Genomic DNA, 144,179 nt, shown 5'->3' with positions numbered 1-144,179 from the left:
AAGCAAGCTTAAAGAATTCACTTACCATTAGAGAAGTCATCAGGTTCAATAGCCTTTATGTCTGAGAAATCTAATACATTTTGAATTTATATATCATGACACCTTTGAAAGTTTTAAAATTGACCTCCACATGCCTATTCTGTGCTATTCATATTAAAAGAAGAGGGGAGGGAGAAGGAATACATAAATGAAGACAGTATAAAAAGTAAAGCTATTTATAAAAGTCTTTAAAAGTGGGTCAAAAGAGTCGGGTAAGGCTAATGATATCGTGCTTACATAACTCTTGATTCAGACGCCTGGATGGTTGAAAACTAATAAACGGAAATGCTGGTGTCTAGAGATAGATCCTCAGATGCTACTCTTGCACTGGTTTAAAAAAAAAAGTTCAGTTCAGGGAAAGAAGCTGTCATAGAATGTTGAACCCCATGAGAAATTCATGAGAAATACGGCTCTATACTATTGGCCTCTGAGAAGTGGATTAAAACTCTTTGAAATACTGAACCTGCTATATCATGGGGTAGTTAGTGGGTTCCCTGACCTCTAGGAGCTAACAATCTGTTTTAGGACAGAAGAGCTATACATGTGGAGGAGTCTGTTAGTTTAGTATATACAAATTTAACCTCCTTTATTTTGGTCTCTTAACTATGTCAGATTGCTGATCTAAAATTGTTACTGGATAGTTCTGACATATTTCTGGTCATTTAGCTGAATGTTCATTAGCAAAATAACCAATAGTAGTAATATTGATTACAACATGGTTAAATTTCTAAATTAAAATAAAATTAGAAAATGGAGAATGTAAAACCTGGCAACACAGATGTCTGTCTGCTCTGCTAATAATATTTAGTATTTTCCTTTTGCTTTCTATAGGACCCACAATTATTATATAAATATATTTTTACAGAAGAATTTCTAACACAGAGAACTAATAAAATATAACTAATAAACAGAACATGGAGCTATATAATTAGGGAATTTGCAATGTGGTGCAGGTCATATGTAAACAACATCCCCTAGTAAAGTGTGATATTGCAATCAACCTCTTCAAGTCATTTTATTATAAATTACCGGATTAAAAGAAAAGGAAAGCTAAATTCTATAAATGTTGGAGTACAATATAGAGTCAAGGGATCCCTGAACACAAAATACATTTCTTTGGCCTAAGTTAGTGTAGGAATAGTAAAGAGAGAGAAAATAACTTTGAAATAACATGGTCAGTATTCACTGTGTAGGGGCATAAAGCTTGACTATTTTCTTAACCTTTTATTTTCTTAACCTTTCCCTTGCAGAAAATTTTTGGTTCTGTCAATTTTCCAGTTCTGTCAGTTTTCATTTCAGTTCCTTCCCCCCACCTTTCCTACTCCCTGTGGTTAACAGATTCCATAACAAGGTGGAGTTTTATGTCAAGGAGCATCTTGGGACCATTGAAGGTGCAGCACAATTTCCTGAATGTAATCCAATCCACTTTTTCCTCCTCAAAGGTGGACTTGGGTCTTCATCTATCTGCAGTGGTTGAAGGACAGAATCTTGATAAGGTCATAGAGCTAGAGCTAAAAGGGACCATCTAGCACAATTCTCTCATTTTACAGAGAAGTAAAGTGACCTATTCATGGCCACAGAAGTTGTAAGTAACAGTCAAGATTAGAACTCGTGTTCTTTCCTAATACATGTTCTTTCCTCTACACCATATGAGATATAAAATTGTTAAATTTTAGTGACTGGGGGTAAGGGGGGAAAGGGCGAGAAGTGCAGCAATTCCTAAGTAATGGAGAGCATTCCCTGGGAGATGTTGTTTGTTCTTGTTGCTGTGCATCCTTCATTCTTGAAGAGGACCAAGGATGTCTTGACTTGCTCGTGAATTGGATTTAAGTGAGGCAGAACTTTGCAATGTCATGAGCCTCACTCTCTCCTCCAGAGTCACAGCAAGACAAAAGTCAAGATGACTGGCCTCCTTCTGAAAAGAGGATGGATTGGGGCTTCCCCCAGGAGATGTAGGCAAATGAGGATATCAGACTACAAAAGTCAGGCAGGCCTAGGACAATAATTGGAAATCAATGTGAGAAAAAGAAAAGAGTTAGGCACTTCAAGCCATTCAGATTTCTGAGTCATGTCTAATTTCCAGCAACTTCCTTTCATGTGTTTCAGGAAAGGGCAGGCATATTGCAAAAACAACTTTAGCATCAGTCACCTCTATGTTCTAGTTTCCTAATTTCCTCCATGAAAATAAAGTCTCTATTGTCCTCACAGCCATATACTATTGGAATAAGGCAAGTAAATAGTCTAGCAATTTGGTGTCATATAGTTAAAAGAAATCTTGATGCATGCTTTTTATTCATTTTTTCAACTGATTGTTTTGACACAACAGACATTCTAAAGGCTGAATGACTTGTGTTAGCTAATGTTTTATTAACTTTAGAAAAAAACAAATCAGTATTTCAATTGGCTTAGACACAGGTTTTCAAAACTGGTATGTAATAATCTGATGCTAATCTCTCCACTGCATTTACATTTGGATTTAGCAATGAACAATGAATAAATCAACTTTTCTACTACCGTTCTCTTGCCCCCCCCCCCAACTACCACTATCTCTTATTCCTGGACTATGTGTGTTTTTTATAATACTGTTAAAAGTGGAAGTGTATCCCTAACATGGTATATATCTTTTTTTCTGAATACTTCCCCAAGTCATCTTCCAGGAAATTATGCTTGAAGGCAGATAAGGCTTTACAGAAAGCAGTCAAGGATGACAGATTGAATTAGTTAAGCAGCAGAAAGTAAAGACTTTTTTTTATAAAAGCAATTCATGGTTTATTAGACCTTTTAGTAAACAAGTCTTATGAGGTCATGATGTAGGAACAGAAAAAAAATTAATGACAATATGGAGGTAAGAAGTTAATATGGATGAAAGAGTCCTATGATTTCATTAGTATATGGAACTCCCAGAGGGGGAAAAAACTACCCATGCAGGTCAGTACCTTATCTACAATCTACAGTTTTATACAGTTTCCCAGGATACTGAGAAGTCAAATGACTTGCCCAGGGTTAGGTAGGCAGAATGTATCAAAGACAGGATTTGAACTCAGATCATCCTGGTTTTGAGGGTGATACTCTATTCATTATGCTACAGTGCTTCAAACCCTAACCTTCTACTTAAATAGCTTTCTCAAAGGTTGATATAATTGCTTTTAAAAAGTATTAATTTCCTTTTATATCACCTTCATTTCTGAATACTTTAGTCCTCTTTTAACTCAGTAAGCCACTCTTTATAATAAAAGGGGGGAAATAATTTATCCGTTCCCCAATCAATGAGTGTCTACTTTGTTTCCAGTTTCCAGTGTTTTGCTGTCATAAGAGGTGCTGCTATAAATATTTTGGAGTATTTAAGATGCTTCTTTCTTTCTTTTACCTTCTTGGGATATATTCCTAGAAGTGGATCTCTAGGTTAGAGTGTATGGGCATTTTTCTCACTTTTTAAGAACAGTATTCCTTATTTCTTTCCAGAATAATTGGACCAATTCCCAATTTCATCCAGCGTGCATTAATAGCTTTTTAATTGCAACTCCAATAGCCTTTCTTTCTATCCTCATTCTCCCTGACTTGCAGCATTTGACACCATGAATCATCCTGCTTCCACTATGTACCCCTCCCTTAGCTTTGTACTCTTATTGTTCTCTCACCTTTCTGATTATTCCTTCTCTTTCATTTGTTGTTAGCCATCTGTCTCCCACTTCTTAAATGTTAGTGGATCCCAAGTTTTGTCCTTGGCCCATTTCTCTCATTACACTCTCTTTTTATCTCATCCACCCCAGCTCTATAGAAATAAATATTTCACCCCTAGTTTTTTGTTATTATTGTTCAGTTATATTCAACTCTTAAAGTTTCTTGGCAAAGATGTTGGAGTAGTTTGCCATTTCCTTCTCTAGTTCATTTTACAGGTGAGGAAACTGAGGCAAACAAGGTTAAGTGACTTGCCCAGGGTCACACAGCTAGTAAATGTCTGAGACTAGATTTGAACTCATGAAGATAAGTCTTGCTGACTCCAGGTCCAGCACTCTATCCAACTGCATCATGTAGCTGCCCATTTTCACTCCTAACCTCTTCCCCAAAGCTCCTATCTCAACTGCCTTGTGAAAATATGTATATTAATGTTCTCAAACTCAACATGCCTGAAACTCGGCTTCTCTTTTCTCTGAAAATTTTCCCTCTCCCTAAATTCTTTGTGCTTATTGATAGCACCCTAATCCCAAATCACAAAGTTACCAATCTTCAAATCATGAGTCATTCTTGACTCTTCTCTCTCCCTCATTCTACACCTCTGATCAGTTGCTCAGTTCTGTAGATTCTAGCTCTGCAACAGCTAATGTTTGTCCCTCCCTTCTACTCTGACCACCTTAGCTCAGGCCCCCCTCTAGCTTAGACTATTGAAATAGCCTCCTAAGAGACAGCCCTCCTTCCAATTTAACTCTTTTCCAAATCATCCTACACATTGGAAACTGAGTAATCATCCTAATATACCGCTATGATCACATCTTAAGTCGCTCAGTAAATAAAGACTATGTCTCCCACCTAAGTCTGTGAGCTCCTTGAAAGCAAGGACTGGCTTTTGTCTTTCTTTGAGGCAGCTATGTGACTCAGGATAGAGTGCTAGGCCTGGAGCTGGAAGACCTGAGTTCATCCAGTCTCAGATACTTCCTAGCTGTCTGACTCTGAGCAAGTCATTTAACCTCTGTTCGTCTCAGTTTCCTCACCTGTAAAATGGGGATAATAATGATACTTACCTCCCAGGGCAAGGATCAAATGAGACAATCATTGTAAAGTGCTTAGCACAGTGCCTGGTCCATAGTAGGTGCTGAATAAATATTTGTTACCTTCCTTCTTTCACTTCTTTTCTTTTTCTTTATTTCTTTTCTTCCTTCTTTTCCTTCCTTCTTTCACTTGTATCCCCAATGCCTAGTACACACCTGTGCCTAGCAAGATGCTTATTAACTGACTAACTTCAATATTCTGGAGAACAATGCCCCCTTAGCCTTCATTCCAGATCCTACATCATCTGAACATTAACATGTTCAGAATCTTAACATGTTCGCTCTCATTACAATTTCATTCCTTCCCCAGGTTTGGAGTTTGTTTTCTCTCTTCCCTGCCTCACCCCCAGCCATCCTCTTTTTCCTACATGGAATCTAAAAGGGGCTCAGAAATATTCTGTTCATATATAAAGATATTTACTAGACTCCTTCATCAGTGCTCCCACCATAAACTGGTGTCACTGCCTGGAAGGGCACTAGAACTCAGAAGCCTGAGTGTAATCTCTCAGGTTGTCCCAGCCTCTGCTTTCTCCCTAACATCTCCTTTCTCCATCCTCTATCAAATCAAAACTTTCTCTTGGACACTGGCTTTGATGACAAGTCTAAGGAACTATGAGACTGAGAAACAAAAGAAAGAGCTAAGAAAAGCTTTGCCAGTTCTAAAAGAAAGATATAAGTAAGTTCTTGAATGGATGAAGCAGTCAGTGGTAGGAGAGCTGTCCGAAGCTGCCCCTTCTTTAGGATATAAAAAATGATTAAGAAATACAAATTCAAATGATCAATTGTGACTTTGTCAGAGTGTTTGGCAAGCAATACATTGAGCTCTACTCTCTCTCAAGCTGGTCAGTATACACACACCTTTAGGTTTGGATTATTAGCTAAGTCTTTCAGCAACTGTGCTTGTGGGAGCTTTGGGTCAATCATTTTCCTCTATGGACCTTGGTTTCTGTGAAATCTTCCTATGCTACATAGCTAAAGTGGTATGAACACTAACAGAGGCTTGTAGAGCTTTCAGTTCTCTCACAGAAAGCACAATCTAGAGAAGCATTTTGAATCATGCTAGCCAAACGGAGTGAAAGTGTAAATGAGATGTGCTAAACACCACAAATAACTGAGTCCATATTAAACAGGTCCCAGAGATAACTGTCAAACAATTCCTATTATTAATTTTTTTTCTGAGTTGGAGTAAAAATAAATTTATTTATAAACTTTTTCCCGGTACTAGTATCTATAACAACTAAACCTTACTACTTCTTCTACTACCACTATTAGACATCACGGCAACATTTTACAATTAATTCTGTTGCTTTTTCAGTATTAGGACTTAAAATCAATTTCTTCTTTACATATTATTTAAGCTATCCTTATTGGCTTTAATTGTATTTAAAATTTGTAAATCCAAAATAAACAATTTGATGTATCCAAGAGCTACAACTCTTCCTTCCTTCCTACCTTCCTTCCTTCCTTCCTTCCTTCCTTTCTTTCCTCCTCTCTGAGTTTAGAGGGAAACTAATATGGTCTTTCCTGAGATATGGGACATGCTGGGAACAGAGTCAAGGGTGGGATCCCAGCCAAGAGAAACTAGAGCTCAGCGTTTCTGTCCCTGCCCCTCTTTGAGGATGCTTTTCCCTAGGCCACAGAGCGGGGAGGAGAACATTTTTTCTCCCTTTAAAATGAGCCCCCCAGCACAGCAGGTGGAGGGTTGTATTGTTTGTGCTTTTTAGGATATAGTTTTGAGTAGAAGTTGGGAAAAGGGGGCAGCTAGGTGGTGCAGTGAGTAGAGCACTGGCCTTGGAGTCAGGAGGACCTAAGTTCAAATCCAGCCTCAGGCACTTACACGCTTACTAGCTGTGTGACCTTGGGCAAGTCACTTAACCCCAATTGTCCTGCCTTCTCCCCTCCAAACAAACAAAAAAAAAGTTGGGAAAAGACCATAAATAAAACTCTTAAAATGTTTTAAAAGTTTTATCGACATACATAATACCTCCTTTTCCTGGGGGCAAGGGCAGAGAACCCTCATGCCTAAAGGCAGAGCCAAGAGCTGGGCCCTCCAAGGGTCATCCAGGTGCCCTGCCCTCAAAACACCAAATCATCCATGGTCAGCATCATGGGAGGGCTTCAAAAACAAACGGATCTATAGGACAGAGAAATAAATTCAAAGACTGTACTCAGGAAGCATGAAAAAAGACTAGCCTCCTTTTCTTTGAGACTTATTTCCATATTAGCCATGTTGCAAAAAACAAAGCAAAACAAAAACAAAAAAATAAAAATAACATAGGAAAAAATCTTCCAGGATACATTCAGAGTTCATGAATTCTCTCTCTGGAGTTGAATAGCATTTTTTATCATGAGTCCTTCAGAATTGTTGTGGATCATTATATTGATCAGAGTAGCGTCTTTCATGGCTGATTATCCTTACAACATAGCTGTTACTGTATACAATGTTCTCACAGTTCTGCTCACTTCACTTTGCATCAGTTCATAAAAGCCATTTTTCCCATCATTCTTGGGGAAAATTAGAGAGAATCTCAGATACAAAAAGACCAATGGCAATAAAGTGAGGCCTAAAGTCATGAGTAGGACAGAAGGCACCCAAGTCCCAGCTCCTGGCCAAAACCCCAGCTGAAATCTAAGGAAAGAGGAGCCCCTGGTCCAGAATCTGGAGAGCCTTAAAATATTTCCTTTGCTGGAGGTGGGAGAGAAAGAGAGAGAGAGAGAGAGAGAGAGAGAGAGAGAGAGAGAGAGAGAGAGAGAGATGAATCTATCTAGTTATCTATCTATCATCTATCACCTATCTACCCACATAGCATATATACTCACAAGTACATACATTTTAAAAATAAGTATATGTGTATATATACATAGATATATGTGTGTATATACACATACATATGGACGAATAAAGCACAGACCAACCTTCTAGTTTCTTCTCTGCCACTAGTTAACAGTGAGACTTTACCTTGTAAATAGGCCTCAATTTCCTGTTTTGTAAGATGAAAGGGGCTGGACTTAATAATTATAATGACAATGAGAAGAAGGAAGAAGAAGATACTAATGATAATAATAGCTCACATTTATATAAATCTTTAAGATTCACAAAGCACTATAGAATTATCAATCCATTTATTTGATCCTAAAAACAATGCTATATAATATGACAATTATTATCTATATTTTATAGGTCAGGAAACTGAGGACCAGAGAGATTAAGTGATTTGCACAGGTTTGCCTAACCAGAAGGTCTGAGGCAATAATGATTACAGCTCATACTTATATAGCACTTTAACATTTATGAAATGCCTTGCATAAAGTATCACATGAAGGGTCAACCCTTACCCCAGGCCTATAAAGTAGATGCCAGAAGCATTTTAGTGCCTATTTTGGCTTTAACATTGTATCCTCTAGTCCCAAAGAGATCAAAGAAAAGGAAAAGAAGCCATATGTAGAAAAATATGTATAGCAGCCCTTTTGTGGTGGCAAAGAATTGGAGGTTGAGAGGATGCTGTAGCACCAATGGGATACCCACAGCAGCTGCAGCTGCTATGAATATGCTGGCGGAGTTCTGAATCACAAAATGTAACAAACTCTCTTCACTGAAGACAGAACTAACACATTTATTCCAAAACCAGAAAGCCAAATCCATCATAGCAACAAAGAAATCTATACACATTATCAATGCAGAGAGCACCAATGCCCCCAAGCCTTCCTTCTGTTGGGGCCTTCCCACAAACGAACTCCCTCAAGCAAAATCACTCTCTCTTTCATTCACATTACTTCCTCTGCCTGCTCTCTCCTTCCCAGCTCTGACTGCTTTGTCTCACTTCCTGCTTCACCCCTTCCTGCTTCACCTGTTCAGCAGGCTTCTCCCACCACAGGCTCACGTGACTCAGACTTCCATGTAACTCAGACTCATGTGACTCAGGCAGGTCACATGGGCCTATTAATGGATGGGAAAGATCTTCCCCTTGCATTAATAATACATTAACAATAAAGATGCCCATTAATTGAGGAATGCATGATAATATGGATAATAATGATGGAATGCTATTGTACTACAAGAAATGAAGAAGTGGATGATTTCAGAAAAACCTGGGACCACTTACATGAACTGATGTAAAGTAAAGTGAGCAGAACCAGGAGAACATTGTATATAGCAACAGCTATGTTGTAACAATAATTAACCATGAAAGACAGTTGCTCTCATCAAGACAATGATTCACAACAGTTCCAAAGGACTTATGATGAAAAATGCTATCCAACTCCAGAGAGAGAATTCATGAACTCTGAGTTCAGCTTGAAGGATTTTTCCACTTTATTTTTGGGTTTTGTTTTGCAATATGGCTAATACGGAAATATGCTTTGCATGACTTCACATGTATAATGTGTTTCCTATTGCTTGCCTTCTTATTGGGTGAGGGAAGTGTAAGAGGGAGGGAATTTGGAACTGAAAATAAAAATATTTTTAAAAGATTAAAATATTCTATGACCTTCCAAAGGATTGTAATCTTTCCTCTACTCTGGAAGTTGTATAAGGTTCTATATGCCCTCCTTAGAAAAGAGAAGTTCAGTATCTTATGTCACTCTGGGAAGACTGCTTTAATTTTGGAGATGAGAGGAGCTGTCACTATTGTGTAGCTCACAAAACACACAGAGTACCTAGAACCATTGGTGGTGCCAATGGTTCTGTTGGGGAGCCAAAGGCAGGAGGTTAGAGGGGGGTATAAGAAAGGAGGTAGGAAAGGAAAACAGTGATTGCTCCTTTCTTCTATGCTCACTTATCTTAAAGTAAAGTTGATATTCAAGGAATCACACTAAATGGGCCAAGGCTGTGTCTTGTTTATGGTATTCAAATATGTTTGAGGTAGATGAGACTTAGACAGTTGCTATCTCATAGGTACAGCCTGAGCTATCTCTAAAATGGTCTTATCATCATAAACTCACTTCTCCTAGAAGGCTGAAGTCAGTGGAGTGTTTGGCTACAGTACATTGGACTCTTGAAGGGAAGTGAGATATAGACACTACTACACATGGCTTTCTTGGCCACCTTCCCAAGGATCAGCCTACAGATAGAGAAATACAAAGAAATGTGAACATCAAGGAAGATTCCCATGGATCCCAAAAAATGCAGCCAACTTTTTTGAACTGGCGGGAAAAGCAGCCAGATTGGGCCAGAGGTATACAAAGGACATCTGTGCCAGAAGTGATACAATTGTGAGGGTATTGGGGGATTAATTCCTGGAATATATAAATAAAAGGAAGATACCAAAGCTGGAGGTAGGGGGGAATTTCAGATTTTGTAAATATTGAAAATGTAAATAAGTGAATATCTGTAACTACCAACATCTGTGCTCATTTTCCCATTTATAGAAATATTTTATGAGACTCCCTTACACATGCAGAGGGCATCCTCCATAAAGGTGTTAGTAGAGAACAAGCAGCTTTTACAAGTGATATTGTACAACAGATTCCATCTTTGACATTTTGCAATTGACTAAAATATGTAGAGATACAAAAAACCACTGCACTCATTGTTTCTTGATTATTAAAAAGCACTTGATGATACAATACAGCAAAATATTGACTTAAAGGCTCTTATCTATATATCTCCCTCCTAGATCACTGCCTTGTTGTGGCAAAGGGGCTTGTGTAGCTCAATGGAACTATGAGCTATGCCATGCATGACAGAAAGGTCACAGTGGACAATTCTGACAAAAGGAGACCCACTGGAAAAGGAAATGGCAAGCCATTCTATTATGTTTGTCAAGAAAACCCCATGGATAGGATCAAAATGACGCTACTACCAAGGAGCAGAGGACAACTACAAGTAGCTCCAGAAAAAAAGAATGGCTGGGCCAAAGCTGAAAAGAAATTCAGCTGTGGATGTGTCTGATGCTGTAAAGATCCATATTGCATAGGTAACAGGAATGTAAGATCTATGAACCAAAATAAGCTGAGTGTGGTGAAATAGGAGATGAAAAGAATAACATCAACATCTTGGGTGTCAGTGAACTCAAATGGAAAAGAATGAGTGGATTTAGTTCAGATGATCATTACATATACTATTGTGAGCAAGAAAGGATGAAAAAGTATAGTCTCAAAAATGACATAATAGTAACTATTCAAATCCAAAGCGAGCCATTCAACATCATAGTAATAGAAATCTATGCTCCAACCACTAATGCTGAAGACACCAAAGTTGAGCAGGTCTATGAAGACCTACAACACCTTCTAGAAATAACACCAAAAATGGCACACTCACCGTAGGGGATTAGAATGCTAAAGTAGGAAATCAAAAGATAATCGAAATAACCAGTAAGTTTAGCCTTATAGTAGAAAATGAGGCAGGGCAGAGAGACTATATAGAGTTCTGCCAGGATAACTCACTAGTCACAGCAAACATTCTTTTACAATGACCCCAAAAGACAACTCTACAGATGGACATCATCAGATGGTCAATATCAAAATCAGATTGATTATATGCTTTGCAGCCAAAGGTGGAGAACTTTTCTTAAAACAGAACCTGGAACTGACTGTGGCTCAGATCACAAGCTTCTTACTACAAAATTCAGACTTCAATTGAAGAAAGTAGGGCACATAACACCCTTTGTGAATGTGAAGAAGTGATAAACAGATTTAAAAGATTAGATCTGATAGATAGAATGCCTGAAGAACTATGGACAAAGGTTCACAATATTGTGCATGAGGCAGTAACAAAAAACATTCCGAAGAAAAAGAACAAGAATGCAAAATGGCTATCAGATGAGTCTTTTCAAATAGCTCAGGAAAGAAGGAAAGCAAGAGGGAAAGGAGAAAGGTAAAGATACACCCAACTGAATGCATAATTTCATAGAACAGCAAGGAGAGATAAAAAGATTTTCTTAAATGAGCAATGCAAAGAAATAAAACAATAGAATAGGAAAGAAGAGATTTTTTCAAGAAAATAAGAGAAATCAAAGGAATGTTTCATTGAAAAATGATAAAAGGGGGCGGAGCCAAGATGGCTGGAAAGCAGGGACTAGTGTGAGCTCCCCACCGAGTCCCTCCAAAAACCTATAAAAAATGACTCTGAACCAATTCTAGAACTGCAGAACCCACAAAACTGCAGAGGGAAGCAGGGCTCCAGCCCAGGACAGCCTGGATGGTCTCTGGGTGAGGTCTACCCTGCATGGAGCTGGGAGCAGAGCGGAGCGGAGCAGAGCCAAGCGCAGCGTGAGTGACGCAGACCAACCAAACCAGGGGCCAGGGCGGAGTGTGCCCTGGCACCCTGAATCAGTGAGCTGCAGCAGTTACCAGACTTCTAAACCCAAAAACACCAAAGAAAACAGAGAAGGTTAGTGGGAAAAGCTGAGGGAGTGGAAGGAGTTCACTGTTGGGCTAACGCCCTGGGGGCAGTGGAGGTGGGGCAGCTACAGAAGTACAGCTGCAGTTGCTTCCGGCCCCAGGCTCACCTGGTGGGAGGAATTAAGTGGCAGATCAGAGTAGGAGTGCACAGCCTGCTGAATATCTAAGCCCAGTCTGGGTTGGGGGTTCTTGGGGAAGGAGGAGTGCTGGTGTGACAGAGCTGGCACATCCCCCCAAGCATGGAACAGAGTTCTCTTAACTCCACAAGCAGTCATACCCCACTGAAAAACTCAAGGGTCAAGTTAGTTGGCTGGGAATATGGCCAGGCAGTGAAAACGCACCCAGATTCAGTCTCAGACTTTGGATTCTTTCTTTGGAGACAAAGAAGACCAAAATATACAGACAGAAGAAGTCAACGAAGTCAAAGAGCCTACAACAAAAGCCTCCAAGAAAAAACATGAACTAGTCTCAGGCCACGGAAGAGCTCAAAAAGGATTTGGAAAAGCAAGTTAGAGAAGTAGAGGAAAAATTGGGAAGAGAAATGAGAAGGATGCGAGAAAACGATGAAAAACAAGTCAATGACTTGCTAAAGGAGACCCAAAAAAATACTAAAAAACATACTGAAGAAAATAACACCTTAAAAAATAGACTAACTCAAATGGTAAAAGAGTTCCAAAAGCCAATGAGGAGAAGTATGCCTTGAAAGCCAGAATTAGCCAAATGGAAAAGGAGGTCCAAAAGACCACTGAAGAAAATACTACCTTAAAAATTAGATTGGAGCAAGTGGAAGCTAGTGACTTTATGAGAAATCAAGATATTATAAAACAGAACCAAAGGAATGAAAAAATGGAAGACAATGTGAAATATCTCATTGGAAAAACCACTAACCTAGAAAATAGATCCAGGAGAGATAATTTAAAAATTATTGGACTACCTGAAAGCCATGATCAAAAAAAGAGCCTAGATATCATTTTTCAAGAAATTCTCAAGGAGAACTGCCCTGATATTCTAGAGCCACAGGGCAAAATAGAAATTGAAAGAATCCATCGATCACCTCCTCAAATAGATCCCAAAAGGAAATCTCCTAGGAATATTGTCACCAAATTCCAGAGCTCCCAGATCAAGGAGAAAATACTGCAAGCAGTCAGAAAGAAACAATTTGAGTATTGTGGAAACCCAATCAGAATAATACAAGATCTGGCAGCTTCTACATTAAGAGATCAAAGGGCTTGGAATATGATATTCCGGAGGTCAATGGAGCTAGGATTAAAACCTAGAATCACCTACTCAGCAAAACTGAGTATCATTCTCCAAGGCAAAATATGGATTTTCAATAAAATAGAGGACTTTCAAGCTTTCTCAGTGAAAAGACCAGAGCTGAATAGAAAATTTGACTTTGAAACACAAGAATCAAGAGAAGCATGAAAAGGTAATCAAGAAAAAGAACAAGAAAAAGAAATTGCAAGGGACTTACTAAAGTTGAACTGTTTTGGTTACATTCCTACATGGAAAAATGATGTGTATGATTCATGACACCTCAGTATTAGGGTAGCTGAAGGGAATATGCATATATATATATATATATATATATATATATATATATATATATGTTTATGTATATATAAATAAGTGAATGTGTATGTATGTATGTATGTATGCATATATATATGGAGAGAGAGAGCGAGCGCGAGCGACAGAGCCAGAGAGAGAGAGCCCGCAGACACAGGGTGAGTTGAAGATGAAGGGAAGATATCTAAAAGAAATAAAATCAAATTAAGGGATGAGAGAGGAATATATTGAGAGAGGGAGATAGGGAGATATAGAGTGGGGTGGATTATCTCGCATAAAGGTGGCAAGAGGAAACAGTTCTGCGGGAGGAGGGGAGAGGGCAGGTGAGGGGGGAATGAGTAAATCTTGCTCTCATCAGATTTGGCCTGAGGAAGGAATAGCATACATACTCAATTGGGTATCTTACCCCACAGGAAAGAAGAGGGAAGAAGATAAAAAGGGGGGGATGATGGAGGGGAGGACAGATGGGGGTGGAGGTGATCAAAAACAAACATTTTTAAAAGGGGACAGGCTCAAGGGAGAAAATTCAATAAAGGGGGATGGGTTGGGAAGGAGCAAAATATAGTTAGTCTTTCATAACATGAGTATTGTGGAAGGGTTATACATAATGATACACATGTGGCCTATGTTGAATTGCTTGACTTCTTAGGGAGGGTGGGTGGGAAGGGAAGAGGGGAGAGAATTTGGAACTCAAAGTTTTAAAAACAGATGTTCAAAAACAAACAAAAAAATTTGCATGCAACTAGAAAATATGATACACAGGCAATGGGGCATAGAAATTTATCTTGCCCTACAAGAAAGGAAGGGAAAAGGGGATGGGAGGGGAGTGGGGTGACAGAAGGGAGGGTTGACTGGAGAACAGGGCAACCAGAATATACGGCATCTTGGAGTGGGGAGGAGGGTAGAAATGGGGAGAAAATTTGTAATTCAAACTCTTGTGAAAATCAATGCTGAAAACTAAATATATTAAATAAATTAATTAATTAAAAAAAGAAAAATGATAAAAGACAAAAATGGTAGGGACTTAAAAGAAGTAGAAGAGATTATAAAAGATGGCAAGAATATGCAGAAGTACTATACAAGGAAATGTTCAGATTACTGGACAATTGCACTAATTTCATATGCCAGCAAGGTTATGCTTAAGGTTCTGCAAGCCAGTTGTGGAGCAAAAATAGCTCATCTAGGAGAACATTAGACTGAAGATTCTACAAGCAAAGCTTCAGTAATACATGAACCAAGAATTACCAGAATAGCAGACTGGTTGTCGAAGAGGAATTTGAACTAGGGACCAAATTGCCAACATTTCCTGGATCATGGAGAAAATAAGCAAGTTACAGAAAAAAGATCTACTTCTGCTTCATTGACTACACTAAAGCCTTTGACTGTGTGCGTCACAACATAATGTGGCAAATCCTCAAAGAGATGGGAGTACCAGATCATTGTGTCTCCTGAGGAAACTGTATGTGAGCCAAGAAGTAACAGTTAGAGACAAACATCAAGAAGTTGATTAGTTTAAGATTGGGGGAAAAGTACAAGCTTGTCACCTTATTTATTTAATTTATATATAGAATACATCATGCAAAATGCCAGGCTGGACAAATCAAAAGTGGGAATTAAGTTGCCAGAAAAATATTAATAATTTCAGATATGCAAATGATATTGCTCTGATAGCAGAAAGTGAAGAATTAAGAAGTCTTTTGAAGACGGTGAAAGAGGAGGATGTAAAAGCTTGCTTGAAGCCTTACATCAAAAAAAACTAAGATCTTGACAACTTATCCCATCACTTCCTGGTAAATAGAGGCAGAAGAAGTAGAAGCAGAGTCAGATTTTATATTCTTGGGCTCAAAGATCATTGCAGATAGTAACTGCAGCCATGAAGTTAAAAGACACCTAATCTTTGGAAGGAAAGCTATGGGAAATTAGGACGGCATAGTAAAAAGCAGAGACATAACCTTGCTGACAAAGGTCCATGTAGTTAAAGCTATGATTTTGTTCTATAGCAATGTATGGCTGTGAGAGTTGGATTATAAGGAAAGCTGGGTGCCACAGAATCAACATTTTCAAATTGTGGTGCTGGAGAAGACATTTTTTTTTCTATTTTAAATAGTATTTTATTTTCTCCAATTACAAACAAAGACAATTTTTCAGATTCATTTTTATATAAAATTTTGAGTTCCAAATTTTCTCCTTCCCTTCCTTCCTCCTTTCCTAAGATGGCAAGCAAATTGATATAGGCTATATTTGTGCTATCATATAAAACATATATCTGTATTAGTCATGTTGTGAAAGAAGAAATGAACAAAAGGAAAAAAAGACATGAAACAAAATGAAGTAAAAATAGTATGCTGTGATCTGTATTTAGACTCCATCAGTTCCTTTTCTAGATGTGGATAGCATTTTCCATGATGAATCTTTTGGACTTGTCTAATATCATTATATTGCTGAAAAGAGTTAAGTCGATCATAGATAATAATCATACAATGTTGCTGATACTGTGAACAATGTTCTTCTGGTTCTGCCTACTTTACTTTGTATCAGTGCGTGTAAGTCTTTCCAGGTTTTTCTGAAATCTGCCTGCTCATGATTTCTTATAGCACAATAGTATTCCGTTACATTCATATACCGTGACTTGTTTAGCCACTCCCCAATTGATAGGCATCCCCTCAATTCCAGTTCTTTGTCACCACAAAAAGTGCTGTTATAAACATTTTTGTACATGTGGGTGTTTTTCCCTTTTTCCTGATCTCTTTGGGATATAGACCTAGTAGTGGTAGAGCTGGATCAAAGGGTATTAACAGTTTGATTACCCTTTGGGCATAGTTCAAATTACTCACTGGAGAAGACTTTTGCCAGTCCTTTGGATGGCAAGGAGATCAAATCAATCAACTCTTAAAGAAATTGACTCAGACTATTCACTAGAAGGTCAAATACTGAAGTTGAAACTTAACTACTTTAGCCACATAATGAGAAGACAGGACTCATTGGGGACAACCTTGATATTGGGAAAGATTGAAGGCCAAAGGAGAAGGCAGAGGATGAGATGGATAGATAGTATCATGGAAGCAACAGACAAGAGCTTGGACAGACTTCAAAAGATAGTGGAGGATAGAAGGGCCTGGCATGCCATGGTCCATGGGGTCACAAAGAGTAAGACACATGTGAACAACTCAACAACAACAAGAAAATCTATACATCAGAATAATTAAAAATTTCTTGAAAGATATAAATCAGAGGTAGCGTTGTTCATGATGCTTTGATTATAATCATGAAGTAAGGAATAAAACAGGGAGACATAGGCTCAACAAAGGTCTTAGCCACTGTGAGGGAAGGAATCCAGGGCAGAATACAAGTTGCCCAGAAATTTACTATGGATGACAAGTTCCTCTAGATGTTCTTATTTACAAAGGACATTAGGATCTTTGCGTCAAGCCTGGAACATGGAAGATCTTCTTAGAAAAGATCCACTTGCAAAAACTTTGGCATGACCATCAACACAGTAAAGACCAAGTGGATAAAGAATGGCTGTTGCTCAAATGGTTGTGTGGTTGTGGTTTGTCCTTCATTCTCAAAGAGGACCATGACATCATGAAAATGATGCCATGACTTGCTAGTGAATTGGATTTAAGTGAGGGAGGGCTGTGCAAAGTTTCTAGCCTTACTTTCTCCTCTTGAGCCATCTGGGTCCAGTGGCCAAATATAGATCAGGACAACTGGAGATGGCCCAGGATGCAATGGGAGACATTGGCCTTTTTAAGCTAAGGTCTTTCCAAATTCCCACTCTGACTGAGGCAACACCCAGTTGATAGCCCAGATAGTGATATGCAACCAAACAGACAATCTATAGAATGGGGATGGGCAAACAATGGGCCACAGACTGCAAGCTAAAAATGTCTTTTTACATTTTTAACTGCAATAAAATATTTTTAAAATGTAAAGCCATCATTACCTTTTGGGGTGTATAAAAACAGGTGCATGCCAGATTTGGCCTGAGGGCTATAGTGTGCTCACCCCTGCTATAGGGTTTGCCCATCAATATGTATGTTTAGAACAACCTATCAATGGAAAAAGAGCTAAGAGGGGGAGAACTACTTCAGTGACCTTCAAATTCCCCTAGAGAAAGGGTTTATCTTCCTAAGCCTTCCTACTCCCCCAGTCCCCTTTAAGATTGTCTAAGTTTCAAGTCTTCTTCAAGTGCTCCTGGTTTCCAGCTTTGAGAGAAAAAGGAAAGAGGCCAACCAAGGAAAAGGCTCTGGGAAAACATGAGCGGAGTTGGCAATCTTCATGTCTCTACCCCCAGATTGCTACACTAAAGATTTCGGGGAGTTTCCTCTTGCCTGAGATCTAGGATATTCTCTTGGTAGAGCTGAGTTATCTCTTTCCCAAAGGAAGAACTCCTTTACTCTGCATTGTCTTATATATAGTCTCCATGTATGCCTTCTCTGATTTCTGTTTTGCTATGATTTAGATAAAAGGTTTCTTTGCTATTTTGCTATATGTGTTCATTGTGGAACTGGCATCAGGTGGCAAAAGATTCAAGTCTGGGATATAGAGCTGGGGGACCCCTTTGCCTCCCAAAATGATAAGGTGATCAGAAGTTATATGGGACCCAATCATATCCACTAACTTAAAAATATAAAGGAAAGCAGATAGAAATAGTTGTAGCTTGGTATCCCCTCTCTCTGAGGAAAGCAGAGTGGCCTTGGCCCCAACTTTCTACTCCTCCTCATGTCAGTAATGAAGGTCACCCTTTAAGAAAGATGGGGGTGGAGAAGAAGCTAGAGATATTTATTCTGCCTCCCTTCAAGTCATAGAACAATAAGCCCTAGCCACATGTAGAGGCTCACTATAAATGTGGGACCCACTTATTGCTATATATCAATAATGTCATATGACTATGAAAACCTGACAGTCTCTTTTAAGTCTCAACTAAAATCCTACCTTCTACAGCAGCTTTCCCTACTTATCCTGTATAGATCTTGCTTTGTATGTATTTGTTCACATGCTGTCTCCCCCATTAGTAAGCTCTTTGAAGGCAAGGACTGTTTTGCCCCTTTTTCTATCCAGTGCCTGGCACGTAGTAGGTGGTTAATAAATGTTTATTGATTGATGTGAAACTAAATATCACAGAGAGCAACAAAAAAGAGTAGAGTGAGTGTGATCAGGCTGCAACATATTACAAGGGAGGTGCCTATAAGAAGAATAGGACTAAAAGATGTTATCAGGGAGAGTATGACAGAAAAGAAAGTAAACTGGTCACATGGAAAGGGCAAGAGATTATAGGCTGCAGCCCGAGTGCTCCATTAAATACTCATGACATCGGATGAAAACAAACAAGGTACCAAGGTGGCCTCTTTGCCACAGACATAAGGGAAGATATGGACAAGAGTGACACAGGATAGGGAGAAACATAAGGGTTTCAACCAGTATTGTTGAAGGCATCATACAAATAAGTGAGAATACTATTGCTAAATCACTAAAGCAAATGAATGGGCTTACAAATAATGATAACCTACCCTGCAAAACTAACTCTAATCCTATAGAAAAAGCAAGATTTTTAATGGAATAGAGAACTCTGGAGCATTTCTGAAGAAAAAAAACTACATTTCAGTAGGAATGTTAAAACTGAAACAGTGAATCCAAAGGAACCTAGGAAGATAAATGTGTTTGAGCTTTTAGGAGTCAGATGATCATATAGAGTTAACATTCTATAGAGGAGAAGAAACAAGAATCCTTTAAGAAACTCAAAGGTTATTTGAGAGAGTTTAATAAGAAACAAAAGAAGCCCTTGGGATATAAAGTTCTGTTCTGAGGGTTTGAAAATGGGAAACAGAAGGGAGGGTTAAAGAAATACACTGGTACAGAAAGAAAGAAGGAAATAGAACTTGCTGTTTTTCATGATTAGGACATGAGAAAAGTGTCAAAATGGAAGAAGACATGGGGGAATCTGAATCAGATGAAGCTCACTTGTGTCTGAAATGGACAAAGCGCAGTTGAAAACACACACACACACTCACAAATACATAAACTTTTGGATAGAAACACATCACACTAAATAAGAAAAAAAGCAGAAATATAGGAAAGGGCAGGTAAGAGGATAATGCCAGAAAAGAACAGTCACAAGTAAAACATATTTGCTAATGTTGCAAGGAGAAACAAAGAGAGGGGAGAGTTGAAGGGGGAAAAAACTAGAGTATAATATGCCTTGTATTGCATTTTTTGACAATTTGGGAATATTTGCACAATTTGTGGTATATTCTTGACCGTAAGGAATTACCAAAGAGATCGTTTCAGAAAATCCTGGATAGAAAAACCCAGAATGAAGTGAGCAGAATCAAGATATCACTTAATACAAGAACAACAGCATAAAGAAAAACTTTAAAAAATTTAGAACTCTGATCAATGCAATAACCAACCATGCCCCTATGATGAAGTATGTTACCCAATTCCTGAGATGATGGACGCAGGTGCAGAAAAATAGCCCTATTTTTTTTCCACCTGGCCAGTGTGTAATTCATTTTGCTTAACTATGTGTATTCGTTGCAAGAGGTTTTCTCATTTTTATTTTTTACCATGCTTTCTTTCTTTTTTTAATATGGAGTGGAGTGAGGGTTTGAACAGTACTGGTGCCAAATATAGCAGAGTGATAGAAATATTTTTTAATGCATAGAAGAGAAGAAAACAAAATGAGGATAATTTTTAAAATTTATTTAACATATTTAGTTTTTAGCATTTATTTTCACAAGATTTTGGATTACAAATTTTCTCCCCATTTCTACCCTCCCCCCCCACTCCAAGATGGCATATATTCTGGTTGCCCTGTTCCCCAGTCAGCGCTCCCCTCTGTCACCCCACTCCCCTCCCATCCCCTTTTCCCTTCCTTTCTTGTAGGGCAAGATAAATTTCTATGCCCCATTGCCTGTGTATCTTATTTTCTTGTTGCATGCAAAAACATTTTTGTTTGTTTTTGAACAACTGTTTTCAAAACTTTGAGTTCCAAATTCTCTCCCCTCTTCCCTTCCCACCCACCCTCCCTAAGAAGTCAAGCAATTCAACATAGGCCACATGTGTATCATTATGTATAACCCTTCCACAATACTCATGTTGTGAAAAACTAACTATATTTTGCTCCTTCCCAACCCATCCCCCTTTATTGAATGTTCTCCCTTGACCCTGTCCCCTTTTGAAAGTGTTTGTTTTTGACTACCTCCACCCCCATCTGCCCTCCCCTCCATCATCCCCCCCAATTTTTTTTTTCTTCTTCCATCTTCTTTCCTGTGGGGTAAGATTCCCAATTGGGTATGTATGGTATTCCCTCCTTAGGCCAAATCTGATGAGAGCAATGTTCACTCGTTCCCCCCTCATCCGCCCTCTCCCCTCCTCCCACAGAACTGCTTCCTCTTGCCACCTTTATGGGAGATAATCCATCCCATTCTATCTCTCCTTATCTCCCTCTCTCAGTATGTTCCTCTCTCATCCCTTAATTTGATTTTATTTCTTTTAGATATCTTCCCTTCATCTTCAACTCACCCTGTGTCTGCTCTCTCCCTCCCTCCCTCTCTCTCTCTCTCTCTCTCTCTCTCTCTCCTCTCTCTCTCTCTCCCTATATATATATATATATACACATACACACATAGATATATGCATACATACACATTCACCCATATATATACATAAACATATATGTATGCATATTCCCTTCAGCTACCCTAATACTGAGGTCTCATGAATCATACACATCATCTTTCCATGTAGGAATGTCAACAAAACAGTTCAACTTTAGTAAGTCCCTTGCAATTTCTTTTTCTTGTTCTTTTTCTTGATTACCTTTTCATGCTTCTCTTGATTCTTGTGTTTGAAAGTCAAATTTTCTATTCAGTTCTGGTCTTTTCACTGAGAAAGCTTGAAAGTCCTCTGTTTTATTGAAAATCCATATTTTGCCTTGGAGCATGATACTCAGTTTTGCTGGGTAGGTGATTCTAGGTTTTAATCCTAGCTCCATGACCTCCGGAATATCATATTCCAAGCCCTTCGATCTCTTAATGTAGAGGCTGCCAGATCTTGGGTTATTCTGATTGGGTTTCCACAATACTCAAATTGTTTCTTTCTGGCTGCTTGCAGTATTTTCTCCTTGATCTGGGAGCTCTGGAATTTGGCGACAATATTCCTGGGAGATTTCTTTTTGAGATATATTTAAGGAGGCGATCAATGAGGATAATTTTAAAAGTAATTTTATTCTTCCTTTAAATAAAAAAGAAGCAACAAGAAATGAATATCCATAATTTCATAGAGCCCTTTTTGTCTGTAAGAAGTTGTGTGTGTAAATACTCTTTTTTTGTTAAGCTAAAAATTTTTAAATTAAATTGAAAAAATTAAAATATTAGGTTTTTTTTTCAATTATCAAGCATTTTCCCTCCACTTACATCCCCCCAATGAAAAAAAGAGAAAAACAAAACCTTTGTAACAAAGTCAAGACAAACAAATTTCCATTTGAGCCATATCAAAAAATTTGTCCCATTTTCTGCATATTTATTCCATTATCTCTCTGTCAGGAGGTGAGTAGATTTATTCATCACCAGTCTTCTGGAATTATTGTTGATTATTGTGTTGAAGAAAGTTCTTAAGACTTCCACAATTGTTCAATTTTTACAATGTCATTAGAGTGTAAAATGTTATGCTGGTTCTTCCTATCTTACTCTCTATTAGTTCATACAAGTCTCAGGTTTCTCTGAAACCATTTCTTTAATCATTTCTTTTTTTTTGTTTGGTTTTTGGCTTGTTTGGGAGGGACAATCCAGGTTAAGTTACTTGCCCAGGGTCACACAGCTAGTAAGTGTCTGAGGCCACATTTGAACTCAGGTCCTCCTGACCCCAGGACCAGTGCTCTATCCACTATGCCACCTAGCTGCTCCTCTTTAATAATTTCTTGCAGCAAATAGTAATCATATATCATAATTTTTTCAGCTGTCCCACCTTAAGATAACCCTTTAATTTCCAGTCCTTTGCCACCACTAAAAGCAGTGTTATAAATATTTTTGTACACTTACAACTTTTTCTTCTTTATTTGATCTCTTTGCCCTAATAGTGGTAGTGTTGGATCAAAGGGTATACAAAGTTTGGTAAGTTTTAAGGCGTAGTTCCAAATTGCTTTCCAGAATGAACAGATCAATTCACAGCCCCACTAACAGTGTACTAATTTCCCCTAGTCCCTCCAGCATTTGTCTTTTTTCTTCTTTGTCAACTTTGTTAATCTGATTGGTGTGAGATGCAACCAGAGTGTTGCATTACTTTTCATGTCTCTAGTGATTAGTGATTTTTCACATGATTATAACTTGGATTTCTTCCCTTAATAACTGACCATTCATGTCCTTTGACCATTTATTAATTTGGGACTGGACCTTTTTTTAAAATTTGAATCAGTTCCAAGTTGAATAACTTAGAAATGAGAATTTTATCAATAAACTTGTTGCAAAGATTTTTTTCCCCAGTATGTCTTTCTTTTTTAGTCAACTACATTGGATTTGTCCTTATGTAACTTTTTTAATTTTATGCAATCAAAATTGTTCATTTTATCTTATGAGATCTCTTTTCTGTTTGGTAATTAACTCTTTCCATATCCATAGATCTGAAAGGTAATCTCTTCTTTGTTCCACTAATTTGTATATGATGTGGCCTTTTATAGATAAGTCATGTATCAATTTGGAGTTTATCTTGGTATGTGGCATGAGATGCTGGTCTATAATTAATATCTTTTAGACTGCTGTCTACTTTCCCACCAATTTTTGTCATATCTCTTACTTCAGGAGCTGAAGTCTTTAAACTTATCAAACTTAAGCTAGGAAGTTTATTTATTTCTTTGGATTCCATCTCTCTGGAGAGAGATCATTTTGATTATGTCTACTTCTAAGTATTATTAAGATCTGGTATGCCAGGGGCCTTTTCTTCCCACTTTTCTTTTTCATTCTTTCCCTTGAGATATTTGACATTTTACTCCTCCAGCTGAATTTCATTATAATTATTTCTAGTTCTATAAAGTGGTCCTTTGGTAGTTTGTTTGGTATAGCACTTAAAAAGTAAATAAATTTGGATACCACTGTCATTTTATTACAATGGTTTAGCCTACCCATAAGTAATTAAAATTTCTCTAATTATTTAGGCCTGTATTTCCCTCAAAGTGCATTACAGTTAACAAAACACTCCCAACCCAACCATAAGCTTGGTAGTGGATGTTTTTTATTTACATTTTATAGATGAAGAAATAGATAATGAGGAGGTGATGTGACCTGCCTTCTTGCCTACGGACACAAAACTAATAAGTGTGATTGATGGACAAAACTCAAACTCAAGTTTTCCAATTCTAAGTCAGGGCTCTTAGATACAATGCCAATACAGGTACAATCCAAACATATTAAATTGCAATTCTTGAAATTGTGTCTTCCATCAAGAAAACTCGCCTATGAATGAGATCTTAATGGTAAGCACATTAAAACATACTACATGAAAGTGTCTTTTACATTTTGATAGTCACCCAAAACTAATTAAATGTGTGTGTTGAGTGGGGGAGGTCAAGGTAATCTTCAACATAAAAGAGTTCTCCTCATGCCCTCCTCTTTGCTATTACTCAAAAGCAGATCATTTTGTCTGTGTTTAGTACACAAGACTGGGAATAATCGATATGGATGAGGTACTTAGTGACAATTGGGTAATGATGTCTGTGCTTTTGATTTGTTTTCTGACTTGCAAGGATGGTTTCCTTGGCACTGCTAAGAAAATCAAGGGTGTTATATCACTACACTTCAATGGCACAATTTACGATGATAGTTTTATTATTTCGTGACTATAGAAAAGCTGGCAGAATTACAAAGGATGAGAATACAGCTTTGTATTTATAGGTGATAGCTCTTGTTTATTGTATTTAGTGAAAGATGTGGGAGAAAAATCCTGTCCTATGTATTTATGTTGTCTGACCTCTAGTGGCAATAAAAATGAATTTATCTTTTAAGCCAGGGTATTATTTATCTTGGAAATTATTTCTGTTTTTGAGATAAAAGCATGTTAAGAAGAGAGTATTATGTCAGTAAGAGTCAATGTTTTGAAACATATCCCACCCCCACGTGCGTGCATGCACACACACACACACACACACACACACACACACACACGCATATGGGTTTTGAAGAAATATCAAGTCCCCTTAACACGGATTTGAATTCCAGACTGGCCTGTAATTCCTACTTTATGAACAAGTTCATAGGTAGACAGGTAGAACTAGGAGGAACTTCAGAAATTATTAAACTCAATTTCCTTGTTTTACAGCTAAGGCACTGCTTATTGTTGGCACTCAAATCCAAATATCCTGACTCTTGATCCATTTTTCTGTGGCACAACATTTCCTTTCTGGTTTTATATAGAACAGTGTCCCTCCCTTTGCCTTTGGCCCCCCAGAAATTATTCATTGTACTAGAAGTATTGTTGGGATGCTGTTCAGTCTTCTGTTAGCTCTGAATATACAGTCATAGAAATATATCTATATACCATATGATCAAAAGAAACTCCAAAGTAAGTCAGCCAATGAACCTAGTGAAATGGAACATCAGTCAATCAATCTACTAACTAGTATTTATTAAGCACTTTCTATGTGCCAGGTGCTGTTCCACGCTCTAGAAATACAAAGACAAAAATGAAACAGCAACTTCTTGCTTTCTGGTTTGGATTTCCAAAGGTATGTGTGCTTTGGTTTAAAAATACAAAGAGGAAAATAAAACAGCAACCTCTTATTTTTTGGTTTGGATTTCCATAGGTATGTGTGCTTTGGTGGAAAAAGCTTACTATAGGTACTTCAGGAAAATATTTGTGCCTGTGTGGACATAACATGAGCAAGCACTATAAAATAAAGTTTACTTAGATTGTAAAGATACATTTTGTGTTTGTTTTTGAGATTTGGTCTCTTCATATCATCTATCTCATTCTGGCTAGAAGTACAGAAGCCTTTCACTGTCCAATCCCAGCACAGGAGATTTGACTTGCTCTGTGAACCTGCATAGGTTCACTCCCCTCTAGGAAGCCTGGTGACTCCCTGGCATCCTGGGAGTTTACCATATTGGTGCAAGACTTAATACAGAAACCCTATCAGCCTATCACACTGCGGCTCAGAACTCCCACTCACATGATCCACCAGTCTCAGCCTCCTCAAGAGCAGGTACTACAGACATGTACCACCACTCCTGGGAAGGATGCATTTGAGAGCGTGGAGATATATATATATATATATATATATGTGTGTGTGTGTGTGTGTGTATATGTGTATGTGTATATATATATATGCATATAAATGTATGTGTGTGCATGTGTATATGTGTGTATGTGTACGTATATGTATTTGTATATGTGTATGTGTATGTGTATGTATGTATGTATATTTACAATCCTGGTGCTAGTTCTGTTTCTAATTCTGTGAACCTCCACCTCCCTTCGTCCCTCATCCCTTCCTGACTTTCCTCACTTCCTGTCCTCTATTTGCCCTCACTGCTTGACTGGGGTTCATTGCTTCAGGGTTGCCACTCTAGGCTCCCAGTGTTTCAGATTCCTGAGGCCTTCCCCAATAGTGGAAGAAGAATTTAAAAGGTACAAACATGAATGTGTAATATGTTAAGTAATAAAGAGCTATAGAATGATTGCAGTCAGTTGAGAAACTAATATTCAAGCCTTGTTGGAACATTTGCAAACAATTTCTGGGGCAAAACTATTTATTAAATATTTTACAATTCACCTTCACTGCCTACAGCCTAAGTGGGCTCTTTTTTTGTTCTATCTCTCTAAATAGATAACTCTCCCTTTTGACTAATCTGCCTCTATTCCTATAACTGTTTTGATAGTCAATATCCCAATACCCATGTGCCTGGAGATGACAGTTCCTTTTCAGATTCCACAAAGCCTTGTACCAAAGTAAAGGAGACACAAACAGGAAGTAGCTTAATACCTGACATAGGCTTTTGTAGGAAGCCATGAGACCATGACTTGTGGCCTAGTCAGGAGAAGGGTATCCCCCATAACTACTCTCTGGAACTCAGACAGGCATCCTTACATTTCAGTGCTGTGAAGAACAAAAGACCTGGGGAGTAAGTCTACCTTGTATTTCTATGAAGTTCTGGCTCAGAAGTGAATTTAAAGTGCCATGATCACTGATGGGAAGCACCTGCTTTAAGGTGAGAGCTGGGGTAAGTTGGGGGAGGGAGGGCCACGAAATCATTGATCTCTACAGAGTGTCACCTTCAGCACTGAAGATACAAAGACAAGAGCAAAACTGCCCTCAGGAAGTATACAGCCTTCCCAAGAGAGAAAAACTGTATGTATGGAAGCATAAACAAAATAGACAGAAGTGACTTTTTGAGAGGGAATGAACTAAGAGGCCAGTAAAGTCCTTATCTAGAAAGTGCTGCTTGAACCAAGTCTTTTTAAAAAACTAGGAATTTAGAGAGGCAGACAACAAGAGAGAATACATTTCAGGTACGTGAGACAGTCATTAAAATTACATGGAGAAAGAATACAGAGTGTCATATATAGGGAACAGTAACAAAGCCAGTAGGACTAGATCATAGTGTGAATGAATGGGAGCTATATATAAAAAGGCTAGAAATGTGGTAGGCATTGTCTTGTACATAAACAATACTGGACTAGTAATAAATGTCCTTGGCCACATTTTACAAGGGGGTGGGGAAGGAAGGATAATCCAATAAAGGCTATTGATGTAGTCGGTGAAAAATGAAATGACTGAGGAAACAAAGGTTTGAATTTCTGAACACATTGATTTATTAAGCAATGCATGTCAATTGCCCAAAAAATCAGGACCAGTGGTCTTCCTCAGCTTTTGCACTAGACCATGAATATAGGGGGAGACAGATTCTTAAACAATAAAAGCAACTAATCCAATGAGATTAATTAATTAAAAGAAAAAAATTAAGCAGGATACAAAACAAGGTAGTCTGATTTCTAAGTGGAGGAAAGATTAGGGACTTTCCAAGTTTGAAGGGGGAGAGGGAACAGGTATAATTCCCTGAAATCAGAAAAAGAGGTATCCTACTCCTCCCAAGAGTCTATGTATACACTCAAAAGAACAAGGAAACAATAACTGATTGATCATTATCGGGCTAGTTTTCAGATAAGACATATGGGTTGCTTGATATGTATCATGACAAAATACCTTGTACCAGTCTTCAGATCTGACCAGTTTTCTGGTCAGCACACCTAGGTCCTTCATTAAGGGTTTCTAAACAGTGGGTAGAGGTGCTTCAGCTTCCCAGACATGCAGGGCTAGGTTTCAAACAATGCAACAAAGTCCTCTCACAATTCCCACAATTGAATAAAGTTTTCTCACAAGACAGAAATTGGACTGGAACCATAATTAAATGGAAAGGGAACTGAGTTAGCTCCAGAACTGAGTCACAAGATGGAGTCAATGTGGTTCATTCAATTCCCATCACCACTTGGTATTCTACTCAATTACCTCATGGTGAAGTGATAAAATTGGTGGGAGAACCAAGAAAGTAGTGTCATGCAGACCCAAAGAGGAGGTAATATTCAGGAGGAGAGGGTAGATGATAATGTCAGATGTTGCAGGAGGAGTATACGTCCAGAAGGATGAACATTTCCCAATTGATAAATGGTCAAAGGATATGAACAGACAGTTTTCTGATGAAGAAACTAAGGCTATCTATAATTATGCGGAAAAAAATGCTCTAAATCACTATTGGTTAGAGAAATGTAAATTAAAACAGCTCTGAAGTGCCACATCACATCTCTCAGACCGACTAACATGACAAAACAGGAAAATGATAAATGTTGGAGAAGATGTGGGAAAATTGGAACACTAATGCATTTTTATGGAGTTGTGAACTGCTCCAATCATTCTGGAGAGCAATTTGATACCATGTCTAAAGGGCTATAGAACTGCATACCCTTTGAACCAGCAACACCACTACTAGGTCTGTATACCAAAGATAATAAAAAAGGGAAGAAGACCATGTGTGTGGGTCCTTTTTTGTTGTGGCAAAGAAATGGAATTTGAGGGGATGCCCATCAATTAGGGAGTGGCTGAACAAGTTGTGGTATGTGAATGCAATGGAATACTATTATGCCATAAGAAATGATGAGCAGGCAGACTTCAGAAAAACCTGGAAAGACTTACATGAACTGATGCTGAATGAAGTGAGCAGAACCAGGAGAACATCATATACAATAACAGCAACATTGTGCAATGACCAACTTTGATAGACTTGGCTCTTCTCAGCAGTGCAAAGATCCAAGACAATTCCAAAAGACTCATGTTGGAAAATGCTATCTACATGCAGATCGAAGCATACTATTTTCTCTCTCCTTTTATTTTGGTTGTTTTTTCCTTTCTCGTGGTTTTTCCCTTTTATTCTAATTCTTATTTCACAACATGACTAATGTAGAAATATGTTTAATATGATTGTACATTTATAGTCTATATCAGATTGCATGCTGTGTTGGAAAGAGGGGAGGAGAAGAAGGAGGGAAAAATTTAGAACTCAAAATTTTATGAAAGTGAATGTTGAAAACTAAAACTAAATAAATAAATTTTTTAAAAGAAGGATGAAGTTTGAGAAAAGACCATTAGATTTGTCAATAGGTGACCATTGATAACTTTAGAGAGAGTATGTTCTGTTCAGTTTAGTGATGAGATTAGAAGATAGGCTGAAAAGGGCTAAAAAAATATGTGAGAGGGAGGGGAAATAGAAGAAAGAAATGTAGGCAACTTTATCTAGGAGTATGAGTTATAAAGAGAGGAGAGATGTAGGGACTAAAGTTTTTTTGTAAGTATGGGAAATACTTGGGCATATTGGTAGGTAGTAGGGAAGGACTAGGGAGAAGAGGGAAGAAAGGAGGGAAGGAAGAGATAGAGAAGAAGAAAGAGGAGGATAAATAGACAAGAGAGAAAAAGAAAGAACTCAGATGTAGGTAGCTGGGCTTATCATTGGCATTTCAGAATTCTGGGCTCTTAGCATACATTAAACAATCTTGGGGAGGTGACTGGTGTTTCAAAGTGGGCAGCTTGCCCAATGTTTCTCACTATTATTATCTTTGAGAATGGCCTTAAACTAGGAATTGTTATCTTGAGTTGTAAGCATGTATTGTTTGACTTCTCCTAGAACTCAGGAACGTTACATACAAAAATAATAATAAGCAAGAAAAAATCTTTACAAGTTTACAATGGACTTGACAAAAAAACTCTGAAATAAGTAGAGATATTATAATGTCTAATACATGGGCATCTCTCAGTTTTACTTGAAATCTCCTTTACAGGAATGTGCTTTATATAGTATAAAAGTATTATGTAGTACAGTATAATGTAGTATAGTTTATATATAATAAATATGTACTCCATTTAGCCTAAAGGAAAAAAACACAGCATCCAACTGGGGCCAGTTCTGACCACCCAAAAGTCCAAACTATAAAAAGACCTTGGTTGGTGAACCAAAAATTGCCCAGGGTGGGAAGAGACTGAGACACTTTGAGATCCAGACCCTAAGGAAACCAACATCAGGGGAGACAGAATCAGAAAGTGAAAAGAGGGAACCAGGGATGGGGGAAGGGGAAAGACTGAAATTACCAAAGATCTCAGGAAGAAGAAAACTCAAAGACTTTGAACATAAATCAAGAGGTAAAACATTAATAACTGAAAGAAATATAGCCTCCATGTATAGTAAATGCGTTCAGGCATCTATAAAAAAATACTGCAAAATGAAAGAAAGTGATCCAATCCTTGATGAGACAGAGGACTCTGTGGAATGAGAGGATAAATGGAATGACAACACACTGTTCCTGCGTGGTTCAAAAGAGGAAATAAGAATCATGAGATCAGAATTTATGGCCTGCAAAGCAAAAATAATTTGACATAATAGAGAAATTGAAATCTGCCCTGGCAAGTCTCACTAAAGAAATGAGAGAGAGAACAATAGATTGGAAATGCAAATACATTGAGGTGAAGGACATTCTAGAAAAAAAGAAGTAAAGAATTATAACATTAAAACAAAATATGCTCACTATACAATCAACACATACTGATCTTGAAGACGGGATCCTTAGCAACAAACTAAAGATCATAAGTCTCCAAGAACACAACAAGACAAAAAAAAATTTAACACTATAATTCAGGAAATAATATAAGAGAGCTATGCAAAACTTCTGAACATAGAAAATGAAATACTGGTTGGTGTTGTTTTTATTCATCCTTCATTTTCACAGAGGACCAATGACTTCATGGGTTATGTCTTGATTTGCACGTGAAATGGATTTAAGTAAAGCAGAGCTACATAAAGTCTTCATCGTCACTCTCTCTTCCTAAATCACTGAAGTCCAGTGGCAGGACAAAAGTCAAGGTGACTGGCTATAGCCCAGGATGTAATGGATGATCTTGACATCTTTGATGTCTGACCAAGCACTAAGCACTCAACAATGCCTGCTTCAACTGCCTTTATGGCTGTTGGAACAAATTGTTTTATCTGCCCATTCTGTCAGAGAGTCTTTATATATTTGTGATAGATAGCCCCTTGACTCACTGACGGGTTTGAAATACCAATTAAAAGAATTCACAAATAACCTCCAGAAGAAATCCCAGGACACATGGTAGTTAAATTCAATAATTCAATGCAAAAATAAGTTCTGCAAGCCATCAAGAGAAAGACCTTAGACCAAATACAAAGGAATGGAAATTCAAATAACTCAAGACTATTCTGCACCCACCAGAAAACATAAGAGGGAATGGAATAATGTGTTCTAAAGAGCAATGGAGCTTAGGATGTAGCCTAGGATGGTCTGCTTTGCAAATCTGAGCTTAACCATTAATTTTTAAAAATGGATGTTCAATGCCAAAAATATGTTTGAAACATTTTTAGAAAAAAAAAAACAGAACTGAAGACATTATTTGCTGCTTGACAGAAATGCAGGAGAAGCAAATAATTGCAGCAACCAAAGACAGCTGTAGCAAAAGAGTGACAGCAGAGAGACCAGTAATGTACACAAGGAAATATGGGTGAGGGCAGAGTCCACTGAAGGCAACAGTGAAGAGGAGGACCTGGAGTATTATGGACCAAACCTGGTGAATCGCTGGCTTGTTATTTTGTGATGGGGGGTTGGGAGGGAGACTAAATTACAACATGGAAGTATACATGAAAGAGGGAGAAGGGGGTAGGGGGATAGAGATGAAGGTATGATGTGCTAGGGTCAAATCTAAAGATGTTAATAAGGGAAAGATGACCCTTGTGGTCTCAGAAAGAGAACAGCCCAAGGGGGAGTGCATGAAGAGGAGGAGGAGTTGATTTTAAGAGGACAGTAAGGAGGCCTTGCATTGATAGTGGAATAAGGTTCTACTAATGAATGTTCTTGTTGGTGAAGAGAGTTGGTCTATGAAGAAAGATTGGTGAATTGTACTGGGTATGACTTGAGGGATTTGGTACGTGAAAAGTTTTCTCATCCTACAACAGGACAAGGGAGTTCAAACTCCTGGAGGCAACTGTCACCTGAGGGAGTGGGAGAGCATGATCCTGGAAGGAGATTTTAAGGAAAACGTGGAGGGAAGAAGAGGAAGATGGATGCATAAAAGCAGGGACTTGCCAGACCTCTTCCTCAAACCCCTCCAAATACCTGTAAAAATGCCTCTAAACAAATTCTAGAACAGTAGAACCCACAAGAAGACAAAGTGAAACAAATCTCCATCTCAAGATAATCTGGGAGGTCTACAGGAAAAGTCTGTTGTACCAGTATAAGAGAGGAACACAGTCTAGCACAGGCCGTGCCAGCACAGACCAAGAGCCAGCAAACCTGGAGCAAGCCTCAGGAGACTGAATCACTTGCAACTATGGTGGTTTCCAGATTTCTCAACCCACAAACACCAAAGACAACTTAGAATGTCAGTAGTAAAGGGCTGTCAGACCTGGGTGAGAGAAGAGCATGATCCAGCCCTGGCCCCAACACGGCCCCAACTACAGCAAACCAGGCCTGGTGAGTGACTGAATCAGCAGCAGTGGTGGCAGTGCCAGTGGCTGTTTCTGGAGCTCTCAGCCCACAGATGGTAAGGGGATCAAACAACTGGTCAGAAGGAGATTGCAAGGGTCTCTTTGTTGGCACTGAGACAGGACTCTGTTGCTTTGCCCATACCTAAGTCTGGGTCGCAGTCCTGGGTGGCCATCCTGGGGCAAGGAGAAACACTGGCATAGCAGAGCTTGTGTGATAGCAGAGGAGAGGGAACCCTTCTCACAGTTCCAGGGCAGAAAAGAGTACTTGTGGTCACTCACAGACCAGAGCACAGTCCAGGAGAGGAGCAAACACCTCTCCTTAGATCATACCACCTTGGAAGACCTGAAAACTTACAGGTCCCTAGAAGTATCTCTGAAAACAGATGCACAAAACCCCTGAAGCTTGGGACAGTACACCCTCCATACTGAAAGCAGAGCCCTGCCTTAACAAAGATTTAAAAAGTCAAAAAATAGGCTAGGGAAATGAGCAAACAAGAGAAAAATACTCAAACTATAGAATCTTACTTTAGTGACAAGGAAGTTCAAAACATGCACTCAGAAGAAGACAACAAAGTCAAAGCTCCTACATCCAAAGCCTCCAAGAAAAATATGAATTGGTCTCATACCGTGGGAGAGATTAAAAAGGATTTTTGAAAATCAAGTAAAAGAAGTAGAGAAAAAATTGGAAAGAGAAATGAGAGTGATGAAAAAAAATCATGAAAAACAAGTCAACAGCTTGCTAAAGGAGACCCAAAAAATGTTGAAGAAAATAACACCTTAAAATAGGCTTACTCAAATGGCCAAAGAGGTCCAAAAAGCCAATGAGGAGAAGAATGCCTTAAAAAGCAGAATTGGCCAAGTGGAAACGGAGCTTCAAATGCTTGCTGAAGAAAACAATTCCTTAAAAATTAGAATGCAGTAAGTGGAAGCTAATGACTCCATGAGAAATCAAGAAATTTTAAAACAAAACCAAAAGAATGAAAAAAATAGAAGGTAACATAAAATATCTCATTGGAAAAACAAATGAACTAGAAAATAGATCTAGAAGCGATAATTTAAAAATTATTGGACTACCTGAAGGCCATGATCAAAAAAGAGCCTAGACATTGTCTTTCAAGAAATTAACAAGGAAAATTGCCCTCATATTCTAGAATCAGAGGATAAAATAGAAATTGAAAGAATCCACTGATCACCTCCTGAAAGAGACCCCAAAATGAAAACTGCCAGGAATATTATAGCCAAATTCCAGAGTTCCCAGGTCAAGGAGAAAAATATTGCAAGTAGCCAGTAAAAAACAGTTCATGTATTTTGGAACCACAGTCAGGACAACACAACATTTAGCAGCTTCTACATTAAGGGATCAGAGGGCTTAGAATATGACATTCTAGAGGTCAAAGGAGCTAGGATTAAAACCAAAAATCACCTACCTAGCAAAACTGAGTATAATCAATGAGGGTGGAAAATTGATTTGCATTCTTGAGAAAAAAACTAGAGCTAAGTAGAAAATGTGACTTTCAAATATGAGACTCAAGAGAAGTATGAAAAGGTAAATATGAAAGAGAAATTATAAAGGTCTTATTAAAATAAAACTGTTTACATTCCTACAAGGGAAGATGATATTGTAACTCATGAGACCTTTCACATTATTAGGGTAGTTGGAGGGCATGTATATAGGCAGAGGGCACAAGGTGAGTTGAATATGAAGGGATGATATCTAAAACATAAAATTAAGGGGTGAGAAAGGAAAGTACTAGGAGGAGAAAGGGAGAAGTAGTATGGGGTAAATTATCTCACATAAAAGAGGCAAGGAAAAGGTTTTACAGTGCAGGGGAAGAGGAGGGAGGTGAGATGGAATGAGTGAACCTTACTCTAATCAGAATTGGCTTAAGGAGGGAATAACATACACACTCAACTGTGTAGGGAAATCTATCTTACCCCACAGGAAATTAGGGGAGAAGGGGATGAAAGGGGGGATGTGATAGAAGAGAGGGAAGATTGGTGGTGGTGGTAATCTGAAGCAAACACTTTTGAGGAGGGACAGGGTGAAAGGAAACAACATGACTATTATGGAAGTGTTTTGCTTGACTATACATGTAAAACTTATATCAAATTGCATGCCTTCTCAATGAGAGTGGGGAGGGAGGGAGGGAGGAAGGGTGAGAATTTGGAACTCAGAGTTATAAAAATGAATGTTTAAAAAGTGTGGAAGGAAAAGTAACCAGTGGAGGGTATAAATCAAAATAATCAGAAAGGTGATAGAGGAGCGGCCCTACCATGAGACAGTGTCCTCTCCTACACCTGGAATAATTGACATCATTTGTGAAACAATGGAAAAGGGAAATTCACGAAACAAGCTATACAAGGCAGTGGTAGAAACTGCCTGTAGGGGAAATCCTAGAATGGATATGTTGGAAGCTTTTTTATTTTTAATTTTTTAAAATTTATTTATTTAACATATTTAGTTTTCAGCATTGATTTTCATAAGAGTTTGAATTACAAATTTTCTCCCCATTTCTACCTTCCCCCCCACTCCAAGATGATATATATTCTGGTTGCCCTGTTCCCCATTCAGCCCTCCCTTCTGTCACCCCACTCCCCTCCCATCCCCTTTTCCCCTTCCTTTCTTGTAGGGCAAGATAAATTTCTATGCCCCATTGCCTGTGTATCTTATTTTCTAGTTGCATGCAAAAACGTTTTTCGCTGTTTTTTAACATCTGTTTTTAAAACTTTGAGTTCCAAATTCTCTCCCCTCTTCCCTTCCCACCCACCTCCCTAAGAAGTCAAGCAATTCAACATAGGCCACATGTGTATCATTACGTATAACCCTTCCACAATACTCATGTTGTGAAAGACTAACTGTATTTTGCCCCTTCCCAACCCATCCCCCTTTATTGAAATTTCTCCCTTGACCCTGTCCCCTTTCCAAAGTGTTTGTTTTTGATTACCTCCTCCCCGATGTGCCATCCCCTCCATCATTCCCCCCTTTTTTATCTTCTTCCCTCTTCTTTCCTGTGGGGTAAGATACCCAATTGAGTATGTATGCTATTCCCTCCTCAGGCCAAATTTGATGAGAGCAAGATTCACTCATTTCCCCCTCACCTTCCCTCTCCCCTCCTCCCACAGAACTGCTTCCTCTTGCCACCTTTATGCGAGATAATCCACCCCATTCTATCTCTCCCTATCTCCCTCTCTCAATATATTCCTCTCTCATCCCTTAATTTGATTTTATTTCTTTTAGATATCTTCCCTTCATCTTCAACTCACCCTGTGTCCTCTCTCTCTCTCTCTCTCTCTCTCTCTCTCTCTTTCTCTGTATATATATATATATATATATATATATATACATATATATACACACACACACACATATATACATACATGCACATTCACATATATATATATACACATAAACATATATATATGCATATTCCTTTCAGCTACTATGATATTGAGGTCTCATGAATCATACCCATCATCTTTCCATGTAGAAATGTAAACAAAACAGTTCAACTTTAGTAAGTCCCTTATGATTTCTCTTTCTTGTTTACCTTTTCACGCTTCTCTTGATTCTTGTGTTTGAAAGTCAAATTTTCTATTCAGCTCTGGTCTTTTCACTGAGAAAGCTTGAAAGTCCTCTGTTTTATTGAAAATCCATATTTTGCCTTGGAGCATGATACTCAGTTTTGCTGGGTCGGTGATTCTAGGTTTTAATCCTAGCTCCATTGACTTCCGGAATATCGTATTCCAAGCCCTTTGATCTCTTAATGTAGAAGCTGCCTGATCTTGGTTTATTCTGATTATGTTTCCACAATACTCAAATTGTTTCTTTCTGGCTGCTTGCAGTATTTTCTTCTTGATCTGGGAGCTCTGGAATTTGGCGACAATATTCCTAGGAGATTTCTTTTTGGGATCTATTTGAGGAGGCGATCAGTAGATTCTTTCAATTTTTATTTTGCCCTGTGGCTCTAGAATATCAGGGCAGTTCTCCTTGACAATTTCTTGAAAGATGATATCTAGGCTCTTTTTTTGATCATGGCTTTCAGGTAGTCCAATAATTTTTAAATTATCTCTCCGGGATCTATTTTCCAGGTCAGTGGTTTTTCCAATGAGATATTTTACATTGTCTTCCATTTTTTCATTCCTTTGACTCTGTTTTATAATATCTTGATTTCTCATAAAGTCACTAGCTTCCACTTTCTCCAATCCAATTTTTAAGGTAGTATTTTCTTCAGTGGTCCTTTGGACCTCCTTTTCCATTTGGCTAATTCTGCCTTTCAAGGTATTCTTCTCCTCATTGGCTTTTTGGAGCTCTTTTGCCATTTGAGTTAGTCTATTTTTTAAGGTGTTGTTTTCTTCAGTATGTTTTTCAGTATTTTTTTGGTTTTCTCGCACCCTTCTCATTTTTCTTCCCACTTTTTCGTCTACTTCTCTAACTTGATTTTCCAAATCCTTTTTGAGCTCTTCCATGGCCTGGGATCAGTTCATGTTTTTCTTGGAGGCTTTTGGTGTAGGCTCTTTGACTTTGTTGACTTCTTTAGGCTGTATGTTTTGGTCTTCTTTGTCTCCAAAGAAAGAATCCAAAGTCTGAGACTGAATCTGGGTGTGTTTTCACTGCCTGGCCATATTCTCAACCAACTAACTTGACCCTTGAGTTTTTCAGCAGGGTATGACTGCTTGTAGACTAAAGAGTTCTATGTTCTACGTTTAGGGGGGATGTGCCAGCTCTGCCACACCAGCACTCCTCCTTCCCCAAGAACCCCCAACCCAGACTGGGCTTAGATCTTCAGCAGGCTGTGTTCTCCTGCTCTGATCCGCCACTTAATTCCTCCCACCAGGTGGGCCTGCGGCTGGAAGCAACAGCAGCTGTAGCTGCCCCACCTCGGCTTCCCCGGGGGTGGTGGCCGAACCACAAACTCCTTCCACTCCAGCAGCTTTTCCCACTAACCTTCTCCGCTCTCTTTGGTGTTTGTGGGCTGAAAAGTCTGGTAACTGCCACAGCTCACCGATTCAGGGCACTAGGTCCTGCTCCTCTCAGCTCCTGGTCTGGTTGGTCCGAGCAGCTCATGCTGGGCTCTGTTCTGCTCCACTCCCAGCTCCCAGCTCCCAGCTCCATGTGGGATAGACCTCACCCAGAGACCATCCAGGCTGTCCTGGGCTAGAGCCCTGCTTCCTTCTGCTGTTTTGTGGGTTCTGCATTTCTTGAATTGGTTCAGAGCCATTTCCCATAGGTTTTTGGAGGGACTCAGCAGGGAGCTCACTGCTTTCCAGCCGCCATCTTGGCTCCGCCCCCGGATGTCTCATGTTGGAAGTTTTGATTGCACGTAGAACATAGAGAAAAGAGAGAGACCAGATAATTATTGAGGTCATGGATCAGAGAAAGAGGGTCAAGTAGATAGAAAGAAAGAATAGATAATGGTGAGAGTGAGCAAAATCCTTTTCTGGAAAGGGGCACAAAGTGAAATTTTAAAAACTAAAGAATAGGACTAGTTGAAAGGAGAAGAGGAAGAGGGAATCTAATAGAGAGGGAGAAAGATGGAATATATAACCAGATAAAAGCGAGAGAGAAAAGGAAATATGCAAAACCCCAAAGAGAAAGGGGTAACAAATCAGAGGAGGGAATCAGGTGTGGTGGCAAGAGATCCACTGAGAACAGAGCTACCTGTAAAAAGATTAAGCTAAAGAAACTAAAGGAAAATAATACTGTGTTTAGGGAAACAAATCTTAACTTGGAAAAAAACAATATTTGAGACAGATGGAGGAAAATATAAACCTAACTCTCATGCCTTTAAATTTGAATAGATTAAACAATCTAACAAAATGAAAAAGAGAGACAGATTGAATAAGAAAACAAAACCTTACAATCTGTTACTTACAAGAGACATATTTAAAAAATGAAGACATACCCAAAATAAAACTGGGAGGATGGGGAAAAGTTTTACTATGCATCAAGTAAATCCAAAAAATGGGACTACAGTCAGCTTATCTGATAAAGCAAAATAAAAAATAAAAAAAATAGAGATAAACAAGAAGGCACATTACTCTGGAATTGCTAAATAATAGGTAGGTTAAAGAATCAATCATTGAAACAATTAATAACTATGTAAAACAAAATTATAATGATGAAACAACATACCAACATTTCTGGGATGCAATCAAAACAGTCCTCAAGGGGAAATCATATCCTTACAAGCAGGCGTTAAGAAAATAGGAATTTTTAAAAAAGGATGAATGAACTGAATATTCATTTTTATTAGAAAGCCAATAAATATAAAGTAGGCACAAAAGAGATGTTAAAAATTAGAGAGGAAATAGACAGATTGGAAACAAAAAATAGAAATGATAAATAAGACTAAAAGCAGTTCTTTGAAAAGACCAATAAAATTGATAAACCTTTAATCTGATAAAAAAGAAATAGCATAATACCTTTAAAAATATAAAATACTCAAACTATCAGTAGCCCAGCTAGAGATTTTAAATAACCCAATCTCAAAAAATGAAATAACTCTAGCTATAATGGAACAAGCAAAAGAAAATTTTATTATTCTGGTGGATTCACTAGAGAATTCTATAAAACTTTTAAAGACATTAGTACCATACTTCACAAATTATCCCAAAAATGGAGAAAGCACCCTACCAGAATCCTTTTATAAGACAAATGTGGCCCTGATACCTAAACCAGGGAAAGATAAAACACTGAAAGTAAACTATAGGCCAGTATCATTAATGAACATTTACCTCAAAAATTTAAATAAAATTCTGTCAGACCACAGTGATTCATCTGAGAAATCATACATTATAACCAAATAGGATTGATACCAGGGCTGCAGAGTGGTTCAACATTAGGAAAACAATTAACAGAATTGATCATATTAACAAACAAAACATCCAAAACTAGATATACCTCAAGGTATGCAGAAAAAGCCTTTGACAAAGTGGAGTACTCCTTTATGCTACAATCCTTAAAAATATAGGCATACTGGGACATTTTTTCATATTATAAAAAAATTTATCTAAAATTCAAAGCAAGTACTATATACAATGGTTATATGCAAGAACTTTATCCAATCAATACAGAAACGAAGAAAACATGTCTACTCTCCCCAATATTATTTGATATAGCTCTGAAAATGCTAGCAACAAAATTTAGAGAAGAGAAAGTCACAAGGCTAGGTAAAGAGGAGATAAAACTATCTCTGCTGACGATATGATGATTCACTTGGAAAAATCCTAGTGAGACATCAATGATACTAATTGAGAAAATAGCTTCAGCAAAGGTACAGACTACAAAATAAATCCTGAAAAAACAATAGCATTTCTATATAATAATAATAGCAAAATATAAGAAGCAATGATAGAAAGAGAAATTCCATTCCAAATAACTACAAAGGTTTAAAACATCTGGGGATCAATTTCCCAAAGCACACTTTGGGAATCTTTAGATTCAATTATAAAGTGAATCATAAAGAGATAAAAAAACAACTTAAATAGCTGGAGGAATACTCAGTGCCCATGACCAGACCATGCTGATATAATGAAAATGATAATACTACAAAAATTAATTTATGCTTTTAATATTATGCCAATCAAATTACCAAAGGACTACTCTAAGAACTTGATAAAATAATAAGAAAATTCATTTGGAAAAATGAAAGATCTAGAATGTAAAAAGGAAATAACGAAAAGAATTAGGGACAGACTTCTGGATCATGTGAGCAGCAAAATGGTGGACTAGACATTTTCTCCAATCCCTATGACTTCTCAGATCTCTCCAGAATAGAAATTACGAGCCAAAGATGAAAGAATTTTAGCTCTCTCCATGGTCTAGTATTCAGAATCCAAAGAAACATTTTAAAAAACTCCATATTATTCACTGACCCAGAGCTCACTCAGCACCCTTTCCCCACCTCCCCCATGCTACCTGCAACAAGGCTGTATTAGTGGACCCAAGGACAAAATGTAAGTTTACATAAAAACCCATCCCTATAGCCTGGTCCCCCTCCCCTTTTTCCAGTGATGTGGAGACTCTGGCTCAAGATTCCAGAAATTTGCTCAGGCCTCGACATCCAGCTTGGCCAAAGTCCTTTCAGGAGCAAAAGCCTGCTGGGGGTACAACCACAAAGCAAAGCTCTGAACTACCAATGCCAGAGAAAACAGGCTCTCAATTGTTGGTGCTGGGCCAGAGAATTGCTGAATAGGAGTGGGAATAGGTCATCTAGACAGGACTTCATGTCAGGGGGCATGGGGGCTTTGCTGCACTCCACTAAGCTTGAAAAACAGAGTGCAGCATCCAGGTGGAGCCAGTTTTGACCAACCAAAAGTCAGCTGGGGTAAAGCTGGTCAACCAAGAAATGCCCAGTGGGGGAGGATGCTGAGACACTTGAGATCTGGCCCCCAAGAAAATAGAAATAGGGATGAAGTAAGAATAGCACTTCTGGACTTCAAACCATATTATAAAGCAGCACTCATTAAAAACCATTTAGCACTGGTTAAAAAATAGAGAAATTGGAAAATGGAACAGACTACATAGGAGGTAATCAGAAACAGTAGAACTCAATAATATAGTGTTTGATAAAGTAGAAGACATAGATTACCTAGGAAAACACTCCCTATTTGATTAAAAAAAACTACTGGGAAAACTGGAAAGTAGACTGGCAGAAACGAGGCTTAGACCAACATCTTACACAATACATGCTAAATGCATCTGCAACCTTAATCTTAAAGATCATATTATAAAAAATAGAGGAGAAATGGAGCTCATATCTCTCACAGCTCTGAGTAGGAGATGTAATTTTCAACCAAACAAGAGACAGAGGCAATGACAGAAGATAAAATAGATAATTTTGATTACTTGAAACAGAAAAAGCTGCTGCACAGACAAAATTGAGGGACCTAGGTTAAAATGGGAAGTGATCAAATGAGGAAAAATTTTTGCATCACATTTATCTGATTAGAGTTTGGTATAAGGTTAATAGCCATTCTCCAATAGAGAAGTGGTCAAAGGATATGTCAAAAGAACAATTTCAAAGTATTCACAATCACATGAAAGAATGCTCCAAACCACTGATAATGAGAGAAATGCAAATCAAAACAACACTGAGGCTTTACCTCACTCTATGCAAATTCACAAAAAATGACCCCCCAAAATGACAATAGTTAATATTGGTGGGGTTGTGGAATGATAGGTGTGCTAGGTCATTGGTGAGGCTATGAAATGGTACAATCATTTTAGAAAGCAACTTGGAATTATGCAAATAAAGTGATGAAAACATTCGTGCACTTTGAACCAGAGACTTTATTACTGGGCTTTTATCCAAAGGAAACCTTTGATAAGAAGTAAGTCACCATATACACTTTTTGTGATAGCTAAGAATTAGAAACAAAGTAAATGCCCATTAACTGGATAATGGTTAAACAAATTTTGGTATATGGATGTAATATGATGTTACAGTACTGTAAGAAAAAATATGTGATGAACACAAAGAAACATGGAAAGATCTATATGAATTAATGTAGAATGAAGTAAGCAGTGCCAAGAAAGCAATATATACAGTAACTTCGACAATATAAATGAAAAAAATAACTACACACCAAAAAATCAGAAGTAAATGTAACAAAATTATAGAGACATTGAAGGACTCAATTGACAGGACACCCCAACCCACCCTTTTGTGGAGCCAGAAGGTGTACATACATTAGAGATTGCACATGTTTTTAGATTTTTTTTCAAGATATTGATTAATTATGCTGATTGGTTTGTTTCCCTCTCTAAAATATACTCCTTGTTACATGGAATGGCACTTTGGGAGGGACAGAGGAGAGATATTTGGAATAACTGTGATGATATCAATAAAAATTTATTTTTTTACATGTAAATGAGGAAATATTTAACAAAATAAATAAAAATACAATACAACATAGATAATGTTAACATGTGGTTTTCTAAGTCAATATGTGGCCATCAAGGATCCTCATGTTCAATTTTATGACCCTATTTCTATTTGAGTTTGCTCTAGGTAAAGCATTCTTAATCTGGGAACTGGGAACTTTTTTTTACTATTTTGATAATTATATTCTAAGTAACTGCTTCCCTTCGTAGTCTTATGAATTTTATTTTATTCATTTAAAAACATTATTCTGCAAAGGAGTCTATAGGGTTCACCAAAGTACCAAAATCCTCCACGACCCAAAAAGTTAAGAATCTCCGCTCTGGATTAACTAAATATCTTTTGAAGTGCATATTATATAATGTTCAAAATGCAAGTTCTTTACTGTTTTAAGATAGAAATCCTCCTCTGTTACAATTCACTATGATTTTTATATAGCCCATAGGCCAAGCTGTTTGGCATTCAACCAAAGTTAATATGAAATCAGATGTCTGATGCTAACTGTAAAACAAATTATTATCTTAGTCCTGAACTGCAAAGAAGTGGTTAATAGTGGAACATCTGTGTACCACTCACTCATAGTTGCCGTTTCACCCACAAGCAGCTGTGGAGAGCACAGGCAAAACATTCCCTACATGGTGATAATTACAGTGTGCATTACAAAGGAGGCACAATCACAAAAGCAGGCAATCAGCATATGCTTTTTATTTTCTCTGGAGCAGGTCTAGCATGCCAGATCTAGGTCTAATATACATAAAATGTGCATCTCAGCCAGAGCAAAAGTGCATTTAATCAGATATGAGTTAGTTTGGGAAACTAGCCTGATTTGAAAGATAACTTTTAGGGAGGAAATTCAAATTTGACAGTCTTAATGAAAGTCAATGGGGGAATAATTAAGCCCTTCAAAGTGCCATCCTAGCCTCACAAATTCTAGAATTACCTGAAAATGGGCAACAATTGTCTGTCATTTGGGGATTCACAATTTTCTCATTTGTTTCTCCCCATGCTATAAATCTGAATAAATTTTTAAGAGATTAATTCTATCAGAACAGGAATTTAATTCTATCAAATCTTATGGCAATCTTTATTAATTGCAAGAATGATGGATTTAGTTAGCACCTGTTTTATTTGGAGATTCTAGATAGGCAAAGCTCTTGTCCTCTAGCAGTCAAGACACATTTTCTTAGTCCATTTTGAAAAGATTTGCTGATCACAATCACAAATTATTGACATAAAAGTACACCTGAAAACTTTTCCATGATCTAAATCTCATCCCTGAAATCTTCTACTTTCGAATAAAGGCTTTAGAATGGCAAGTAAGGAAAGCTTTTTAATCATATAGTTTTAGGCTGAAAATTCTCGTAACTAAGAAATAGACTGCTTGAAAAGGCTTTGACAGACGAAGTTTTCCAAAAAGGAGATAGGCAAATGGAAATTTTAGGGAAGGATTTCATTGCAAGAACTTTGGAAGAGGATTTATTTCTTATCTTCAAATGGATAACAGATTTTGATAGGAGGATGTATTATAATAAACCAATGAATAAATGAAATCACAATAATCACCAATAACTTTTCAAATTGCATTCTATCCCTATTCATTCATCCAATATCTGCCAATCATCCATCATAAGGAAAGCACTGCTAGACATGTTGAGGGATACAAAGAAATATAATGCACAGTTCCTATCCTCATGGACTTTACAATCCTAGTTGGGGAGATGAAACATAGACATAGGAAAAATGTAAATACTTCAATATAAAACAAGAGAACAAAATAAAAAGCAGCATAATATTATTTACCAAATGAATGATTTTGGTAGTAGGATCAGATTAAATGGATCTCTGTGACCTGAAGTGATGAAAAAGACTTCATGGAGATGGTAGAACTGGAGTTTGGTCTTGAAAAATACATAGGATTTTGACAGGTAGAAAGGAGAGGTCAGAGTACTCCAGGATAAAGTTCAAAGGCAAGAATATAGATGGCATATTTAGTGAGTCAATATGGTTTGTAGGTGGGGTCAGCCTCAGAGCCAGAAAGACTTGAGTTCTAGTCCTATTTCTGATTCATATCAACTATCTCACCAAGCAAATGACTTAACTTCTTAGTGATCTGGGCAATTCTCTAAGACTCTGAGTTGCAGAAAAGCTGTTGATTCAAAGGTAGAAGGAATTTCCTCAAAAGAAGTTCTCTAAGTGAAATTGTAGGTCAAGTCCCTTTCCCTATTTAGGGAACTGTGAAAGTAGCATCATAAAAAGATAAGGCAAAGGGACCTTAGAGGTTAACTAGTCTAACCCCTTCATTTTACAGCTAAAGAAAGCCAAGATCTGGAGAGGTTTAATGACTTGTCCAAGGTCATACAGGTAATGTGTAGCAAGGTCAACATATAGCTTCCATTTCTCATGCCTCCAGCAAAGATAATTTGGGGTCAGATTTTTGCCATTTTTCAATACAAGGCCAAAGAATGCGTGCACAAATCAAGAGCAATGCAATTAAATTCCACAAATTTTATTTATGTACAAAGTGTTGTGTTAGGACTTGTAGAAACAAAACTAAAAATAAAATATTTCTTGCCTATAAAGGGATTACTGTTTACTAGTCCGATTCCTGCGTCAGGGTACTTGCCTTGTTTAAACCTTTGCTAACAAAGTCCCACAAACACATCTTAATCAAAATGTTATCAGATGACTACAAATTTAAACTAAAAATATTTAATGAAACAGATTAGCAATGGAAATCAGCCAGGTATTAAGTGTCCCTGGTACCCATACATTCCCAATGGCTAATAAAAGTTAATTGCCATAAGGAAGACACCAAAAGAAAGCAGAAATGGCCTCTACCAGCAAACACTTGAATTACTTGCAAGGCAGAAACCAGTTCAGTACACAGATTTGTTTAAAAAAAATCTTATGGAGAAAGATATTAGCCAATCATGGCCAGAACTTCCTCTTGAAATAGCAAGAAGCTGTGAAGGGAAAAATTAGTTTTAAAAAACTTGAGGAGAGTTGGTGAGAGATTGAAAGAAGAAAAGTCATCCTGAGGACATTTATAGATAAAACTGGAAGAAGAGTACAAAAAATAGGAAAAAAATCTGTAAAAATCATTGTAATAAACTCTTTCCGCCATCAAGGACAGAGGAGCAACCATATTTGAACCCTAACATTATAGCCCCAAATGTGCTGCATGATGAAGTGTAAATATCACTGAAGAAAATTTAAATTGGGAAAATAACTTGATAAGATTAATTATAACAAAGAAGGTTTATGCTGGAGATAACACAATTTTGAAGGTATCTGAAACAAAGACATCAAAGATGAGAAAGAAAATTCAGATACTCTTGTGACAAAAAAAGTGAACCAGAGATTATCAATAATTAGAGACCCATATGTCTACTTTCCCCTGTATGTAACATTTTTATGAAAATAATCTGCAGGCTCATGAAAGGTATTATTTGGTAAAGATAAGAGAAAGGAACATACAAGATTTCACTAATCTATAATAGTCCATATTTCCACAATCACATAATTGTCCTCTTGACCTTAAAAAACACTGCTGTCCTTATCATTCATTGTGAGTCTTAGTATATTCTGAGCTTTCATATTTCTGGTATTTTTATTATGGGACTAGTCTATGTGTTTATATTTGTCCTCAGTTATATATACTTGTTTCCATTTTCTATATACTCCAATATTCAAATTCTGTGCCTCATATACAGGGGGCCTTTGTCCCATTCTCTTGCCCCTGCATACCAATGTCTCAGGTGGCCTTAAAATCAGTCATCTCTCATTCTTGCTATGTGACTGACCTATTCTTTTTTTTGGTCATGAGTTTCTTTGATGATATCCTTAAATTAAAAAATTCTTTATTTCTAATATGTTATATAATTTGATCACACTCACCATGTGTCTTTTTCAGCACTTTTCACGATCTTCAAATTCAATTCTTTGGAGATTGTAGTATTTTATGAATGACAGGCACGAAGTGCAATAACAACCTTAGCATTGAAAAGATGGACTTTTGTTTTCACTAATAGTTCAGTATCATTAAAACAAAATAATCTGGCCTGCTCTATTGCTACATTCAATTCTGGACCCAGGTCATTGCCCATTTGCAGAATCTGCCCCAGAAATGGATGCTGACAGACAAGTTCTAGAAGTCATCCATCCAACTGTCAATCATATTTTGGAAGATAGATTTTCTTCATCCACTTGATTTTCCCATTGTGGATGAGGACAAACTCTTTTGTGTGATTATGGATTTCATTTTAAAGGTTCTGCAATGTTCTGGGATTTGATGCAATCAACTAAATGTTATCCTTAACCAAGAACACCCAAAGTAACTCACTATCTTTGAGAAACCCCTGTCTTATTCACACTTTGATGAACATATTCTGTAACAGTGGTAAACACCCTTGGAGAGTATATTTCTCTCTGATTTATGCCTCTCTTGATACAAATGATGAGAGAATTTGCTTCATTTTTGTCGTTGTAGCCTTAGTACCTAGCACTATGCTTATCAGATTATAGGCATTTAGTAAAGAGCCATTGATTATTGACTGAATAGATTGCTCTTTCTACTTTATTCCTACCTTTTCAACATCTCCTGATGCTCCAGACTTTGCCATTATACCTCAGCAGTTTATTACTCTATCACTCTAGAGGAGCCTTCTCCTCCCATTGGTGAGTTCCTTCCAGAACCTACCTTTTGATGAAGTGCCCGAGCCAGCCATCCACTCCTTTCCCAATTGCTAATGCTCCTCCTGATGCTATGAACTTCACTATGACCAAGATAGATGTGAACTGGCATTTTTGTCATCCACTACTCAGTTACAGGGTCACAGATCCAGGGCAGCCTGAGGAGTGGGGACCTTCACAGCAAAGAAGAGACATCCTGGGAATGAAGGGCTTGAGCTGTGTATGGAGAAAGGAGAAAGTTCAGAACCCAGTAGTAGCTGTGTGGTTCAAACACCTGACTCAGAGCTGCCTCATTTGAAGCATCTAGCTCAGAGGAATAACCAAGGCAAAATATCATATCAAGCTAGAGCCTACAGTTCTGCCACTCAGAGCCAACAGAACTTTCTAGCTGGGTGATACAAGAAGAATCCAGCAGAAACTTGCCCAGACCCAAACCTAGGTCAGGAACTTGCAAAACTCTGACCAGAGGGGCAGCAATCAGACCTTGCCCTGGATCAGACTACTTTGGGAACACTGAAAGCTTATAGAGCCCTATCTTATCCCTAAGATCCCAGAACAGCACAACACTCAATACCCTCAAGAACACACAGGACCAGCCCTGAGCTTCCCTTAGAAGCATGGCAAAGGTTAGCTTTAATATAAACTCTGAAGTCAAGAAGGAGGCAGGAAGAATAGGAAAACAAAAAAAAAGAATTATATCATAATGAGCTATTATGATGGCCGGTAAGGTCAAAACACAAACACAGTAGAGAACAACTATAAAACATCTACAAGCAAAACCTCAGAGAAAAATACACTGTCTTCTTCGTGTTTGTTTTTTAGTTTTGATTTTTTTCTTCTGGTTTTTCCCTTTTGTTCTGGTTCCTCTTTCACAAAATGACTAATGTGGAAATATGTTTAACATTATTGTACATGTATGACATATCAGATTTCTTGCTGTCTTGGGGAGAGGGAAAGAGAGGGAGGGAGAAAAATTTGGAATTCAAAATCTTATAGAATGAAAGTTGAAAACTATCTTTACCTATAATTGGAAAAAATAAAATGCTGTTAAGTGGAAAAACAAATAAAATGTGAAAATAATTTAAAAAATATACAGTGTGGACACAAACTCAAATAGAATTCCTAGAAGAGATAAAGTAAATCTTTTTGACAAAAATGATAGTGCTTAAGGACAAAATTGAATAAATGAGAGGTATGGAAGAAAGAATTAGAAATAGAATTAGCAGGTTGGCACAAAAGGTACAAAACTGTCCAAGTAACAAACTCTCTGAAAATTAGAATGAACCAAAAAGAAGCCAATGACTCCATGAGGCAACAAGAAATATTAAAATGGAGGCAGAGCCAAGATATCAGCTGGAAATCAGGGACTTGCATGAGCTCCCACCCAGGTACCTCCAAATACCTATAAAAATGGCTCTGAACATATTCTAGAACTGCAGAACCCACGAAATAGCAGAGGAAAGCAGGGCTCCAGCCCAGGACAGCCTGGATGGTTGCAGGGTAAGGTTTATCACACTGAACTGGGAGTGGAGCGGAGCAGAGCCCAGCATGGGCTGCGCAGACCAACCAGACCTGGAGCCAGGCTGAAAAGGCCATAGCACCCTGAATCACTGATCTGTGGCAGTTACTAGACTTCTCAACCCACAAATACCAAAGACGACAGAGAAGGTTAGTGGGAAAAGCTGCTGGGACAGAGTGAAAGGAGTTCCTGGTTCGGCCACCACCCCAGGGGCAGCAGAGGAGGTTCACCTACAGAACTACAGCTGCAGTTGCTTCTGGCTTCAGGCCCACCTGGTGAGAGGAATTAAGTGGCTGATCAGAGCGAGAGTGCAGAGCCAGCTTAGATCTAAGTCCAGTCTGGGTTGGCGGTTCTTGGGGGAGGATTAGCACGGGTGTGGCAGAGCTTGCTGTGTAGCTCTGAAAACAACAGCCCCTCAAGCTTGGGACATAGTACTCTATACCCTACAAGCAGTCATACTCCAATGAAAAACTCAAAGGTCTAGTAGTTGGCTGGGAACATGGCCAGGCAGCGAAAACAGTCTCAGATTCAGACTCAGACTTTGAAATCTTTCTTTGATAACTAAGAAGACCAAAATATACAGCCTAAAGAAGTCAACAAAGTCAAAGAGCCTACAACAAAAGCCTCCAAGAAAAACATGAACTGGTCTCAGGCCATGGAAGAGCTCAAAAAGGATTTGGAAAAGCAAGTAAGAGAAGTAGAGGAAAAATCATGAAGAGAAATGAGAGTGATATGAGAAAACCATGAAAAACAAGTCAATGACTGGCTAAAGGAGACCCAAAAAATACTGAAAAATATACTGAAGAAAACAACGCCTTAAAAAAGACTAACACAAATGGCAAAAGAGCTCCAAAAAGCCAATGAGGAGAAGAATGCCTTGAAAGGCAGAATTAGCCAAATGGAAAAGGAGGTCCAAAAGACCACTGAAGAAAATACTACCTTAAAAATTAGATTGGAGCAAGTGGAAGCTAGTGACTTTATGAGAAATCAAGATATTATAAAACAGAGTCAAAGGAATGAAAAAGTGGAAGACAATGTGAAATATCTCATTGGAAAAACCAATGACCTGGAAAATAGGTCCAGGAGAGATACTTTAAATATTATTGGTCTACTTGAAAGCCATGATCAAAAAAAGAGCCTAGACATCATCTTTCAAGAAATTCTCAAGGAGAACTGCCCTGATATTCTACAGCCAGAGGGTAAAATACAAATTGAAAGAATCCACCGATCGCCTACTCAAAAAGATCCCAAAAAGAAAACTCTTAGGAATATTGTCGCCAAATTCCAGAGTTCCCAGATCAAGGAGAAAATACTGTAAGCAGCCAGAAAGAAACAATTTGAGTATTGTGGAAACACAATCAGAATAATCCCAGATCTAGCAGCTTCTATATTAAGGGATCGAAGGGCTTGGAATATGATATTCCAGAGGTCAATGGAGCTAGGATTAAAACCAAGATTCACCTACCCAGCAAAACTGAGTATCATTCTCCAAGGCAAAATATGGATTTTCAATAAATAGAGGACTTTCAAGCTTTCTCAGTGAAAAGACCAGAGCTGAATAGAAAATTTGACTTTCAAACACAAAAATCAAGAGAAGAATGAAAAGGTAATCAAGAAGGAGAAATCATAAGGGAATTACTAAAGTTGAACTCTTTTGTTTACATTCCTACATGGAAAGATAATGTGTATAATTCATGAGACCTCAGTATTACGGTTGCTGAAGGGAATATACATATATAGAGAGACAGAGGGCACAGGGCGAATTGAATATGAAGGGATGATATCTAAAAAAATAAAATCAAATTAATGGATGAGAGAGGAATATATTGAGAGAGAGAGAAAGGGAGAGATAGAATGGAGTAAATTATCTCACATAAAAGTGGCAAGGAAAAGCAGTTCTGTAGGAAAGGAAGAGGGGGCAGGTGAGGGGGAATGAGTGAATCTTGCTCTCCTCAGATTTGACCTGAGGAGGGAACAACATACACATTCAATTGGGTATCTTACCCTACAGGAAAGAAGGAGGAAGGAGATAAAAAGGGGGGATGATAGAAGGGAGGGCAGATGGGGGAGGAGGTAATCAAAAACACTTTCAAACAGGGACAGGATCAAGGGAAAAAACTGAATAAAGGGGGATAGGATAGGAAGGAGCAAAATATAATTAGTCTTTCACAACATGAGTATTGTGGAAGGGTTTTATATAATGATACACATGTGGCCTATATTGAATTGCTTGCCTTCTTAGGGAGGGTGTGTAGGGAGGTAAGAGGGGTGAGAATTTGGAACTCAAAGTTTTAAAAGCACATGTTCAAAAAAAAGTTGTTTTTGCATGCAACTAGGAAATAAGATATACAGGCAATGGGGCATAGAAATCCATCTTGCCCTACAAGAAAGTAAGGGAAAAGGGGATGGGGGGAGCGGGGTGACAGAAGGGAGGGCTGACTGGGAAATGGGGCAATCAGAATATATGCCATCTTGGAGTGGGGGGCAGGGTAGAAATGGGGAGAAATTTTGTAATTCAAACTCTTGTAAAAATCAATGCTGAAAACTAAAAATATGAAAAAAAAGAAAAAAAGAGATATAAAAATGAAATTAAAGGACTACAAAAAGAGAAGAAAAAGTAAAGTATTTTATATTACATTAAGGAGAAAGGAAGCTTAAGGATAATAATCTCACATATCAGGGTGCACACCTCTATACAAACAAGGAGGAGGGCAGGGTTTGACTGAGACTTGAACCTCATTCTCATCTGAACTGGTCAAAAGAAGGAAGACTACAGAGAGAGACAGAGAGGGAGAGAGGGAGAGAGGGAGAGAGAGAGAGAGAGAGAGAGAGAGAGAGAGAGAGAGAGAGAGAGTGAGTGTTGGGTACAGAAATACCAGAAATATATTTCACTCAACTGGAAAATAATAAGAAAAGGGGAGAAAGGGAGAGGGAGGAATTAGAGGGTAAGTAGATCAAGGTAGGGATGAGTCCTTAGCAAAACAAGCTCTAAAGATGTACATGAATATTTATAGCTGTATTTGAGATGGAAAATGACAGGAATCTAAATGGGCATCCATAAATCAGAGAATAGATTAATAAGTTATGGTATAAAAAATATGAAACACTACTATGCTGAACTCCTATCAACATAATGACCAACCAAGATTCTGGAGACTAAGTATGAAACATGCTAACTACCTCCTGATAGAGAGGTGAAGGACTCAAAGCAAAATGAGACAAATTATTTTTTTGGACATGGCCATGTTGAAATTTGTTTTGATTGATTATACACATTTACAATAGGTTTTGTTTTCTTGTGCTGTCAGTTGGGGAGGGAGGAGAAGAAGGTGAGTATTGGCTGATTAAAGCAAATAAAATATATTCTTTTTAAATGGAAGTGGGTTTAGGCCCAGCTTTCATCACCTTAAAGGAAAAATGCCCAAGGAAGTATGCCAGGCGAAGCTTTGCTAATCTACTCTGGCTCACTGAAACAATGGTTCAATTTTTTTTCATTTCCCTCATGTCTAAAATCCCTTTTCCTCTTTGACAGAGTTAATTTTAATTTAGGGCCTCCTAGTCAAATGATTCCCTGCCTCGGCTGCAATTTGATTGCCAAGTCATTTTATTGTTGTCACCTTAATTGCTTCTTGGAGGCTCTGCCTTAGGGAGTGCCCAGCTACATACCTACTTCACATAAGCAAATAGCATTATCAAAATAGTTATCTAGTGAGTACTTGGATCTAATATGGATGAGTCAGAGCAAGGAAAAATTATGTAGGGTTATATTTTGACTAAGAAGATAATCAAGGGACTAAAGAAAACACATCCTCATCAAGAAAATTCTTATGGAAATATTAAGCCTCATTTCATCCAATGCCTTCACATTAATATTATTATTTTCAATTTAAGATTAAGCCATATGAAAGCTTGTTTATGCATGAACAGATCAAATCAATGTCTTCCTAGATTATTAACCACAGATCTAGTATGTCCTAAGGTAAAGTAATTATTAGGGAGTACTGGATTTCATTAGAATATAAAGAATATACATTAAAGGAAATTACAGAGAGAGAGTTTTGGGTGGAGTATTTTCTCGTGTGTTTCTTTTAATGTTTAAAGCTAAATAAACTTCAATGTAAAGAAAATGTTCTATGCAATATTCTGCCCATGTACAATTCAGACCATTATGTTCTCCATAATATGATTAAAAAGTAGTATTCCATTTCTGGATATAGCCACCAAGAAGTTCTGTTATGAAAGTACTAGGGCTGCAGACCGTAGGGACTTCGAATTAAACAATGTATTATGAGTGGGAGGAAATATAGTAGGCCAAAAGAGATAATTCCTCCTATTCCTTGTGAGTTTCCAGTGAACAAGGTCATATAAAAACAAAGGTTATATATTTAAAAAAATACACTATTGGGGGCGGAGCCAAGATGGCAGCTGGAAAGCAGGGACTAGCATGAGCTCCCCACCGAGTCCCTCCAAAACCCTATAAAAAAATGGCTGTGAACCAATTCTAGAACTGCAGAACCCACAAAACAGCAGAGGGAAGCAGGGTTCCAGCCCAGGAGAGCCTGGATGATCTCTGGGTGAGGTCTATCCTGCACGGAGCTGGGAGCTGGGAACTGGGAGCAGAGCGAAGCAGGGCCCAGCATGAGCGGTGGACCAACCATACCAGGAGCTGGGCAGAACGGGCCCTAGCACCCTGAATCACTGAGCTGCGGCAGTTACCAGACTTTTCAACCCACAAACACCAAAGACATCGGAGAAGGTTTGTGGGAAAAGCTGCTGGAGTGGAAGGAGTTTGTGGTTTGGCCACTGCCCCTGGGGCAGTGGAGGTGGGGCAGCTACAAGAGGACAGCTGCTGTTGCTTCCGGCCCCAGGCCCACCTGGTGGGAAGAATTAAGTGGCGGATCAGAGCAGGAGTGCACAGCCTGCTGAAGATCTAAGCCCAGTCTGGGTTGGGGGTTCTTGGGGAAGGAGGAGTGCTGGTGTGGCAGAGCTGGCACATCCCCCCCCCCCAAACATGGAACATAGAACTCTTTAGTCTACAAGCAGTCATACCCCACTGAAAAACTCAAGGGTCAAGTTAGTTGGTTGGGAATATGGCCAGGCAGTGAAAACGCACCCAGATTCAGTCTCAGACTTTAGATTCTTCCTTTGGTGACAAAGAAGACCAAAACATACAGCCTAAAGAAGTCAACAAAGTCAAAGAGCCTACACCAAAAGCCTCCAAGAAAAACATGAACTAGTCCCAGGCCATGGAAGAGCTCAAAAAGGATTTGGAAAAGCAAGTTAGAGAAGTAGAGGAAAAATTGGGAATAAAAATGAGAAGGATGCAAGAAAACCATGAAAAATGAGTCAATGACTGGCTAAAGGAGACCCAAAAAATACTGAAAAATATACTGAAGAAAACAACACCTTAAAAAATAGACTAACACAAATAGCAAAAAAGCTCCAAAAAGCCAATGAGGAGAAGAATGCCTTGAAAGGCAGAATTAGCCAAATGGAAAAGGAGGTCCAAAAGACCACTGAAGAAAATACTACCTTAAAAATTAGATTGGAGCAAGTGGAAGCTAGTGACTTTATATGAAATCGAGATAGTATAAAACAGAACCAAAGGAATGAAAAAATGGAAGACAATGTAAAATATCTCATTGGAAAAACCACTGACCTGGAAAATAGATCCCGGAGAGATAATTTAAAAATTATTGGACTACCTGAAAGCCATGATCAAAAAAAGAGCCTAGATATCATCTTTCAAGAAATTCTCAAGGAGAACTGCCCTGATATTCTAGAACCACAGGGCAAAATAGAAATTGAAAGAATCCACCGATCGCCTCCTCAAAGAGATCCCAAAAAGAAATTTCCTAGGAATATTGTCGCCAAATTCCAGAGTTCCCAGATCAAGGAGAAAATACTACAAGCAGCCAGAAAGAAACAATTTGAGTATTGTGGAAACATAATCAGAGTAATCCAAGATGTAGCAGCTTCTACATTAAGGGATCGAAGGGCTTGGAATATGATATTCTGGAGGTCAACGGAGCTAGGATTAAAACCAAGAATCTCCTACCCAGCAAAACTGAGTATCATTCTCCAAGGCAAAATATGCATTTTCAATAAAATAGAGGACTTTCAAGCTTTCTCAGTGAAGAGACCAGAGCTGAACAGAAAATTTGACTTTCAAACACAAGAATCAAGAGAAGCATAAAAGGTGATCAAGAAAAAGAACACAAAAAAAAGAAATTGCAAGGGACTTACCAAAGTTGAATTGTTTTGTTTACATTCCTACATGGAAAGATGATGTGTATGATTCATGAGACCTCAGTATTAGGGTAGCTGAAGGGAATATGCATATATATATATATATATATATATATGTATATATGTGTGTGTGTGTGTGTGTATGTTTATGTATATATATGTATATGTGAGTGTGTATGTATGTATATATGTATGTGTGTATATATATATAGGGAGAGAGAGAGAGAGAGTGGGCACAGGGTGAGTTTAAGATGTAGAGAAGATATTTAAAAAAATAAAATCAAATTAAGGGATGAAAGAGGAATATATTGAGAGAGGGAGATAGGGAGATATAGAATGAGGTAAATTATCTTGCATAAAAGTGGCAAGAAAAAACAGATGTTCAAAAGCAACAAAAAAAGTTTTTGCATGCAACTAGAAAATAAGATACACAGGCAATGGGGAGTAGAAATTTATCTTGCCCTACAAGAAAGGAAGGGAAAAGGGGATGGGAGGGGAGTGGGATGAAAGAAGGGAGGGCTGACTGGGGAACAGGGCAACCAGAATATATGCCATCTTGGAGTGGGGGGGAGGGGAGAAATGGGGAGAAAATTTGTAATTCAAACTTTTTTGAAAATCAATGCTGAAAACTTAATATATTAACTAAATAAATAAATGAAAAAAAATTTTTAAAAATCAAATGAGAGAGATTGAGGAAAAATTTAAAAGATAAATAATAATACAAGAAAAACAAGAAGATTATAAGAAAGTCAACCAATGAGAAAAGGAGGTCCAGAATCTTAAGGAAGAAAATGACTCCTTGAAAATCAGAATGGGGCAAAAGGAAGCCAGCAAAGTTTTAAGAGATGAAGAAACATATACATATACATATATATATATATATATATATAATGAAAAAATGGAGGAGAATATAAAACATCTCATAAGAAAAACAATGCCCAGAAAGAACTCCCTCCTCAATATTGCCTCCTAGAATCTCCAGTTTTCTTCGATTTTCAGACTACCTCCTATGAGAAGTCGTTCCTGATCTGACCCAGTTATTAGTATGCTCTTCCTATTCTAAGTATCTGATGCTGATTTATATGTGTATATACTCTATCCCTCTACTGCAACATAAAATCATTGAGGTCAAGAACGATTTCATTTTCACCTTTGACGTTCCAGGGCACAGCATGATTCCTTGTCCATTGGATTGAAACAGAGGCCTGTCAGGAAAGAGATACAGAAAAGATGTACTGAAACAGGCACAAGCACAGACACACACAGAGGGAACATAAACATACAATCAATCAATAAGTATTTATTAAACCTATAATATTTCCTAGGAACTGGGGATAGAGAGACAGAAATGAGATGGTCCCTGCCCTCAAGGGCACATATATATATGCATATTATATATATATATATGCATATAATATATATATATAGATATATGAATGTGTTTATATAATATATACAGAAGTATATTCTGTATAAAATGTACAAATTCTACAAAGAATATGTATAGAATAAATACAAGGTAGTTTAGGAAGGGAGGACAATGGTGACTGGAGAACAGGGATTAAAGAGTTTATGAAGACGGTAGTGTTTGTGCTGAGTTGAAGGAAGTAAGGGAATCTATGGGGTGAAGGTGAGGAGGGAGAAAGCATTCTAGTCATGGGAGACAACCAGTACAGAGGTATGGAGGCAAGAGATGGGGTGTCACATGGAAGGGCAAAATGGCCACTTTGATGAGGCCATAGAGTTCAAGAAGGAGAGGGTGGGTTTCATATGGCTTAGTCTTAAATTGAAAATAATAATATTAATGCGAAGGCATTGGATAAAATAAGGTTTGATATTTCTATAAAAGCTTTATTGATGAGGATAGATCTTCTTTGGTTCGTTGGTTATCTTCTTAGTCAAAATATAACCCTACCTAATTTTTCTCTTTCTCTGAGTCATCCATAGCAGATCTGAGTACTCACTAGATAACTACTTTAATAATACTATTTGCTTATGTGAAGTAGGTGTGTAGCTGGGGACTCCCCAAGGCAGAGCCTCCAAGAAGCAATTAAGGTGACAACACCAACTAACATACACCACACAAAAATATAAAAGGCAGGTGTTTATATTTTTCCCTAGAGGTAATATGGAGCCAGGGCAGCTACATGGCGTGGTGGATAGAGTGCAGAGCCTCACCCAGGAAGACTCATCTTTCTGATTTCAAATATGGCCTGAGACGCTTATCAGTATGACGCTAGACAAGTCACTTAACCCCGTTTGCTTCAGTTCCTCGTCTGTAAAATGAGCTGGAGAAGGAAATGCAAACCACTCCAGTATCTTTGCCAAGAAAACCCCAAATGGGATCACAAAGGTGAACAACAACAATATGGAACCACAGGAATTTATTAAGTAGGGGGTGGGAGGTAACATGGTCACACCTGTACTTTCAGAAAATCACTTTGGCAACCACGGGGGAGGTGTTGCAGTGGGAGAGGCTTGAGTAGGAAGCCTAATTAGAAGGCTAATGCAATAGTTCGGGGGAAAAGCAATGAAGGCCTGCACTGGGTAGTGACTGTGTGAAGAGGAAACATACAAAAAATATTATGGAGAAAAAAAATTAGAAAATTTGGCAACTGATTAGATATGCAAGGTGATTGACAGTGAGGAGTTGAGGACATCACCAAAGCTTTAAATCTAGATGACTAGAAAGATGGCGGTGGTCTCTTTAGCAAAGGTGTAAAAAATCTGGTTGCTATCAACACAGATTAAAATGTAATTGGCAAATATTTAACACAATAAATAAAAATACAATAATATATAGATAACATATTTTAAAGATAAGTCAACACGCTGCCTGCAGGCATCCTTATGTATGGTTTAGTTGCCCCAATTTCTATTCAAGTTTGGATACCACTGCCCTGCAGCACAGGTATTCTCTTTTCTTCATCTGCAAAATTTCCAAATGCAGCCCAAATCAGATTAAAATGCAATTAGAAAATGTTTAGCAAAATAAATAAAAGTATGATACAACATACATGAGATTAATTTGTGCTTTTCTAAGTAAATATCAGCCTGCAGGGATCTGTTTCTCTTTGAGTTTCATACTACTGATCCATAGTAATAGGGCAATATACAAAAAAGGTAGATTTGGGGGAAAATAATGAGTTCTGTTTTGGGACATTTTGAATTTGAGATGCCTATGGGACCGGACTGGTGGATAAATGGATCTGTGGATCACCTGCATAGAAATGAAATTCAGTCTGTGGGAGTTAGTAAGATTACCAAGTGAGAGAGTATAGAATGAAAGAGAAGAGAGTCCAAGACAGAACCACCCCAGAGTTATTGGGTATGACATATATATAACCAACAAATAAAATTGAGAAGGAGCAGTGAGGTTGATGAGAGGAAAACAAAGAGAGAGTAAAATAACAAAACAAAAAAAATATAAAAGAAGCAGTATCCGATAGAAAATAGTCTCAACAGTATCAAATTTTGCAGACAGATGAAAACTGAGAAAAGACCATTCAAAATTTGTCCATAAAGAGATCACTGGTAACTTCAGAGAGGACAGTTTCAGTTGAATGATGAAGAAGGAAGACAGATTGCATAGGGTTTAAAAGAGATTGAAAAGTATAGGAATAGCTTTTTTTCAAGGAGGTTAGCTGAAAAAAGGAGAAGAAACATAGGACAATAGCTGGCAGACATAATAGATCTAGAGAATTTTTTTTCTTTTTTTTTAATATATTTAGTTTTCAGAGTTTGAATTACAAATTTTCTCCCCATTTCTCCCCTCACCCCCCCTCCAAGATGGCATATATTCTGGTTGCCCTGTTCCCCAGTCAGCCCTCCCTTCTTTCATCCCACTACCTTCCCATCCCCTTTTCCCTTCCTTTCTTGTAGGGCAAGATAAATTTCTACGCCCCATTGCCTGTGTATCTTATTTTTTGGTTGCACGCAAAAACTTTTTTTGCTGTTTTTTAACATCTGTTTTTAAAACTTTGAGTTCCAAATTCTCTCCCCTCTTCCCTTCCCACCCACCTTCCCTAAAAGTCAAGCAATTCAACATAGGCCACATGAATATCATTATGTATAACCCTTCCACAATACTCATGTTGTGAAAGACTAACTATATTTTGCTCCTTCCTAACCTATCCCTTTTTATTGAATTTTCTCCCTTGACCCTGTCCCCTTTCAAAAGTGTTTGTTTTGATTACCTCCACCCCCATCTGCCCTCCTTTCTATCATCGCCCCCTTTTCTATCTTCTTCCTCCTTTTGTCCTGTGGGGTAAGATACCCAAATGTATGGTATTCCCTCCTCAGGTTAAATCTGATGCGAGCAAGATTCACTCATTCCCCCTCACCTGCCTTCTCTTCTCTTCCTACAGAACTGCTTTTTCTTGCCACTTTTATGCGAGATAATTTACCCCATTCTATATCTCCCTATCTCCCTCTCTCAATATATTCCTCTCTCATCTCTTAATTTGATTTTATTTCTTTCAAATATCTTCCCTGAATCTTAAGCTCACCATATATATATGTGTATGTATTTATGCATGTATATATGTATGTATATATGTATATGTATATATATACACACATACATATATACATACATACACACTCACATATACATATATATATATATACATAAACATATATACACACACACACACATATATATATATATGCATATTCCCTTCAGTTACCCTAATACTGAGGTCTCATGAATCATACACATCATCTTTCCATATAGGAATGTAAACAAAACAGTTCAACTTTAGTTAAGTCCCTTGCAATTTCTTTTTCTTGTTCTTTTTCTTGATTACCTTTTCATGCTTCTCTTGATTCTTGTGTTTGAAAGTCAAATTTTCTGTTCAGCTCTGGTCTTTTCACTGAGAAAGCTTGAAAGTCCTCTATTTTATTGAAAATCCATATTTTGCCTTGGAGAATGATACTCAGTTTTGCTGGGTAGGTTATTCTTGGTTTTAATCCTAGCTCCATTGACCTCCGGAATATCGTATTCCAAGCCCTTCAGTCTCTTAATGTAGAAGGTGCTAGATCTTGGGTAACTCTGATTGTGTTTCCACAATACTCAAATTGTTTCTTTCTGGCTGCTTGCAATATTTTCTCCTTGATCTGGGAACTCTGGAATTTGGTGACAATATTCCTAGGAGATTTCTTTTGGGGATCTATTTGAGAAGGCGATCGATGGATTCTTTCAATTTCTATTTTACCCTCTCGCTCTAGAATATTAGGGCAGGTCTCCTTGAGAATTTCTTGAAAGATGATATCTAGGCTCTTTTTTTGATCATGGCTTTCAGGTAGTCCAATAATTTTTAAATTATCTCTCCGGGATCTATTTTCCAGGTCAGTGGTTTTTCCAATGAGATATTTCACATTGTCTTCCATTTTTTCATTCCTTTGGTTCTGTTTTATACTATCTCGATTTCATATAAAGTCACTAGCTTCCACTTGCTCCAATCTAATTTTTAAGGTAGTATTTTCTTCAGTGGTCTTTTGGACCTCCTTTTCCATTTGGCTAATTCTGCCTTTCAAGGCATTCTTCTCCTCATTGGCTTTTTGGAGCTCTTTTGCCATTTGAGTTAGTCTATTTTTTAAGGTGTTGTTTTCTTCAGTATATTTTTCAGTATTTTTTTGGGTCTCCTTTAGCACGTCATTGACTTTTTTTTCATGGTTTTCTCGCATCCTTCTCATTTCTCTTCCCAATTTTTCCTCTACTTCTCTAACTTGCTTTTCCAAATCCTTTTTGAGCTCTTCCATGGCCTGGGACTAGTTCATGTTTTTCTTGGAGGCTTTTGGTGTAGGCTCTTTGACTTTGTTGACTTCTTTAGGCTGTATGTTTTGGTCTTCTTTGTCACCAAAGAAAGCTTCCAAAGTTTGAGACTGAATCTGGGTGCATTTTCACTGCCTGGTCATATTCCCAACCAACTAACTTGACCCTTGAGTTTTTCAGCGGGGTATGACCGCTTGTAGAGTTAAGACAACTATGTTCCAAACTTGGGGGGATGCGCCAGCTCTGCCACACCAGCACTCCTCCTTCCCCAAGAACCCCCAACCTGGACTGGACTTAGATCTTCAGCAGGCTCTTCACTCGTGCTCTGATCTGCCACTTAATTCTTCCCACCAGGTGGGCCTGGGGTCGGAAGCAACTGCAGCTGTACTTCTGTAGCTGCCCCTGGGGCGGTAGCCAAACTGCGAACTCCTTCCACTCCAGCAGCTTTTCCCACTAACCTTCTCTGTTGTCTTTGGTGTTTGTGAGTTGAGAAGTCTGGTAACTGCCGCAGCTCACTGATTCAGGGCACTAGGGCACGCTCTACCCGGCTCCTGGTCTGGTTGGCCTGCGCCATCCTTGCTGGGCTCTGCTCCGCTCCGCTCCCCTCCTCTCCCAGCTCCATGCAGGATAGACCTCACCCAGAGACCATCCAGGCTGTCCTGGGCTGGAGCCCTGATTCCCTCTGCTATGTTGTGGGTTCTGCAGTTCTAGAATTGGTTCAGAGCCATTTTTTATAGGTTTTTGGAGGGACTCGGTGGGGAGCTCATGCTAGTCCATGCTTTCCAGCCACCATCTTGGCTCCACCCCCTACAGAATTTTTTTAAGGATGTGAGAAGAGGTTTGTAAGATTCAGGGAAGAAATCCCTAGAGGAGGAGAGATGGAAGATTAGAAAGTAATTTAGAATGGTAGTGGAGACAGTTTGCTGAAGATGACAGGGGGAGATGGAATGCTATATTGTTCCAGAAAGAAAATGGGATCCAACTGAAGAGAGGATTACTTTTTGCCTTTCAGAAAAGAGGAGGAGAATTCTCCTTTCTGGTAAGGGGTTGTCCTACAGTTTATGTTTTGTTAGCCTGGATGCTATCAGGGTCATAAGGGACTTTAGAGAACCACAAGTCAAATTTGCATGTTACCAGGAGAAACTTAAGAGGAGGGCAAAACCAGACAATTCTGCTATTCTCAGGGAAACCCTAGATAAATACATGAAAATCAGAGATAGTACTGTGGGATGCAGAAAATTCTGACTCTGGTACCTACTATTGTGTGACCTCTCTCTGGAACTGTGTCCTTAATTATAAAACAAAGAAGTTTGACTAGATGTACTCTAGGGTCCCTTCCAGAGTTAAATCTATCATCCCTACAGCAGAATTGTGAGGCTAATTATCAAAATTACAATAAGATAACACAAAATGTTATTGAGAGAGAGACAAAAGATGAGCTTGGTAAACCTATGTTGGGGCCAGAGATCAACTGACAAACAGATTACATATGAATTCTACAGACCTATATTACTTCAAATTTAAATATTGGTATAAAATCCTGCCCTCTGAAAAAATTAAAGTTGCCACATGCCTGTTGTCTGATTATTAACACCAACCTAATAATAGGACAATCTGCTTATAGTTTCTTGGCAGAAGCAATAATGGTGTTAGACTATTTTGTATCATTTTCCAAAAGCTGTTTTATCTTTCCATGATGTTAACAAGCTGCTAAGATTTATATTTTAAAGGCTTAATTTAAGTTTAACAATAAAAATGTTTTATACTTTTAAAAATTATTAATCCTGGCTAATTATTTCAAATGATTTTTAATGTTAATACATATATATATCTAACACAGATCAATCAATCAATTGATAAATATTTTTAAGTACCTATGAGTGCACCAACACAGCCACTGTTCTAAACACTGGGAATACAAAGCAGTGGAAGGCGCTGAATGCCTTCAAGAAGCTTACAATCTAATGTGGGAAACAACATGCAAATATAAACAAAGCAAGTTGTAAATAGGATAAATGGGAAATAATTAACAGAGGAAAGGCATTAGAAATATAAGGGGGAAGGGAAAGGCTTGCTATAAAAGATAAGATTTTAATTTAAGAACTTAAAGGGAGCCAGGGAAGAGCAGGTGGAATTGAGAAGGGAGAGAATTCCAGGCATGAGTCACAGCCAGAAAAAACGCCCCAAAGCAAAGGGACAAAGTGTCTTTAGAGTGGAACAGCCAGGAGGCCACTTTTGCCAGATCAAAAAGTACATGTCAGAGAGCAAAGTGTAAGAAGACTGGAAAGGTAGAAAGTGGCTAGGTTATGAAGGGCTCTGAATGCTAAACAGAGCATTTTGTATTTGATCCTGGAAGCAATAGGGAACCACTGAGTTTAATTGATCATTGCCCTTTGTTCTCCAAGAGGGCCAAAATGACACCACTATGCTTGAGTCAAGATTCAATGTGTCTGGCTGTGGCTGATAAGGGCAATACAAGCTCAGAATGCTCTACTGCAGGTCGGGCACAAATAGTCCATGTGAACATTTGGGGTGGATACTCCACACTTGCGCATCCTGCATTTCCTTTGAGTTGTTTCAATTCTGCTTTGCTCATAGAGCACAGCACCTTCTCTGATGTGGGCATGCCATGCTGAGCAGTCCTGTGCCAAAGTCTCCCATGTCACACAATCAATTCCAAAGTTCTTGAGAAAGACCTTGAGGGTATCTTTGTATTGCTTCTTCTGACCACCATATGAACACTTGCCCTGTGTGAGTTCTCCATAAAATAGTCTTTTTGGCAAATATACATTTTGCATTCAAACAACATGACCAGCCCATCAGAGTTGCACTCTCTGAAGCAGACTTTGAATACTTGGCAGTTTAGTTCAAGTAAAGGCCTCAGTGTCGTGTACCTTCTCCTCCTAGGTGATCTTCAGAATCTTCCTAAGACAATTCAAATGGAAGCAATTCAATTTCCTGGCATGGCACTGGTAAACTGTCCAGGTTTCACAGGCATACAATAATGAGGTCAGCACCACAGCTCTGCAGTCTCTTCAGTCTTGATAATGAGTCTAATACCTCTTCTCTCCCATACTTTCCTTCAGAGCCTCCCAAACACTGATCTAGCTCTGGCAATGCGTGCATCAGCCTCATTATCAACGTGTACGTACTGAGTATGAGAGTGATGTGGTTGGACCTGCACTTTAGGAAAATCACTTCGGTGGCTGAAGGATAGAAGGGAGAAATCCACCAGCAGGTTTTTGTAGCAGCCCAGGTACAAAGTGATGAGGGCCTGCACTAGAGAAGCAGCATGCCAGAGAAGAGAAGGGGGTATATTCAAGAGATGTTGCAAAGGTGAAATTGGCAGGCCTTGTCAACTGGTTGGATGCAGGAGGTAAGAGATAGTGAGGAATCCAAGATGACTCTTAAGTCATAAGCCTGAGAGACTAGGAGGATGGTGTTGTTCTCTATAGTAATAAGAAAGGTAGGGGGGAGGATTTAGAGGGAACCAAAATAAATTATATTTTGGACATGCTTGAGTTTGAGATGTCCACTAAACATTGAATTTGAGATGTCTGAAAGACCATTGGAGATGTGAGATTAGAAGTCAATGGGGAAATCAGGGTAAATTTGAGAATCCTTAGCATAGAGATGGTAATTAAATCCAGATTATTTATCTATATGTATACGTGTATATACGTGTACATATGTATATACGTGTGTGTATACATACACATACATGTATCTCATACGTCTTTGACCTTTCTTTTTATTTCCTAATGTTTTACTAACAATTTTAAGCATTTCAATGTTATTTAAAATTAACAAGAGGTATCAGCCATGCCAGCGCTCTCAGACTATAATCCTCACACTCTCCTGCCAGAACCTTAGACTCCAGCCTGGATCCCTTGGCCCTGACAGGTGAGCTTTTACTTCAGCTTGCTGTTACTATGTACCACCTCTAGTCCGGCATCTCTCCCACACTCCCTTTCCAGCACCTCTGGGTATTATCTTTCAAGCTAGATGATGCAGTGGACAATGTTATGGGCCTAGAGTCAGAAGATGCCTTTGAATCCAACCTCACAGACTTACTAACTGTGTGATGCTGGGCAAGTCACTCAACCTCTGTTTGCCTCAATTTCCTGAACTGCAAAATGGGGACAATAATAGCACTTACTTCCCAGGGCTTTGGTGAGGAACAAATGAGGTATATGTAGAGTGCTCAGCAAAGTGCCTAGCACATAGTAGGCACCGCTTATTTCCTCCCTCTTCCCTCATTAGAATATAAGTTGGTTCCTACCTTGCTTGCTTATATTCGTATCCCTAGCACAATATCTATCACCCATGCCTAAAAGCAGACGCTTAATAAATGCCTTGGAAATGCTGTCTGTTTACAATACCTTAGCTCTTAGTTGTTATTATTCTCAAATTGTATATGATAATCTATAAAAATCTAGCATTGAAATAAAGTAGGCTAATACACTGAACATCCAGTTACTTTGCATACTGTCTATGCTGTCCTTTCTTCTGTAATGGTCACAGTCCTCTTTGGGGAACTGGAAAAACTGGTTTCAAAAAAGTTGACTCAGCACAAATAAACATGAAAATACTTTTAACTTAGAACCATCAAGGGGAAAAAATTATTTTTCTCTTATGTATAAAAAAGCTTCCTAACAAGTCCAAGTCATTACATTTATCTCTACAAAATTTCATCATGATCTCATGATCTGGTTCACCTCAGGCCTTATGCTCACATATCTAGAGTCACAGGAAAAGTTCATCATTGAGACACAGCATCCCTGGGGACCGTCCTGTCAGTGACCATGCTCCCACCCTCCTCCCTCTTGTATGTTAAGCAATGCTTAAATGTCTTTACAATCAGGGAAGAGGAACAGCTTGCAATTAAAGCCATGTGAGCAATGGAGGGGGACACCATTTCAAATAGCCATAGTGGCCTCCTCATCATGCACACTGACTATAAGAATCTAGGATACCTTCAGAATGTCCAGCCATTCATTTAGTGCTAGATCCTCTGGGCATTATTTTTTAGTCATAGATTTTTCTACTCCTAATAATTATTAGACTCTTTGAAAAATGTTTGATATATTTTTATGCCTTTTCTTTTTGCATCCCAGCCTTTTTTCCATCACAACCTCCAAATTGAGCCTTTCCTTGTAACAAAGAAAAAATAAGTGCAATGACAGATCAGAAAGAAAGATCACTGAGGAGTGAATTGGGAAGACTTTGTGGAAAAACTTGGGACTTGAGTCAGAACTTGAAATATAGATAAAGCTTATTATAATTTTGTGGGAAACAGGAATATTTGATTTAAATTTTATGAATACTTTTGAATTTGGACATTCATATTTTGAGAACTATATTCCTTGAATTTGCTTTGCAATTGAATTCAGATACTATGCTTTTCAATTGGTCAATCAACAAACATTTAGCAGGTACCTACTATGTACCAGGCACTGGATAAAGTCTTGAGGTAAAAAAAAAAAGTGAAATGGTTCCTACCCTTAAGTAGCTTATATTTCAGGAGAGACAAAATGAACATATATCATTATATTAAAAGTCTGTATGAAATAAAGTAATTTTATAATTTTATTATCATGAATAATAAGCAACCTTGCATCTATCTTACACTCTATAGTTTTTCCAGAACCCTTCCCCATATGTTGCTTCATTTGATCCTCAAATAAATTTTATCATGACATGACCAATAAGAGGAAGTAGTAAATTAGAAAATGAAAAGATCTTATCATAGTCCATATTTGACAGCTTGAATGGTGATTTTAAAAGACTGAAAACAGATGTTGCCTTCCTTTCTTTTTCCTGAGCCTTTTCCTTTCTATCCAATTTCTATTAGCTATTGAATGATTTTTGCTTTCTACTTACCAAAAAAATCTTCCACACTACCCATATATATGTATATATATATATACATATATATATGTATATATATATGTATATAGAAATTATTAAAAACATTTCTTTATAATTTAGAGGATGGAGGGCAATTTTTTAAAATCTCTTTGAGATTTGGGGGTGGCTATGCATTAAAGGAAAGTTTTAGGGCTTTTCCATGAAAAATAGTTTTCATTCTTTTAATGTTCGTGCAACTTTACTTTTCATTATGCACCAGAAATACCAGAACTATTGATGAATATACCATCTGGCCAACTTTTAATAATACATATAACATGAGTTTGGAGAACTCCTTTGGCAATTTTCAGATTTTCTTTGTTGAAATATTATGAAAGAATTGCTTGATCTAACCAGATGTAGAGGCCCTGAGCTGGCATCTGAGAATAGTGAAATAACCCTATGATCACTTTGTATCCTGGGACTATGCCAACTTCCCAAGAGAAAGAATGAGACTGAATTGTTAGTAGCCATTGAAGGCTATATTGGGTGCTAAGTGATTATATCCAAATACTTTAAAAAACATTCCTTATATTTTTGATTCAGAGATTCTACTGCTAGCCATGTAACTCTAGATGGAAAGGTCATGTATGAAATGCTGTACAATGATCAACAGTGAATGACTTAGCTGTTCTGATCAATACAACGATCCAAGACACCTCCAAAGGACTTATGATGAAAAATGCCATCCATCTTCAGAGAAAGAACTCATGGAGTCTGATTGCATATTGAAGTATAATTTTTTCCCATTTTCTTCATTTTTCTTGCTTTTTTACAACATTAACAAGGAAATATGTTTTACGTGATTTCACATGTATAATTTATATCACATTTCTTGCCTTCTCAATGGATGGGGGAAGATTAGAAGGGAGAGAGAGAATTCAGAACAAATTTTTAAATGAATGTTAAAAGTAATAAAATTTTTAAAAAGAAAGTTCCTGCGTACAGAAAATTTTGTAACAGTATTTATAGCACAGAACTGAAAACAATGTATATGTCCATCAATTTGGGAATGATTAAATAAAGTGTGATACATGGATGTAGTAAGCTATTGTTATACTATAAGACATGATGAATATGAGGAATATAGAGAAGCACAGGAACACTTGTATTAATTGAAGTAAACAATACATACAGTGACTACAACAATGTAAATGAAAAAAAATCCTTAACATTGTCTAATTATAAAGATTAAGTTTGATTTCTGAAGACTAGAAGAGAAAATGTACTTCCATCCCTTCTTTGCAGAGATGAGGGACTTGGGTACAGAACACTGCATAAACTGTCAGATTTGGTTGTGGGTTTTTTTAGATTAAATAATTTACTTATTTTTAGTTTTCAATGTTCACTTTCATAAGATTTTGAGTTCTAAATGTTTCCCCCCTAACTGCCCTCCCTTCTCCCCAAGATGGCATGCAATCTGATATAGGCTATACGTGCATAATTATACTAAAGATATTTCCACATTAGTCATGATATTTGGTTGATATGTTGATTGATTTTATTGAAACTGCTTTTTTTTTTCTTTTTAAGATCTCCTTTTATAAGGAATGGCTCCTTGGGGGAGAGATATGCACATATGTGCATTACATGAATGCGTACATGTATTACATATACACTTGTGTGGTTACATTAACGATATATAATCTTATTTGTGTATGTTATTATATGTTCTAATATCATAACATATTGATTTAAGCGAATCAGTCATCTGACTAGTCTTGAGGATTCCAGGAAGCAGCAACACTTGAAGCATGTTTTAGGCTATAATAGATAGATAGAGCTATAGACAGACAGAGACATAGATATGAATATGGATATGGATTATGTAGAAATGAACATATATGTAGGTGTAGGTATACACGTAGATATAGATATGTGCTCATGGGGACTATTTGTGCCTGCCCTGTGGTAGAGCCTTCTGAACTACTATTGGTCTGATCAGCCACAGTTGGACATGCTGTACCTTGATCCCAACATAGTGATGTCATTTTGGTCCTCTTCAAGAATGAAGAACAACTAACCAGATATATGTACATACACATGTAGATATAGATATGAAAGTGATATAAAACAGAAAATGAAAACAAATATTTGTAATTTTTTTAAAACATGAAGCAAAGTCAGACTAAAAAATATTTATGTTAGTCTGTCAGAGGGTATGACAAAAGTTTTGATATTCCAGGTTGGGGAAATTCATTGTGTTTTAGTCCATGTGAAGAAATTGTCCAGTGGTTAGAGCTCTGGACCTGGAGTCAGAAAGACCTGAGTTCAAATTCAGCTTCAGATGCATACCAGCTGTTTGATCCCAGGCAAATCACTTAGCCTCTGTCATTCTCAGTTTTCTCATCTGTAAAGTGGAGATAATAATAGTGTCTACCCACCAGGGTATTTATGAAGATAAAATGAGATCATATTTGTAAAGCATTTTACAAATCTTAAAACACTATATAAATGCTAGCTATTGTTACAGTTATTATTAGTTACTTTAACATCTATTTCATTTAGAAAACTAGAGCTCTGAAATGCACACCCTTTAGAAAACTGTTTTGTTTAAGAAACTTAAAAGGATCTGCTATGTGTAAATTACCTAGAATGTAAGGTCCTTGAAGGAGGGCATGGTCCTTGTTGGGTTTGGGGGATTTTTTGTTTTGGTTTGATTTGGTTTTAGTCTTTGTATACCCAAGGACTTGTGAAGAGTTGTATTGGGTACATGGATTGTACTATAAGAACTTAATCAATTTATGCTGAATTTATTGAATGGTGATTTTTAAAGATTCTAGATGAATTTTATAAGAAATCTCCTTTAAGCCTTGAATTAGATACAAAAGTCTAATCAATGGACATGTAATTTGCTTCATGTTCTTTGCTATCACAACAACTATTGCTATTAATATTTTAGTTTATACCGGACTTCTGTTTCTGTCTTGAACTACCTAGACCAGTACTGGCACTGGGAGGTCTAAGAGTATGGATGATTGAGTTACTTTCTAAATTGCAATCCAGAATTATTGGGCCACATCAAAGTTTCACCAACAGCACTTCCACGTTTCTATCTTCTCAAAGCCTCCCCGATATTCACTGTTCTCTTCTCTTTTCATCTTTGCATGTTTGCATTGAGATAAAATCACAATGCTGTTTCAATTTATATTCCTTTATTATTGATTACTTGTAGCATATTTTCATATGGTCACTTATGATTTGTAAATCTTCTTTTGAAAACTCTGTTCATATCTAGTGGCTATTTATCTATTGCAGGAAATTCTTCCTCCTTTCTGAATAAAACCTTTTTATTTTTGCCCAGAAAAAAATATTTTTATCTTCATATGCAAATTACTTGATCTGTAAAATGCCACAGCTTAGTCAAGATTCTGCAAAGTATTTATAGAGAAGGAAAATAGTCTCCTAGTTACACCCATTGGAAATAAGAATTATGTTCACTTTATAACACTGGCAAGTTCTAGATTTCAACATGAGCCTTCTGGCATTTCTAAAAATCTCTCCACACTATGTGAATCTTCAAAGCAAAGACTTTTATTAGCAAACATTTACAGTGACATTTCTGGTAGCTATAAAAGAGAGAGTATTTAGGCATAGCAGAAAACAACCAAATAAGAAATGTAAAATGACCATGTTCCAAAAACACTTGTCTGCAAAGAGTTCACCGTTGTCTCTCAAGTTGACTTAACACCTCTATTTTAGTTGCGCTAGAAGGGACTTTTAAGATCATCTAGTTCAATTCCTTCATTTTGTTTGTTTTGTTCGTTTGTTGTGAGGGCAGTTGGGGTTAAGTGACTTGCCCAAGGTCACACAGCTAGTAAGTGTGTCAAGTGTCTGAGGCCAAATTTGAACTCAGGTCCTCCTGACTCCAGGGCCAGTGCTCTACTCACTGCATCACCTAGCTGCCCCAAATCCCTTCATTTTGAATACAAGGAAACTGAGGCTCATAGAATTTACTTACCAAAGGTCTAACAGTAAATGACAGAGCTGGAATTTGAACCCAGGTCTTCTGATTCCAAGTCCACTGTTCTTTCAATCAACAAGCATATATTAAGTGTTTATAATGTGCTGGCTACCATCCTTCTATTCTTACTTTATTGTAAAATCAATTTTTTTTAAAAGCCCCATTGTGGCACAATGAAAAAGCTCTGAACTAGCAATCCAGAGACTGGTGGATGCACTCTGTCATTTGCTGCACATATTAAGCAATAACTTAATCCGGGCCTCAATTCTTCTTCTTTAAAATGGAGCAATCATATTTACCTTTCCTACCCCTTCCCAGAGTACCATGAGGAGAGTATATTCTAAAATTCTAAAGCATGAAATGTTAGTTATTATTATGCGTATTCCTACCACCTCGCTTAAGAAAATACACTTTTCACAATATATGCAAAGGATGTTCACATAAGAAGATAGATTCATAGATTTAGTACTAGAAGAAACCTCAGGGGTAATCTGAGTACCACCCTTCAGTATATGAATGAGGAAATTTAGGCCTGAAGAGAAAAACTGTTTTGCTCCAAGATATACAGGGATTAACTAGCAAGGGTGAGATCTGAACCCAACTTCACTTATTCTGGAGATATTCAATAGCATTTATTGAATGGTCATTGGTACATCTATCATATAGATGTACATAACTTTTGGCTCTGTTACATAGTCTCTACAGAGCAGAGTGAAACTACCAACCGTTGCTCTAGTATTCACAAGATCGTAAAAGAAATAGAGGAAGGCCTTCAATACATTGGGCAGCTCCTTGATGGAGGATTTATGGAAGACAATGGATAACAATCCACACAAGAAGAAAAGTCATGCTGGGTTGCAATCTGTATTGGTGAAAAGAATACTAGCACTGATAAGGTCATGTATGTATTGAAGTATACAAGAAGATTCTATGGCTTAAAAATATGATAAATTGAATATTCAGTTCTTTAACAGCCATTGGAATAGATTACTGATTTAGACACAAGAGCAAGGACAAAGGAAAATAAGTAGTGAAGCAATCTAGCCTCATCCTATCTTTCAAGACATTTCACATTACTCTCTACCTTATGGACCCTAGATTCCAGCCAACCTGGCATTTTATTTCCCACTGTCTTATTATTCAAGCTGGACCCACTCACCCCTACTCCTCAGGCCTATAAAGCATACCTTCTTTACCTTTCCCTCTTAGATTACCTAGCATTTTTCAAAATTCAGGCAAGGTGTTAACGCCTAAGAGAAGCTTTTGCTGATCCCCCAAGTTATTAATGCTCTTTCCCTTCTCAAATTATCTTGTATTTACTTATCTCTTTACTGTTTGTTGTATCCCCAAGTTCAACATAAACTCCTTGAGGATAGGGACTGGTGCTTCCATTTTATTTTGTATCCTAGGTCTTATCATAGTGCCTTCATAGTAAATACTTGATAAATATGAATTGAATTGTGGGAGGTTTCCATTATGCAATTCCACAGGTGGCCACAAGGACCCTCACTAGGAGCAACAAACAGACACACAACTAGTGCTTTTATAGCAATTCTCAGGACCTAAAAGGGCCAGGGTCTCCCATTCCATCCTGGGTCATCTCCAATCATCCTGATAAATATCTGGTCACTGGACCAAGATGGCTCTGGAGGAGAAAGTGAGGCTGGTGACCTTGCACAACCCTCCCTCATTCAAATCAAAGTCAACTGCAAGTCATGTCATCATTTCCCCAATGCCATGGTCCTCTTCAAAAACAAAGGACAGACACAACGATCTTGCAAGGCATCTTCTGTGACCCTTCCTTTATGTTAGGTTGCCTAATTCAGGCACTCTCCTGTGGAAATAAAAAGTCAAGCTCATCAAAAAGTCAAGGTCATGATTGATATAAACTGCACATGATTGAGACCTAATTTGATTGTACAATCATCGTTGCTCATTAGACACTAATACACACCCACTGTGTGTGGGGTAGGGGGACAGGGAGATACAGCGAAAATACCCTAAGTCCCACAAATATGTATGCATCTACATACATACCAGGGTGACTATTTAAAGGAAGGAGATCTAAGGCAAGTGCCCCAGTGATGTGGCCTCTCAACTCCTAACCTAAAATCCCTACCACTCCCATCACCTGCATTCATTCTCTGTTCTCTCCATAAAATGTAGACTTAAAAAACACCATGAAGGCTCCTAGCCTTCATATTCACTGACATTCACTGTGCTCTAACCCTAAAGCATTTGTATCACCGCAACTACCATGCTATTCAACTCAGCAAACTTGTATTAAGCCCTCCTATATGTATACATATAGCATTGGGCTCAGTGCTGGGAACAGGCAGAAAAGAAACAGTCACTGACATCAAAAAGGTTGCCTAATTCAGGCACTCTCCTGTGGAAATAAAAAGTCCTGCAGGGATACAAAGCTTAGTAGAGTCCTAGGAAACCTATGGAGGGAGGAGATACTGCAAACAGAAAATCAGGAAAGGCTCAGCAATGGAGGTAGCATTTAGACTGAGCCTCGAAGGATGACAAAGACTCTATAGCAAGAGACAGATGAGAAGAGAGAGAATTCCAGGCACAGGGAACGGCTTTACATGATACACATTGGTAGGACATGAAGTGTCAAATTCAGGGAACAGATAGTTATCCATTTCGGCTGGAAGTGTCTGTGGAGGGAAGTAGTCTGGAATAAGCCTGGAAAAGCAAGTGGTGAAAACTGACAGTCACTCACCTAGACAAAGGTTGAGGAAAAGAGACTGTGCACCAGTTATACAAAGACTTTCTGACTCAGATGTGGGCACTGAGAGTGATACATTTAGTGAAGAAAACTGTGTGTATTATTTCAGGGCAAGAGAACTAAAGCCAGAAGAAACTACTTTCCTGACCAAAACTTCTACAGAGATTCCTAGGGAATAAACCCATTGAGCTCAAAAAAAAAACTGATAGCCCCAGGTGTAGACAAACAAGACTATAATGATCTGATGGCCAGCCCATACCAACTACTAGTTCTGGTATAGGAACTAAAAGATCAGTCACTGATAAGGGAACTAGGCCTATCAAACCAGTCACTAGTCTTAAGTTATGATGTTACAGATAAACATGATGATGATACAGTACATGTGTATCTGAGATTGCTCATGTGAAAAGAGTCTTGCATGTAACTGCATATGTTTGCTGCTGTACAATTAAATTACTACGTATCTGAGTATGTCATAATTTGCAGTTATGTTTATATGACAGTGTTTTGTTTTATGTTCACGTTATAGCAATGTCTGTTTGTTGTTTTGGGTATGCTCAGCTACATGGCACAGTGTATAGAGTGCAGGGCCTAGAGTTAAGAAAACTCATCTCCCTCTTTTTAAATCTGGCCTCAGACACTTACTCGCTGTATGACTCTGAGCAAGTCATTTAATCCTGTTTGCCTCAGTTTCTTCATCTGTAAAATGAACTGGAGAAGAAAATGACAAACCATTACACTATCTCTACCAAGAAAACCTCAAATGGGGTCACAAATTGTTGGGTCTGACTGAACAACAACAATATATTTCTGCTTATAGTTAAATTGTATTGTATAAGTAGGCCTATTGATATGTTACTATTGAAGTTAGCTAGCTTTACTTTGTTAGTTAGCCATGGTTACCACTTTTGATTAATTCCTGTGTACTCTGGATATTCACGTACTCCCATCATGTCAAAACCCACTCCCCAAACTTCCCACACAATAAACTTCAGTGACTTCCTATTGCCCCCAGGAGCAAATACAAAATGTTCTATTTGGTACTCAAAACCCTTCTTAACCTAATTCCCTCTTACCTTTCCATTCTCCTTACACCTTACTCCCCAACAGGTACTCATCCATTTAGCAACAGTGGTTTTCTGACTGTTCAACAAAGAAGACACTTTTTCTCTCAGCTTTGGACACTTCCTCTAGCTGTCCCTGATGTCTGGAATGCTCTCCCCTCTACACTTTGACTGTGACCTCCCTGGCTTCTGTTAAGTTCTAACTAAAATCCCACCTTCTATAAGGAAGTCTTCACTAACACCTCTGGTGTTTTCCCCCTCTTAATTATTTCCCATTTATCTTCTATATGTTGCTTACTTTGTATATATTTGTTTACATGCTGTCTGCTCCATTACAATGTAAGCTCCTTGAGAGCAGGACTCCTTTGCTTCTTTTTGTATCACCAGAATTTACCACAGTGCATGGCACAGAGTAGGCACTTAAGTAATGTTTACTGAAATGAATTTAATTTAAATGTGCATGTGTTTTATCCTGTATGGAGCTAAGAACATTGTCACTGTAGGATATTCCCAGCTGGTTCTCTGTATGGTGTGCTGTGTCTACTGCATGTACTATTAATGTCCATTTGTTTTATTTTGGTTTCAATGGTACTGAAGGTTCATGACCTGGAATGCTAGGAAAATCACTCTTGTTGTTTTAAAAGCATTGATGTTTGTGTTTATACTGTATAGTTACAGGTTTTGGACCTGTGCCAATTGATCTTTATAAGGAACTACAGAGTTCCAGCCAGAGGAAGAATGTAACCTGAGACCCAAAATCCTTCAGCATGGGACTCTCTTAGTGGCAGAGATCAATGTCCTGTGTTATAGAGAAAAGAGATTCAGTTTCTTCAAATCTTCAGGTCTCCAAAGTCTCTTCAGTCTCTTTAGAATGTCTTTAGGCTCTTCAGTCTCTTTAACCTCTCAAGTTGCTTTGGACGCTTCTGGTTTAGTGCTTTGAAAGAAATGATCGATAATGCCAACCCCACCTCCCCTTGTTGAAGAGAAAATAAGATTAGGAAGAAGCCAACATGAGAGGAGCTGGCAGCCTCCAGCATATCCCTATGTCTAGATTGTTAAAATAGAGACTTCAGGGGGAATTTCCCCTTGGGTAACATCTAGAATTCTTTTTCTTGGTTGACCTAATTCCCAGTGGGATAGCTCCTTCACTCAGTATTTTCTGGTATATTTTCTCCTAGCATTCTTTCTCTGATTTTTCTTTCACTACCAACTTGGATAATAGGTTTCTTTGCTCCAAAAAAAAGTAGGTAGGAACCACTTTATTATGGGCCTTAAGTACTAAACTATAGAGATTATATTTTATTCTATAGCTATTAGGTAGCGCCTAAAGATTCTAAAGCAATGGAATGACATTGTGAGACTTGCGCCTTAGGAGAATGATTTTGGCATCTGTGTGGATGATGAATTAGAGACAGGAGAAAGTGGAAGTGGAAAGATCAATTAGGAAGCTATTAGGATAATCCAGGTGAAAGGTGACAAAGTTGTTGAGATCTGTTGCTATGGCTAAAGGGCCTTTACAGAAGAATTAAGTGAGCCAATCGATGCCGACACAGCAATAGATCCTTTTATTTGGCTCACTTAAGGGAAGTGACTAAATAGAGACACCCTAGGGAATGAGAAGAGAGAGGTAGAGACAAGGAGGCAAGAGAAACCTACCAATCTGCCATATGGACCCAAATCTAATATCCCAAACCAAAGTGAGAAAGCTTACAACCAGGGATGCTTCTAGGAAGCTTCAGTCATAATGCTCTTCAAGGCCATGGCAAGAGGAGAGAGTCCACAAAGGTGTTGCCAAAGATTGCTCCAAGGACTTGGCAAATTGTTACACCAAGCTCCCTGGGTCTCCTGTATTCATCTTCACTCCATGCGTCACAGTGGCTCAGCAGGTATTTTATAGAAAGAGATGATTAGGTTTTCACCCCTGAGGTTACTGGCAGCTAGATGCTAATTAGCTAGGAAACTGGAAATGCCTAGCTTAAAAGATTCCATGCATAGAAGAATTCTGATAATAAGGGGTAGGGTGATATTAAAGAAAAAGGCCAAGGCAAAAACAGGCAGGGTGGTGGGGGATACTAGGGCATAAACAACTTTATAAACAGAAAAAGATGAGGATATTCCCCCCCCCAAAAAAATAGAACAAAGAGCTTGAGACACAGTAGTGTCTATGTGAGGGGAGAAAAAGGGAAGGAAGTAGGAGATTTTGTGGAGGTAGAACCAATAAGACTTGACAGTTGAATTAATAAAAAGGGGGGAGTGGATAGGGCAAGTGAAGAGTCAATGATGACTGAGATTATGAACATGGATGAGTGTGGGAGAGTAATACCTGAAACATAAATAGATGCATTTAGAAAAGAGTTAGGTTTTGGGGAAAAGATAATGAGTTACATTTTGGATATGTTGAGTTTGAGATGACTACAGGAAATCCAGGGAAAGATATTCAGTAGTGGCTGATGATGAGTGACTAGAATCTAAGAGGAAGAATATTGCTTTATTAGCTTTAAATATCACTAAGACTTTTGGGGATATTCTATCTTGTGCTTCTCTATAAAATGTTCTTCAAGGTCCCTTTCATTTCTAGATGAATGGTCCTATGGGTTGTTTAGTTTTGCTAAGCTGCTTTTCTTGTTTCTTCTTTAAAAAAAAAAACAAGGGGTGGTTCACCGAGTAGAGGAGAAGAGAAAGATGGATATAAAAACAAAATATATCATTCAACTTTACATAAATGTGTGTTGTTCAAATGAGCTTTTGAAACTTCTGAGGCTATGATTTTGAAGAAGATATTCATGTAAACAATCAGAAAAAAATAATCTGAGCCCATTATAGCTACAGTGTCCAAGTGAATTTTCTGAGCTAGTGAAAAATATAGCATTTTCCAGGAAAACAGTTGGGCTTTCTATATTTGTGAATTATACATAGAACTGTGTGGCTCTAACCCACTTTTGAACAATTTCTGTTCTTGCTAAGCTGCTATGGTGGGGGTAGAGTCCCAGGACCACTGGGGTAAAAAATGTTAAATCTAATCAAAGAGAATAATTCAGAGTCAATTATAAGATTATCAGCAGGGGGTTGGAAACAAAGAGAAAACCTATCTATCTCACAGACTTGTGGTGAGGAAAATGTTTTGTAAATCATAAATCACTATGCAAATTGAACTATTATTATGATTATATCAGGATCTTGGAGATGGGGCAGAGGAAGAGCAGATGCAACAAACAGGAATCAAGTTCAGGACACACGAGAGCAAAATGAGGTTACTAAGCCAAGTTCAAGAGCTCTGGAGGTCAAAAGCAGGTGGGCCAAGAGAAGCACTATAGGACAGGCTGGGACTCAATAGAGAGAGGCAGAAAGGTGCCTTGCTGCACCAGGTGGGGTCTCCTACTCCATCTGAGCCTGGCTTGGAGGCTCACTCCTTCATACTTAGCCCACCTGCTTCTCCACAGGGTTCTAATGAACAAAATCCTTCTCCTTTCTTTTCCTTCCTGGGATTTTCTATAGAAAGTTTCCTTCCTGTCTCAGTCCCTCTGGTAACAATAGAGACTCCTATGGCTAGAAGGGTTGCATCCTAAGGAAATCAGCTGCCATGATTTCTTCAAAAGGAATCTATTGTCATGGCCTGCATTTAACATGTCAAAGAGATGAAATTGTTGGTGCCCCCATCTGCATATAATCTATAAAATAGTCACCTGTCCATGATTACTATTTAGGAGACAAATGAAGTCTATAAACATTCCCAAATATTATTTTTTTACAATTTGTATTTTGTTCTTAACCCACCAATGGACTAAAGCAACAACCACAACATATAGTTGTAAATAGAAATCAAGACCCTCTGAATTCCCTAGGTACCAAAACTTGGAGGAAGCTTTCTTTGCAGTTTAGGATATCTTTTTTAAATTTTATCATGGTGTAATAAAAAATTCCAAAAAATTATAGCACTTTCCTATGAAAATGTAGGAAACAGATATATTTTATACTTGCTTATAAGCTTTTTAAAAGTAATTTATATTTAAGATTGAAATGTGAAAGTACTTCAATAATTAATAATTCATTCTATTTTTGTTCTTAGGGTGGAACAATGAAAAGCAGCAACTGAATTGTAAAGTAAATGAAACCATAATAAATATAGAATCAGAGGAAAGTAACTTGAGACAAGCTGATAATCATGAAATGAACTCAAAAAATACCTTGACAAAATGTATTTTTCCTTTAAAATGAGAATAATGGTCTCACATTTTATATATAACAGCACAACAGGAGAGAGGAGAAAGTGGAAAAGGAAACAAGAGGAACAAAATCTGAGCTCAAGGGAGGAGGGAAGAGAGAGTAGTCCATACAATGGGGGGAGGATAAGAGAGAAGGAGAGCATTGAGAGGGTAGTATATGAGTACATGCATTGATTACAGTCATTAGTATATACTAGCCTTAACAGATAAATTGTCACCAAATGGTAGTTGATGAATGCTGCCTTAATTTATACTCTTAATGCAAAGATTCCCACCCACCTTTATCCTTTCTCACCATTGGCTGGGAAGTGGGCTTATAGTCTAGGTATGAAAAGCTAGAAGGAGGACTAGGGGACCAAGGTTGATCTGGTCGGTTCAGGTTTTCCCTATCCGGAACTCAACTGCTGGGGGTGACATCAGAAAGTCTAGGAGAAGAAATGGAGGGGGGAGACCTTCCTGGAGCAGAGAACAAACAGTTCACAGGTAGTCCATTATCTTCCTATTTGGTGCTAACATCTGAGAGAGGGGGAAGGGTACACCCACAGCTCCAGACCCTGACCTTCCAGAGTCACCACAAGGCCAAATCCCAAGCCTCTCCTACTCCCTCAGATATTCCCTATTTCAGAAATATGAGAAGAGTGTAACCCCTGTATTTTTACCCTGTGAAGTCTTCACAATTTATCCTTCCCATTCACTACGTTTCCCCAAACGCCTGAGAGTTCTACTTGTCCATTGTCGCACAGACAGCAAGTATCTGAGTCAGTCTTTCCTTATTCCACGTCTAGTTTTTGTACCAATGCACCATGCTAACCTCCGTTAATAGTAATTTGGCAGCAGTTAGGTAGTACAGTAAGAGGCAGCTAAGTGGGTCGGTGGATAGAGCACTGGACCTCGTCAGAAAAACCTGAATTCAAATCCAGCCTCAGACATTTATTAGCTGTGTGACCCTGGGCAAGTCATTTAACCCAGTTTACCTCAGTTTCCTCAGCCATAAATCAAGCTGCAAAAGGAAATGGCAAACCACTCCAGTTTCTTTGCCAAGAAAACACCATGAACAGCATGGTCCATGGGGTCAGGAAGAGTCTGACATGACTTAACAACAAGATAGTACAGTGGACTGAGTATTGGACTAAGTTTAGTTGTGTGACTATGAGCAAGTCATCTAACCTCTCTCAGCCTCAGTTTCTTCAACTGTAAAATGAGGAAAATAATAACAACTACCTCACAGGGTTGTTGTGAGGCTCAAATGAGATGACATCGTTGAGGTGCCAGTTGGGAGAGCTGGTTCAAATGTGAAAGAATTCACTTAGACTTTCTCTTTAGCCAATGGGAGCTTTATTGACGTAAAAGCACAGGGACCTGAGATTTAGCAAGGAACTAAACAAAGGCCCTGATATGGGAAAAGAACCAGACTTATACAGACAGAAAGCTATATAGCTTGTAGGATGATGATGTAATTTTTAGGGTTTCTCATGGAGGTTGGAGATTTAAGGACAGGATAAGTACAAACAAGGTGAGGGAAGGTGGTTGCTTGCTAAGATACGGAAAAATTGTCATGACACAGGATAAGGAAGATGAATGACAGGACAGGGAACACAGGATGAGGGGGCACAAAAGCAATTCTTTTGGTGTAAGTTGTATGGTTTTTCAATATAAGGGGAAAGGGCATTAAGACACCCTCAGGTTATAGGATGGGCTACAGAATGGACCTCAAACCCCTTCAGAGAGCCTGGGAAATTGACCCTTACTAACCCTTAGGGTTAGTATCCACATCAATATGAAGGCCTTGCAAACCTTCAATCACAATGTAAATGCTATTATTATTAATCACTATTTAAAAGACAGAAGTAACATGCCATTGAGGACCTGATTCTGATCAACAAGGAGAAAATGAATTGCTTAGGTAGAAACAATGAGAACTTTTGAAGAAAAATTACTACTCCATTTAGAATTTATGGAGAAGAGGAAAACCAGGAAAAATAATTTAATACAAATCCAAGATCTTGGGAGAGTAGATTTCAAAGAATTGAGAGATGGGAAAGGTAGAATTTCATAATGTCATATTCTATAAGGAAAATCAGCCAAGGAGACTTGGAAGCTCTCAGGAATAAAACTTTGAAGACAAATAAATGATCCTGAGAACGGAGGAAGCTGTCTGAAAAGAATGATGTGGATACATAGGGAACTCATCAACCAACTTATATTCCAAGGAGATGTGGATAGAATATAAGCACCTTAAGGACAGGGACTATTTTTTTTTTTTTACTTCATATCCCCACTATAGCATGTCTGTGAATAGCGAAATAACTTTGAAGCTGGAAAGACATGGATTCAAGTCCCAGCTTTGCTACATAACTAATTGTATTTATCTGGGCAAGTTATTTAACCTTTCATTCAATATTCTAAACAACTCTGTGAGATTGTAAGTTTCAGAAAAGCTAGTTAACTAGCATTTCATAAACACCCACCTGTGTACTAAGCACTATCATAAACACTGGGGATAAAAATACAAGTAGAAAGAAAGACAATCCCTGCCCTAGAGGAACCCATATTCCTAATGGGAGAAGATAACACGGAAAAGGTAATTGAAGAGAGTGAGAGGAAAATGAATATAATTGCCACCCTTGAATATCCAAGATTAGCCCTTATCCATATCCCTATCGCTACCTAACACAATGTTTTGAAATAAATGTTTGTTGAACTGAAAAGCACAGATTTGAATTTCACTTCCTATCCCTTTCTAGTTCTAGCTTTAGAATAAGTGCTAATGGAATATGAAGTATATCCTCAAAGTAGAAGGTAAAATCTAACTCATGTAACAATTTCAGGAAACTGTTGAGGTCAGGGGAGTTTAGGGCTTTGGGGGACCCCAAAATACTGACGCGCCAAGTCCTGCTGAGTGAATTCAACTCAAGCCTTCTTTCAACCAAAGAGAAAAAACAAAGTTTATGAAAGATTTGCCATAATGGGCAGACTTTTAGGGAGCCTGAGCATTTGTGACACTAATGCCAGGGGGCCAGATTGAATCTAAACTGAGCTAGACTGAATCTGAGCACCTTCATGGAGGCAAGATGGATCTTATATACAGAAAGACTGTGGGAGGGATCTAGAGGTGGCCAAGTAGTCTGGGGTTACTAGAGGAGGGGTTTAGGGAGGGTCTTGAGGAGGAGTCCAAGGAGAATCTTGATGGGACTGGGGTGACTAGAGGTCAGACTACAGGAATCAAGAGAATGGGATTTTGATGGAATCTAGGGTGGGAAGCAGCAGGAGGCAATCCGGAGGTAATAGACAATGCTGGGCTAGGCTAGTTTAAGGGTAACAGAGATTTGAGCCTAACAGTAATGGAAGGCTTATTGCCTCAGGCAAAGGTCAGATCAAGTGGGAAGATTCAAAGACACTTCAAAGGGGCTGCCAAAGCCTATACCCCATCAAAAACCACCCCAATTATTCCAACTGGAAATTTTTTTCTTCCTTCTCTAAATTCCTACAGCCCTTTGTTTCACAGAATTATAGAATCTTAGAGTATATAGATATCCCAGAGGCCAAATTATCCCTGAACAGGAATCCTTTCTAGACCCTACTTGATAAATGGTCATCCAGCTTTTACTTGAAGCCCTGCAGTGATAGGAAAGCCACTACCTCTTGTGGCAGTCGATTCTATTTCTGGACAAATCTAATTGTTAGGAAGCTTTTTCAAATATTTCTCCCTATCCCCAGTCTCTTTCCTCTAGACAAATCATCACTAGCACCATTCTTATATCACTCAATCTAATTGTCCTTCAATTTTCTCACTTAAAATGAAGGAATTATACTATGATCTCTAAAATGGTCTCTACAATTCTTTCCTATTAGTTAATGGTTAATGAATTAGCAGTGTTGTCCGTGTCAACTCCAACAATAGCAACAGTTTTGATCCTTAATTCAAAATGGCTTAAGGTTTTTTGAAGTATTTTTCTTCATTTTAAACTATAGAAGTCCTAATGTTTATTCCAACACTAAAACAGAATGGAAACTGGCTTTCATCCTAGCCCCACTTACATGTAGTAAAATTGTGTGGGTTTTTGCCAATAAGACCTATTTTAATCAAAATCTGTCATCTGAAATACAATCTACTTTTTCAGTATGGTATAGAATGATTCCCCTGAAGATTAATATACAGAGCTGTAATGTTAAGCTCTTTGAAATGTTAGCTGTTGTATAAATGATACATTGATTCAATAAACATTTATTGAGTTCATACTAAATGCAAAGCACTTTGAGGAACAGAAAGAAGCGTGAACAAAAATTCCTCTCCTCAACTAGCTTTCAGTCTAGGGGAGGAGAGGGGAAGGGACAAGAAGGGAATGAGACATTAGGAATAATAATATAAGGCTGAATCTAATAGGTGCTATAAGAAAGGGAAATAAATTTAGGGTACAAATGTGTAGTACTGTTAGAACTGAGAGGAGGAAGATGTTTCTTTTTTTAAGTTTTGTGTAAAAGGTAATATTTGTGCCTTTGACAGATGAAAAGAATTTTGACATAGAAATGAGGGGGGAGAGGAACAGAAGGTCATTTCAGGCACAAAGAATGGTTAGACCAAAGATGTGGAGTCTGGAAAAAATAGGAGCTTATCAGGAAATGATAAGTATTCTAATCTGATCCAGAAATTGGGTTTATGAAGAATAGTGGAAGATGAGGTTGGCAGGATAGGAGCATAGATTTAGAGCAGGAAGAGACCTGAGGAGTTATCTAGTCAATTCCCTCATTTTACAAATGAAGAAACAGAGGCACAGAGAAATGAAGTGACACCAGTTGAGTCACAGGTAGTATCAGAGTCAGGTTTCAAACCCAGGTTCTCTGATTCCAAATCCTGCATTCAAAGACAAACTAAGGTGTTTGAACTTCATTTGACAGATAATGGGGAGTCCTCAATGCCTAGTGAGCAGGGGAGTGCCATGAATTTAAAAAAAACCCTGTACTTTACAAAATTACTTTGACAGTGTTATATAGGATTGATTGGTAGATTTGTAACACTGTAACAATCTGTTAAGGATAGTAATTATTGGAATAGATCACCAGAGAAGGTTATGAATTCCCTTGATCCTAATGGTTTAGATGTGGACCTGTCCAAGTGCAGAAGTTTGGACTAAGTCCATTTTCAGCCATATGGGAAATATCATGGAATGGTGGATACCGAGCCGGCCTCAAAGCCATTAAGACTTGAAGCTCAAGCCCTGCCTATGACACGTACAGGCTGTGTGACCCTGGGCAAGTCAATTAATCTCTTGGTGTTCTTGGCAACACTCTAAGACTATAAGTTGTAGGGAAGGTGCCAGCCTGGATTGGTGGAAGAAATTTCCTCACCAAGGAGTTCCCTATAGCAATGAAATCATCCTATCCCTGTGGTACAAGACAATACAGCAAGTACAAGGATACCGAAAAATGAAAGGTCCATAGGATCACAGATCTAGTTCTGGAAGGAACGTCAGAAGTTGTTGTTGGGATTGTTGTTGCTGTTGTTGTTAAGTTGTTTCAGTTATGTCCAATTCTTCATGACCCCGTTTGGGGTTCCTTAGCAAAGATGCTGGAGTGGTTTGCCATTTTCTTCTCCAGCTCACTTTACAGATGAAGAAACTGAGGCAAACAAGGTTAGGCAACTTTGGATTTGAACTCAGGTCATCCTAGTTCCAGGCCCACTGCTCTATCGACTGCACCAACTAGTTTCCCAACTTCAGAAGACATCCCTTCATTTTATAAGTGAGAAGAATGAGGCCCAGAATGGTGGATGTCTTGCTTGAGGTCACACAAGGAATAAGCATCAAAGACAGGTTTTGAACTCTGATCCTCTTATTCTAGAGGTCATGCCTTTCCACAGTACCATGGTTAGATTGGAGACTGCAATGCAGTGATTCCTAACTCTTAACAAATTGGTTGAATAATTAACTGAATGGTTTACAGAGTGTATACTTTTTAAATTTCCTGATTGATTTCTTATGTACTGATTTCCCATTCATTTCTTATTAATTAGATTCTAGAAGGTCAGCTGAGGGATTTATCCAATAATAAATAAACAACTTTGCCTCCAGAAGAGTCTGATGAAGATAAAATAGTATTTTACCCCTTTGTGTATTTTCTTTCGTTCTTTGTCTACTTCACTCAACATTTGTCCTTGGGATTCACAGAATTTCCTGCAAAGAACCAAGTGTCTCAAAAAGAAAATGTTCTGGAAGTTAAATAATTGTTGCAGGATTTTAAGATGGGTTAAAAGTTCCCGAAGGAACCCTAATTTTATTACAAATACATTATCCCTTAAACAACACAGTGATTACTGGCTTACTTGAGGTTGGAGTAATATAGTTTGCTGTAGATTTCTGGTAGTTCTGAGTCTGTTCCTTATTTAAATGAGAAAATAACCTTCAGCTCCTTTAAAATGTAGAGTTTGGCATTTTACAAAATTTCATAGGGAGAAAATGTAATGAGTCAATAAACCCAATTTGGAGGCTGGTTATTGTCACATAAATTAATTTGCCTGCTAAATGATCAGATTCACATCCACCTTTTTCCCTACCATCTGCCTCACAACAAAGTTGGCATTGTAGTCCTTTGAGAGTGGACCGTAAAAGTGCCATTACTTAAAGGCTTATTATCTACCAAGTCGTTTTGAATTCCAATTTCCCTGTGGCTGACCAGGTACAAAGCAAAGCTTGAATTTTCCAAAAATGAAAATGAGAAGCCAGAGTTGCCCATCTTGAATGCATTTCTTCTTGTGGAGGGAGGGTCCAAGAAAGCAAGGACAGTGTCTGACCTTGCACCCATAATGGACTATCTGCCATGGCATAGGACTCTCATTAAATGGGAAGATGGCAGACCACATTTCCATGGCCTGCTTTTGACTTGTCTCTCCAAAGTCTCGTGATCTGTGAAATCTCTCATGACTGTCACACTGAGTAATCCCATCCCGTTTCTCTGCACAATCAGGCACCTGGCAGGCTTTGCCAAGCAGAATGCTTGTTAGGGAGGGGTGCCCAGAGCCAAATCTGTGCTTTAGCCAAGTCCTAAATATGACCCTAAAGGAATCCAAAGGCCAAGATAATCCCCACCAGGATCTTTGACTAAACCTTAACCAGAGGCGGAAAGAAGGTATTTTTTAAAGAAGGAAAAAATCTGTGAATATGAGAGGATTGTATAAGGTAGAAATAGTGAAATAAAGGAAAATGATGAATTCAAAATGACTTGCCCTATTATTTATTACTACATTTAAAGCTCTTTCAGAACAGGAATTATGCCTTTTATTCCTTTTTTGTCTCCCCTCCCCTCCCCCTTTACACCTGTTGTAGTACTTTGTACATCGTCTCCAGAAATACTTGTTGACTGATACATAATTATCAAAGGACATAATTCTGAGCTTCGTGGGTCATAAGTCCACAGATACATGGATCGCATGACAATTAACTGAACTAGTAAAGACTTTACTTTTCCAGCACAAGTTGAGAAACAGGAAGCAAGGAAGGACATTAGTCATGCAAACATTTCAAAAGTTAACGTGGTGGGTAAAAAGGGAGAAAGCATTCCAGGAATAGGAAGCACTGTCAACGTGGAGCAAAGAAAGGGAAAAAATAGAAGAGAAAGTATCAGAAATTATTATTTATTCACTATCTGAAGAAGCCTCTTAGAAAAGCATAAAAAGTTCCTAGATCCAACTAGGCAAAGAGACAGGGTGGGGGAGCTTGAAGAGTAAAGGTTAATTTTGAACTGTCCTTAACCATGAGAAGGTCGTGGAGAAATTTACAAGACTTAATCATACCCTCTCCTAGGGAAAGAATATTGATTTCAACAAAAATATCTAAAACAAGTAGGGGAAATATTTCCTAAGGAATGTAGTGCCTTTTGGCACTGTAGGCAGAATTAATCTCCAGGGGCTAGCCATGTGGATCCCTGGAGGCTAGAATCTAGTGCATTAAAGAATCATTCCCTCAGCATAGGCATTACAAGAGTTTGGGTGGATGGAGGTAAAGTTTGTAGACCTCCCTATGTAAGCCTCAACTGATTTGCAGTAGGACACAGAAAAAAGAATAACTGGGCAGGGGAACTAAATTGAGCACTAGAATTGTGGCAGGAAAGACAATTGTTTTGGTGATAGTGACTGCAGACTAAGTGCAGAGGCTGACAGAAGAAGCCTGTATGATTTTTGATAGGAAGTGCCTGTCTGTCTTTGTTTCTGTGGGACTCTCTGTCTCTCTGCCTCTGTCCTTCTATTGCTGTCTCTGTGTCTTTGTCTCTGTGTGTTCCTCTGTCTCTCTCTGTCTCTGTCCCTCTCTCTCTCTCTCCCCACCCCACCCCCAATCCCCTCCACCATCATAATTAGTACATGGAAAGAGTGAGTTCAAACTTCTGTCAATAAGCATTTATTAAGTGCCTACTAAGTAGCAAGCACTGTGCTAAGCTCTAGATACAAAGAGAGGGAAAAGCCAGTCCTTGCCCTCAAGGAGCTCACAGTCTAAAGGGAAAGGCAACAAGCAAACAAAAAGGTACAAACAAGCCATATACAGGACAAATTGGAAATAAAAGAGAGAAGGGACTAGAATTTCAATGGGGATTGGAAAAGGTTGCCTGTAGAAGGTGGGATATTAGTAAAGACTTGAGGAAGCCAAGGAAGTTAAGAGGTAAAGATGAAGAAGGAGAGCATTACAAACTTGGGGGACAGCCAGAGAAAATGCCCACAGCCAAGAAATAGACTGTCTTGTTCATGGAACAGCAAGCAGAACACTGGAAAGGTGGTGGGAGTTAGGTTATGAAGAGCTGTCAGTGCTAAACAGAGGATTTTGTATTTCAACCTGGAGGTGATAGGGAGCCATTGGATTTTTTTTAGTAAGAGATTGACGTTGCTGGACCTGCACATTAGGAAAATTATTTTGGTGGCTGAATAGAAGGTTTGCTGGAGTTGGGAGAGACTTACAGCAAGTAGACTTACCAACAGGCTCTTGCAATTATCCAAGCATGAGGTGATGAGAGTTTGCAACAGAGTGATGGAAGTACCAGAGGATAGATGGGGTCTTATTCAAAAGACATTACAAAGATGAAACTGACAGGCCTTGGCAGCAGATTCAATCTGGGGAGTAGGAGGTTGTGAGGAGTTGAGGATGACACAAGCCTGAGAGACTGGGAGGATGGTGGTACCCTCAACAGTCATAAACAAAGGTTGCAGGGGCGGGAACTTCAGGGGGAAAGATAATGAGTTCAGTTCGAGACATACGGAGTTTAAGACATCTAATAGACATTCAGTTTGAGATGTTTGAAATGCAATTAGAGATGGGAAACTGACAGTCAGCAGAGAGGTTAGGGCTATTCAATAGACTTGAGAATCATCAGTATGGAAATGATAATTAAATCCATGGGAGCTCATGAAATCACCAAGTAAAGAAGAGGGCACAGGATATAACCCTTTGGGATACCTATGGTTAGTGAATGTGACCTGGATAAGGGTCCAGCAAAGGAAACTGAGGAAACCATTCTTCTCACCAAGTTGATTCCCAAATGCAGCACAGCTGATGGATAAGCTCATTCCTTGCTTTAAAGATTCTGTAGCCTGGCCTCTAGGTTAATGCGCTGCTGGGGCAGGTCACACAGGTAGCTGCTCCTCCCTCTGCTCAGCTGCAGTGGCTATGCAGTCTGTTCTATGGCTTGTCACTGGACTTCTGTTGGTTTTTCTAAGTTTTGATAGCTCCCAGATTTACTCCATCTCTAATACTGCTTCACCAAAGATCAGGAAAGAACAAACACAGACAAATGAAAAGAAAGGCAGTTCCTGCTCTCACGGAGCTTACATTCTAATGGGCAAAGATAATATATGAATGGGAGCTGAAAGGGGGGTGGAGGTGGGGAGGATGAAAGTAGGAGGGCATTGAAGTCAGCAGCACATGTGGAAAGGGAAATGGAGGCTGACCAGGCTCAACCCCTTTCTAAAGGGAGGCCCTGGAAGGAGCTCATCAATGAGAGAAGAGAGCTGGCTTGGAAGATGAATGTTGCAAGGTGAGGAGACCCTCAGAGTTGGGATGAAAAAGATGACCTCTAGGGTACCTTCCATCTTCAAATTTATGATATTTTGTGAGTTATGCCAAACCAGGAAGAGTTAGAATCACATTGATGCAGCAGAGCCCTAAACAAACATTATCTGAGCAGGTTAAGAAGAAGAGTTTACTTTCCCTCCCCCCACCTTTTTTTTAAAATGAGTTCTTTGCAATGTAAAAAAAAAATCTCCATCTCGATGAGCATCTGTGACAACAATCTTGCTAGCAGCTACTGTGGCTGTGTAAAACCAACAACAACCAGCACACAGAAGGCCACTAACACAAGTTCTTTTGATCTGCTTTACTAAGGAAAGCAACGTTAAAGGGGTTAACAACCTTACTTTAATCCAACATGCGAATATCATTCACTTAGTTCAGGGGGAAAAGCCAGCAGTCTGAACTTCAAAACAAATACAAACAAATTACAAACATACACAATATAAACAGACCAAATCACAATTCCTAGTTACCAGGAAATTATCAACATCTGGGTTGACAAGCCAGGGGCTCTTAAAATGGCTGTCCAGAGTGCCATGCCACTCCTTCAGTGACTGAGAGCCCCCAAAGTCAAAGGCCAAACCTGGATCTTATATACCCATGTCAGGGCCTAAAGGATTCACAACTAGTCAGAAAAAGGGTGTGAGTCTGGGGTTTAGCATCTAGTTAGCAAAAGGGTGTGGGGCTTTGTACCTAGTAAGGCTTAATCAAAAGTAAATGCTTTAGCATTTCTAAAAGAGAAAACAGTAAAAAAAAAAAAGTCCCACCTTAATTACCAATACAGCATCTTTTTTTTTTTTACATTCTGAATAATACCTAACACTCTGTCTTTGTCTATGTAATACTAAAATTCCTCAATATTTTCCGTATTGGTACAACTTAAGGGAATGTAATAATAGAAATAGCTTATAATATTTACATAGTACTTACTATGTCACAAAGAACATTACTCATATTATACCCATTGATCCTCACCAGGCACATGGTGGACTTCACATTGAGGAGGAAAATATATAAATAAACAGTATCAACAAAAACATCAAACATTTCTTCTGTAAGATGGGCCAGTTGTCTAGCAAGAGCTAGTGAGGGCTCATGTGCCCCATTAATACCTGCAAAATATTTAAATATGTAGAAGAAAGCTCCCAACCTGTCAGATCCATTATGTAGGATTTGTTGGAAGAACATGAACAAGGGAAGCACAAGATAAAAAGGTATGGAGAGGTTGTGATCTATTTCACTGGAGGGAGTAACCACACTGATGAGCTCACAGACCCATGGAAGAATCAGATAGTAACAATCCCATGTGAGGGGTAATACATGGATTATCATCCCTATTTTACAAATGAGGCTCAGAAAGAATCATTTGCTCAAAGCCATATTGCTAATAAACAGAAGTAATGGGACTTGAGCTGAAGAAACCAGAGCCTACCCTGGCATCTTGCAGTTTATGCAGCTGGCATGTATCTTCCTTTCACTTTTTTCTTGCTCCTTTCACATCCTGTTAAAAAAAAACAGTAATTCAATCAAGGCTACTGGAAAAGAACAGGCATGACAATAAACTGACCTATAGTTCTACTCATGCTCTCTGTGACTCCCCAGATCCAGCTTCCTTCCCTGGCTGTTGCTCCCCTTTTAGAATTAATCAACGAGCATTTATTAAGCACACACTATATGGCTAGCATTGTAGTAGGTGCTAGGGGTACAAAGATAAAATTGGCCTATCTCTGTTATCCTTGATTTCTCTCTCACCACACATACCCGATTATTTGCCAAATCTTGTTGTTTGCATCTTCTTGACATCTCTAGCACATTCAACTTTCTATTCTTATAACCACCACCCTACTTCAGGCCCTCATACCCATTGTACTATTGAAACAGTCTCCTAATCAACTATGTAAACACAGCTTGAGGAGTAGGTTTTTAGCAGAGGAAATGACAGGATTTCATTATGATACCCAGTTATGATAAGAGATTAAAGAAGATCCCAAGGTTGATTTCTATAATGTGTAAAGCAATTTTTAAAGGGGAGGGGGAAAAAGAAGGAAGGAAAGAAGGAAAGGAAGGAAGGAAGGAAAGAAGGAAAGGAAGGAAGAAAGGAAGGAAGGAAGGAAGGAAGGAAGGAAGGAAGGAAGGAATGAAGGAAGGAATGAAGGAAGGAAAGGAAGGAAAGGAAGGAAAGAAGGAAGGAAGGAAGGAAGGAAGGAAGGAAGGAAGGAAGGAAGGAAGGAAGGAAGGAAGGAAGGAAGGAAGGAAGGAAGGAAAGAAAGAAGGAAGAAAAGAAGGAAAGAAAAATACGTAGATAAATAGATAGGTTGCCAATCAATTCAACGATAAATCAGCATTTCAGAAAACTGGTAATGATACATGCTATACAGCTCCTATCAGTGAGCTCATGAATTTGAGATGCAGAATGAGGCATGTATTTTTGGACATGGTCAATATGGAGAGTTGTTTTGTTTGGCCATGCATTTTTCATATAAGGGTTTTGTTTTTCTTTCTTTCACTTTGGACGGGGTCGGGGTGGGGGGTTGGGGAGGAAGATTTGTAGGAGGAAGGACTAGTAATAGGGTTACCAAAAGAAAACCAAATAAGAGAAGAGGGTCATTGAAGTTTTTTTTTTAATACACAGAAGAGATCAGAAGGAAATTTAGTAGGAAACACAGACAAGGAAGAGAACTTTTAACATAAAGTTGAATTTGTTATAGTATTGGAGAAGCAAGCTATATGTACATGTTGGGTATTTGCAACTACATGCACAATCCTCTTTGATTTGTTCTGCTTTCTATATGGAAATGTTCATCTTGTTTGGTATTGGTTAAGTTTAAAGTTCTACAAAGTAACATAAATCAAGGACATGTACCTTGAGGCTACAACCATAACAAAGTCAGCATATTGTTCAAGGGGTTGGTACTTAGCCTCAGTTATACACAAGTTCCATTAAGAGTTGATACTATGATGTGTTGAAATCACATCATGTATTGTTACTTCTGTTCTGAAAAGAGATTTTCCTGTCAAGTGTTGTCAATAGTGTTGACTTTTTATTTTACACTCATTTTCCCCTATGAATCCAATTTCCACATTCTACTATTGTTCACCTATATCAAATCTATACACTACCTCTGTGACTCTGGACTTCTCCAGATCCCTACAGTCCTATCATTGTCTTCTGTTTAACTGTTCAAATGATCATCTTTCCCCATAAAATTGACTAATATTTGCCCTGTCCCATTTCTTTGTATAATTAGAACATTCCTTGACACATCACTTTCCTTTGCAGTGATTTCAAGAAACATTTATTATTTATGACATACTTTTAAAGCATGGGTAGATAAAAAATCATATTAGAAATATACTGTATAGAATCAATCCCCCCAAATCTGCAAATAGTGAATTTCATATTGTCTTGCTAACTGATTTGGGGTAGATGTTTAAATGCCCACTAATCAACAGAGAAGACTGAAAGTCATTGAAACAGGATTTGCATTTTAACTGGCCTGAAAAAAATAAAAGCTCTTCAACTGGCAGAGATTTTTAATGCAGGCTGCAAAAAATCAGTCTGGCATCAAGTCCCTAGCAAGTGTAATACGAAGTTTAAGACAACTTGATACTCTACTGAGAGCCAGAGATACCGAGAGAATTATACATTCATCATTCAAATCTTTACTTGCAAGTCTAAACTGGTATTATTTAAATTAAATTCTTTTGCTAACACAGTTTGATAATAGGATTAAGAGGTCAGATGCTGTTGGCCATTTTTTGCACCCCAGAAGCAAGCACAATTCTCCATTAGTAGCTGTTCAAACTTCAAGGATTCAGAGAGGTTCCAGAACTCCAAGACTCTGAGTTTGTATCTCAGAGGTGCTCTTAGAAATAGTGGAGACAAATTTCTCTTTTATAGTACACCTTAAACCAGCTGGTGAGATTGCCTGCATGATTAAAGTGCAAGCAATGTTTATATTAATGATGAAGTGTTTGGTTTAAGATAAGATCTGTTCTGAAAAATGTAGGAAATGTGCATGATCTGAAATCTCTTGAAATTGTTGACAACCATTATACTCTTAGTCAAATCATGCTTAGAGTACTATCGTGGTACCTATTTTCATGACAGATATTAAAAAGGGATGGGGGGACACACCTAGATGGTAACGGTGGATAGAATGCAGGACCTGGTGTCAGGAAGACCTGAGTTCAAATCTGGCCTCAGATACTATCTGTATGACCCTGAGCAAGTCACTTAACCCTGTTTGCCTCAGTTTCCTTATCTACAAAATGAGCTGCAAACCACTCCAATATTTTTGCCAAGAAAACCCCAAATGGGGTGATGAAGAGTTGGATATGACTGTAACAACTGAACAACAAATTTATTCCTTTGTTGTGGAGGGAGCAATGGTAAAGGTCATCAGTACTTTAGGTCTTCTCATCCAACCTAGCCCACATGATCTGTGATTTGCATTCTATACAAAAAGTATGGGAGGAAGGAGAAAGCCTAGGGGGCAACTGTTGAAATGAGTAAACTTACTAAAGCTTTGCCCCAGTCTTTTAAAGTTTGGCTAAACATAGCAACTAGGAATGCTTTGTCTGAACCATTTATAAAAATTTTGTGGGCCAGCCAGGTGGAAAAGTGAGTAGAGCAACAGCCCTGGAATCAGGAGGACCTGAGTTCAAATCTTACCTCAGATCCTTGCTAAAAAATGTGACCTTGGGCAAGTCATTTAATATCTATCCACTTCAGTTTCCTCACCTGTAAAATGAGGATAATAATATCCTACCTCCCAGGATTTTTGTGGAGATCAAATGAAACTATAGTTGAAAAGTTTTTACCACAGTGTCTGACACATAGTGAGTACTATATAAATGTTAGCTATCATTAATGTTAGAGGGTATTGCCCTTCATTTTGTTCCGCAGCCATAGATGGAATCCCTAAGCCCAGGAGGCCACCACCAATTTTGCTCACAAGGGGCACCAGGCATAAGAGCATGAGATGTGTATTCCGGAAGTCTCACTGCATATATACTAATTCATTGAAAGTTCAGGTCATTCTAATTGTAAACCAGAGGTGATATCTTCGATTCCATGAAGGGTAGCATATTTGGCAAAGTACTAAATTGAATAATAGCGGACTGAAGGTTTAACCGACAGTATTGGTATATGCAAAAGCTTTGGAAATTCAAGAGGTTTCTGTTAGAGTGCCAACAGAGCTTAGAGATGAGTTCTCAGGTTTTGAGAGTGAATTCAATAACGAGCGTAATCTTACTTTTTTTTCAACAAAAACAGATATAACCACCAATTATCTTCTTGCTGTTAGTGCCAGGTTGAGGACATTAGTAGCCTATAAGAGGCCATGGCCAGGATCTGAGCCAGGTTTCCAGGACATAGCAGGTAAACAGGAATGCAGACCAGTATCTACAACCAGGAGTTGTTCAGTATAGAAAAAAAAATGTGGGTAGTATTGATACAGAAGACAAAGCAGGATCAAAAGATTAGGTGTCAAGACCAAGCAGAGGAAAAAGGCAAGAATGTGGAGTCAAAATATAGAGGCATAGATTGGGTGACTTTAGATAGAAAAGAAAGAAGGAAGGAAAGAGAGAGAGAAAAAGAGAAGAAGGGAGGAAGGGAGGAAGGAAGGAAGGAAGGAAGGAAGGAAGGAAGGAAGGAAGGAAGGAAGGAAGGAAGAAGGAAGGAAGGAAGGAAGGAAGGAAGGAAGGAAGGAAGGAAGGAAGGAAGGAAGGAAGGAAAGAAGGAAGGAAGGAAGAAAGGAAGGAAGGAAGGAAGGAAGGAAGGAAGGAAGGAAAGAAAGAAAGAAAAATATAGCAGGAGAGACTGAGTGTAAAGGAATTAGGATCTTGATTTCACATGGGGCACAAAGGAAAGGCAACGTGCTGTAATGGGGAAAAAAAATACCCACTCTGCAACATACTAGCTGTTTGACTGGGTCAAGCCACTACAGCTGAGATTCATTCTTTAAGACCTAGGTTAGAATCCCACCCCAAACACTCTGTGTGATCTGGAGAAGGTCCATTGACTTCTCTGAGAATTCAGTTTCTTCATCTATAAAACGGCAATAAAAATATCTAACTTAAAAGCCTGATGTGAGTATCAATTGAGATCATGCACATAAAATGCTTTCCAAACTTTGTCACTGTGTGAATGTGAGCTATATTTTTATTTGTCTGCAAAATGAGAATATTGTGCTTATTCTGACAATAAATTAGTTGATATATGTATATGTGTATATATGTTTGTGTATGTACATGTGTGTATATCTGTGTGTGTATTTACATACATACACACACATACATATATAAAAGTTAAGAATAGCATCTGGATAAGAAGAGTGGAAACAGTGTCTCAAGAAGGTGGGTTTTCCCAACACTGCAACTGAGATATGCCCGTGGATCCTCAGCCAGGGGTTGTGTGCCTCTGCCCTTATTTTGAGCACCCTTCTGGCTGGAGTCTAGTGTGAGCAGCTCCTTAGGACGAGACAGGGTTTCACAAGTACTTGTGGCTGGCCATTAAATCACAGGCAGAGAAAGGGATGTGTTGGTGTCCCAGTAAGTCCTCCTCCGTGCAACCTGAAACTCTAGTCTGGCCACAATTCTAGCATTTCATTTTATTTCATCCTGATTTCCTGCTTTCCATCTTGTTCCCAATCTACACTTTTCTTCTAGCCCAGATCCCTAATCCTTCTTCCCCCAAGTCTTGATAATTTCTACCATGGCCCTGGTGTTGTTATCATTCTCAGGCCAGCTCTAACCCCAAGTAGACTTTGTTAAGAATTTGTGAGTGTCATATTAACTGATTGTGTGTATTGTATATAAGTGTATCACCCCAACCCCTTCTTCTTCTTACCACTTTCTCTTTCCTCTTTACCCTATCTCTTTCCTATTCTTCTTGGTCCTTCTTATTCTTCCTTTCCTTAGCTTTCACTTGCTGTGCTCTTTTCTGGATTCATGTGTCTTTGCTTTATTTCTTCTAATACCCATCCCTGCACTGCCATTTGATGTTCCATGTGATCCAGGTAATTGATCATCAGGTATTTATTAAACCTTTACTTTGTACTAGGCACTGGGAGTACAAAGACAAAAATGAAACAGTCTCTGCACTCAAGGACCTTACATTCAATCATAGGAGAAAATATTCACGGAAAACATATAAAAATAAACATAAGATAAATGGAAGGGGGACATCAGGAGCTGGGAGATCAGGAAAGACTTAATATAAAATGTATTGTTTAAATAGTTTTGAAGAAAATAAGGGTTTCTAGGAGTAGAAGTAAGAACACGTTCTTGTGTGTGGAGGACAGACAGTGCAGAGGCACAGACATGGGGTTTTATCCATAAAGAACAGTAAGGTTTGGCTAGACCATAAAGTGCAGAAAGGAGATCAAAGTATTATAAGGCTGGAAAGGTAGGTTGAGGCTAGGTTGTGATGAATTAATGTTTTCTTTTTTTAATCAGTTTTAATAAAACCTAATCCTTTCCATGTAGTAATGACAGTAGTAGTAGTAGTACTGGTGGTATTTGTTATTGCTGTCGTTCAGTCATCTTCAGTAGTGTCTGACTCTTTGTGACCCCTTTTAGAGTTTTCTTAGCAAAGATGCTGGAGTGGTTTGCCATTTCCTTCTCCAGCTCATTTTACAGATGGTGAAACTGAGGCAAAAGTTAAGTGACTTGCCCAGGGTTACACAGCTAGTGTTTAGGATGAGATCTGAACTTAGGAAGATGTCTTCCTGACTCCACTGTGCCACCTAGCTGCCCAAATAGTAAAAGTAGTAATAGTCGTTGTAGCAACTAACTTTTACATAATACATTAAACTTTGCAAAACACATTATAAACATCTAATTTTGTCTTGACAAAAAACCTAGGAGATAGGTGCTATTATTGTCCCCATTTTTCAGATGAGGAAACTGGCACACAGAGGTGAAGAGATTTGTCCAGGGTCACAAAGCTAAGTGTCTAAGACAGGATTTGAGCTCAGTTGTTCCTGATTCCAGATTCAACATTCTATCCACTGCTTCTAAACCAAATGAATGGACTTCAGCCAGAATATTAGTCTCTTATTTAAACAGTCACTACTATAAGGAGAAGTATTGGTGCTTTGATTCAATCCAAGATGCAATTTTAAAAGCTCCTATATTTTATACATCTTTATTGTTCCAGACACTGTTAGGGACCCAGGAAACAAAAGGGGGAGGGGGGAGGGGGAGAGAGACACAGTATCTGCCCTCAAAGAGCTTACATTCTACTACAATGTAATCGCTCCCTCCTTAACAAAGGTTTTCTTTCCAACAGAGATTATCTCTGTCTTCTTTCTGCAAGAAGAAAAGAAAATTCTTTTCACAGATGAAAGCCTATGAACATTGTCTCCAGTTCAACTGAACTGAATAACAAAATACCAGAATCTAGTGTGATTCGTGTGAAAACTTTTGTTGTCCCTTCTGTTTCAATAACCTTGCTGGTTAGCTAACAATTCTTTTTCCTTTTATGTTTGAAATTTCTACTTTGCATACATCCCCTTTTTGAGACAGCCAGGAAAAAAAAAATCCTGACAGAGGAAGCTATCCTTAGGCAAGTCATAACATACAAATAGTTTGGCTGAGAGGGTCACAAAGGCTCTGTTGGGCTGTCAGAAAGAGGAGCCAAAACCTGACAGTCACATTAAATAAAACTTTTGTTTTAATGTCTGGATATGAATAGCATTGCCATTTCCTCAGCTGAAGATTCCCCCAAGCCCTAAGCATTTAGACATTTGGAGAGAACTTTTCAATATGCAGCATCCGGATTTAGCTACATAGTTCCCATTAACCTTGCTGAGTGACATATAGCCAGATGCCCCCATACTGCACTGAAAATTTACCCTAAGGATTGCTCACAACCTAACTGGATAGAGCTAGGAAAAAATTAGAAATTAAGAGCCTGATCACATAAAGAAAATAGCTGTTCCTTTTATTTTTAAAATTTTTAAATTAACTATCTCAACAAATAGAAAGAATCCAACAGAATGAGGAATGAAATCCCAAATAAAACCATAAAACCCAATTCATTTTGATATAAGGCAAAAAATAAAAGCTAAACAAATGTTCCTTAAACTTACACATTTCATATTTACTTCTTTCAAGTAAACTGAAAATGTACGTGAAATTCCACCTGTTCCTAAGACTTTGCCATTTCCATTGACTGCTCCTCTTAAATCAGTGCTACTCAGTGATTCATGAGCCACATTTGGTATCAGCACTAGCTAAAAAGGCCAGACAACTATTGCCTATTTGGTAGAGGTTAGCATAATATACTAACCTAATGCAGAGACTAGAGATCTAATGAGGTACTAATTGTATGAGAGCCATAGTCTGTAGGTATCAGGGACCTAAATGGTTACCAGAACCAAGAGCATCTGGAAAGGAAAAGAAGAAAACATAAGTTTTCACTTTCTCCTTTGGAAGTTCTGACAAGTGTAATAAGAACTTGGAGAATACATGTTTTTCCTCTCATCTCTCATCTTATACCTAGGACATAGTTATTTTTCTACTGCATAGTTATTTTTCTACTGCATACCTCTGATCACTCTCTTATGAACTTATATCCTATTTTGTATTAGATTGGGTTGTATACATGTTTTATCTTCCCTGCTAGATTGAGTTTGCTGTTATATTTGATTTTGTTTATTTATCTTTACATTTTCTTTGGCCCCTAGGAAAGTAAGCATTTGATAAATGTCAGTTGAATGGATGATGAATTAATGAAAGAAATCACTTAAGAAAAACCACTTAAAGAGAAAATTACTGAAATAAGAAATAGGCTGCAGACCAAGAAACAATACATTTGGGGTCTAGAAAGTGAGTAGAATGTGTTTTTGTAAAGATAAACTTGTGGGGAATAAAGGTATTGTAACTGGTTTTCTTCCTAATTCAATTCAAACCACTAAACATCTATTAGACGTTGTGTAGAATGCTCTTTACTAAGCATTAGAAACTGCCCACATACAATATGTGTTTCATATACAGAGGAAAATAAAATGTGTGTTGAGGATAAAGATGATGATTTAATTAACATTTCTTTAAACAGTTAGTTTTAAAATGAAATCACTATTAGGTTCAGCTTCCCAGAATTAAAATTTATAAAAATGAAGGAAATTAAACTAAATGGTCTCTAAAAATCTTTTTACCTTTTAATCTCAAGATGTTATAAAAACTCCATAAAATAAAACCCTATCCCAACAATACTAACTGTGCACAAATATAATAATGACCCAAACTATAATGTGTTCTTAAGATACCATAGATGTTCTTTTGTATATTATCCACACTCACGTGACACATACAATGGTTCCCTGAAACTTTCTACATGAATTCTACAAGTAGCACGTTCTATATTGGACCTTTCTTGTTCCCTCCAATTATTTGTGTTCTCCCGCACCAAAATTACTTTGTATTAATTTTTATTTACTTACCAATGTGCATGTTGTAGTCACCTAGGAGAGAGACTGGTTAATTTTTTTCTTGTCTTTTTTTTTCTTTTTTTGAATCCCTACACTTAGCATAATGCCCTGGGAATAATAGACACTTGATACACATTTCCTGAATTGAATCAAATTGAATTCCATAGCAATGCCAAGTATTACCTTCTAAATTCAACTCATTCCACTAATATTAATTGAGTATTTGACAAGACTTCAATTAAGATAGTGAATAGGAAAAAAACAACCCAAATCTCCCACATGTAAAAAAGAGAAAGCAAAAAAGCACCAAATTGAATAACAATTAAAAAATAATAAAGCAAGAATCAAAGTACGATCATCTATCCTAGGTTGGCGGAAGGCCTATAGCATTAAGGAGGCAATGGAGCCAGAAGACAGAAGGCAAAGCACCAATGGCTCAAAGCCATTCCCAAAAAGAAAAATTGCTAAAGGTTATAAACAGTTCCTAAAGGGAATAAAAAATCAAGCTATATCAGCCATATTTTTTTATGTCCCAAATCACTAATAATTAGCAAAATGCAATTTAAAACAAATCTGAAGATCTACCTAACACCCATCAGATTGGCAAAGATAACAGTTGTTGGAGTGGCTTACCTACCTAAAGACTAACCCATTGTTCATGGAGCTTTGAATAGGAGCTCCAGCCTTTCTGAAAAGGAATTTGGAACTATACTTAAAAAGTCACTAAAATATGCTTTTTGAACCAGCAGTACCAGTACTAGGCCTGTACCCCAGAAAGATCAAAGGAAAAGGGAAATACCAATATATACAAAAGTATTTGTAGCAGCCCTATTTGTTATAGCAAAGAACTGGGAAAGTAGGTGTCTGTTAATTGGGGAATGACAACTAATTGCTGAATATGAATATAACGGAATTTCATTGTATAATAAGCAATGATGAAATGAATGGTTTCAGGCAAACCTAAGACAGCTTGTATATACTGACCCAGAATAAACTAAACAGAATCAGAATGACTATACTTATAACAACAAATAGGAAATAGAAAGAAAAAAACTTTTGAAAACATTTACTTCCCTTTTGACAAAGACATGATGAACTCAGAGTGTAGAAGGAAGAAAGAAAGGAAGGGAGGGAGGGAAGGAAGGAGGGAAAGAAGGAAGGAAGGAAGGGAAGAAGAGAGGAAGGGAGGAATGAACAAAGGGAGGGAGGGAAGGAGGGAAGGGAGGAAGAAAGGAAGGAGGGAAGGAAGGAGGAAAAGGAGGAAGGAAGGAATGAAAGAAGGAAAGAACAAAGGAAGGGAGGGAGGGAAGGAAGGGAGGGAGGAAGGAAGGAAGGAGGGAAGGGAGGAAGAAAGGAAGGAAGGAGGAAAAGAAGGGAGGAAGGAAGGAAAGAAGGAAGGAAGGAAGGAAAGAAGCAAGCAAGGAAGGATGGGAGGGAGGAAGGAAGGGAGGGAAAGAGAAGAAGGGAGGGAGGGAGGAATGTAGGGAGGGAGGGAAGGAGGGAGGGAGGAAGGAAAGAAGGAAGGAAGGAAGGCAGGAAGGAAGGAAGAAAATGAGTATTTATTAAATGCCTACTCTATGCCAAACACTATGCTAAGCACTTTACAAATATTATCTCATTTGACCCCCAGCAACTACCCTGGGTAGTAAAAGTAGGAAAGTAAGGAGGAGGAGATGATGAGGAAGAGAATTCCAGGAATAGAGGACAGTCACTGAAAATGCATGGCTTTGGGAGATGGAGTGTCCTGTGCAAGAAGCAGTAAGGAGGTCAATGTCACTGGAAGCAGAGTATGTGGAGGACAGAAAGCATGAGAAGACTAAAAAAGGTTGTGTGGAGCATGTTAAGGAAAAAAAAATGCCTTGATTTGTTTTTTCTAGAAATATTATTTTTCCAGCCAAAACTTTTTCTAGACTTTTCCTGTTGGAAAAGAGAGATGAATAAAAGCTAAGGCTTGAGTAAGGCTCAGTCTACATGAGATCATTGCATTCCCTCTGACTTGGAGTGATCTATCCTGGCAACCTCTTGGGGACTAAGTCATCTCTTTTGAAATTCAAGGTTGAGATACTGCTCAAAGGAAGGAACTCTTAAGAGGAAGCATTCCAGAAAGGAACTGAGTGGTGACTTCTGGAATATTAAGCTGAAACACTGTTTTCCATTTTCTTTTGTCTTGTTTTTTACATATTATGATCTTTCCCTTGTTCAGATTCCTATACACTAAAGATATGTGTGTGTACATATATAGATAAATATATACAAAGATTTATATCTATAAAGATTCCTATAAAGGTTGGGGGATTCAGTCAATTTGTACACCTGTCTCTCCAAACTAGAAATGGCTTAGATATAGGTTAATGTTCAGTTCAATAAAATTGTTTCTGGCAGACTTGAGCCTAAATCATAGAGCAGATTATTGGTATTCATGTTTTCTCCTTGACATTAGGAAGAGATTAGTCCAGGGGTGGGGAACCTGAGGCCCTGAGGCCACATGTGGTCCTCTAGGTCCTCAAGTGTGGCCCTTTGACTGAATCCAAACTTCACAGAACAAACTCCCTTAATAAAAGGATTTGTTCCATAAAACTTGGGCTCAGTCAAAAGGCTGCACCAGAGGACCTAGAAGGCCATGTGTGACCTTGAAGCCACAGGTTCCCCACCTCTGAATTAGTCTATAAAGGATTTGAAATGCTAAACAGAGGATTTCGTATTTGATTCTGCGGTAAAGAAGTGCTACTGCAGTTAATTTATTATAGAGTTGATGGGGAGGTGACATGGTCAGACCTGTACTTCATTAATATTACTTTGACTGTTGAGTGGAGGATAGAGTGGGATTGGGGAGGGATTTGAGGCAGGGAGACCAGCCAGAAGTCTATTGTATCAGTCCAGAGTGCCACAGGCTGACAGGGTTATTTAGGGTCATTGCCCCAGAGGATGAAACTTAGCACACAGGTACAACTTAGAAACTTAGAGCCTGGAGCCCCCACCCTCAATGGCCTTCACTCCAGGGATAAGAGAAATACTGAACTCCATTCCTAAGATTCAGTAGTATCTGCCATGACTCCTACATTTCTGGATCAGCAGCAGACACTGCCTCCCCAGGCTACTCCTGCTAGAGATTTTATGTTAAATCATCAGAGGGACAAGGGAGGAGGAAGAGATTATCCGACAAAATGCCTTCATCCACAATCACTGGCTTGCAGTAAATTCTAATAATTTATACATCTGGGAATGTCCTGTGTATAGACCACTGGCACCAAACTCTCAAATACAATTTTTCCTCTCTTTAATACTGATGCCTTATTAGCTGAATGGGAATGCAACTTCTAATAAATATTTTCTTGTATTTCCTTAACAATGTCACCATTAAACAGCTAACGTACTTCATCTTAATAAACAACTCATGTAAAAGAGAAGGGAGTTTCCATATGAGTATTATAAATATTGCATAACTCACATCCTTTTAGAAAATAAATTCAACAGACTATATTCAAAGTACCAACATTTGAGAAATAGATATTGCCAATCGGGCAAATAACAAATATTTTAACAACAGGGGTGATAACTGCAAACACTGTCTAAGGTTGAGAAAGAAAGCAGTCCCTGAGACGCAACCAGATTTCCTCAACTACTATTTTTGCTCTTGTAAATGATCATACTCCTATTTCCTCTTAGAAAAATTTGTTGTTCAGTCTTGTCTGACCCTTTGTGACCCAGTTTGGGGTTTTCTTTGCAAAGATACTAAAGTGGTTTGCCATTTTCTTCTCCCAGTCATTTTATAGAAGAGGAAACTGAGACAAATAGGGTTAAGTGACTTGCCTGGGGTCACAGAGCTAGTGTCTGAGGCCAGATTTGAAATTATGAAGATGAATCTTCCTGATTCCAAGACAGTACTTTATTCTTGCCCACCCCCACCCCGCCAAAAGAAACAAAACATCTTTAGTAAAATCACTCTTAAGACACAGTTGTATAGTCGACAGAGTGCTGGACTTGAAATCAGAAGACCTGGGTTGCAATTCTGACTCCTTATGTAGCAGTATGACTCTGGGCAAGTTCCCTCCCTTCCTCATTCAGAAAGCATGTGCTACTTCTATTGAGAGGTGTGACGTGGTCTGTAAAGTGTAAAGTGCTGTTAAAAAAATTGATTGTGGTTGGTGTGTCTATTTTAAGATAGGGATAGGCAACTCTGTTATAATTAAATCTTTTGAGAGCTCCTTAAAAGGACTTGATCATGCAGTACAGTACTTGAATATAGTAAGAGCTTAATAAATGCTTCCTGATTGAATAACTGATGGACTGGAGCAATAGGGTAAAGCTGCCTGTCCAGAATGTCTTAACCTGGGGTCTGTGGACTTGTGGGTTGTTTTTTTTTAATTGCCATGCTTCAATGTAACCGATTTCCTTTGTAATCCGACCGTATTTTATTTTATGCATTTAGACACATTATTCTGAGAAGGGTTCTATAGGTTTCAGCAGATTGTCAAAAGAGTCAATCTCATAGACACACACACACACACACACACACACACACACACACACATACACACAGAGTTAAGAACTCTTGCACTAGGCAGATAAGCCCCTTTCCCTACTCTCTTCTTATTCCTCCTTTCCCTAGCTTTTGCTTAGCTAAGCTTTTTCTCTACTTCCTTCCCAATCTCCTCAAAGGTCAGGGTCAAACAAAAAAAGCACTATGGGTAGCTTGCCCTTAAAGGAAAGTCTGAAATCCTTCCTAGTTTAAAGAGCTCTACAAAAGAGGCCTGACTGCCTGCACATACCTCTCCCTAAATTACTGGAGGTCCAAGCCTTTTTCCTGAAAACCTTCAAAAAAGATTTGTCCCAGTATACTTCTTCTGCTTTCAAAAGATGAAATCTGTATCTTTGTTACCTCTACTTATTCATCCTACTACTTCAGAGAGTTCTATTCTCTGAAGCTACAACATACAGAGGAAATAGCCAAAGAGTTAAAATAGTTAAAGCCTATGGTGAAAGACATCTGACCAGGTTCTGATTTAGGACTAGGTAATGGATGTAGAGGAGAAGACTCCTCAATGGTATTGGCAATAATTTTTTTTTTTGGGAGGGGACAACGGTAGTCGGTGCAAACCTGGGATTTCATTCATTGGTCTAGAGAGCAAAGAATTCAGCACCTTTTTTTGCAATTAATAGTCTGAAAAGGTTGCCAGGAAACATTGAAAGGTTAAGAGACTTAGCCAGAATCACTCAGCCAATCCATGCAAGAGACAGGACTCAGACCTAGATTTTCCTGACTCCAATATCTTCTAACCATAACATCAGGTTGACTTGCTAAAATAAACTTGCTAGTTTAGTTTAGGAATATATTATTGCTGAGGGGATGCCCATCAATGGGGGAAGGGCTGAAAAAGTTGTGGTATATGACTGTAATGGAATACCATTATTCTAGAAGAAATAGTGAGCAGGCAGAGTTGGGAAAAACCTGGAAAGACTTACATGGACTGATGCAAAGTGAAATAAGGAGAACCAGGAGAACATTGTACACAGTAAAAGCAACATTGTACAATGATCAACTATGATGAGCTTAGCTCTCCTCGGCAATACAATGACCCAAGACAAGTCCAAAAGACTCATGATGGAAAATGCTATCCATATCCAGAGAAAGAACTGATGGAATCTGAGTGCAGATATTTTTTTACTGTTTACTATTTTTATGCTATTATTTATATATTTATACTATTATTTTTACTATTATTTTGCTTTGTGTGCATGTGTGTGTGTTTCCTTCTGCAAACTAATTATTTTGCAAACTGTTTATCACAACACGATTAATCTGGATATAGATTTACATATATATACATATATATAACCTATATCAAATTGCTTACATCTTAGGAAGGGGAGAGGGTAGAGAGGGAGGTAAAAATTTTTTATAAAAAATGAATGTTAAAAATTGCCTTTACATGTCATTGGAAAAAATAAAATACTATGAAAAAGAAGATATTACTGTAAGCATGTTATCTCAAGAATACTAAAGGAGACAAAGGAGAAACTGAAACAAGAAATTTAGCAAATGTTAACTAGGAAGAAGTTAGCAGCAAAACGAATCATGAATATAGCTTCCTGCCCTGTGAAAGGACAGTATTGAACTAGATGATCTCCTAAGTCTTTGGAATTCTAAAACTATGTATGAATAGAGAATCAACCATGGTGATATAAGAGTATTTTTGACTTATCTTTCTTACAATCATTTACAGACAGTTCTTCATGTAAATTTGGATTTATGTAAAAAATTCTGAAAGAAATCTGCATTTCAAAACACTGTTTATCTTAACTTTATAGTACTATACTGTCTTTTCTGCTCCTGCATCTAGACTCTCACCACTCCCCCCACCAAAACAAAAAACCCTCTAAATGAAAGCAGAAGAAAAGCCTGCTGAGGAATGAGGGCTTGGCTTGGGAGCTGAGAGAGGAGACTTTTGCCCCTTCCATCCAATCGCCCGTATGTCCAGCCTGTGTGTCTGTCTTCCAAGTACTGCACCTGTCCCTACCCCAGCATATCATCCATTCTCTCCTGTCTATGTCCATGTCCTGCTCCCAGACATTTTTCTCCCTTCTTCCTCTCAGTTCTGGCCATGTTTCCATGTGGCTACTATATATTCCCTGTCCTGCCCTTGCTTCTCTGTTCTGGACCCCACATGTCCTTGAACAATGTGCTAGCAACCTCCCTCCACAGAAGCAGCCCCCTTCCTGCCTCCCTCTCTCCCTTTCCTGCATCTGGAAGAATTACATAAAAATTGCTTTAAGTAGAAGTCTGCTGAATGGTCCACTTCCACAGAGTGGGAATTACCTCTATGTTAGATGAACAACTAGCTAGAGCCTACAGAATCAAGCTGAGACATCAAATTACAGCTCGAGAATTAATCCTCAGTTGGCAACTTCTAGTTATAACTCTAGTATTTATTTACTGACTAGTTTACTATTTTACTTGTACAGATCTTTCCCTCTTGCTATTTGTCCTTTGCACTGGGCCTGGCACATAATAAGTGTTTTTGTTGTTTAGTCAATTAGTTTTGTCCAACTCTTTGTGACCCCATTTGGTGATTTCTTTGCAAAGATACTGGAATGATTGGCCATTTCCTTCTCTAGCTCATTTTACAGATGAGGAAACTGAAGCAAACAGAGTTAAGTGACTTGCCCAGGGTCACATAGGTAGTAAGAACCTGTGGTTAGATTTGAATTCAAGCCTCCTGATTCCAGGGCACTCTATCCACTGCAGCACCTGGCTGCCCAAGTAAGTGATTACCAAGTGCTTATCACCTGCTGTCTTTAACCAACCCTCGTATGAAATGCCTTCAAACCTTCTCACCATCTGTGCCCTCTTCTATCTAGATATCTATCATTCAAACTGGGTGTGGTTATCGATAACTATCTTGAAAAGTAACACCCAGCACAGAACATAATATCCAATCTGTGGTTGCTTGTCCTTCATTCTCGAAGAGGACCATAGCATCAGGAAGGTGATGCCATGACATACAAGTGAATTGGATTTAAGTGAGGGAGGGCTGTGCAGAGTTATCAGCCACACTTTCTCCTCCGAAGCCATCTGGGTCAAATGGAAAGAAATAAACCAGGGTGACTGGAGATGCCCCCCCAGTCTGTGGTATGACCATGCTAAAGGAATTGTACATTCAAATAAAAATGTGTGTCTGATAAAAATGTGTCATGTTTGTGGAATGATTTGTTTTGATGTGTGTTCTAAGGTGCTCCTGCAGAATGGAAAGATTTGTATTCCAGAATGGCAAGATTAGGGATCCCAATAATATAAAGGGAACACAGAATTAAGATCAATTGGAGAGGGAAGTAAGGGCAATTGGGGTTAAATGACTTAACCAAGGTCACACAGCTTGTAAGTGTGTCAAGTGTCTGAGGTCAAATTTGAACTCAGGTCCTCCTCACTCCAAGGCCCTTGCTCTACTCACTGTGCCACCTAGCTGCCCTCATTAAGATCAGTCCCGTGTAAAGCCCAAGGTTTTCTCAAAATTGTTTGAGGGAAACGAAAAAAGAGAAGTATTATAAACACTGTCCATGGCCTGAACTTTAGATCACACTGAAGATCCATTGTCTAGCTGAGAGTCTTTTCTAAAATTTGCTTTCCATTTGGAAGTATTCCCCACAGGCACAGGTAGAATCTACCTTATTTTTTTACCATAATTTTTTTCTTTTTTTTTTCCTTTATTCTGAACTTAATAAAACAAACATTTCTATAACACAGTAGAATAGGGAAAAAAATGATTTCACATGAAACTGCAAATCTGTTGTGAACAACTTGCTATTCCTTTTAAATACATAATAAACTTATCATGTAACTTTCTTTTTTTCCTTCCCTTCCCTCCCCCTCCACCATAGAGATGGCCACCATTAGACACAAATATTTATATATATGTAAAATCACTCTATACATACTTCTACTTATTACTCCTTTCTCTGGATGCAAATAACAGTGTCTTCCTTTATAGTTCCTTTGTAGTTAATTTAGGTATTCATAATAGTATAACATAACAAAACATAATATAATATAATTAATATAATAATATAAAATGACTTAGTCACTTACTTTAGTGAAAATAGAGTCTTCACTCCCAGGTTCGTGCTCTAATAAAGCTCTGTTCTCTACCACAGTCCTGCTCAGGTCCATTAATATTGATTATAACATATTAGCATATGTCACTTTGAGACTCAGCCCCTGTGTCATCTCTTACAAGGCTCTGTGTAGAGTTAAGGACACAAGGGAGGCTGCATGAACTATTTCCTCAATAAATAAGCAAGTACTGTAAACCTTGAGGTAACTTTCGTTGAGAAATTTTCCTTTTCTTCAGGGAAAACCCCTGGCAGCAGCCCAGACTCTCCTTCCTTCATCACATTCAGGTGGTGTTATCTCAAGACAAAGGTTGGGGTCAGTAGTTCTTCCCCAGGCCTCAAGCCAATTTTCTTCTCCAGGCCTATTTGTTATCTCAGACTCTCAGCCAATTTAACCTTTTGGCTACTATAGCAAACAAGAGCCAAGAGATAGAAGGGAAGCTGGGACTTAATGGAACCATTGCAGTATGGGAAGAGAAAAAGCATAGGTTTCAGAGTCAGAGTTTGGGTTAGAATTCCAACTCTTTCACATCCTATATTGGTGACCTTGGGTAAATAAGTAAATTCTCAGGGTTTCTTCAACTGTAAAATGAGAGAATTCAAGTATATCCTTAACATCCCTTCCAACTCTAAAAGTCTATGACAGTACTAACATAATGTTGGTCTAAACATAGAGTAATATACTAACTTTTGTTTTTGAACTGGGTAAAATGGTATTTTCAAAAAATAATAATAACCCTTACCAGGCATTGCCTAATATGTTATTTCTGCATATTATCATTTTTCTTCCCTTTCAGATATGTTCCCACTGTGTTTTGTCTTCCTGGAATCCATTCAGTAAAATCATTCATATTCTAGCCTTATCCTAAATCCTTCATAGCATATCATAATATGACTGCCAGCCTGAGAATGCAAATAAGCAACTTAGAGTTACACAGTTGGGGTTGGAAACATTATGGAAGAAATGTATAAATACCATACCAAAAACACACTCAATTTGTGTCTACACACAGCCCTCAACAGGCACTATTTGGTTCTTTTCCCCAATTTGCTTCCAACTGACAAAATCACCAGTAAGAATTCAATGAACTACAAGGAGATATTAATAAATCATAGCTTTATATATGAAAGTGTTAGATATCTTAGTTCAGGCTAAGGGTCATAATCAGCATGAGGAAAGGTATAAGTATTTACAGTTTAGGAAAGGTATAAATATTATGAAATCAGCAAATGCTTTTGTTTTATTTTTTTAACCAAACATCTTGCTAAGCCTTTGGGTTGTTTCTAGGTGGCACGTTTGGAGAGAACATCTGACCTGGGGTCACACAGATCTGAGTTTGAATATGACCTCAAAGGTTAACTATCTGTGTGACCCTGGGCAAGTCACTTCACCTGTCAGCACCCTCATTTCCTCATCAGTTGAATGGGAATAATAAAAGTACCTACTTCCCGGGGTTCTTTGTAAGGATCAAAGGAGAACTTTTGTAAAATACTTTGCAAACCTCAAAGCAGCATGCGTGTGTGTGTGTGTGTGTGTGTGTGTGTGTGTTTGTATGTGTGTCTGTATACATTTATAATAATAATTATTATTATTTTGCTCTGCTAAAAAAGATATGTGAATTACCTCTCCTAATACTTCAATTTGACAGGAAAATAACAGCCCAAGAATATTACATGTTTCTCTAGAACAGTCTTCAACTCCGTTCTTGCAGGAACCTGTCTAAAGTGAAGAGATTGTCTATTCATTCTTGGAACCCTCACTCCTGAAGTTTCTGTTTCTACTTATTTCTATTTGACATTTGCTTTAGAGAACTGGGAATTGTACAGTGGCTATTTTCATTTGTCAGCAAGGTAGAATTCCAGGATTCTGTCACTTTCAAGTTCAGGGTAAAAGCAATTATTCATCTTGACTCTTGAAAACTGATGATGAAACAGTCTTGGTTGAAGAGTAGTGTACAGTAGGTGCAGAAAGAGTCTGTAAGACAACATAGCTGTTTGTTTTGCTTCTTCTTGTTCAGTTGTTTTTCAGTCATATCTGACTTTTCACAACCCCTGTAGCCATAGTGGCCTTTGTTTTCTTTGAGTGACTCAGCTTACCTCATTGAGCCTTGCTGGGCTATACCTGGGAGCGGAGAACTTCCTGTGTGACCTCTTCCGGGGCAGGAAGTCCAGAGACCCATGGCCTACGAGCAGAGAACTTCCTTTGTTATGAGTCATGGGGCTGGCTGGGGGGAGGTGTTAACTCCAGAGCCGCGATCTGTTGGGTGTTAACCTAGTCTGTGCTAGGGGGAGGGACCAGCTCAAGAACCAATCGGCTCTGGTCATTCAGGCGGCGCTTGATGATGTCAAAAACTCTATAAGAGGGGAGAGGACAGCTTGAAGAGCCTTTTCCTTTTCCAGTTGGAGCCAGAGACGCCTACAGCCAAAGCTGAGCTGCCGGTAGTAGAGCTGACCCACATGGAGCGAGGAGTGCTGAGCCAGGACTGGAGGCCAGTGGGTAATCTTCTTGCTGTAGAGGGGAAGCATGTATACGATTTTGCCTTATACTATCTCGCTTCTCTGTGGCCTCCTGGTTACCCTTGTGAGGCGGACTTATTGGGCCTGGAAGCTTTTGATGAAAATATCAAAATGGGGACTCTGGTTTGTGGGCCTGTTACTATGGAGTGTAAATACATGCTTTAGTTCTCCTGCCTTCTGCCTAGAGAATTCCTTATATCTTGTGGTTCCAAATCTTTCAGGCACATATGAGATTCTCTTTGAAATCATAAATTCTGCCTTCCTAATATAACCCCATTTGGGGTTTTCTTGGCAAAAATGCTGGAGTGGTTTGCCATTTCCTTCTCCAGCTAATTTTACACATCAGAAAACTAAGCAGGGTTAAGTGACTTCCCCAGGGTCATACAGCCAGTAAGTGTCTGAGGCTAGATTTGAACTCATGAAGATGTGTCTTCCCGACTTTAGGCCAAGCACTCTAACCACTGTACCACCTAAGGCCTGAAATTAGGAAGACTTATGTTTATGAGTTAAAATCCTGCCTTAGACATTTACTACCTATATAACCCTGGGTCTTTGCTTCAATTTCCTCATCTGTAAAATGTGCTACAGAAAGAAATGCCAAACCACTCCAGTATTTTTGCCAAGAAAACCCTAAATGGGGTCATGAAGAATCAGATATGACTAAAATGACCAAACAACAGCAATCTTCTTTTGCTTAGCTGTACTTATTTGTTGGGGAGGGGGGTGCTATATTAAACAAGCATTTTGCAAAAGGGGCAGCAGTGTAAATAAAGTAGAAATGATAAATTATGTTGGTGTTTTCTTTTTGGATAATGAGGAGGTGCTGTGGATAGAGTGCCAGGCCTGGAATCAGAAAGACTTCAGTTCAAATCTGGCCTCAAACTCAAAACCCTGGACAAGTCACTTAACTCTATTTGCCTCAGTTTCCTCATCTGTAAAATGAGCTGAGAAGGAAATAGCAAACCATTCTAGTTTCTTTGCCAAGAAAACCCCAAAGGGTCACAAAGAGTCAGCTGATACTGAACTTCAAATGAGACTTACAACCAAAATAAGTTAAAGAAGCTAGGCAAATTCAGACAAAAAACTTAAATTAAAAAAACTCTTATCTTACACCATATTTTTCAAACCAGTTAGATTTTAATGTGCTTTAAAACAAAAAACAAACTGATATAGACAGAGAAAGTGAAATTTTAAAGAGGAAAAAATACAAGGTGTGAGATTTGCAGCATTAAGGTTTGTCATTACAAAGAGTGACCAGCAGAGGGAGAATGGCAAGGTCTTTACCACTGTGTTGTGAGTGTGCAAAACAGATTTCTATATGATTGGCAGAGCGTGTTTTGAATTTAGTATTGCAGAACTTAGAATGGAAACACGCCTTAAAAAAAATAACTATTCCCCTTTTTTTTTACAAATAAGAAAACAGATGCCCAGAAAGCTTAAGTGTTTCACCCAGTGTCACAAAGCTAAGAAGAAACAAAAATGGAATTTGATCCCAGCAGGAAAACAAAAGAATAAGAGGAAGAAAAGAATTAAGAGGTAAAGCATGAAGTAACAGGGCAGATGGCCAAAGGTGGATGACTAGATGGAATGTGAAGCACAATCTAGACTGAAACTAGCTAGATATAGCTAGATAGGCTAGGTGAATTTGTGCTGCCTCTCTCATTAATCAACCCAGCTCAGCTCCAAGGGAAGTTGTTTTTCTGAGATTAAAAACTTTTAGGGAGGAAATCACCAACCTACCCTCAATCAACCTTCTCCTCAAAATAATAAATAATCCTCTTTCAGTCTGATTTTCCAAACACGCCAATTTACCTCATTTTTATATGTTCTATTCTCTGTAGGTATCAATTTGTTCTATTTGATATCTTTTCATGAAAAATGCTTTAGGTATGCAACTGATAATCAGTCAATAAACATTTATTAAGCACCTATCATGTTCCAGTTACTCTGCTAAATTCTGGGGTTACAAAGAAAGTCAAAAGGCTGTCCCACCTCTCAAGGATTTCATGTAAACAATTATGTACAAACAACATATACAGGATAAATTGGAAATAATCAGCACGGGGAAGGCACTAGAATTAAGGGGGATCAAGAAGGCTTCTCGCAGAAGGTAGGATCTTAACTGGGACTTGAAGGAAGTCAGGGAAGCTGGGAGATCAAAAAGAGAAGGGAGAACATTCCAGGTGTGGGGACAACCAGTGAGAACACGCACAATAGGAAGATGGAATGGCAATGTCAGAGGAAAGAAGGAAAAGGTAAACAGATAAGATGTGGCAACAGATTTTATATGGGAGGGGTGTGAAAGAAAGTGAGAAGTTGAGGATGACACCTAGATTGAGAACCTGGGTTACTGGGAGGATGGCGGTACCCTTAACCATAATAGTGACGTTAGAAAAAGAAGAGAGTTTAAGGAGAAAATGAGCTGGGGAAGGAAATGGCAAACCACACCAGTGTTTTGTTGTTTGTTTGTTCTTTTTATGTCTGTATGTTTCTCTGTGTAAAACTGTCTCTTCCTTTCCCACCCTTCGTTTGGGACTTTAAGATCTTTTGAGGCAAAGTCCTTGAGCAGATTTTTTTTTGTTTTTTAGTCATGCCTGAATTTTCATGATTTCATTTGGTGTTCTCTTTGCAAATATATTGGACTGGTTTGCCATTTCCTTCTCCAGCTCATTTTACAAATGAGGAACTGAGGCAAACAGGCTTGAATGACTTGCCAGGGCCACACAGCTAGTATGTGTCTAAGGCCAGATTTGAACTCAGGAAGATGAGTCTTCCTGCATCCAAGCCTAGCACTCTATACACTGTTGAGCTTAAGATGTTTATAGGATGTCCCAGATGTCCAATAGGCAGTTGGGGATGGGGGATGGGGGATGGGAGTAGGGGAACTAGAGGTCAGGAGAGAAGTTAGGGCTGAACATGTGGATTTGAGAATCATTGGCATACAGATGATAATTGAATCCTTGAGGGTTGTTGAGATCATCAAGTAAAATGTATGGAGGGAGAAGAGAAGAGAGTCCAGGACAGAGCCCTGTGAGACACCTCTGGCTGGCAAATGTGGCCTAAATGAAGATCCAGCAAGGGAGAATAATAACAAACCATAAGACAGGTAGAAAGAGAACCAGGAAGAGTAGTGTCATAAAAATCTAGAGGGGAGAGAGTATCAAGAAGAGAGTGATTGATAATCTTAAAGGCTACAGAGAGGTCAAGAAGGATGAAGATGGAGAAAAACCAATAAAACTGGCAATTAAGAGATTGCTAATAACTTTGGAGAAAGCAGTTTCAGTTGAATGGTGAAGTCAGGAGCAAGACTGTAGTGAGCTAAGAATTGAGTGAGAACAAAGTAAGTAGAAACAGTTATTACAGTCAGACCTCTTCAAGGAATTTAGCTACAAAATGGAGGAGAGATATGAAATGATAGCTAGCAGGAATGGATAGATCAAATGAGGATTTTTTGAGAATGATTGAAATATGGGCAGGTTTGTTGGGAATAAGGAAGCAGCCATTAAGCAAGAAGAGATTGAAGATAAATGAAAGAATGTGGATGGTAGAGGGAACTACTTTTTGGAGAAGACAGGTTGGAACGGAATCACTTCTGCATGTAAAGGGATTTGCCTTGGCAAAGAGCAGGGCCACTTCTTCATGTGAGATGGGGTGAAAAAGGAGATAGTGACAGAAGATAGCTGGGTATTTGAGAGTAGGAAGATAGGAGAAGATGGAACTCTTGGCTAATGGTCTCAATTTTTTCAGGAAAATATAAGGTAAGGCTCTTATCTGAGAGGGTGAGGAGGAGGGCAAGCCATGGTTGAGGAAGGAAGGATGTTGAAGATGTTTGGAAGAGCCATTTAGAGAGGAGTAAAACAATTGTCTTGCAACAATGAGACCCAGCTGATAATATGTAGTATGAATTTGTAGACTACCCAGTCAACATGATTTCATGATTTTCTCCAGTTTCATCCAGAAACATGTAAGAGCAAAGGAAGTCTGTTATGTGAATGACCTAAGGCCTCAATGAGGCTTGTAAAAGCAAGGTTAGCAATACAACAAGGGGGCAAAAGACTCGAGAGAAGAGGAAAGTACAGAGTTGAACTGGCTTAAGATGGGGAAGGGAGGAGAGGATAGCTAGTGCAGGTGTGATGGCCTGGGAGAGAAATGAGGAATTGAGGGACTGGAAGTCACGGTGAAGGTGAAGAACAGAGTTCAGGGTTACAAGGCAGAGAGAAAGGTTTAATAACAACTACTTTTGGTCAGATAAGAAAATTTCAGAATTCAGGAACATGGAGGTGGCACATTTGTGGGTGATGACAAGATCAAGGGTATGACCATCTTTGCGTGTGACTGATGGGGGAGTTAGTAGGTCATGTGAAATGATTAAGTTAAAGAACAGTGAAATTAGAGTATTTGAGGAAGTATCAATATATATTGAAGACCCCTAATATCAAGACAGGAGTTGAAGAAGAAAGAAGAAAAACTCATTGAGGAAAGAAGAGTCAATAGACAGCAGCTACCAGAATCTTGATGGGATGGAAGAAATAGATTGAATGAACCTCAAAGAAGGAAGGGTTCCTAAGTGATAATGGTAAAGGGAGGACACACAAGTGGCAATGGAGAGCAAGCAGTATTTCAAATCCCCCACTTCAGCCAGTGAGTTGGGGGTTGGGGAGGGGAGAGATGAGTGAAAGAGCAGCAAGTACTAGAAAGGGAGACCAAGAAGGCTGTGTCATCAGGAGGGAACTGGGCCTCATTGAGAGCCAAAAGAGTAAGTCGTTACCTAAGGAGCAGGCATTCCAGAGAGCACAGTATAAAGGTTTGAATAGCTTTAGAGTGAGATGTTGTGGGGAGGGGGGATGTAGGAGTAATGGATCAGGCAGTGAAGAGATCAGGGTTTGAATGATGACAGTCAGGCATTCAGAATCACTGAGTAGGGGAGGGTAAAGCACTTCACAAACCTTGTAAGTGCTATGTAAGTGCTAGCTATAAAAATTATTTAATTGATCTGGATTCTGGGCCCAAGAAGAGCTTCTTAGTTCATACTGGTTGAGATTCACTCGGGTGTAGTAGGAAAAGCTATTGATTGATCTTTAAAATTTCTGGGCTTTATTTCTAGCTTTGCTAGCCATAACACCTTGGGCAAATCACTTACCCAATTACGGGAGTCAGAAGCACAGATCTAGATGACAGCGCTAGAGCAGGAAGGGACTTCAGAGGTCACATCGTCCAACCCCTTCATTTCACATATGAGGAAAATGATACTGAAGGAGGTGAAATGATTTGCCTGGGGTTATAAAGGCAGTAATTGTTAGAAGTGGAATTTGAATCCAAGACCTCTGACTTCAACACCAAATCTCTTCCATTGTACCAGGTTGTCTACCATGGCTCCACTTGATGTCAAGTTGGTGGGACAGAACATGTCCCAGTTCCTAGAAATGACAGTGTGAATACCTACCTTAACAAGAGAGTACAAGTTTTGAGGGGCTAGGGGGCTAGGCAGTAAAGGATCTGAAAATCTATCTAGTTCAACCCCCTCATTTTATAAAAAAGAAAGCTAAAGCTCCAGGTTGTCTAAGTGACTTGTCCATCACACATGCAGTAAGTAAGAGAGGCAAAATTTGAACACAAGTCCTCAAAGGCCATACCTTTTCCACTGTTTCAAACTACATATAATTGAAAGTGACACTAATGGGAATGTTTCATTTAATGAATGAAACTTCACTTTGCATCTGCTGTGCTGCTTGGTTTGGAATAAGATCTTCACCCCTGCTCCCCGCTGCCCCCACCTCCCTGACCCTGGCCAGCTAGGTGGCCCAGTGGATAGAGCAGTGGGCTTGGAATCAGAAGACTCATCTTCATGAGTTCAAATCTGTCCTCAGATACTTACTACTTATATGACCTTGGGCAAGTCACTTAACCCTATTTGCCTCAGTTGCCTCATCTGTAAAATGAGTTGGAGAAGGAAATGGCAAACCACTGCAGTATTTTTGCTAAGAAAACCCCAAATAAGGGAATCACCAAAAGTCAGACACCACTGCAAAGACTGAGCAACAAATACGAAGGGCAGAAACTGGACTCAGGTCATTCCTCTTTGCACTGTGCTTGGTTTCAACTCCTCTGAATAAGATTATCTCTTCCCCTTCCTTTTGTGTGCTGTCTCCTCCCATTAAATTGTTTGCCCCTTGAAGGCAAGTACTATCTTTTTATTAATTGTATAGCCAGTGCTAAGAGTAGCTAGGTGGCTCAGTGGATAGAGTGCCAGGCCTGGAGTAGGACCATCTGAGTTTAAATCCAGCTTCAGATATTTATTAGCTGTGTGACCCTGGACAAGTCACTTAACCCTGTTTGCTTCAGTTTCCTCATCTATAAAATGAGCTGGAGAAGGAAATGGAAAACCACTCCGGTGTCTTTGCTAAGAAAACCCCAAATGGGATCATGAAAAGTCAGATACAAATGAAAAGAACCAAAGGAAAGTAACATGGTATAGTGGAATGAATACTAAGTTTGGAGTCAAAAGACTTGAGACCTGTTTTTTAATTCCTACTATACTATTTACTACCTTTCTGAATTTGAAGCAAATCATTTAACTTCAGTGGGCCTGTTTGATCAAGTATTCATTCAATAAGCATTTCAATAGTTGTTTTTATCTTTTTTCTTGAAAAACGTGAGGGGGAAGGAGGGAAGGAGAAAAATGCTTGATAACTAAAAAAAATTTAATTTAATTTTTAAGAAATCTAAAAAAAAACCAAGCATTTAGTCAAGCATCTTCTGCACAAAGTAATATGCTAGGTGCTATAAATACATGATAAAAATGAGACAAAATGAAGGGGATGGAATAGATGATCTTAAATATATCTCCCAGCTCCAGAATCCTTAGATATAAGATATATTAGATATATCTAGATACTAAGTATCTAGATACTACAGCACTTTAATTTGAGTGCTGTATTAATGTTACGGGGTATGAAGAGGAGATTTATAGCAATAAATTCAGAAAATGGCTAAAAGAAGAAATGAATTAAATGAAAATGAATGCACCCCAAGATATGCATACCAAGTTACTTTTATCTCTACATTTTGTATTTTTCTTAGCGTATTTATCCAAAACCTTTTCATTAATCTATTTGATTAGAATTGTAAAGGCAAGGATCTTAACAGATTATTTGTCACTACCAATAAGCAAAAATGGTTGGGATCATCCTGTTTCTAACAGCAAATGCAAAGAAGGGGACTTTTGCTCCTTTTTTCTTTCCTCTCACCCAGAGCATATTACATTCAAGATCATTATGAGGTCCTCGGTTCTATGGCATTTGTATGAATGTGGAATTTTAAAAGTCATCAGTATCTGTGCAGACAGAAAGAAACAGTCACACAGCTCCCCCAACAGGAGCTTTTGTTTGTCCTTCCCTAAAATCTATCCAACAAAATTTGCAAACAAGTCGCTGCCTTCTCACCTTAGTATCTGATGATTTCTGCTACTCTATACTGTCATGAACCAAATCAGAGCCTGCAAGGGAATTCTTAGGCACTGAAAAGACTCATTGCAGAGATGTGGTTAGAAGTGCTGGTAAAGTACAGTCAGTAAGTTTTGATACTAAATTAGAACAAAAAGGAGGTAAGTGGTTTCTACAATGATGCTGACAGGTCTCTAGAGTCCTTTGGGTACCAAAGGTCATGGAAATAGAGGATTTTAGAAATGAATAAAATCACAGCATTAATTTACCTACTTGTATGTTCTAGCTTTAGGTAATAAATAGATAAGAACAGAGTCATAATTTTGTGGGAGAATTTCTCAGCCCAGGGAGAATCTCACCCACCAGCTGGACTTGCTGTGGAGGGGTCAAGTAACTTGACTAGCCAAGTGAGAAAGAGAAGGATTCATGAGCATGCTAAAAAATAAAAAAAATTAATTAATAAATAAAAGAGTGCTTGCTGAGAGCAGCTCTAGATTCCTAGAGTACAGATTTGTTTGTTTGTTTGTTCGAATAACTTTTCAGGTCCTCTTAGAGTATACAATCCATCAGCAGCATTCTGTAGCAATTAGGATAGATAAAGTAACACCTTTCATAGGAGAGGAAAGGGTAGAGAAAAGGAGAATCAATCAAAGGAAAAGCAGAGAGTTTCTGCTGGAGTATTTGCAATACAACTGGCAAGGTTTGTTATGAGAATGAGAAAACATCACCTATCGGAGGACAAGAAAGAAGAGGAGGTGACCAAATACCTTTATAATTTTTAAAGCAGTCCATTTGATCTAAGATAACTGGTTAAGGTAACATTTATACAAAGCTACAAGTGTCTCCTATCCAAGGACAACAAATAATTTTTACAATAGTGGATAGGATCATTTACTTTACCATGACCTCATATAGTTTATTGTATTTTATTTCTCCTTCAATTCAAAGACTTCAGCTCCTGTTGACATTATTGGTCAGAAATGTTATGCTTTTTCTTGTTTTCTGAGCCCCTCGAGGCCATTGAAGAGAATATAAAATAAAATCCCTTTGCAGCCTCCAGAAAGGTCCTAAGCATAATTTTGTATTGGTTTCTGTTAAACATATAAAGTTAGCTAAGCATAGAGAAGACTATAATAGAGGAAAGGGGGTGCGATATTTGGAGCTTCATTGCTGGAAGGTTGCTAATGGTACATGCCGCCCTTTATTTTCATCATCTATCACTTTGTATTTTTAGATGACCTTTTGCCAGGTAGCTCAATGCACTTTATTTTTGTCATCTAATCTCCCTGACGTCTGTGACGTCTGATATCACATTATCAGTTTGGGGGTTACAAGGCCAACCCACATAAAGCTATTTATTTCCTCATGCTGAAAGAGATAAGACATGATTATTTTTTTCTCAAACCAAAGTACACAGCTTGTGTGATATTTATGTGATCACCCACAAGCCAGTGCAATATATCAGAAGAGTGGTCCCCAGCGACATCGATGAAGGTGTCACTATCTAGTAACTTGATGCCTCCCCAACGTGGATAATGTTGTTTACTTACTTTCCTGGACACAAACAAGAGACTGAAAATGATCACAGTGCCTCAGAACAGGACCATCCCTTACAAAACAGTTTGCATAAGAAATAATAGTGAGCCAGGAATTAGGAGAACTGGGTTCTGACAACAATAATACCCCTACATCACCCAATGACTTGTGCATGAGCATGGAACATGTCAGCTGAACAAGAAGACATACTGATATGGAAATCCACATGGGTGAATCGTGAGCACATGGGCAAGGATCAAAGATAGGAGGAAAAGAAATAAAATTATAGCAGGAATATACTATAGTCAGCAAAGGGAAATGACAATATCCCAAAGTTATCCCAGAAGGAAAAAGAATCCTAACATAGGACTTTAACTATCTAAACATCTGCTTCAAGGTTCCCTTTACTAGTGATTTAGACAGCTAGGAATTTCTTCGACTACTCTTCCACCTTCCAGGATGTGGATGAAATGAAAAGTCAGGGGGCCAAAACGTAGAAAGACTGGAGGGATTGCTATACTCGACTTGATTCTGACCGATAAGGAAAAAGTGGTAAGTAAAATGGAGATGGCAAGAATTTGGAGAGGAATTAGCCATGCTATTTTATATATTGTGAAAGACAAGGCAGAGCAGCACACACTGTGTATCTACTCCAAAATTTGGAAAATTTGATTGCAAAGTGTTCAGAGAAAGGATACCATAGCCTGAAATTACATAAAGAAAGCTGGCACAGGAATGAAATTCTGATCAGTACAAATGCAAATGATTTCAATGAGGAAGAAAAGACAGCGGTGTCTAAAGAGACTGATACAATTGTATGGGAAATTTACTGAACAACTGTGATTTTTAAAAGACGTATACCAGGCCTTAGCACATCATGGAGACTCACAAAGAGACTGATAATCACTAAGAAGCTTTTGGCCTAAACATCCAAACAGGAAAATCAAATGGATGAAGAATGTATACTACGTAGACTAATACCCCACAGATGCACATACATGTATACATATGCATCCTGGGGCAACAGTGCAAATAGTTTATGGGTTGGGCCCAGATTTAAACAGAAGGAGAATGGATTTTATTGTTTTTGAAAAATTACAAAGCTACTTTAATGGCTCCAAACTTCTACAAACAAAAATTCATCTTTTTAAGGCCAATATTTTATTGCTATTGCTATATGGCTATGAATCATAGAATACTACAGTCTCCAAAGACTTATGAATGAGTATTACTCAAGGGCAATGGAGGGGCACAAGGCACATATAAGTAGGCTGCAACATATGATAAATAAGAAACAACAAAGAACTGGAGTAAAGTATCTTATCAAAGACACACACACACAAAAGAAGAAAGGCCGGTAGTATGGTGAGAGTGAGGGACCACCCATGTATATCCTATTCACTCCAATGGCATCCTCAGAAGATAGAAGAAAGGCCTGTTTCAATCTATGTTGAGTCAAACCCATGCAGCAAACTTGTGGGAGAACATGGTATAGGCAGACATGGATAGGTTGTAATTGAAACAACCACATCATTGAGCTCATAGACATATTTGAGTATTTACAAAAGACAGAAGCAGGGGCAGGTAACTGAGGAGAAATGCAAAAGAGTAGCTTGGTTCCTTAGAGTCAGGAAGGCTAAAGCTCAGGCTATGTTGAAGCTTTTAATAAACGCAAAGGACAGCAACAAAAAGGGTTAAAAGTTTTGGTTTGATTTATGACCAGTGTTGGCAGTAAGAGAAGGAACAAGGAAGCATTCAGGCCTCTGCTTACGATAGAAGGAGGAACTCCTATTTTACTTATGTCTGTTTTCACACACTTTTCCTCATATCCTGCTCACAACGACTCTACAAAATAGACAAGTCATGCTTTATTATCCTCCTTGTACATATGAGGCAACTGAAGGTAAGAGTGGACATAAGTAACATGGCCAAAATCATAAAGCTAATAAATAACAGAACCAAAATTCAAATCCAGGTCTTTGGACCCTTAACTAGAATCTTTTTCTCTTGTATCTTGCTATTGATTTGTGGCCTTAAGAAAACAGCTTATTTTTTTCTAGGCTACAATTTTCCCTTTCTGTAATGTAAGTAGAAGGATAGTTTAGATATTAATAAGTTCTTTTTCAACTCAAAAATTGTGTGTTTTTATGATAGGAGAGTTTAATATCAGAACAAAGAATTACAGAATGCCATGCTACCAGGCTGTGTCACATAAGTGTCCTTTATAGAACATATAGATAATGAATATTTAATTAAGCTGCTACTAGAATGTAGTAGGAGTATCTTTACCTTTCTCTCTACTTGTTCTCCTGCCTTCTCCCTGACATGGTCCCTATTTGAAACCAAGCTCAGGCTCAGAATTAGATTAGAAAAGAATGAAAAATTTGGAGAAATGAGAACCCTATCCATGTTCATTGCCTTTAGAATCACAAACCACTTTTTGAGTTGATATGGAGCCATCTGTATCTTGGTTAAAGGGCATGAAGTCATAGTATTCTTTTATGACAAATAAGAAAACTTAAGAAAGCTATTTTGTTGTTTTTCACATCAGCATAATTCTCCACTGGCATATGTATCATGGCTCAATGTTACCAAGAATGAGGCTCCATTTTCAACAAATATGTATTAAGCATCCATTATATACAAATGCTTGGCACAGTGCCTGGCACATAGTAGGTGCTTAATAAATGTTTATTGACTAATGGATTATAGGTATGGAGGAGGGAAAATGAGATAGTTAAGGTATGGTCCCTGCTTTAAGAAAGATTACAATTTATTAAGAAAGATTAGACAGTTATAAATACTATAATACAAAGTAGAATAGGGGAATTACTTAAAAATGAAGTGAAAATAAGATGCTGCATCTTGGAGGACCAGGGAATGTTCATGGAGAAGGCAACATTTCAGCTGGCCTTAGAAGGATAGATGAGATATTTTTGATGAAAATTTGTTTCAGGTGTGTTCCTTGTAAACAATATATTTTTGGATTCTACTTTCTTTTATTTTTCATTAAATTTTTATTTTATTTTCGAACAAAGATCAGTCTTCCACTTTCCACTTCTCACCCTCCTCCCCCTCCTCCCCCTGAACTGAGAGAACAAGACAAAAAAAGCCCCTGTTACAAACATGTATAATCAAGTAAAACAAAATTTCTCACTGGTCGTGTGTCAAAGAAAAAAATACATCTCAATCTGCATTCTGAGTCCATCACTTCTCTATTAGGAGGTGAGCAGTATGTTTCATCATGAGTCCTTAGTAATTGTAGTTGGTTAAAACACTGACCAGAATTCCACAAGATCTTTTTATATGTGTATACAACTATATTTTTTGTTTTAATCAGCCAAGATTCACCTTCTCACCCTCTCACCCAACCCCTCCAATTGAGAACACAAGAAAAACAAAACCCATTACAAAAACATATAGTCAATCGTAATTGATTCCCACATTGCCTTGATCTAAAAAAGTATTTTATTCTGTATTGTATTATATTGTAATGTATTCTGAGTCCTTTACCTCTCTATCAGGAGGTTGGTAGCATTTTTCTTCACCAGTCCTTCAAAATCTTATTTGGTCATTATGCTGATAAGAGTTCAGCATAGTAGTATTCCATCACATTTATATACAATATCTTGTTCATCCATTCCCCAATTGATGGGTATTCCATCAGATTCCCATTCTATGCCACCTCAAAAAAAACTATAAATATTTTTGTGCATGCTTAGAGTTTGTACTTCTTGTGCCAAGATTTCGTATGTCTTGTGCCAAGCTATTAATCCTCTTTCCCATTCTATCTTGAGAGCTCTCATTTCTTTTTCAGTTTTTCCTCCAATGTTCTCATTGTATTTATAAAAACATTTTTAACTCTTAAAAAAACTCTTGCTTATCTCTTCCAGGAATCCTAGTTGAACTTGTACCCAAACTACGCTTTTCTCTGAGGCTTTGCTTATAGCTATTTTGGATGCATTCTCTTCTTCTGCTTTGTATCTGGAGTTGTCCCTGCAACTATAATACCTCATTATGGAGAGGTTCTTTTTTTGTTTGTTTGTTTGCCCAGTCTTCTAGCCTACTTCCTGACTTGGAACTTGTTAAGACTAGGCTTATTGGCACTTCTGGAAGAAATGACTGTTAATTGTCGCCTTATTGCAGGATCTCAGGAACAGGTTGGGGATCTGTGACCTTTCTGTGATTCCAAAGTGGTCTGATCCAGGGCAAAGTCTGATTGCTGCCTTCCCCCCATCTGAAATCTATAGTTTTATTTAGGTATTGTCTTCTCCCATTAGACTGAGAGCCACTTGAGGGCTCCTTGCTTTTTATAAATTTTGTGAAGATTTTATTCTTTAATTTAAATAATTATTTTCGTATGCAAGGTATTTCTTTTTTGAGAATATACATCAAACTATAATGTTAGAAAAACTAAGTGATCTCCACCCAAACTGGACTTTTTTGAGGGGAAACAAGAAATGGGAAGGGGAGGCAAAGGAGAGGGGGAAGTGATTGGGGTGGCTTTTTTCTTCTATTACCTGACAACATAGCAGTAATAGATAGGACCTCATTAGAACAGTTGTAGTCACAACTTACAAAAAGCATTTTAGCAAGGTGGGGATCCTATGGAAATTCATTCTTCCATCAAGGACCCCAATTTAGTCATCTCCATAGCCATTTAAAGCAGCTAGATAATTAAAAAACTCTAGGATTCTCATCAGAGTTTCAGGAGCTGGTGAACCCATAAAATCAAAATGTATCAAGTCACCTATGCCAAGTTTCTTCACACATAACACCACTGAACCCAAATTAGATCTCAAAATTTCAGGCTAAGTGTTGTCCTGCATTTTAGTTTTATAGACTTTCTCTGTATAAAGTCTGAAACATTTTCCAGGCCTGGTACAAGCAGCTCAACCAGTTCTTTGCTGGGCAGAAGCTTGGCTGATTGCTGTCACCAAAAGAGACTCCACTTTGATTCGAGGATTATATACCTTTTGTTTCGCAAAGCCAGGGTCAATGACAAACACTATACCATCTGTTGTTAGTGATGTCTCTGCAGTATTGGTAGACCTTTCAACCTATTGCTGCATTTTTTGGAGGCTGTTGCAGTAGAAGTGTGGAATACAGAGGAATGATTTTATTTCACCAACTTCTGGACCTAAATCACCAACATCACACTTTATTCTCTTACAGGCTTCATCAATTTCCTCTTTCCCAGTAAGGAAAAGATCTCCTTCCTTTTCACACATGTGAATTTGCATCACAGTTCAAATTGCTGCTTTGAGGTAATCTCTCTCTAGTTCTGGAGTATAAAAATCTCAACAGGCTATACAGCTAAGGATAGTTAAAAGGGAACAATTGTCAAAGTAAATCTGAAATTTCCCTGCATCTAAAGCAGCCCTCATGATAACCTTTAAATCTGATCTTCACCTCACAACTTCCTTCAGAATTCCCATGTGAGTATATGTGGCCAAAGTTCTTTCATGAACTTCATCAAGGATTATAGTACCATAGCTCTCTAGAAGGGGATCATTCATAGCTTCTCAAAGTAACATTCCATATGTCATGTATTTGAGAATAGTTTTTGTACTACCGAAATCTTCAAATCCAATGGAATACCCAACTCCCTGGCCCAACATCACATCCATTTCATCAGCAATTCTGTAAGCTACACTCACTGCAGCAACTCTTCTTGGCTGTGTGCAGGCCACTCCTCTCTTGGGTCCTGGTAAGGAGCACATGAACTCAACGCACCACTGAGGGATCTGTGTTGCTTTACTAACTAGTACAAAGGACAGATGACTAACCAGAATATCTGTAAATCTATCTTTTTATTCCCAAATGGGGAGTTGAAGCCACTTCTTTAGAACAGCATAGTAACAAGGGGTGTGGGATAAATTAGTGGATGGATTAATACATGGTGGAAGTGTTGTATGTCCTGCATACCCTGTGTGCATTGAATGAGCAGAATGTGTTGAGTGTGTGGAGTGTGCTGAATGCAATGCTTTTAAAGGGGGTAATCCAGCAGGAATGAGCATATCATTAGTAGAGGCACACAAGTCCCATCTCTGACCTACTGGCTGTGAGACCAGCATCAAGTCACTTCATATCTCAGGGGCTCAGTCAAATCTTTAAGACTTGAAGATTCTGAGGAAGTGCCATTCTGTATTGTTCAAGGAAGTTCCCTCACTTGGAATTCCCTTATGTCAGTAAAAATCGATGCTATGTCCACTCCCTGCCACCTCACCAAAAAAATGTACATATACATATTATATCATTCATTCATCTATCTGTTTACTCATTCATTCATTCAGCCATTTATTTGTTTGCCAAAGCACTGCAGTTCTAGTTGGCAATAGATATGACTCATTCATACTCCCTTCCCCAGTTGTCCAAGGAGTCCCTGCTCCTTTTGGGCAAGAACTGTCTCTTTTTTATTTTTTTGTCTTTGTAACCCCAAGGTTAGCACAATGTTTCACATAATTTGCAGGTGCCTAGTGTTTATGGGGGCAACTAGATGGCTCAGTGGATAGAGTTCTGGGCCTGGAGTCAGTTAGATCTGAGTTCACATCTGGCCTCAGATACGTACTAACTGTGGGGCCTTGGGCAAGTCACTTAACCTCTGTTTGCCTTAATCCACTGGAGAAGGAAATGGCAAACCACTCCAGTTTATTTGCCAAGAAAACCCCATGGACAATGTGGTACATGAGGTCGCAAAGAATCAGACAAGACTGAATAACAAGCATTTATGGAACTAAATTTACTCTTAGAAGATCGAAAAGGGGAAGGGGTCTTTTTGGGAACTGCTGGTGATGAAAGGGTAGCAAAAAATAAGAGAGAATTGTAAATACATAAGTAGCAGAGCCAAAATTTGAACCCAGATCCTTGGATTCCAAATGTTGCAGTGTATGAAAGTTGCCAATTTAGGCTTGATTTCAGAAGGAAAAAATCCCTAATAACTACAGTTGTCTAAAAGTGGAATGAGCCGTCTCAAGAGTTAATGTATTACCTCTCAACAAAGGTCTTCAGGCAGAGGCTAGATAATCACTTGTCAATTATATTATAGGAAGGGTTTCTTTTGGGTATGAGTTGGACTAAATAACTGTTGAGGTCCCTTCTGATGGGGTGGGTAGACCCCCAAAAAGTAAAGACCCTTAGTCCTTGAACTTTCCCACAAATTTTATCAACCCAGATCCCTGGTGTTCCCTCCCCTGAGGCAGTTGTCCCATCCCAGCCAATAATCCTTTTAACTGCCCTTTTGCTTTGGCTCTCTGGCCACTTAACTAGCTCAGTTATCTGTACCTGGCCTACCCCAGGCTACTTGCCACTTCTTAATCCCATCCAGATCTTCCCACAGTCTTTGTGTATAAAACATCAGTCTTACCCTCATCAAATGCTCAGATTCTTAAAATCTGTTGTGCTTATATTGGTGTCACAAACAGCACAGACTCACTAGGAATCTTGCCCACCCAACTGGTGCTGTAATAAACTCACTACTGGGACTGAAAGAAGGCTTGACTGGTCAAATTCTTTCTAGCAGACCTCCCCCTGTACCCTTGCATTTCAGCATTCCTAGCACCCCAAACCACAACATCTTCCATCTCTGATATTCTGTGGTTCTGTGATTACTTGAACTCCACTATTCTTTTCAATATTCTATACTTCTCCCTTCTCTGAAGAACTTTGGAACTGACTAACATAGGAGACACTGGCAAAGGACTGCCTAGTATGGTGTGCCCACATCAAAGAAGGTGCTGTGCTCTGTGAGCAAAGCAGAATTGTAGTTGCTCAAAAGAAACATGAGACGCACAAATTTAGAGATATGTCCACCCCAAACGTTCATATGGACCATTTCTGCCCAACCTGTGGTAGAGCACTCATAGCTCATGTTGGTCTGATCAGTCACAATCACACACACTGTGACTTGACTACAACATAGTGGTATCATTTTGGTCCAACAACCAACCAACCAACCAATCAACCAACTTTCTTTGTAAATTGTACGCATGTATGGTTGAGCTACATATTATGAGCTAGTTGGGTTTTTCACAACTCTTCACATTTCTTTGACCTGTGGCTAAAGTTTTGGGTTTGTTGGATTTTTTTTGGCAGGGAGGGGGTGGGGGGGTGGTGGCATTTATTGTGACATATATTTTATTGTAATATATACTAACCTCAGTTCAATTCAGCAAATACTTATGAATGGCAAACTATACAGTCAAAGATGAAAGTTAGGTCTGCTGACTCTGACTTCTGAAAATACTAGGATTTTTTTCACTATGCCATGATTTATTGTATAAGATAAGACATTAAAATATAATGGTCTTTTTTTCCTTTTGAAAGCATGTATTGGGAAAGCTAGTGAATAGAGTACTAGCCCTGGAGTCAGAAGGACCCAAGTTCAAATCTGGCCTCAGACACTTGACGCTTACTAGCTGAGCAACCATGGACAAGTCACTTAACCCCAATTGCCTCATCAAAAAAGAAACAAAAACAAACATGTATTTGTAAAAAATTATGACTTCTAAAAAAATTTAGAATTTATTTATTTATATGTACATATACAGTATTATATATTTTTTATTTCGATCATACAATATAGACTGAAAATAGTAAGCTCTTAGTAATATGTTGCTTTTCTTTAAGGTGTTTGAATGAATGGGAATGAGATATTTAAATTTAAAATGAATTTTCCTTTTCTCAAACCAAAGCTTTGTATATTCTGTTACCATCAAGCTTCCTATTTGTATTTGTATGATTTTAATTTCATTTGTAAGGAGAAATTATAGCCTTTTTAAATATTTTCATTCAACTAAAAATATTGGTTATGGCTAATGTTGAAAAGGCAGACCAAATTTTGAATGAGACAGCTGAGAAATGTGGAAGATTCTGTTTACCAAATACTAGCTTATAGGTTTAGCTAAAATAATGAGATGAGAAGACTTCTGGCAGACACATAAGACTTGTTTACATTTTGATTGCAATTTAATAATTTGCTGATTGCATTATAATCACAGCAATATTGCATTTTAATTGCATGCATCTATTTGGTTAACTAAATTAATGCCTTGAAATTACAGTTTGATTTTCACTTATACATAACCAATTCTCTTTCTGTCTCTGCTCCAATAAGGATGATTATCAGCAAGTACTATTCCTGATCATTTCTTTCTGGTAAACTCCCTAGCCATATTCTGCTATAGCATTCTAAAAGATGGTATTTTTCAAACTAATGTAAAATGATTACTATTTCAGAGATAGATGTGAAGTGCATAGGAAAGCACTTTGTTTAACAGAAATCTACAACATTCAGCCACAATTAGTAGGGAAGAAGAAAACTCTGTGGCCACCCCTCATCCCTTAGCTATTATCCAGTATCTGTGTAACAAATGCTAGTATTTGTATATTGTATGGCAAATACATTTGTCTAAAAAATGAAATTTGGGGACAGGGAAGAAACAGGTTATCAGAATAATGGGATATAGCAAGAAAAAAGGGGTAAACAAGTTTCACAAAACATTAATTTGAAAATGTAAGATTCTGAGGTTTTTAAATGTTAAATTTACAAAAAGCAACTAAGGATTTAAATCATTTTTTAAAAAGACAGAGAATCTTTCATGTCATCAATTTCCTGGACCTCATAGGTTTTTATAATACTTTCTTTCTCTCCCTGGTGACTTCTTGATATTCAATAATATGTAGGAGGAAAGGAGCCCCCTCAATTAATCCATACCTAGCAAGGTGCTTCATTCAGTCATTCAACATTTAGTAAGTTACTATTGTGTCACTTACTGGACTGGGGCTAGGGAGATACAGTTTATTTGGCAGGTTACCTGCCCTCATGGATCTTTCAAGTCTGGAAGGAGGATGAGACACAAATGCAGATAACTCAGATATATTATAATGCAAGCACAGAAGAAAGATGGAAAAAACACTGTTGTGTGAAGTCTGAGAGGAAAGCCCATGTGAGTTGAATTGTTTTTCTAATTTCAATTTTATTTAACAAGATGATGTCTGTTGTTTAATCTCAACAACTTCTGGCACCTTGTATGAATTCCCACAAACTATAACCTCAATATATCTTTGTTTTTCACTGGGGAATGATCTGGATGGAAACATTGGATAGAGCAGCAGTGTTGCAAGACAGAGGTGGGGCAGGCCTCAAAAGGTTGAGACACAAAGACTATATTCATGTAAATAAAATGAAGTAAAGACTCTTATTGGAATAGTTTTCTTCGAGAAAGAAGGGTGGGTCCCAGTGGTACTTACGGTATTTGAGGCTGCAATGCCAGATTTTCTAGTGGTTGAGCCTAAGGTTTGTTTGCTTCAGCAAACTGCATATGCCAAGATTAGTCTTAGAACCAACCCGGAAGTTGGATAACTTGATTGTTATACAAAAGAATTAGCTGTAAATAAAGAGAAAGAAAGTAGTCTTTGGGAGAGGGAAAAGAGAGGATGTATTTAATTTAGATAAGGAAAGATGGGGGAAGAGAAAAAGGAAGATAAAAATGAGAGAGCAAGACAGGATCATAGGATCATAAATCTAGAGCTGAAATGGACTTTAGAGACCATCTAGTTTTGCAGATAAAGAAACTGAGGCCCATAGAAGTTAAATGACTTGCCCAAGGTCACACACATAGTAAGTAGCCAGTATTTGAACCCAAGATCTTTTGACTCCAAATCCAGACTTCTAAGCATTGAAGGTATCTCAGAGATTATGAGCTAGAGCAACAAGCAAATGTTTTTTAACGCTCCTTAAATACCAAAGATTTTATTTTAAATGTTCCTGAATTAATGTCTCTAAGAACTATTCGATTATGTTACTCTGTCCAGATTCTTTTCGTTGTCATATATTGATCTCTGGTACACCCTCCCACAATCCTCAGTGATTTCCAGGGTTAGAATGATGTCCTTAAATAGCTTTAGCTTCTCAGCTGATCAGTAGCAAGAATAATACTAAATACTGACATTCTAGTAATAATAATTGATATGTAGAGCTTTAAATTTTATAAATTTGTAAAGTTTAAATGACAATAATATATTTCTATAGGGCTTTAAGGTTGTTGTTTCTGTTGTTCAGTCACTTCAGTTGTGTCTGACTCTTCTTGACCCCATTTGAAGTTTTCTTAGCAAAGATACTGGAGTGGTTTGCCATTTCCTTTTCCAGCTCATTTTACAGGTAAGGAAAAGGGTTGAGTAATTTGCCCAGGGTCACACAGCTGGTAAGTGTCTAAGGCCAGATTTGAACCTACGAAAATGAGTCTTCCTGACTCTAGGACCAGCACTTGATCCACCGTGTGACCTAGCTGCAAAATGTTAGCAAGGTGTTTTATATACATAATCTCATTTGATTCTCACAACAAGCCTGTAAGATGCTATTTGTTTTTAACCTGAAATTACGATTTCATTGGTATAAGGAACTCTGAGTTAGGAAATTCCCTATGCCAATGCACACGGACACTTACCTTTCAACTTAAGGAATCTCCTGGACGACTGGGAAGTTGTTGCTGTTGTCATTAATTAGTAATTGTTATATTAATATTAATAATAGTAGCTAACATCTACGTAGCCCTTTACAATTTTCAAAGCACCTTACACATCTTATCTCATTTGATCATCACAACAACCTTAGGAGGTTGTGCTACTCCTTCCCGACTCCAAGGCCAGTTCTCTAAATTATGCTTTGGGTCCTTTGAGCATTAACTAGAGCAGGGGTGAGGGACCTGCAGCCTTGAGGTCACATGTGGCCTTCTGGGTCCTTTTGACTGAGTCCAAGTTTTACAGAACAAATTGGATTCAGTCAAAGGACTGCACTTGAGGACCTAGGGAGTCACGTGTGGCCTTTAGGCTGCAGGTTCCCCACCCCTGAGCTAGAGTTTTAGTCTGATTGCTGTGCCAAGGCCCAGCTGCTTCTAAGACGAGTCTTGAAAGTAAAGAAGACTATCTACGTGATTTCTCTCACAATTTGAGGCGCTGCTAATGTTTGGAGTTCTATCTGTAGAAGTAAGGTCAGGTGATGGAGCAGGCCTGTACTATCATTTCCCTTTTTGCTGCTATTGTCATAATTACTTGTTGTCAATTGAAACTGCAGGAAAAGGGCCTGTTTGAAGATACTTTTATCGTGAATAGAAAAAAAAATTTGTATCAAGTATAAGAATTTGTATAAGAATTAAGTTTAGGAAACATTAAGTAGTAGTTTTTTTTTTTTTGCATGTTAAGAGTTAACAGTTTTCTTTGAATTGTAGCTGCTTATGGCCTTGTAAGTTTCCATGCTGAAAGTCAACAACATTTTTTCTTTATTATTTTGCAAAAGACTTTACCCACTGGCCCTCCGCCCCCAATCCAAGTCAACAGTAATTTCTTTCAAGGTCATTCTCAAGATATTTGTTTACATCAAACTCACTCTGGAATAACTGCCACCTCTCAATGTTATTACCTATATCATCTTTCTATTAATTATTAGAACCAAGCCTTCATAGGGTCCTCTCAGACAACAGGAACCTAAGACTCCTGAAACTCTTGAATGTGTGCAAAGGCCCAGATGATTCTAAGATCAGTCTTGAGAGTCAAGAAGATTTTCCACAAGTCAAGTCATGTACAGCTTGACAAATTAGAGATCTTAAATTTTCTAGGACACCCGAAGAGCCCAGGAGCCTTGACGACAAGGAGTAATACCAGAGGCAGAGTTTTTTTCTCTGGATTGCAAGAGCAATCCAACCTCAGCTCACATTCCTTTGGAAGATACATCTTGTAACTCTCCCATGGATACTGGTGCTTGTATTGGCTTGTAGAAGAAGAAGAAGATACATCTTGTAACTCTCCCATGGATACTGGTGCTTGTATTGGCTTGTAGAGGAAGAAACAAGAACCTACAGGCCTGAAGGAAGGAGCTTGGTCCTCACCTAGAAGTACTTAAAGGAGCCATGGTAGCACAGTTTCTGAATTCAAAAGATATAGGTTCAAATGTATGCTGTTATTTATTGCTTCTGAAGCCTTGGGCAAGTCATTAAACCTCTCTGGGACTCAGTATCTTCATCTGTAAAGTTAGAGACTGAGTTATATGATTTAGGTGATATATATATATATATATATGTATGTGTGTGTATATATATATATGTATGTGTGTATATATATACATACATGATACAATCTGTACTATTGGAGGGAATACCCACGCTGATGAGATCACAGTTCCATTGGAATACTGCAGAAGGCCTAATTAAGGATGAAGACAAGAAAATATGAAAAGTTGAAATTTGAAAATATTAGAGAAGTTATGTTCAAGGCTATTGAATATTGGTCTCTATATACCAACTTATTATGTAAGTAAGCTAAATAATAACCTTGCTAATAGACTGTTAATATTAATAGTAAAAACATATATACTCAAAGTAAACTCATGCATCAAACAATCAGAAGACATACAGGCTACAGAGATCCTATGGCTCTCCTGATATCCCACTACCACAAGTTTCTAGATAAATAGAGAGGGAGTAATTAATTGATGTCACAGAAATACTAGGTCCTAAGCTATTTAAAGTGAAAGTGCATGCTTGAGAGAGATCATTTAAAGAAACTTTTTTTTTAATTTGCCACTATCAGCTTCCATGAATGATAAATGCCCATTCATTTTTCACCGTATAGGACCATTCTGTAAATGATGGAAGTCACGAATACACTTGCTATTTTGTGAAATTAGTTTGCTGTCCTAAATGATGATCTGATTTGATGCAGGTCCATATATGACACACAGATAACTTCTTATCTCTCCTCATTCTTCTAGGTAGATAGGTGGTATAGCATAGAAAGAGCTGGACATGGAACAGAAAAAACTAGGTTCGAATCCTTCCTCAGACATGTACTAGCTGTATAACCCCAGACAAGTCACTTAATTTCGACCTGCTTCAGTTTCCTCACCCATAAAATGTGGATAATAATAGCACTTACCTTTCAGAGTTATTGTGAGGATAAAGTGACATATTTATAAATTGCTTTAAAAATAAAGTGTTACATAAAATGCTAGCTCTAATCATTTTTCATTACCATATATTTCTCCTAAAGTTCTAATGAAGCACTCTAAAACTAATCAGGATAAATATCTTGAGTGTCTATATATAGAACTCTATTTTGCGTTACTAATTTTTTCTTCATTCTGTTACATTAGTGCTTTCGTCAACTGAATTCAACAGACATTTAATAAGTACCTACTATGTGCAAGATTCTGTACTAGGCACTGGAGATGTAAAAAGGAAAACAAAATAATCCTCACTGTCAGGAGCTTACATTCTACTCGATCCATGGTAGAAGCCAGTATTTATTCCGAGGCAACTGAGAAAAATAATTACTAAGTAATTAGTGATAAGCAATTACTAATCTGTAATTAGTTCTTCAAATTATTCTTACTAAAAATCACATGGTCTGGCACAGTAACTTTTGCTATATTTTGAGGTTTTTGTTTACCCAAAATAAATCCCTGGAAATGCTCAGCAACCTGACATGACAAAGGCTATTTTGTTAATAACTTGTCAACAGCATGAACAAAACTCTGGAAATTCGTAAAGTGAATTTAATAGCTATAATTGCTTAACACAAATGCCTTAGGTGTGTGAAACCAAAATAATTTGAGTAGGATAAGAGAAAAAGTGATAAGGAGGAGATTGAAGAGGGAGGTTGAATAGCTTTCTGAAATAAAGCCATGGGAATCAAGGTGCTGCTATTCATATTTAGTGTGGCTGTGTCAATCGGACCAAATTGGACTCTAACCTGTGGATAGCCAGAGTTGAACAAAGCAGGCTAGAGGCAGGAGAGGCAGGAATCAAACAGAAGTTTAACTTCAAAGTGAGGGAAACAGCTTGCAAGCAAAGAGGGGATCTAGATACATAAGCTGCCCCCCCGCCATTCCTGCAATGGGGGAACCCATTTTAGTGTGGCCAAACCTTGATTTATATACTTGTGACTAGGCAAAAAATCAAATAGTGTAGTGTGGCAACAGTAGTGAGGCATAACAGCAGCATTGAGACAAGACTGTCTAGTGACAAAAAGTCCATTTAGAGCAAGGCTTCATGTCTGGCCTGGTTGGTGCTTACCCGAGCTCAGGGACCATCAGTTCTGTGATTTAGTTGCCAGAGAGTGAGCGCAAAGGATTGTTGTTATGCCAAGCTCAGGGAACAGCTTGCTTGCTAGGCCTTAGCTCTGGAAAACAGGGTGTCTCCCAATAGCATCTTGACAGCTGAAAAGAAACTATGATTTTTCAGGCAGATAAAAATACTTTGCCCCCTCATGTCTTTCCTCACATGAGGAAAGCAATCATCAATTAATCTACATGAATATATTGAAAGCCTACTATGTTAGGCAGCTAGGTGGCACAATAGATAGAGTGCCTGGACCAGAGTCAAGAAGACTCATCTCCCTGAGTTCAAATCTGGCCTTGGGCACTTATTAGCGGTGTGACCCTGGGCAAGTCACTTAACATCAATTGCCTTCAAAAAAGGGAGGGGGGGAAGAGAAAAGTGTCATGTATGAGGAATAATAGAGGAGTTTGTATTTAATTATAAAAGTAAGAGTGGGCCATTGGAGTTTATTGAGTAACATAGTGACATATTCAAACATATTTTAGTTAAAATAACTTTGACAGCTACATGGAAGATAGGTTGAAGTAGAAAGAGACTTGAAGCAAGGATGCCAATTGTGAGGCTATTACAATAGTCCAGTGAAGAGATGATGAGATGATGAGAACTTGCACTAAGACAATGGCTAGATGAGTAGAGAAAAGGGGATAGAAATGAGAGGTGATATAGAGGTCAAAACCATGAGATTTATCAACTGACAAAATATGGGATGAGTGTGAGGAACTGAGAATGAAAATGATGTTGTAGATCTGGATAACTAGAAGGGTTATGTTTTCCTAAACAGAAATAGAGAAGTTTGGAAGAGTAGTAGGTTGGGGGATAAGATGAATTCTATTCTGGACATATTAAGTTTGATATGCCTAGAGGAAATTCAGTTCAAAATGTCCAATAGGTAACTCAGTGTGCAATTCCAGAGGTTAGGAGAGACCCTAGGGCAGGAGATAGAGCTCTGGGAGTCACTGGCATAAAGATTATACTGCAGCCAATGTGAGCTAATAAATTTAAAGAGTGAAAGTTTACAGAAAGAAAGTAGCCCAGGACAAACCTTGTGATTCTCCAACAATTTGGACTCAAGCTAAAGAGGTTGATCCAGAAAAGGAGACTGAGAAGGAACAGTCTTACACATAGGAAGAGAGCCAAGAGAGAGCAGTGTCCAAAAAAAAAACCAACCCAGGAAGGAGAAAGTATCCAGGAGAACATGGTCAATATGCTGAAAGAGATCAAAAAAGATATGGATTGAGAAAGGCCATCATATTTGTCAATTAAGAGATTACTGGTAGCATTGGAGAAAACAATTTCAACTGACTGATAAGGCTGAAAAGCCAGATTGCAAAGGGTTGAGAAATAACTGAAAGGAGATGAAACAGAGCCATCGCGTATAAATAGCTTTTTCTAGAAGTTTGGCTGCCTAGTTTTCAGATGCAGTTTGCAATGGATCACTCAGAGCCTGAGGATTCAAATAAACATCAACCTGTAGAAGCATTTCCCAGTATGGTTAGAAACAGTTCAGGTGGATAAAAACAGATAAAAGCCACCAGCTTTTAAAAGCAATTAACAACAGCATTCTCTGGGGTTTCAGAAGCTCCTCATTAAAACCCTAAAAGCAATACTCTTCTCATCCAAAGGGCCCACTGCTAGGTTTCTCACCAATCCATTTGGGGGTAAAGTTAACCCTAACTTCCCTAGGTCTACCCCACAACTTGTTTGCTGAAACAGTCCCAGCTGCTGGAGTGGGTGTGGGGGTGCAGGGAAGATTGGGGAGGATTAACTCAAACCTTTCAAATTCCACCAATATTCTGGGCCAGGAAAAGGTAGAAAAGTTATAGGATGATAGCTTAATGAGATGGTAGGGACTAGTATGGAGTTTGTTTTTTGGTTTTGGGGTTTGTTTGTTTCCTTTTTTTTTAGGATGAGGGAGATATATTTGCAAACAGCCAGGCAAGAGCCAGTACAACTACATCTCAATTAGTGGATGCTGCATATTTCCAGGAGGATGGAACCAATTACCATATTTTACATAATGATAACTTCAAATAGAACAAATTTGAATACATGTGATCACTTGATGGGATTCATTATTTGCATTAATTGGGACGTAACTGTGAAAAGACAAGCAGAGATTGAAAGTTGAAGCTGGGATATGAGGATGGACACTATGTAGGAGAGGAGAAAGTAGGGAAGAGGATCATGGGTACCTAAAGAGGGCTTAGCCTTCCTGAGGAGAAGGCCACCTCTTCATCAGAGACTGGAGTAAAGAAAGATTTATTAGAGAATGATGTCAACGAACTTTGAGATATCAAAAAGGGAAAAAGAGGAGTTCTTGGTGAAAGGCCTCTATTTTCCTAATAATAATAATATCTGGCATTTATACAGTACTTTAAGATTTGTAAGGAACTTTACACATATTGTTGCATTTACTTCTCTCAACAACCCTGTAAAGTGGATGCTGTTATCATCCCATTGTGCAGATGAGGAAACTGATGCTAAAGCAGGTTAAATAATTTGCCCAGGGAGCCAGTGACTGTATAATAGTTACCTTTGTGGTTCTGAATGGTGTCTCAAGAAGTGGTTTTCTGATTTGGTTAAATCCACAATTCCTTATACTCTGATCAGAATTTCTCCCTGTGGAGCAGCACAACCTCCTTATAAATAGTATAAGGAACTGTGAATTTAACTAAATCAGAAACCACTTCTTGTGACACCACTCGCCGATGAAACCCCTTCCAGACTGGTATATTTCAGACTCTTGGTTATGCGACCTAGTCATGATGGATGCTACAGAAGCAAATGCACATGCTTGGATACTGTATACAAAGTTAAAGCATAGAATTGATCAGCAAGTAAACTGAACATTAATAATAAGAAAATTTATAATAAAGCATCTAATCAAAGGTTATTAACTTTATTCACGTTTCTAGTAAGGTCAGTCATCAGAGGAAGAGGCTGAAAACCCAGAAGAGCTCTGGCCCAAGGGATAAACTCAGGATCTGCGGGTACTAGGAGAAGATAGATGCCCCCTATAGTAGATATTGTTCTCAGTCGAGGACCTCTTCATTTGCCACCATTGTCTTAGCATATCCCCCCCGCCCCTCTCTCTCCTTGAGTGTGATCTTCTGCTTCCTTAGTTCTGTCTCTAGCTACTTCTTGTGCCCAAATTCTTGACACTCTACGGCAGGGTGGGAAAATAGCAGAGTAAGAGGAATACCCTATCAATCCCATGCATTATGGAAGAAAGAAGAAATATCCAAGCTGTAGGGTAAGGAAAGTGAAAAATAAGGAGAATTTTGTTAGCAAAATCATCCTTAAGGTTCTAATTAGAATACTAGTGTGAAGTAGCATCTGTAGCTTCATCTCCTAGCTGTTCATTTGTTTTCAGTGGGAGAGGAGATAGCTAAGGCTTAGAGTAACAAAGAGAACCCTGAAGTTGAAAAATGGCCTCTGCCCACTCTGATGGAGTCAAGACAAGCCAACCAGTAATTAATTAATTAAGTAACTCCTATGGGTCAGGCACCGTACTAAGCTCTGGAAATACAAAGAAAGGCAAAAACTGGTTCTGTTCTCAGGGAGGTGACAGTCTAATTGGAGATACAATATGAAAACAATTATGTACAAGATATATACTGGGTAAAATGGAGATGATCTCAGAGGGAAGGCACTAAAGTTAAGGAGGACTGAGAAAGGCTTTTTGCAGAAGTGATGAGGGAAAACATTCCAGGCATAGGGGACAGCCAGTGAAAATACCTGTAGTTGGGAGATATGGGATCTTATTCGAGGAACAGTAAGGAGGCATGGGTCACTGAATCTCAGAGTATAAAGGGTGTATGAGGATGGAGGGGAGTTAAGGGGATCCCCTTTTATCAAGGGGATCAAGAGGATCAAGGATCAGCGTAAGAAAGGGGCCAGGTTATAGAGGGCTTTAAAATGTAAACAGGATTTATATTTGATCCTGGATACGAACTGTTTTCTTCCTCTTTCTTCCCCAACACGGTTCAGAGTGTTGTCTACCTTTACCAAGTTTCCACAATCACTTTGTTTGAATCTCTCTTTTGTCCATATCACTTCCTATCCTATATCATATGTCTTTAGGTTAATGTCATATCCCCTTTATTTCATTGCAAACTCCTTGAGACTGGGGACTTTTTTCATATTTTTTTTCTCCAAGGTCAAGCATAGCCTTGGTGTAAAAGCTTGTGGACAGTTTATGTTTATCCATATATATTTGATAAACTGGCCTGAACTAAATTGACCTCCCCTGTCTGCCCAGAAGGAGAGAAAAACCACTCCTTTGCTATTCCATTTTACTCTCTGAACAGGTCTCCAGGCCTGGCCTGGTCTGGTCTGCCTGTCAGGGAAGGAGAGAAAAGCCATGCCATGACATTACCTCTGTGGGTAACCTGCCTGAGCCTGCCTACCAGAGATGAATAAAGGCACTATATCTTCCTCCTACCCTAACTGATCCCTCACCTGAGCCTGCCCCCTTGGAGCTACCCTCCTACTAGTTGGACACTGAACACCCAAAGTTGTTGATAATTTATCTGAACTTATTCCTCAATGATTAATTAACTCCCCTCTGGTGATACTTCTCCAGTTCAATGATTCTGAACCCTTGGTACAGTTTAAACCCTCTTCTCTTTCCCCCACGGTTCACTTCCTTATTCCTATCCTCCTCCACAATACCCCTCCCCGCCTACATACAACACCCCACTCTAAAACTACCACAACTTTTCACTGTGTACCCTGGAATACGTGTTTGATAGCTAACAAATTTGATTTTATCTTAAACCTTTTCCTTTCCCACTGCTTTCATTTTCTGGCTCTCCCTGAAACCTGACTCTCTCCTGTTGACATCATCTCCCCCAGGGCTCTTTTCCAGAACTGACTACACGTTCATTTTCACTCCCCCAATTCACTTTTCAAAGTGGAGGAGTGTGATTACTCCATGCTCCCTATTTTTACTTCCAAGTATTCTCTCTCCAGCATCACTCAGTAACCTTCCCTCCTCTGCAGTTCTTTCAATCCAGATTTACTACCCAATCAAGATTCTGGTGGCCACCAACTCCCAAGATACTTTCCTTCCTTCCTCAGTGAGTTTAGTATCTGAAAGATGGTCTTTCTTTCCTTCCCAACTGTACTAGGGGACTTCAACAGACATATTAACACTCTCTCAAACACCAGTGCTTCCCTATTCTTTTCCCATGACCTAGTCCTACACCCCAACTTAGCTACACCCAGAGGGCCACACCCTTGACCTTGCCATCACTCACAAATGATCCACTTCATGTTCATGAACTCCTAAATTCCGTTATCTGATCACAATCTGTTGTTATTCCACCATTCCTTTTGCCTTGCAACTCTAAACCCTGGCCTCTATTCTCTCCACCCTTCAGTTCTTTCCCAAGCAATCAACCTATAATGGCTACTATTTCCTTCCCCCATCTTAACCCCTTGCTGTAGCAATTCAACTCTGTCCTGTTCTGTCTCTTGAGACCCTTAGCCTGTTATCCAATCACCAATCTTGGATTATTCCTGCCATCACGCCTCTTTACATACCTTCACTCCTACTCATATACTACTGCAAGAACTTAGAGAAATCACAAAGCCATATTGACTTGATCTACCACAAATTTATATTACATAATCTCAAATGGGCCTCACTGAAGCAAAATAATCCTTTTACACCTTCCTAATTGACTTACTATAGCACTTACCACAGTGTTTTTTCCAAAACATGTAATCCCAAATATTCCATGACCTTCCTCACCCTGTTAGTTAAGAATGTTGCCTTGTATTTCACTGAAAAAAATTGGGGCCATTTACTGAGAGCTCCCTCTTCTCCCCTCCTTCTCATCTTACATCACCCACATTACTGCTGCCAATCCCTCCTCCTTTACCTGTGTCTCATATGATAAGGCAAACCCCTCTACATGAACATGTGATCCCATTCTATCCCATTTTCTTCAGCAGTTTGCCCTCTCCATCATATCCAATCTCTCACTCATGATCAATCTCTTTCCCTGTCCACTGGCTGCTTTTGTAATGCCTAGAGACATGCCCATGCCTCTGCCATCATCAAAAACCTTTCACTTGATCTATCAATCCCCACTATAGCTGATATCTCATACCGCTCCTCACTTTTATGGCTAAACTGCTTGAGAAGGCTGCCCACAATTGGCGCTCTGACTTTCTTTCCTCTCTCTTTTTAACTCTCTTAGAGTCTGACTTCCAACCTTATCATTCAACTGAAACTGTTCTCTCCAAAGTTACCACTGATATCGTAAGTGCTAAATCTGATGGCCTATTCTCATTCTTCATCCTTCTGGACCTCTCTGCACCCTTTGGTACTGTCAGTCACCCTCTTCTCCTGGATATTTTCTTCTCTCTAGGTTTTCTCTCCTGGTTTTCTTTCTACCTAACTGTTCCATCTCAGTCTCCTTTGCTGAATCATCATCCAAGTCACACCTGCTAATGGTGGATGTCCCACAAGACTCTTTCCTGGGTCCTCTTTTCTTCTCTCTCTATGATATTTCATTTTATGATCTCATCAGCTTTCATGGATTCAATTACCATCTCTATGCAGATGATTCTCAGATCTGAGTGGCCAGCTCCAATCTCTCTCTTGAACTCCAGATGAGCATTTCCAACTGTCTGTTGGTCATATTGAACGCAGTGTCCCCTAGACATCTTGAGCTCAGCATGTCCAAAATGGCCGTGGGCCTCCTCTTTTCCTAGCTTTCCTATAAACACGGCAGGAGGGGAAGGAGGAACACTACTGTCCTCCCAGTCACCCAGACTCTCAATCTAGGTGCCTTTCTTTTATTCCCAGTGATTATTACAGCACCTGGCACATAAAAGGTGCTTAACAAAAAGTTGTTGACTTGATTTGTTGACTTTAATTGAACTTCACTATAAAATATTAGTTTCAGGTCTTCTGTTCTTCTCATAATCAGCATTTAACAAATGTTTGTTGACTTAATTACAACAGCCACTGTCCCTTGCCTAAGAAAAGTTAAATCTTTGCAGACTGCTGATTCTCAGAAATGACTTCCAATCTAATGATTCTCAACTTCTCCTAAAAGTGAAGTCAGAAGAATATTTTCTTAATTAAAGTGAATAGCAACTTTATCTTGAAAATTCCATGAATAATATATGACACTTCTTGATATAACGAGGCTATCTATGAAAGGTTCAGTGAGCTACCCTTCCTCTGAGTGAGCCTACGCATAAGTGAGTCCCCCAGGGCACGTAATACAGAAATAAGATTGCAGGATTTGGAGTCAGAAGACCTGGCTTCAAATACTGAGTCATTCAAGCTAGTCATTTAACCTCTCTGGGCTTCAATTTCTACAACTGTTAATTTAGACTGGCTAATCTGTAAGGTCTCTTCCTTTACTAAATCTATGATCCTATGAACACGAGGTCCAATCAGCCAAGACATAATTAGACAACGGAGTTCATAGACCATAGGCTCATTGGTTTTTAGAGCTAGAAGGAATCCTAGAGGCCACTGAGTACAATCCTCTCATTTTTAATATGAGGAAACGTAGGCCCAAAAAAGTTAAGCAGCTTGCCCAAAGTCACACGGCTAGTAAATATCTGAGTCAAGATTCAAATATGGTTTTCCTTGACTCTAGGTCTGGTGCCCTATCCACTCTACCATACCCCCACTAGCTAAATGTGCCATATGGATAGGTTCCTGTGTGGGTTTTTTTTAAAGCTATGGCCAAAAATATTAGCACAATACTCTATGATTTCTTTCTAACATAGATGTTAGTTCACCAAGTTTATTTAGTTAGTGGTAGAACCAGGAATAGAACAGTCTCCTTTCTTCATCTGTTTAATATATTTTTTCTCAGTGTCTCCTCTGTCTGGTGATTCCTGTTTTCTTGCAAATATTTTGTAGGTAACCAACTAACCATCTATAAATGCCGTGGTATGAACCACACTGTCCCCTTTTCTACATGACTACCAATAGTAATATTTATAGCACACCCCCAGTCAGATCAGTCAGTTTAAAATTAACTTTTTGAGTTACTGTTTGCTTGATTTCACATAGCACTCTTTGCAATCTTCAGTCCTGTCATTAACAGTCTAGCCAAAGGCAAGTCTTCCTTTGTGCAATGTCTAAATGAGTTAGTTATGTAACTTTAATATCTTCTTATAATAGCTACGGAAGAATAACAACATAGACTATGACTGAGCCAAATTTGTTGGATGGTTCTCCTTTCTGTGCTTTTGTTACCTTGTCTACAAAGTAAAGGGTTAGATGAGATGATTCCTGAGGTCCCTTCCAGCTCCAAAATTCTGAAAGTTTATTAAATGTATCTATCTGAATTTCCCTAACATAATAATACACCGTTATGACCCCTAACACAATAATGCACAATAATGAATGGTTTCTTTAACAAGTAATTTTAGAAGGCTATACCTATAAATAAAGCTTTATAAATTAAAAAAAAAAAAACTTTGTTTCTCTGAGTTTGTTTTTCAGGTCTAATGCCACCATTATTTATACAATGAATTCTGTCATATAAGCAGGTAATTTACATTGATCCAGTACAATTACATTAAATCCCTTCACCCATAGGAGAAGGATATGAAGATAAAAATATCTAGAATGCCTGATGAATACATAAGCCCAGACTCCAAAGGAATTCTACCAACCCATGTGATTTACCTCATGTGACCTACTTGTCATTACTGGAGGCTTCAAAGATTGTTGAGGTTTGCTAACTCTAGACTCAAACTTCCAACTCCATTTGCTGGAATAAAACCCGATGGGCCCCTAGCATCTGTGGGCTATATGGAACCATTCAGGTGCCTGGATCAGGCTAGCTTTCTAGGATTTAGTCACATGTGAGACTTTGCATCCATAGTATAGGCCAAACAGGAACCAAGTATGGCAGTGAGGTAGAAAATGTTCACTCTTTTAAAAAACAAATGAGTATGGCCACCAAATCAGTAAATGTCGTTCTCAACTTCATGTAGGGTTTAACTTATGCTCTTTAAAATTTCTAAACCTGACTAACACACACATATTGGAAGCAGAATTTGCAATCAGAAAAACTGCTCTGTGAAGAAGAATTAATGGTGCCTTGGAAACTACAAGAAAAATGATTGAAAGAAATTACTGGTTTGTGAGCATTTTAAAGAGTATTTAACTGACTTCTCCTTGGGAAGGCTCACAGACATAAAATGTGAAGTCTAAATATGGAATCTTTGGTTCAAAATAACCTTATTACTAATGAAAATGAAAAGCAGGAATAAGTTCAAATTAAATATTTCTTGTTCCAAGAGCTACAAAAATGAAATATACTCTATTGCCCATGGATCTAGATGTACACCTCATAGGCAGTCACCTCAAACATAAAAACATCAGACAAACGATATTTTTACTTCTAGTAACAAACAAAATTCACATCATAAACACATACAGAAACTGGCAAATTTATACTTTTCTTCAAAGACATCATACTGATAATATGAATGATTAGTGTCTTATTAGCTTATGGCACTCAGAGGTCTAATGTATGACTTGCTTTCCTTTTGACACTGTGCATACTGAAAAATAGTCTTTGGTTTGCCAACACCCTGCTTTTTGCAGAGTTTGGGGTTTTGTAAGGCTGCCTGTAAGGTTAAGAATATATCCAATGACATAGTTAAAGTATCACTTTGAGAGGATTATTTGGAAGTAAAAATAATAGCTCATGCTTATCTCACA

The 144,179-nt window shown here is 38.4% G+C and overlaps 1 pseudogene; it reads right to left on the bottom strand.

Annotated features, from left to right (window-relative positions):
- Nucleotides 1–121,752: 121,752 nt before the first annotated feature.
- On the bottom strand, nucleotides 121,753–125,428 carry LOC118836797 (annotated as a pseudogene).
- Nucleotides 125,429–144,179: the final 18,751 nt, after the last annotated feature.

This window comes from Trichosurus vulpecula, chromosome 1 (genome assembly GCF_011100635.1).
Source record: "Trichosurus vulpecula isolate mTriVul1 chromosome 1, mTriVul1.pri, whole genome shotgun sequence".
Lineage (NCBI taxonomy): Eukaryota > Metazoa > Chordata > Mammalia > Diprotodontia > Phalangeridae > Trichosurus > Trichosurus vulpecula.
Note: the sequence above shows the minus strand (reverse complement) of the source record. Positions and strands in the feature narration are given on the sequence as shown.